Genomic DNA, 131,302 nt, shown 5'->3' on the forward strand with positions numbered 1-131,302 from the left:
CAGGGTCTATAAGGAATCATGAATCAAAAAGAGAATGTGAGACAATCAGGTTACTATTTCAAATTTTACTGTGATTAATAGAGAGCAAATAGTTGAAAATCTGAACATAGAAAGCAGTCAAAAAGAAAGTTACTGTGAGGAAAGATAAGAAACAAAGGAAAGAAGGAGATGAGAGAAGCAGGATAACATCAGTTGATCAGCTGGATTTCAAAAAGTGAATTTCAATATGCTCAAAGATTTGGTACATAAGGTCCTGGGGAAGGGATTCTAAGGCACACAGAAACAAATATTGTTTGTTTCTTTAAAAAAAAAAAACAAACAAAAAAAAAAAAAAAACAAAACAAGGGGGGTGTCTGTTCCAAAACAGGCTATATTTTAAATATGGAAACAGCCCATCCTCATGCAAGGAGAAGAGAACCAACAGAGAAGTTTGACTGCATGGGCTCACCAATTATGTGATGGGGAAAAAAAAAGAAAAAAAAGGGGGGAGTACTGAAAAAGGTAGAAGCAGGAGAAGCAAGAAGGGGTGAATTAGCAAGAAAAATAGAAAAGAATAGCGCAGCAGGTTAGTAATAAAACTGTACATACAAAATGCTATTGCCAGCAATAGAAAAGCAAAACAGTAAGGGTGGATTCTTCAGAAATTTTGTTACATATAGTTCTTTGCTGAGCAGAAGAGGTGGATAACTGTCAGATGGTGGTAAAGCTGTTTGCTGTTTCACAGCCTGCTCTCAACAATGCATGTTGTGATCAAAGTTAATCAGGAACTAGGAGTGAGAATGGGAGTCTGTCGTGCTAATTTTGATTAAAAAATTGATTAAATCTGTTCTATAGTGAATAAGGAGCAAAATTGAAATAATCTTGGTGGTATTGTACTTTCGATCTAGGGAGAATGTGTGAGTTCCTAGAGAACTAAGAAAGAAAATAGTAATCAAAATTTGGAAAAGGAGATAAGAATAAGTGGAGGGGCAAGGTAAAGAGAGTGGCTTGGGGAATTACATTGTCAGCCAGATGAACTTTGATACCAGAAGAGATACTGAAAAATCTACTTGAAATCTCTACAAGCTTAGAGAGTAATTTTAAATGCTATCATGTATTTGTCCAAAAAGTAATTTTTGAAAAACATAATGGTCTCATTTGTCAGCATAACTGTCCCAATATGTGGAAAAAAACACCAGCATACTATATGTTTAAGTCTATAAATCTCTTTACAACAGATCTATGTGACCTGCTTATGTATAGGTTGTTAATCCAGGTGAATGTGCTGTTAGCTGGGGGCACAACTAATCAGTAATTTCAACGACTACTGCTTGTTAAATTGTGAAGATGAGGAGGATGTAATAGGGGCAGGGCTATCCATATTAGAATAGGGCCTTGATCCAGTTGTGTCTGAGATTTTGACTAATGATATGGAAGATGGAATGGAAAACATACCCATGCAGAGTATAAGATTAGAACTCAAAATAGTTGTGATAATGATTTAAATTTAAGCTCTAACTCCTATGTTTTGAGGGAAAACTGTGAAATGAAAAAACAACTGCGGGAACTCAAAAAAAGAAACTCTTGGGACCACAATGTATCACAAACTGAATATGAATCCATCTGTACAGTTTTTTCCAAAATGAAGAAAACAAGGAGAAAAAAGGACCAGAAGATCTGAGATGTGAGAGAGCCATATATGACAGAAGGTAATTATTTTGCTCTATTTGGCACTAGCGGACATTGGCAGTAACAGTTTATAATTTAGGCACTGCATTTAGGAAACATACAGGCAAAACAAAAGAGACTGGAGGATAGCAATTAAAATAGTATTTTTTAAAAACATAGATTAAAAGAGTTAGACCCAGAAAAAAACTATGTTGAGTAGGACTCAGTGTGTGTGAAATTTTGCTGTAAAAAGTTTCACGTAGAAAAGAAGAGAACTAGCTTTCTCTATGCTTCGTGAAGTTCAAGGCAAGAGGTATTAATTTTGAAACAGTGTTGATTGTGTTTCAGTTTTTACATTGGAAAATGTCTTGTTGAGCACAGGAATAGGGGGTACCTGCCTGTAGAATCCCCTTTCTTGTGGATTTGTGAGAACAGCTCAGATCAAGTTGTGATGAGTGTTCACACACATCCTCTTGTTCTTGTCCTTGAGAATGCAGAGGGACTCAGCAGTGATATTCAGCCATTTCAGTGTTCTCTGTGAGGTGGATTGGACCAAAATTCAAATGTTTTCTTGCAATCAGGGAACATATTTCATCGCATCCCAGTCACGAATTTTCAAGGTTCTTATTATTATTTTTGCACTGATATGTAGCAATGAAATAGGTGTGGGCAGAATGTACATCACTTGAACTCGCACAGGAGATGTTACGGAGGAATGCAGAATTTCCATTATATACTTACATTAATGCAGTGGGAAAGTGTCTTAATTCTAAAAGCAAAAGAGAGGCAAAAGCCCTCCATGCACATCTGTATGTTCAGGGAAAGTGGAAAGCAAATTCTGTCCATCTTCTCTCACTGCCAGGAAAGCCACTGCATCGACTAAACTTCAACTTTACTCCTTCCCTCGTGCAGCAGTTTCCTGCATGTGAAGTCTTACTACAACCAGGAGATGGCACAAGAGAGCCTTCCAAAGTTTCACTACGTACGCGCCGCACTGAGAGCAAAGGTATTGTGAAAAGTGATTGACTTTCCAGGTGACTACGTAAAATCTGCCCTTTAGAAGCTGGCAGATGTAAAATAAAAGAAGCTTTTTGCATCCCGATTGTAAAGCTATATGTGTAACTGCTCCCTTTAATCCTATATCTTTAAATCTTAAAGTTTCCTTCCTTTGATTTGTGAAGCCTGTCAAAGGAAGTACACTGCTTTGCACTGAATCACATATTGTTAGTGTAGCTAAGCATCTTACCTAACTGTATTCCTGCCCTTCACCACTGTATGCTCACTTTTTCCTTATTATTAAGCTGAGAGGGAATGTCAGGACGTCTGTTCTCCCCTGCTTTGGTGTGCAGTGGAGGCAGAGGGTCAATTGTCCTCTGTTGCTATAGTTCTGTGTTACTCAGAGTAAGGGTTTTCTTCCTCAGCTAATTGTAACCTTTCCAGAGTATGTGATGTAAGTGATTGGAATAAAGAAACTACGAAGAAACAGTGTAACAGTGAGAAAGATAGAAAAGGGGAAGAAATAATTAGAAATACAAAATGAAGAACTTTGAAACCCATTTTTGAAATAGGTAACATTCTCATTAATATAAAGAAGCTGGCTTCTTTATATGAATAAAGAGTCAGTAAAATGTTTTCACTGCACAGACTTATGCAGCGTTATAGAACGTAGACCAGGACGGGCACAAAGGGGAACAGATGACCCAGGGTAGCCAGATGTGATGTCTTATTCCCCTGTTGACACTGTCATGCTCAAATGCTAGCTCTAAAGTTAAGGGGGAAAATAGATTAATTATGTGATAGCTGAAAGTGAAAGGTTACTTTCTGGAAGTGATAGTACAGCTGTATTTCTTGAGAAGGAATTCGTAAGAAGCAAAAAGTGAAAATAGTGCATGAAATGTTCCATTATCAGTTTTATATTAAGCAAGCTGTTAAATTTAATTACAGAAGTTACCATCATGGGAACATTTATTCTTCAGCTAATGCTGACAGAGAAAAAGCCCTTGATGTAAAACACCTGAAAAAGCCTCTCAGATTTTGACAAGATTTTAAGGTATTTCAGTGTTTTGTTTTTGTGGTCTTGATCAGAGTGTCAGTCCAAGTAACCTGAATAATTGTTAAAACCAGTAGGACTCAGGAATTTATGTATACACATTATTCTGCATAGGTGTATTTTGTATTTCTGTATAATTCATAGTCCTAAAACAACCCAGGTGCCAAAACAGTTAGTGGACCTAACAATTCCCATCTATTCTGGGAGACAAGATCATTTCTAGAGTCCCTTTTCATGCTATTTTATTTTTTTTAGTAGTAGTTCAAAAATTATCCTTGCTAGGCTATGAAGAATTAAACCAAGTCCAAACTTTCGAGCAGTTTTGTCTGAGAATTGTCCACAGAGAAGTCTCTCAGTTACAGTACGACAGCAGTGACCACTGAAGAAGGATTTGCATGCCTGAAACTTCGCTGCTTTTCATCTCTAATGGTGTGGGTTTTTTTGTAGTTAGAAATAATAATAACGATAAATTTGCTGCTGGTAACCCTGCCTCTGTAGCAACAGCAGAGTGTGTTTAAATATAGCTCTAATTTGTAACAATTTTGAATTCTTCTTTAATCTGGCTAAATTGGGTAAGAGCTTACTAAACCAATCCAGGTAAGTGTTTTCTTCCTGCAGAACTTGTATTTTTTGAAAGATTTCACTGGCTGTTCAGATGCTGGTAGCAGCCTTATGGTAAGGGGTCATAAGAGCTCCCAGCATTTTGAGCACTGTATTGATTTATATCAGTTCCAAGCACAAAGAGAAATTTAATTTTTGTCTATGCCTTGTCACATTGTTTATTCCAGCTCTTCTGGTATTTCTGCATGTATGGTCTTTTCATTCCTCATGGAAAAAATAGTTTTTCTTCTGTCAGGGAGGAAAGAATTGATGATAAAAAGGTTGCTTAAAGGCCACTTGTAATGCTTTTACATCCTAAAGAGTGATTTCTCAGAAATAGCAATGGTTGGATGAACATGCCAGGACTAAGACCACATACGTGGCACAGCAGCTGCCAGCAGCCCTTACTTCGCTGGGCATCTCTCAGAAGGAATTATGTGTGCCCATAGATGAACATGCAGATGAATCCAGCATGTCCTTAGTTGCCTTTTTACTGTTTCATTGCACCACCACTACACTACTCCCAACGACCATGTGCTCACTCTACTCCATTCTCACAGCACTCTCTGTTGTAACAAGAAAGAATAACCTACTCTTAGAAAATAGTTCCTTTGGTCTTCTGCAGCAAGGCAAAATGCTGGCAGCCTTCTCCAGTACCTCTTCTGAAGGTGCTTGGAAGTTACTTTCCCTGCAGTTCTTTCAAAGCTTCAGCGGGAAGTAGGTGTCTCAGAGCACAGTCCTTCAGGTTATTCATCTGGCTTAGTGGGGAATTGGCCTTTGTATTGGAAGATATAAAAAAGCAATTAGTGCTCAAAGGCTGGGCTGCTAAACCAAAATATCTGCTATCAGCTGCATAGTAGGCATCCAGGTAGGACTGCCTTTCTCTGCAGAACCTCCTTAGCCTGAGACCAGTGTCATGTAAACACATTTCTAGAGGGCTGCCTGTGTAAGCACTGTTATCTTGGTCCCATCCTGTACCAGCCACACCACTACAAAGCCATAACTTGGCCACTTTGACTTCAGTGCCTGCTTGCAAAAAATACAGTGGTCTGTGTCAAGTGACAAATCTCAACTCACTGTAGTTTCCCCGAATGCTAAAATGCTTCCTCCTACATCAACTCCCACAGGATGGCTCTGCCTGGGCTGGCTTTTGTCATTACTATCCTCAGTCTCCTTTGGAGTCCACAGAGAGAGCAACTGTGTTTTGTACAAACAACTGCAAAACTTACTGTCATTTAGTTTGCCAAGCAGATCTTAAGACTTTTGCTAGTGGCAGTAGTGTCTGTGTCTGAGCTTTCGTCTCTCAGTCTTTGTAGCAGCAAAGTGAAGGGGCAATCTCTTCCTGCTTATCTCTAACTGCAAAAGCCCAGGGACATCAGTGTAAGCAGGTTTTTGACCCGTTGGCAATATCACCCGATTCTAAACACAGTATTTCTGAATCACACTTTTGCATGAGGTTTTCAAACAAATGCCTGATGAATAATGCATAGGAATAGAAAGAGCTTAAGAAATGTAGATAAAATTAAACTAGCAGCTGTTAAATATTGTAGAAATTGTTACATTCAGAAGTCATCTGCCATCTATCAAGGATGCTTATACAATTTATGTATAATGAAAATGACATTTGGTTTAACCTTGTCACAGTATAATCAGTTTGTGTCTCTGAGCGCTTAACAATTTACACCATCTTTTGGCTGTGACATTCGCCTCAGTAAAACACATTTAATGAACCAGCAGTGTGTAAAGATGTAATTTGTAGCTCAGATGGTGAAAATGTTTTCAAATTTGTAAAGAAATGATGTGACAGATGCACCAGTGTATGCTAAAACCTGAGATTTCTATTTTATAGAACACCATGTATCACATATTCTTTTTCCAATCCAACAGCTTGCCAATGCCTTTATTATTGACAGAACATAAAGCTGGTGAAATCCTACAGATAGATTTTTATGTATTTTTATACTTATAAACATAAATATGTATTTATTGTATGTATATATTCAGCATATATAGTATCATACCATGTATGATTTGTACTTATATGCATATATATAATACTACGTAGGGGTAAGGGATGAAAATAACCTGGGCACAAGGGACTTACATATTTCCTTTGGGTGGGATTTAATGATGGCTAGATCTAACAACCATATTCTGAGGGAACAAGAGGTTGAAGTGTAGACTTTAGGAATCATAGATGAAGATGGTTTGAGTAAAGCTTACTGTATTGATACAAGTAAAAAAAAAAGAAGATATGAGTTTATACTACTAAATTTGAAAACATTGAACTATTTAGATGCAAACTGACTAAGTAGGAGGGCTTCAGTCTTTGATCCTGTACCTCACTGACAGCCAAGGAAATAGAGCCTGGGAATAAATTACATTAACTGTGACCAGAGAAGCGAATGCTGAGTCCAAGCAGGACTGGCAGAATAACAGAGCAAGAAATCAAATAGACAGCAAAGCACTGATTTTGTGTACAGGTGGCAGTGGATGGGTTTAAGTCAGAAATCTGCAACACTGATGGGCAGATCAGACCTGCAGTCACAATTTCTGCAGATGAGCTGATATCAGACAAGAGTGGGACAGGCATCCTTAAGGCACCAGAAGTCTTTTGTCAGTGTACTGCTGAGGCATTACTGCAACAGCCAAGTGTTCCTGATGTGCACAAAACCCAACATAGATGGGAACGCTTCTGAATAGCACACATAAGGTGGTAAGGGGAAAGATGTGGAGAGTGAGATAGCAAAGAACTCTGTGGGACCTGTACAGCTGGAAAGATTGGGTAAGGAAAATACGGCATGAATTCTGTATCTGAAATAGAGCAAATTCTAAGGAATAATTATCTTTTTCTGATTCTTTAGTTCAGAAAACTGCTTTATATAAGCAGCCAGGAGCCGGCCTGTACAACCCAGCAGCCTTGGCACTTACTTCTTTCTGGTTCACAACTTCTTCCTTCAGCCCCCCCTCTCTGGTGTCTATGCTGCGATGCTACAGCCCCAGCAGCACGCAATTCCTGCCTCGGGCTGTCTGGGGAGCACAGTGCTCAGGCCAGAGAAAAGGCTCAGAAGATCTGCTTAGGCAGAGGCTTGTCTGCTTGAAATGAAAAAAGCTGTCTCTCGAAGACCCGCCGAGCCCGGGGGAGAGGGTCCTTTCGCACTCCCCCGGGGTGCATTCCCCAGTGCCATTTGAGGCCGCTCAGCACCATAAATGCCATTTGCATCGGGATAGGTTGCAACAGGAGCTGTAAATCACTGACGGGGGAGCGAACACCTCCAGGGGCAGACACGGCGGAGCCGGGCCTCCTCTAGCTGTGGCAATGTGTGAACGGTATCTTTTGTTGAGGGGGGGGACTGATGGCAATTAGATGATACTTATCTGGCTCTTTGATGTGTATTTATACAAACAACGTTTTCCTCCGGGACTTGAGGTATAAAGGAGTCGTGCTTCCTCACACTCTCGGCAGCTCCAAAACGCAGCAGGATGACCAAGGCCCCTTTCTCTGTGGAGTGGCTGTCCCAGAGCAGCCAGGCCCCCAAAAGTCCCACCCAGGGCACCCCGCACCGATCATCGCCCTCGGCCGCCGGCCGCCGTCTCGCCTCGAGCTCCAGACCCGGACTGAGCGAACGGAGCAAGGAGAAAGGCGCCGGGAAAGGCAGGGAGCCTTCGGCAACACCCCCCGCTGCAGGTAATCGCGGCCACCGGCTCATTCTGGGATGGGAGGGCTGCATGAACTGTGTGCCTCTCCCTGGAGCCAGGGAAGGGATTGAGGCGGACGGGTATCCCTCGGGCCTGCCTGACGCTTTTTTCTTCCGTCTCCAGGTGCAGTGGGGCAACCGCAAGAGGAGCGGGGCCGCGAGTGCTCGTGCCCCGAGGAGCCGAGGGGCGGCCGGCGGCTGCGCACGGCGTTCAGCGCCGAGCAGATCAGCACCCTGGAGAGCTCCTTTCAGAGGCACCGCTACCTGGGCGCCGCCGAGCGCCGCAAGCTGGCGGGCAGGATGCGGCTCTCCGAGGTGCAGGTGAGCGCGGTGCGAGGAGCCGGGATGGACGGTGGGGTGGGAGGTGGCTGATGCTTTACGAACGGATCTCAATTCTTGCCCCGCTCCCTTTTCCCGCAGATCAAGACCTGGTTTCAGAACCGCCGAATGAAGCTCAAGAGGCAACTGCAAGAGTTGAGACCGGAGCCTTTCTGTACTCCAGCGCTCCCTTTCAGACCTCAGGTGTCCCTGCCAGTCACTTACATGGCCCGGCCGCCGCCTCTACCCGGGCATGAGGCTGCCCCGGGGGGCTTTGCCTTGGCAGCGTTGCCAGCACCTGCCCTGGACATCAGCAGTGCCTGCAGAGCACAGCCTGTGGGTTTCTGGGCAGCACCCTGCTTTGTAGGATACAGGGATCCCAGGGCTTTCTTGCTGAGTGTCTGACCTGCTGGTATGGACTGTGACTAAGGAGAATTTGCACTAATATCTAATAACTATATCTGGGCTGCCCCTGCCTGCATCTGCCTGCTGGAGTTCTGATGCAGCTCTGAGCAAGATACTGATCGACAATCCAGATCATGGACTTCAGGCCAAGCTGCCCAGCAAGTTCAAACATAGTGGGGTAAATGGTAGCATAAGTGGAATCACCTAACAAACCTTAACATTTTTTCAGCTTTCATCTGAATTGGTCACAAGGACTGCAGAACTATTTATCCTGCCCTGAAAGAGCTCCTCCCCGTTGAATGAAGCACAGTCCTTATTCTCTAGTTCTGTCCTGGCCCTAGTAGAGAAAGAATAATCTTGTATTGTACCTTGCAATTTACTGAGGATACATACAAAAAGCATTAACTTCCCCCATTCCCTTAAATGGCTGTCCAATCTCTCAGCTGCTTCCACTATGGCACTTCAGGAGGGGGCTGTGCTTTTAACAAGACATATAGATATATCAGGAACGACAGCAGAATATGTAATGAAGACATTGAAATAGCATATAGACTATGATTTTTAGGGTACAAAAAATGGTTTTCTATAAATATATGAAAATACCTTACCACAATTTCATGGGATGTCTCAGGGGACTAACAAAGGCCTACTGCATAAAACAGATCTTGGAAAGATCTTGAATCTTGGGATCTGGCCTTGCAATTTGCTAGTGTCTCAGCATCTTGCATGTGCCTAATGGGGTTTGAGGGTAATTGTCAAAAGAAATGCAACATTTCAAAGCTATTTTTCTCTAAATGGCAGTAAAGTTTGTTACCATTGTGCTGTGCACTTTTTGTTTGAGTAATGCTCATGACTGGATAATGTCTGAAGATTTTATTAAAATAAAATTTTAGATTTCAGGCTAAAGAAAGCGTTATGAAAAATGATCCTTGATTGATGTAAGTTGTTGTAAATCTTTCAAAGCTGATTGTGAGCTAACATGAAAAGAGAAATAAACATTTCCATCACTTCAGAGCTGGTCTCTTCAGTTATTAGAAGATTTCCAGTGCACTTGACCATTATCATGAATGGTCTGAAGGTTTGGTGCTAGTCATTCTTGAACACAAATATTCCATTTTTAGACAGAAATCACTCTGTCATACATTCACCTGGTTCAAAGTAACTTGTATGTGCCTCCAAAGGCCACAGCCCTTGATTTTTCTGAGTAGTTCCCATATTTGGAAGTCTACTTAGTATTTTAGTCCATGCTGCATTTGTTTAGTCTTTTGAGGTTACTATTTGCTTACAGATACACTGTTAATGTGGCTCTAATGCAAGGGTTTCAGAAAAGCAATAAGGATTTTAGGTGCTATTGATCTTCCTGAGGCTTTTTTAGGAAGATATTGCAGTTTAAGGAATTTTGTTAAGAGGAGATTAAAAAAAAATAATAAAAATCTAACTGAATGTTTATTTTTCAAATTCAAATATTAAATGACTGTATTAATTTGAAGGAAAAAAAAAAATGGAAGGGAGAGAAATCTGAAATTCTATTGCTCTATCTCAAAAATCACTGGGAAACTGAGATGTCTCCAAAACATTCTTCAATTGAGCAGAGACATTTTTGAGATAGCAATACACTCAAGATCGATAAGTATACAAGTTATCTGGAAAAAACTAAAGAGAGTCAAACTGACTATCCCATTTTTAAAGGGACAAATGTGGAGGGGTTAAGTGGTCTTTTAATCATGTTCAGCACAGGAGGAATCCAGACGGTTTGCTCACTCAGAATGCCATCAGAACAGCTCCTGGTGCTGTCTTAGGGCCAGGCCGGAGGCACACAACCCTCGGGGCAGCAGGCTGGGGCTGCTGCAATGCCGGGGAAGAGCCTGGCCCCAACCAAATGGGACCTGGGGGGGGGAAGGGGGAAGATGGGGGGAAGGGGGAGATGAAAGGTCTTAAGGGAGAGAGAACAGTACGCTCCTACCCACAGAGGGGAGGCAATTCCTGATCGTCAGGATTGGCTGGGGGTAGAGGGTGATGGGGATAGAGGGTGATGGGGGTGGGATGGGGGTAGGATGAGATTTAGTATGAGGCCATGAAAACCTGGCCTAACTGCAACCTTCCACACCCAAGCATGGCTCCTCGGGGTAACTTTCCCCTCTGTGCAAAGGCTTAGAAGAGTCCAGAGGCAAGCAAAATGTGCGGTGCTGCAATTTAATCCTACTGAGTCTATAGAGACAAACAGGGATGTGGAGCAGCCTCCGAGTAGAGGATGCTTAAGGAGTTAAAGGACTTGAGTCCTGCAGGTACCCAGGCAGGTCCTATTAGGCTTTCTGCTAGCAAGGGTAACCTGAATGTATGAGCTGCAGAACCTTTTCTACCCGCAAAAATCTTCTTTCTCTAGAAGTTAACATTCCAGTGATCTTAAAATACTACCATAGGCCTCTATGCTGGCAGCCTCTGGCTGAAGGCAGAAAAAAAAAAAAAAAAAAAAAAAAAAAAAAGGAGCGGGGCAGAGCGCTCCAGCCTGGGCGGTGCACGGGCCGCTCGCCCCGGGGCCGGTGGCACTCGCGGGCACAGCAGGGAACCCACATTGCTCCACCAGAGCGAGCTCCATTTCAACACCCCTTTTGTGTCTTTAATCACATCACAGCCACCTTCCGGGCAGGAATGATGCCGGCGGGACAAAGCGCAGCGTGCGAGCCCCCCGCAAATGGCAGGGCCGGGTGGCTGAGTTGGGGAGGAACATTTTGGAGCTGGCGGCTCTCTAGGAAGGGGCTGTATAACCTGAAAACTGGACTCCCTGGGGAGGAAAAAGGGGTGGGAGGGTAGAAAGCTGACTTCAAAGCCTTTCTTCCCGCAGTGTGTGCGCAACCTGATTGAATTAGCGCCGCGGTAATGGCAGGGAGCCTGCTGCAGCCCGTGCGTTAACGCCCGTCCCAATTTGGCGAGAGCAACCAACAGGGCAACGGCTGGGAATAGGGCCGGCTGCCCCCCCCCGCAGCGCCCAGACACCGTGGAGCCACAGGCGGCACCTGTTAACGAACCAGGTGAAGTGATTCGGAGTTGTGTGCTAATCAGGAGGGATCTCGCACCGCCAGGCCATTATGTCTAATTGCAGCCCATTATCTCTTTCTTTGATACGTAATTAGATGCCAATTAACTTGATAAATCCAACCGAAACGAGGGGGGAGAGAAAGGAGAAATCTTTTAGTCTCAGTTTGTTTTGTTGAAAGGTTTTCTCTCTTACCTTTTATAACTGTTCACTAAGTTTTTAAGCTCCGACCTAATGTTGTTTTGTAAAGGCGTTTGGTGGGGAACTGATCCCGGCAGCGGATTGGAATTCGGGAGGTGAGGTGTTTAAGTTCCCATTTCAGCTCTCAGTTACTCTTCCTGGGCAATCGCGAACAGCTGCGGAGGTGTCACCGATCCCCGGGCAGCGCGGGGTGGCGTGCGTGGGAATTGGGTTCCTGCTCCGATTTGCACTGGCTCCACCGAGGCTATCTCGGCGCTTTGTCCCTCCGTTGAGCAAAGAGCTGAATGGGAATTCCGTGATAAATCGCTTTTAATGCAAAGCGCGCGTTTGGTCCCACAGTGCTGAATGGGAATAGCTGCAGCGTGTGAGCCGGGAGGGCGCAGCACTCCGGGTGAGTCAGAACATTTGTTATTTATGGTGTGTCGGCCCGCATTGTTCCCGTGGGCAAAGGAGAGCCTGGTGATGGCCCTGTTAGTGTTCACGGCTACTTCAAACAGAAAGCATCCATTCCGAAACAATCGATCTCGTTGATGCCTAATTGGCTGTCTAATAGCACTTATCAGGACATCAAACGGCGTGCTGGATAACCTAGTTAGCATTTCCAAAGGGGAGCAGTGAAGGATACAAACAGTGATCAGTGGTCTCACCGCCCCCCCGAGCCCTGAGCCCCGCCGAGCGCTGGTGGCCGCGTCCCTTCCCGTAAGAGGCTGGAAGGGCTCCCTCTGCCTCGGGCTTTCACCTACGGAGTTGGCCAGTTAAACTAGAAATTATTTTGCTTGAGATGGATTATTATTTTTTTTTTCCTGATTTCTGGCCATAGTTTCTTATGTTGTTGCACAAAAGTAGGGGATGGAGTATATATGTTAATAGACTTGGCGCACTAGCGCTATTCTTGGAGAATGCAAGTGCTTCAGCTTCTAGTGGCAGCTCCGGGGAGTACAGAGAGAGGCCTTTCAGTATCTAAAGTCCAACTACATGGAATAAGGGGACAAACTCTAGTGAGATCAGCTGTGATGGGATTAAGGAGAATAGTATAAAAGTAAAAAAGGGGAGATTTATATTGGATATAAGAAATTTTCCACATTAAGAATGATGAGGCATCAGCACAGTTGCTCAGAGAGGTGGTGGGTGTCCCATCCATCAAAACACCCAAGATCAGGCTGGATGGGGGCTCTGAGCACCTGATAGAGCTGTAGGTGTCTCTGCTCATTGCAGGGCAGTTGGACCAGGTGGCTTTTAAGGGTCCCTTCCAACTCAAATGATTCTGTGAATCTAGTGTAGTATGAGCCTGGTACAGGGGAAGCGCCAGTAACATTTTTTTGATAGCAGGTAGAACTCCAGTGATACAAAATCTAACGTGATACATAAGAATGGATCAGGAAAGAAACAAAGTCTCCTTTAAGAGCCTTATTTCTGTTGGAGGTGAGGAGGTGATTTCACTCTGCCGTCCCAGGATCATCAAAGTTCCCAAGATTCTCAAGTCGGCACCTCTTCCTGGTGGGAGCTGCAACAGTCCTGTGACACCTCCTACCCATTTCCCATCTGTTCTGAGGTTTTGTGGTCTACAGATGTGGCTACCACCTCCCCCGGGGTGGGGGCGGGGAATCCTAAGGAGTTAAACATCTAACTTAATAGACAATTCTAATTAAATAATAAAGAAAAGGTCGTGGATTTCACAAACTTTTAGAAAACAGTGGGACAAGTCAACTGCTTCCCTTCCCTACACCCCCAAATGACATAAGGTGACACAAGATCTGTTCATGTATGGCACTGATCCAAGTCTCGTGCATGGCTTAGTTCTGACAGTAGGGATGAAGAGTCTCTCCCCAATAGCTGCACATTGTTTTGTGCCCATGGGGTAATTCTGGGCATGGGGGCTCTTGGGTTTGATACAAGTTTTGTCCTGCTGGAGAAGCACTGGAGATACCCCTTCCCTTGGGGGAGAACACTGCTTAAAGGTGTGTGCTTGACTCAGTATCTGCTGAATACCAGCAGTTTTTGAGTGTCATAGCATTTGGTCTAGGTGAGGCAGTTGGGCTCTGCAGTTACTTTGCAATGAAGCTCTATGCATAACCTGTGGGATGAAACCTGAGCTCTTCAGATGGGATTTGTTCAGGCATGGAGTTATTCATACTCATGGCTGCTCTGAAATAAGACAGAAATGGTGAGAAAAATGGTGCATTTTTTCCTTTAAAAAGAGGGTTCATGCACAGTTGTACAGGAATAGCTATTAAATCTGGAAGTGATTAAAATTGATGTGCAAATTCTGAGCTTTTTTGGACGACTTGGTGCCTTGGACCTGTGAGGTTTAAGGAGCTGCTAGTTTGGTGGCCCTTTTGAGTGTGTTTCCAAGACAGGGAGGTCTCCAGCTCAGTGCACAGCTGCTTGTGCACCTGCATGGACTTAAGCCAAAGCCAAAATGACAGTTTGGATTCAGTGGTAACTGAACTTCCATTAACAGCTGTGCCCAGCACCCCATAAAGGACAATGCAATCTCACTGCCTGTGCAAGAACAGCCTCTCCCAGCCCTGCTGTAAGGAATGGTGTTGGAAGAGAAGCTCCGGGGCTGGATGGGCTGTGCAAGGCGTTTGCATTGCTCCTGATCCTGTATTGTATAGCTCCCCCGGGGTAGGGGTTAGGGTGAGGCAGTGGGTCTGGAGGAATCAGTAACGCTCATCCTAGTGTCCATGGAGTTACGGGAATGCTTGGAAGGATGAAAAAGGGCAGCGTGAATATGGTTTTCTCTGCAACACGGGGTGTTCCGGGGGAAGACATCTGGGCTCTGTGCTTTGCTCTTTTTGTACAAAGTCACAAGCCCCTTCCCCATTCCAGCCCGGGTCCCAGCTTTGCTGGGGTGGGACGCGGGGGGGATACCTTCGCGGTGCCCTCCTCACGTTACAAAGGCATCTCCCTCCTCGGGAAGCGCCGTGTGGGTTGGGGGCCGTTCGGGGTTGATGAGGTGCGAGCGCTGCTCACTTCGTGCTTTGATCGCTCGGGTCCAAAGACCCTTCCAAAGGAGGTCAGGCATGCTTTCTGGCTAGACAGGTGGCGCCAAGTTCAAGCTGAGAGAGCCCGCGGCACCGCCGAGCCCCAGCCCGGGTGAGAGCTCAGCCTAGGGGATAGGGGTTTGAGATCAGCGGCCCCCAACCGCTTTTCCCAGGGTCCGCTCTGCCGGTGATGCGCCAGGCGGCGGAGCTGGCAGCCAGGAATCGCTCACCCCGCAGCCTTAAGGCGGGCAGGGCGCTCTCAGTGTTGGGGTATCGCGGCCAGAGAGGAAGCGGGTAAAAATCCCGCCTGTCGTGGCAATATCGGCATCTTTAAAAGCCCCTCCGCGGGGCTGGGCCTGCCCATGCCCTGCCCTCCGGGGGATAGGGGCAGGTTTGCACTTCAAGAGGGTTTCCCCGGCCCCGCAGACACGCTGGAGCCGGGGCCTTGTAGACATTTGCCAGACGTGTGAACTTTCTTCCTCGCTGGCAGCTGTTATCTCTGCTCGATTCCCACTTTGATGTGGCTTCGCACTTGCAAACTAGCCTGCTCGGGACTGGAGCGCCTGTATAAGAGCTGATCGAAGCCGACAGCCCCAGCCCCTCACCGCCATGAGCCAGGCTGACTTTCCCCTGGCAGAGCACAAATCCGACGGGATGCGGCCCCACATCTGCTGCGTCCCCCCTCCCCGCGCCCCCACCTCGCAGGGCCGCGGCCGCAATTCCCTCCTGGCCAGGGCCGAGCCCCAACGGGGGAGTCCGCGACCGGAACAGCCCTTGGACTGCCAGCCCGGCGCGGAGCGGCGGAGTGGGACCTGTCCCCAGGAGCCCAGCGAGCGCTACCTGTCGGAGCCAGGTAGGTGAGAAAGGTGGGAGGAGAAAAAAGGCGGGTGTGGGTCGGGACCTCAACTCGTGTCGGCGCAACGGAGGCGGACCACGGTTGGGGGAAAAGGCTTCACAGCCGCCCCTTCCATCCCTTCGGCAGCCCCTGACGGCGGATGGCTGAGCGCCGACGAGTCCTCGGGCTACGAGAGCGAGAGCGCCGGCGGTGAGCGCTCGGAAGTGGAGGCGCCGTGCGGGAGCCGCGGGCGTCAGCGGCGGGGGCGGACCGCCTTCAGCTCGGAGCAGGTGTGCCGGCTGGAGAAGACATTCCAGCACCAGAAGTACCTGGGAGCCTCGGAGCGGAGGAAGCTGGCGGCCGCCCTGCAGCTCTCCGAGGTCCAGGTGAGTGCCGGCCATCTCGCATGGCTGCGCTGAGACGTTCTAGCGGCCTTTGGCTGAGTTCCACTGCTTAATACCTAACATCTTAACTAGCCAGGTCTCGATATACATCGAGTTGTGTCTATCTTGCAAGGGTTATAGACGTTCTTAACGCCCTAAAGTGATTCATCCATAACCCTTCCGCACTCTGATCCTCTGTGCTTGGTTAGCTCTGGCATCAGCCCAACACAGGCAATTAAAGCAAAGTGAGCACGGAAAGGTCCGGTGTACTGCCGTTGCTTGCACTTTGCACTTGTAAGCAAAGTACTGAGCTGTTACTTCCTCGCGGACCCTCCCTCCTATTTCTTAGATCAAGACGTGGTTTCAGAACAGGAGGATGAAACTGAAGAGGGAAATCCAGGACCAACAGCACCTCGTATCTCCTGCTCCGCTCTACAGCTTCCCCCCGGGAACCACCCCTCCAGCCCTCCTTTCCGATGAAGGCTTTCCGTTGTCTTTCCACTATCCCTTTGCTCCACAGCATCAGAGACTCCTGCCTCTCCCCCCGGTGTCTGCGATGCAGCTCAGCTTCTCCTTCCCCAAATATGATGCTTTTCAAAGCACCTACTGCTTCATGGCAAGCGAGCTGCCGTACTACCATCAACACTTGCTTCCTCCTCATCCTTCTTTCCATTCAGTAATTCAGAATAAAACGGACAATAAATGCCATCCTCTGTACACCTGATAGTGAAAACAAAACATGGCAGACAAACAGGAAAAATTGATGAGTGTGATGTATTAGTATAGTGAGAGAAATGTATTTTTTCCACTTAGATGGATTTTTTGTCTGATTTGTAATCTTACATGTTTATTTTTCTAAATTAATTGTAAAGAGTAATATTTATTAATATTTGTACTAATTAGCATTAAAACTTATTGGATGTTGTGCTTCTCGGTCTTCTTTATGCCTCACCTTTTTGAAAAGCTTTATTTTTTTCCCCAAAATACTTCTATCTTCTTCCTTTGATTTGTATTGTGCTGAAGATACCTTAAGCACAGCTGAAAGGCAAAATTATGCTATAGCTATGATACACTTACAGTTTTATGCCTACAGCTTTCATTTTGTGCTTGCAGCAGCTGAAAGGGAACTGAAGGAAGAAAAGCCAAAGCAAAAATTTGCATTTGCAAGATTTCCCACGGTGTAGAACAAAATTGTTTAGCTTGGACTGGAAATTGCACACCTTCGGTTTTCACATGTATATAAATTGACAGATGTTACCTGTGCACAGTGTGCAAAGGTTTCACTTGTGAACTGCTCTTTCAATAATGGGGAAAAATTAAAAAATTGTGTGCATATTATCTGGCTTTCCTGCAGTCACAGTGAGAGGGATTCTGTATTTTGTTATGTTTGAGAGCCTGAGCCTTGCCAGCTGTATCATACCATGTTTGAGGCACAGCAAAGGAGGAAGATGAAGGTGTTTTTCTTCTGTATATTAATTGATGTATTGCTGAAAACAGTCTGTTTTCCACCTGAGAGCTCCAACCGTGTTAATCACAGATGCTCGTGCAGCTGATTCATTTTTTAAACAGTGATTAAATAGTTCAAATGCTCAGTTTAGAGTTCTAAAGTTTTACAGTTATCAAAGCCAGTATCTTGAAAAAGATTTAAGAGCATAATTAGAGTTCTGTTAATAGTTGTATTGTCTAAATGAGATTTTAATCCGCAAATTTGGCCTTTGATTCCCCACTGAATGCTCATGGTAATTGCATATTTTGAAATACTCCTTAGGTAAATTGATGCTTTTAGGACAAGCAGCATTTGAAGGGAGCAGCTTTAGTTTTTTTGCTCTAACGATCCTGAAACTTTTCTTTTTCCTTTCCCATTAAGAAAAGGTGGTCGTTCTCAGGAGGGAAGGGATTAATTAGCACTTTTCTTTTAGAACTTAATGAAGCTTATTCAGTTCTTCTAAGTGCATTAAAAACTAGATTGATTGCTGCAATGTAGTCTTAATTTTCCCCTTGTTGCCCTGCACCCCAGGGGCTTCGAGTTTCAGTGTAACAATCTGAGAGGGCACCTCACTTTTGAAATGATATCTAAACCTGATGCTGTCTTAGCACTAAGAGGTGCAAGGCTGGCAGTGAACTTCATGGTCAGCAGGGGAAGCAGTGTCTGGAATTTACAGGGTAACTGGTCCTAAGTTGCCATGCTGAGTTTTCTCTGGGTTGTACAGCCTGTGTGCACGGTGGCAGATTAATACACTTTCTGTCCATTCAGCTCCCGGACCCCATCTCAGAGCAGAGTCCTGGTGGGGCTGGGAGCAAAAAGGTGTGGGTGCGTTGGGAGAGGGATCTCCTCTGAGTGACAAAGATGGGTTGCTCCCCTTCCGCCCTGTAAGGTATGGATGCTTCTTTACAGCATGGTTGGTGATTAGGATTTGGGGTATTACACCAGAGAAAACAATCTGAACAGAAGGTAGGACTGTGGGTGGAAGTTTATCTCCTATTCCTCACTGTCCCTTGTTGTCTGCCAAGAACTGTACATTCAGCTTTGCTCTCCTCAACCCCAAAACACAAGCGGGGTAGTGAAGAACAGCAGCGTTGTACAATGGGGTTGTAGGCCATGTTTATCAACTCCTTTTTTATTCATAACCTCTACCTCAAAAAGAGATATTCTATTGTTATTTTCATTGGACAGTGCAAAGTTATTTAGCTTTCAGCTAGCAATCAGGTTAGGATGGTCAGGGGCAAGAGAGATATAATTACAACTGCTGGTGTAGCTCCACACTGATACAGGGAGTGCTTCTCCCTACTCCCTTCCTGTAGGCTTGAATCTGCTATTCTCTATAAAGCTTGCTTGAGGATTTTAAGGAGCAGTCCCAAGTGTACCTGATGCAAGCCTAATGCTGCACTGCAGCTTGAAGTTATTGAATCTGCCAAGTTCAGCTGAAGCTGTAGATGTAATAACTAATATTTCATGTTTTCAGTGGTGTATTAGAACAAAACTTAGGAACAACTGGAGTGTTTTCAACAGTAGATTTAAATTACAATCACATTTTGCACTAGCATAAAAAATACGATTGACAATTAATCCCCTAGCTTCCTCTTTTAAAATGCAGCTAAGTAAAGAGGAGGTGACTTTAGGGACTGTGCAAAATAGACAGATGAAATACAATATGAGGCAATTTGTGTTTGGCCACAGGGTTGACACCTATTGTATCACTTTTCACAGAATCACCCGGGTTGGAAGGGACCTCAAGGATCATGTAGTTCCAACCCCCCTGCCTAGCAGGGCCACCAAACATCCACATTTAGACCAGGTTGCCCAGGACCCCATCCAACCTGGCCTTGAACACGTCCAAGGATGGGGCATCCACAACCTCCCTGGGCAGCCTGTTCCAGGGCCTAACCACTCTCCTTGTAAAGAACTTCCCCCTAACATCCAACCTAAATCTTTCCTCCTTCAACTTTTATTTTAATTTGTTTGATGTCATTGACAAGCCTTTTCTTAAAAGTCCCTTGTGAACAGCTATCACTGTGTCCTCCATATAGTTCATCATGTAGCTACTGCATACATATAATAAACACTCCCTTTTCTCTGTGAAGAACCGCATGTGATTATAGGCTGTTTTCTGAGAACAAACTCCGGGAAAAGTGTTTCAGTACAAAGAACCGAAGGCTGTACAAGTTTCAGATCTTCCTCTTCCACTCTCAGTATTATACCTCGAGGCCTTTATTTCTTTTTAACATTAGGGGAAAAGATATAAAAAAATAAGTCACACATATATTTAATATAAATAATTACTCTTTAGATATTTGGCAGCTTACAGATAATCTTTGGCATTGTTAACAAGGTAGGTAGGGCTGGAATCTCAGTCCTTTGTGGTCGTTGGTTAAAGTCACAGCTGGGATCACAGCGGAGTATGCAGGCAGTGCTGGGCCGGGGGGAAGCAGCAAAGCTGTGCCTGGCAAAGCTGCCTGTGAGAGCTGTGCTGGAACAGGGGGCGCCAGCAGGGACGGGCTGAGCCCTGCTGGGTGCAGGGGAGCGCTCAGGGTAGAGGAAACACTGATATCCAACCCATGAAGACAGCTGGGTGTCACCGTATCCGGGTACTGGTGATAGGGCAGGAACAGGCCTGAAACAAGGGCTTCTACCCTGGCATCCTGTGTCTCGCGTTTAAATTTCATGCGGCGATTCTGAAACCAGGTTTTTATCTGGGGATAAGAAAGGAAAAATCAAGAACCACCCCACTCCTCTCCGTTCCAAGCAGTGATGCACCCTGCTAGCCGCCCTGCTGTCCGACTTGCAGGGTAGCAGCTACAAGAGGTGGGGCTGATAACGATGCTCTGACGGTGTGGCGATTTGGCCACCTGCGGCTCAGGTGCGACAGGGCTGACTTTGCTCTGAGTGGGATCCCGCAACGCCACCGCGTGTAGGCATCGTTTTAAGAGAGAGACGGCTAGAAATCTGGTATTTATGAGTCAGTACAAACCTATACAACCGTGCCAGCCGAAGCAAGGATGCCGACTCCCCGTAGTTCTGCGTGGCAGAGCCGTCGGCAGACCCGCCCATCCCCTCCCTCCAGCCCCATGCCCGCTCACCTGGCTCTGCGAGAGGTCCAGAGCCGCAGCCAGCCGCCTCTTCTCGCTGGCGCCGATGTAGCGCTGCTCGCGGAAGCTCCGCTCGAGCTCCTGCAGCTGCGCCGCCGAGAATTTGGTGCGGGGCCGCACGCCGCCTCCCGCCTCCACCTCGTGCGCGGGGCTGCAGCGCCGCGGGGCCGGGTGCGTTGTGGGAAGGGAGAGCGGCGTCGGAGGGGCGGCGAGGCGGGCAGTGCCGCACGTGCCGCTGTTGTTCTCCCGACGGCCGGCAGCTGCGGTCCCGCCGCGCGCCCCGCACTCTCCCTGTGCTGTGCTGTTACCCCCGCTGCTGCTGCTCTGCGCCAACCACTCCACGGAGAAGCGGCCCTTCTCCATGATGGTGGGGCTTTCCCCGTTCTCTGAAACCGTCCCGGCGCTGGGGGCAAACATTTAAAGCGTTTTCCGCGGCGTGGCTCTCCGAGCATCAAATGAGGCCGAGAACAAAGGGCTCCGTTGAGAGGCCTTTAATCTCCCTCTCAGGTGATTGTTACATCCGCCTAATCTCTGAGCGCCGCAGTTAGCGGGGCTCAAGGCTGCCTGACCTGGCGCCAAGTTCAGCCCTGAGTCACCCCCTGGCCGTACAGCTCTGATAACCACGTTGCGGCCTGAAATGGCCGTTGTGCCCCCGACTCCAAGCACATCGCGATTTTCAGTTTTTTTTTTCCCTGGGACGAAGGAGGAGGATTCGGGAGGGGCTGGTGACGATGGACAGAGGACTCTTCTGTGAGAGCTCACCCCACATTTGGAGTTTTTCTTGCTCACTTGGAGGAATCCTCTTGCCTTTCTATCAGCAAAGCGATCTGAGGTATGAATAAACATTCCTTGGCCTTAAAAACAAGGGAAAAATATGAAGTTCTGGTATCTCCCCACGATGCCCATAAGCAACGTGCTGCTCTTTGTCAGCTCAGGGGGCATTGGTGCTGTTTGAACTTGGAGCATTTCACTGCTGCCCCTGAGGCTGAGGGCAGAGATAAGGGCTTTCTCTGTGCTCTGAAGTGCACGGTGCAGTTGCTGACCTGTGTTTGTGCAGTACCTGAATCATAAAGAAGTTTTCGAGGCAGGAAGAGTCGCAAGTTGCAGGGGCATTAGCATGGCAGATGGTGAGGTCACCTGTTAGAGATCAAGGTGGGAAGTTCTGAGTCCTCTAATAATGAGTAGAACAAGTTAATTCGTATGAATTAATTCAAGGACTGGGCAGTGAAATTATGCTTCAGGATGTTGGGCAGGACGAGAAAGGCTGAGAAAATAACCAATTGGCTTGAAATACGTCAGTTCATGTCTTAAAACATCTCTCTTCCCCACACACTAAAAAATGTATGCATTTCAAAGTAAACAGTTCTGATGTTTTTATAAAGTAGATCAAAGAAGAGAAGTGTAATCTCTGTTCAGAGGCAGCCTGTTCGAGGATGATTCAGATAAGGGTGAGAAAAGAACTTCTTTTACGGTCTGAAGTGGGCTTGGGATGGCACAGTCCTTATCCTCTGCAAACACGGGCTAACACATTTACAGGTTGTTTCAGTAAACAGCCGCCACTGCTTGAGTTTATACAGCCAGAGATAATGAACTAGCTTTCACACAGAGCCGAACGTGTTTGAGACATCATGTTAATTCGGAGACTTCAAAGAAATCCGTGTCACGGCGAAGTATTTGCAGAGAGCTGGCAAAAGTCAAATAATGCCACCCTTCAGGCCGTTTTCCTTTAAGGCTGTCTATATTTTCTGAGGCAATCGTGGTTTTCTTTTTCCTCTCATAAAATGCAGTAGGAATTACGTGCCCTTTTGCTTAGAGTGCTGAAACCCGACCAGGCGTTTTTAGAAGTTGCCTTGAGCTTGCTTCATACATATGTCCGCAGATCTTTTGTTCCCCTTGTTAATGAGAAGAGTTCTCTTGAATGTTAAGTTGGGAGCTTTTCTACTCTTCCTCTCTTTCTTTCTCTTTCTTTCTCTCTCTCTTTTTTTTTTTTTTTCCTGAAGAGGTCCCCCACCTACAGTAATCTCTAACTTTTGAAAACTACCAAGATGCAAGTTACATTGTACCTGTCCCTTTTAATGAAGAAAAACAATCAAAACTCGGAGGAAGTTTGGAGGTGGAGACTGTTGCTAAGTCTTCTTTGATGACAATGAGTCCTAAGTACATTCAGAATGATTTGTCTGGAACGGACCATTACAGATAGTTTTAGTTAGCTTGGTTCCTAGTCCTATAAACAACTATAGAATTATAAGCATGTAATAAGTCAGTTAATCGTAAAAATCCATGGTTGAATCTATTGATCAGAGTCTACTGTATAGAGAGCAGAACTTCAAGTGCTGGTTAGAAACCTGAGTGTTAGTCCTGGAAACAATGAGCTCTGTTGGGAAAAATTATAAAGAGACAGTCAACTTCTTAAGTGAATCATTACAATGCATTTAGTGTTACAGATAACATCTAATCACAAGGAGCAGTAAAACATCATTCCTTTATGTTATTGTTTCTACTTGTTAATTATTATTGTGCTGATGCTAGTAGATGAGCAACAAAGGGGAGTTCCGCTATGATGGCAGCCCTAAAATTTGCATTTTATTGTTAATGCGGGGCTTAGTGTGCTTTGTTTTATTTCTGTAGTGATTGATGTTACTTATTTATTTATTTTACCTCACCAGATTGGAAGAATTGCCCTTACAGCTTTTGGGACAAAATCTGTAGTTTCAAAAGGCACAGGGAATCAATATATAATTTATATATATATATATATTTATATATATAACTTATTACATTACTTTTCAGATTCATGAAAGGATTAAAGGCTTCTAATGCTTCCTCCTTTTTCTTTTTTTTTTTTTTTTTTTTTTTTTCCTCCTTCTTGAGACCAAATTACTTAAGAAGATCTTATAATTTGTACTTAAGAAGCTAGGAGTAGAAGTTTCCACCTTGTCCAGCATATGCTGAAAACCACATATCTTTTTGGAGAAGAGGGAAAAAAGGTAATCTCAAATTTTCCATCTGCTCTTAGTGAAGCCTTACACAGATTTAGATCAGAATTACTCTGAGAACTGCTGCTGAGGATAATGTATTTGCTTTTAAAATAATACAAGTATTTTTAATTTATAGTTGTAAGTAGCATAACACAGATGTACTGTGCTGCTTCTTAGACAGTACAGCATATTGGAAACACTATTTTTTGCCTTGGTTTAATTGTTAGCAGAAGACCATGTTCTAACATGAGGTGGCTGTCCTAGTTTTAAATACTGGCCCATTTCTTGTAAACAGAAGTGAGGTCATATCATCAAAGCTTTATTGTGATATCATGTGAGTGCCCTCTAAAAATATTTAGTGTTTGTTCAACACTGTCGTTTATCTGTAATATCTTTCTGCCATTTGATACTGCCGTTGATATCATACCTTTTTTGCTCGTTTTTGTTCTCTTCATCTGCAGAACAAAACTCAACAAGGACTTCAGCAAAACTAGAAGAAGGCACATATGTGGCCATGAAAGTTATAAACATGAGAATGACTCATGTTTTAAGAGAGCTGTTCATGCTTTGTATGTTATAACAGTGATTTAACTGAGGTGCAGAGGGTTGTATAAAGCGTCTCTCACACCCTTCAAAGGATTCTGATGGAGTAATTGCAGGGCTGTAAGTGAACACCACGCGAGGGCAATTACAATTTAAAGGGTCATTGCTGCGTGTTCCTACTTAGCAATTATCACTCAGTAGATCCTGTGGTGAAACACCCATCTGGTCTTTCATTGATTGTTAGCCCTTTCTATGATTACCTAGAGGACAGAAAGCACAATGACCTGTTTCTTATAGTCTAAAGAGGTGTACTGGAGGAGTAACTGCTCCATATCTTAGGCTGTGACATACTGATAACCTTTCATGACTGAGTTTTCTGGTTTTCTTTTGGTTATTTCAGTGCACTGTCTTATAGTAATTAATGTGTTTTAGTTATTGCCTCAGTTGTGAAGAAAAGCAGTAGTTGTTCAGCATCGGTTTGGTTATGGAATATATTAACATGTAGAAGCTGGGTTTTTTTGTCAGTATGCTAGCAGTGAAGCTATCTATATAATGAAGTGCACCGAGGGTTAATTCAATCATTTGAAAAAATTCTAAGGACACTCATTTCTACCTTGAACGAAGGATACACTCAGCTAGATGACACGTTTTCAGTAGTACTAGCAGCTCTGCGGTTGAAGAGAGATGTCTCCCTTACCTGTGTGTGTTTTCCTACACGCTCTTCTGATCTGTCAAGGAGTCTGCTTAGGTTTTCAGCTATTAAACAAACAGGAAAGAGAAAATCAGGTGCCTTTTAACAACTGTGAGAGCTAAACCTAAAAGGCTGGATGATCTCCACAGCCTGTACAGAGGAATGTTTGGACTGTGGATGAGATAGAAATGGGGTGATTCCTATTAGTAGTAAATGGTATTGGTGCATTTGATAGAGGAACAGTTTGCACATTCAGGAGGTCAGTATAGCTGCTCTTTTTGCCCAGATGGAGAGACTAAGATAAGAAGTACTATGTTTACAGTTGAAGTGGTGATATTCAGTTATATTCAAGTAAGAAGTTCTAATTGGAATTGATAACTGTTACATAGCTATATTCATGTTTACATGGAAGGATTCTATAAAACTATGTAATTAAAACTGTAGATTAAACTCAATGTCAATGCCATTCATCCTTCAATTAGCTATCAGCATTTAGTTTTTCATGCAAGCTAATTGCATCTAATTGTCAGTGATCAAACATAATCCTTTCCATTTCAATCCAGCTGTCTCCTGTGTATTGAATTGTTCATCTTACACAAAATCTTGCCATCTCAGGAAACAGAGCTGGCAAGAACACATTAACCTAGGAAATACTGCTTTCGCTAACAGGTAATCAACTAACATCTGTAGGATCATCACTTAGAAAGTTCGTTTAAAGAAACGTTTAAAGAAGCTCTCTGAAATATCATCTCCACATTTAAGTATGCTCAAAAGAACAGATAAAATTATTATAGGTTACTTAAAAAGAAAAAAAAAAGAACTAAAGTATATACACTATTTTTGTGTATTGCAGAAAAATATTTTGGATCTATACTTACGTTTGTTGAAGTAGCATTTTAAAGGCAATGTTTGGAATTCTTAGCTACTTCTTCCCCAAGAGAGTGTTGGGCACTGGCACAGGCTGCCCAGGGTGGTGGTGCAGTCACTGTCTCTGGAGATGTTCAAGAAATGTTTAGATGTTGTACTGAGGGACATGGTTTAATGGGAAATATTGGTGACAGATGGGTGGTTGGGCTGGATGATCTGAGAGGCCTTTTCCAAACTTGGTAATTTTATGATTCTATAATACAGTATAGCTTGATATCTTAATTTCTAGAGTAACTCTATTTTGTAGGACTGATGTACATATGCAGATGTAACACAGTGGTAATTGGGTCATGATTTTTTTTGACGATTATTTTCACTTCGTAGTTTTCTCTTTGCCATCTGAACACTGATTATATTAGTTTGACTTTATAATATGTTTTCTATTCTTTATTGCTGTACTTTAGAATGAATGATGCTTGCATTGTGAAGGACCTTTTATGACAGTGCTAAATTGCATCATTCTGAGCACTTCACAGTACTTAAAGCAGAATTTGCTAATGGGCTAAACACAAGCACTTCCATTTGTTATTTACTACATTTAACTGTAATTCAGCAATAGTTAAATTGTAGCTTAGTTTTAACAGTGCATTGTGCTCCCGTAAAGGGATAGTCTGTTACTGCTTTCAAGCTCCCTCTGACACTGGGTGATGTTTTTCTTGTGTAAGGGATATCATGTAATAATGGGAAAAAAAAAAAAAAAAAAAAAAAAAAAAAAAAAAAAAAAAAAGGAAACACACTATTTGGAACTAAAATTGAAACAATGCTCAATCTGAATTTAAACCTGCCCCCTCCCCTGAAATAATATGAGACCAGAAATTAAACAAATGTTCTTGCATTTTTCTTATTAAAAAAAAAAAAAAATGACCTGCTCACACAGGAAGTTTGAGCTTGACAGAAGAAACAAGTTGTCAGAAGTTGTGTGATATGTAATTACTATTTCTTTGTTTTGAGATTTTCCTTTCTGCTTTCCCTTCACTTGCTGAACACCTTTCTAAACCTAGGGCTGACAAAGCTTTGGTCCTGTAGACTGAAGGAGGACACTTAAGGTGGAAAAAAAAATGTATAGGAATACTGAGTTCAGGCTGCATTGTAATACACGTGTCTTATGAGATGGAATTAAGTTTGTATGAACAGTTCTGTTTTTGTTTTGTTTTTGTTTTAAACTTTTTAGCTCTTAATTTGCTTAATCATTTAAAAAATTTATTAAGAACAAGACAAACAAAAACAAATAAAAAAACCCCCAATGTGGATGTGTATCAAGGCTCACAACATTTTGGTAATGGGAACAATTATTGTTATTCCGAGTTCTGGAGGGGGCTATATTACAGAAAGAGCAACTTCATAAACAGAAGAGGGCAGAAACAACACGATGGCCAAGGCTGTTCCCTCCTCTGTCTCCTCCTTCGGCTACAACAACCCCAGGCGACGCTACAGGCTTGGGGCGGTGTGGCTGGAGGACTGCGTAGAGGAAATGGACCTGGAGGTATTGATGATTGGAGGTATTGATCATGTTCAGCTCGGCTGAACATGAGCCGACGGTGTGCCCAGGTGGCCAAGAAGGCCAATGGCATCCTGGCCTGCATCAGAAACAGTGTTGCAAGCAGGAGCAGAGAGGTGATTGTTCCCCTATACTCAGCACTGGTGAGGCTGCACCTCGAGTACTGTGTCCAGTTTTGGGCCCCTCACTGCAAGAAAGATATTGAGGCCCTGGAACGTGTTCAAAGGAGGGCAACAAAGCTGGTGAGGGGTCTGGAACACAGGCCATATGAGGAGAGGCTGAAGGAGCTGGGAATGTTCAGCCTGGAGAAGAGGAGGCTCAGGGGAGACCTCATTGCTCTCTATAACTTCCTGAAGGGAGGCTGTAGTGAGCTGAGGGTCGGCCTCTTCTCTCGTGTCATTAGTGATAGGACCAGAGGGAATGGTTTCAAGCTACGGCAGGGGAGATTCAGGCTGGACATTAGGAAGTATTACTTTTCAGAAAGGGTGGTCGGGCCCTGGAATGGACTGCCCAGGGAGGTGGTGGAGTCACGGAGCCTGGGGGTGTTCAAGGAAAGGCTGGATATTGTGTTGAGGGACATGGTTTAGTGGGAGCTATTGGGGATAGGTGAACGGTTGGACTGGGTGATCTTTTAGGTCTTTTCCAACCTTGATGATTCTATGATTCTATATGCTTCACAAACGCCCAGTCCTTTATTTCCGGCATTTCTGCTTTCGTGGTTTGTCGTGCTCTGTTCCTCACTTCTCATCTCATTATACCTGCTTCTCTCTTGCCGTACCTACCCGGGAGCCGTCAGCAGGGGGAGCGCTGAGAACGCGGAGAGACTCTCCGTTCAATGGGCTGCAGTGGGAAAAGTGCTGCCGGCCCCCGCGCTTCGCAGCTGGAGCCTGCTGTGATGGAGAGAAAAAAACCGAGTTCTCAACGTGTTGTCTATGGAAATCTAGCGTGAAATCTAGTTGTTATGACTTAGATTTTTTGAGGGGAGTACATTTGGGACTTTTGAAAGTGAGATAAATTTTCAAGAGGCAAAGAACAGGTACACACACACTATATTTCTTTATGAATGTCGAATCCACGTATTAAGGATGGGAAGAATTAGAGTTCATCAATTAAATTGTTACATTATTTGTTCGATGCAGTAAAAAATAGATTAGTCCCAACCTGAGATATGATAAATAGGGAGATGTGGTAGGCTTTTTTCCCCATGTACATATGTGTAAAGATTCTCCCTTCACCGCAGTTTTTCAGTGTAAACACAAAGTTAACAGAGAAAAAAAAATTCTAACTAACTTACAGTCAAGGATTTTTGACTGTATGGATTTGCTTAATAGTTCACTGGGAGGTCAGAAAACTGATGCATGGTAGGAAGGAGGAGAAAAAGGAAAGAGGAGGAAGGGGTACAGGACTTTTCAGCAATATAGATCTCATCAGTTCTTCGTATGGATCCTTTCATTCCTGTTTACACATTGCACTGAGGTCGATGGTTTTTATATCTTCAGGGGAAGAAAAGAAAAATGTTTTATGTGGATGCTGGAACGTGAATTTGAGGTCTTAACTTTAGCTTAAAACGAACCTTGATGTTCAAAATAGTATGTTGTGAGTAAAAATGGTTTTTTACTGCAAAATGCAGCTTTCAGAAAAACTTTGCTTTCCCATTTTCACTTATGCCTGTGCAGATAGGTATTCTCACTACCTGTATCATTACCTGTCTCTACACTTACCTCTGTAGAAAAATTACACTTATTCATGTCAGTGTATTTTTGAAAGCAGCTGAGATGAACATATTTCCCTCTAGCGAAGTTTGGCACTTTTTCCTTGGGCAAATCTGTCATGGGCATTTGTGTGTGAGTATAGAGGAAATGCAAATACTCTTTTTTTTTTTTTTTTTTTTCCTTTTTTCCCCTTTAAATTGCAATGTCAAAGATATTCTTTTTCATAAGTTGTGCTCTTTCAAAATAAGCAGCTTCTCTTCCTCCACTATGGTAATGAATCAGTTTATCTGGAAGATACATTGGATCAGGTAATTGACTTGGCTGAAAAAAAAGTACTGCAGAATTCTTCTTTTTGGGCTCGCTAGTACTATGATCTGGGTGAAAGCACAGATACAGTGGGGCAAAGGCAGGAATAGGGAGTCATGGGAACTTCAAAAGTGCTCATGTAATACTCATTATTACCACATATGAGGGTTTGATTTCTGAAATAGACATTATTTCCAGTCTTGTAAAGCTGTTGCAAGAAGTGAAAATGAAAAACTTTCAGTTTAATGTAGGCTGATTTCTGAGTGGGGTTTTGTTAGGTTGTTTCTGATATATTGAAATGCTTCAGGTATAAATAAAGCCCAAAATGTTAATCAGTATCTCCCATTCCTACATATGTAAAATACAGAAGGGGAGAAGGGGTCAATAAATAGAAGGTTAGTTACAATTTGGAAAATACACTAAAGAGCTAAATATTTGCTTTAAAAAAAAATAATAATCAAGTGTTCCTACAGGTATCATGCTACATAGAATAACTTTAACTACAGTATTATGCTTTATTATGATTTAACATTTTGTGTATGTGCTGTATATTTGGTGTCATTAGCTATGTCATATATTTATTGGCAGCTCAAAATTGGATGTCTGAAGTGATTTTCATGTGTAGAAATGATGAATAGCATGTAGTCCTGCAAGGAACACCTTGCCCAAGGAGGTTGTGGATGCCCCATCCCTGGAGGCATTCAAGGCCAGGCTGGATGTGGCTGTGGGCAGCCTGTTCTAGTGATTGGCAACCCTGCACGTAGCAGGGGTGTTGAAACTTGATGATCATTGTGGTCCTTTTCAACCCAGGACATTCTATGATTTTATGATTTGTTTGTCCTTACTGAGTGATTTTTCTTTGTATCAGGGATGTGCCTACATTTGCACTGTTTATTGAAGTGATAATTTTGGTAATTTATTTTTGTAAATTTATAAATAGTTTCCAATTTTAAACTCTTCTCTGCTGTTATTTGTTTGTACATCTTGTTTCAGAATTGGGACTTACAGTATTTTAAATTAGTTTCAAGTTTCATATTTAAGTACAAGCTGATACTATAAATTTATCCATAATATATCTGCAAAACATCTAGTTAAAAATCAATGTAACCTACAATACTGAAACAAATCTTGTTTCAGATGAGATAAATGGAAAAAAAATCTATTACACATTACAGAATAGAGAGGAACATTTGTACAGCATATTAGAGGGAAGCCTGGCATGATTACGTTCCAGTCATTGCAATGGAAAATGTTGATGTTTATTATAATGCAACCAAAGGTTATTTTGGGGATTTTTAAAAAAAATATATATTTAAATAGAGTTGTATTATTCTGATCATGTTTCTGCTGGTAGAAAACTACCCCAGCTCTGTAGAGAAAAGTTGAACATAAAATTACTTCTAAACCATAAATGAGTGAGTTGTATTAGCTTCGTTCTTTTACTGGAGGTAAATTTGAAATGATCTAGAATAATAAATAATCAAAAGACTATTTGCAACTCAGTGCTTCCTCTTCATGGAGCTGATTCAGTGTCAGTGTTCATCATGGTACTGACTATTACCTTGTTTTTTATTTCAGTATCAGAGATTTTATATTCATGTCTGTAGATGGAGCCAGTGTGTCCAAACTTGCCCCCCTTTCCCTCCCCTTCTCCCACAAATTCTGTTCCTGGAAGGTTTATAGGTTAAATTTATATGTGTGAGATGTATTCAAGGTAAAATGTACGCTCTGTAATGCAATTTAATATTTTGTTTTATGGTTAGGTGCTTCCCCCCCATTTATTTACATTTTATCTTGTTTTATGTGCTTTTTTTCATCTTTATATGTAGTAATTGTGCAGGTTTCACTTGATTCTGATCAGCAGATTCAGTATTTCGTTATGTGAAAAAAGCCTTCCATTCTTTACAAATGAGATAAGGAATATTATAACATCTTAAGATATTTATTTCATCTAGAATAATATGGCACGATAGTAAGGAAGTAAAATGGCTGGTAGTGTACATACTATTACTTTCTCCATGCATGGAGTTTTGCAAACCTTGTTAGAATTTGTGGTGTAGGGTAACACAGACTTCTGAACAGTGTGTGAAACTTTAGGTTTTTATTTGACACGTGGTATATTCAGTTACAAGGTTCCATAATATTTTTCACGGAACTGATATGACATCTCTTTGTAGAGTAAACAAAATAAACTGAACAGAAATATAATAAAAAATTAGCAGGAAAATAAAATTCTCCAGTTCCTCTTCAAAGATGCTGTGAATAAAAGGAGAAGAAAAAAATTAGTATGCTTATTACTTGATTTACTATTTACCAAGTTTTACCAAGTCCGTTTTAACAAGCAAGAATTTACAAGCTGGCATAATATGAGGTACATAGAATCTTGTAGGATTGGGTCCTAAGAGTAACTCGTATGTTCTAGACACCCAACCTGGATAACACGCACATGACTGAGCCTACATGACCAAGCCTCCATGCCCTGACTTGCAGTGCAGTCCGTGAAGACTGAGTCCAAGAGAGGTTTGGTGTTGCACTTTTGCAGTCTGTGACTCTGTTCCCTTTACTTCTGAAAGTTTATGGGAATAACAAATTAAGAAATATTAGCAGTGCATTTGCTACAGATGAAACAGTTCACCAAGCAGTATGTTAAACATTTGAGTAGATACTTAAAATACTATTCTCTCACAGAATTAAATCACAGTGAATTAGAAATGAGATTAAGTAATACCACTACCTTGTGTTCATTTTTTTGATGGTGAAGTGAGTGTTACATAAACTAACCTTTCATTTCTTTGTGTATCTATTTCCTCCATGCATTTTGATCGACATTTCGACAGCGCTGTTCAGAATGAATGGCGAAGTACCTCAGTCGCCCCATTTTCCCATGCTCTATGCCTCTTTAGATCAAACTCTCAAAGAAGTATATGCATAGGAAAAAGGAACAACGAGCCAAATCAAGATGTGGTGAGAGTATAAAGAATAAACCTGCAATAAAAAACACAAAGATTAATAAGCATTGAAACTAAATGTATTTTTGAAGTTCATTTCTTTTTTTCTTTTTTTTTTTTTCTTCTGATTCAGTGTTACAGAGTTGTTAGAAGATAGTCTAGGCTAGAAGGGAGGTTAAAGCATGAAACAAATAACTTTAATCCCTGGGGATCAACAGGGACTACACAGCATTTAGTATGTTAAAAATTCAGTGTAATTTCCTATTCTGAAATACATACAAGAAAATGAAGCTCTTGGAAAGAAGAAATGTAGTCATTTTTGTAGCAGGGATCAGAAGCTGAATTATAAGTCAGTAAAAGTACACTATCTTCTTTTAATGAAGCTGGAACTGCTGCGCAATATTTAAGACTTGGACTTAAAGGCTGCAAAAATATGTGTTAGATTTACCCACTGAATATACGAGAGGAGAAAAAAAGAGTTATATCATACAGAATACTGAAAAATTAATTCTGAAACAAAAGAAAGACGTACCTGTTTAGCTGTCTGATGCTGGGACTGCAATAGCTTCGTTTTCATGAGAATTTATGCCTTGCTCAAGACCTTGAAGAAATATGAACAATACGATGTAACTGTTTTCGTAAGTGATAATCCATTTGCCCCTTGCCAAGGTCTTTGCTGCACCTGCAGATTGGGTGCGCAAAAAGCGCTGCTTTGTAGAACTTCTGAAAACTTGAGAAGTATCATTCATATGTTGGGGGAGGTAAAAAAAAAAAAAAAAAAAAAAGGGAGTGCAGCAGACAACAGGACTGATAGGAATAATTGAAGCGATGACTTGAAATGTGTGCTGAGAATGAAAATTTATCATCTGTTTTCTTTCACATACGTCAATGGTTTGGAAAATGTAAATCTGGGAGAGGACTTCTTGTTCTGAAAGGCTGTGCTGTGTTTTCTGCCTACTACCCCCCTTCTTTCAGAGCAAAGTGTTTTTGAGAATCTCTATCAATGTCCTTCACTGAAAATACAACTTTACTAGGGAGATATCAAGGCCTGTGTACAAGGCTTTCCTTATCCAGGCACCACTGAGGCTCCCTGCTGGATGCCAAGGCTGGGAATATCTTTCACTGTATTTAATCCTGTTTTTTTAAACAAATTCCTCAACCATTTGCTTTCAAGATGCTGTCTTTCTTTTAGGATCTTTGTTATGATACACTTGATTGACTACATAAAGGTTTTATGAATTACAAGAAATCTGGAGAGATCAGCTTAAATTATTTGGACTTGATTCAGGTTAGTTCAGAATACTTCAGTTCCACATGTAGTAGCAGTGCTTTGCTAGTGATTATGCATAAATTTGGACAATCCCAAAATTCATTACATCTACTCTTTCAGCATTAGATTTTTTTTTTTCATTAGACTCTTAGTCTTCGTTTTGTAATTTCAGGTTCAGTTTGTTCATTTTTGACAAACAGTCTTTGCAATCTGTCCTGTGTACAGTGCCTTGGAATAAAAAGATATGTATGTATTTTTTTGTGGTGAATTTTTCCCTAAATTTTTATGAAAGATATAATTGATTCTTTCAGTTTTTCTTCAGAGAAGCTCTGTGCTTCTGGACTGAAGCCATGCTACTTGTGTTTCAAAGAAAGTGTTTTGTGCTTTATAACAAAAAATGCTTGCTTCAGCTGTGTTATGCTTTCAGCCTTTAATCAGACAGTTACATCACTGGGAAAGAGAAAACCTATCTTGCACAAACATATGGAGTTTTCACAACAACTTTACAAGATTGAGCACTAAATTGCTGGATCAGCAGCTGGCCCATAGGCAGTGTTTAATCATGAGTCCTAGGCCATGTAATGCAGAGTGAGCACCTTAAGAAACATGAAATATTATGTTTCAAAATAAGCTTGTACACAAAGTTTTGATAAGGGCTGTATCCACAGAAGTCCTTAATGAAATCTGGAGTGAGCCCAGCCAGTTCCATCATTATGAAGAGGAGTGGCAGTACAGATGTGTTCTTGCTGAGAGTAGTAAGATTCTTTACTTGTGTCTGAATGAGCAGTCTCTTGATTTGATGTATTATTTTTCTGGTTTATAATTGATGTTATTGATTGGAAAATAGCTTGTACAGCCAGTAGGTAATTTAATGGTCTCTCAGGAACACAATGAAAGTGTATTTGATTTGGATTGAAGAATTAGACCTTCAGTAAGTGATGCATTTTATTCTGAGAGATAAATAGAGCAGGCACATTTGAAATGGTAGATAAAAAATGACAAGAACATATTTGTCAGTCTTCTGCCTTTGATGGTGAATACAAAGGTGTGATCTGATCCCTTTTAGCCTTGGTACATGATTTCTGAAATGCCCTCCATTAAGGCTTTCCTCTCATAGGAACAATATCTACAGCTACTGTAAAATAGGGTTGCTTGAAATTTTAATATGTCCAAGGGTTTTTGGTGTCAATATCTTACAAATTTGATGCCTAATTTGGCATAATAAATATTTGTATTTAGTACCTTCTCCTACAAAAAGATTCATGCAAACTTCAGTTCATGCATATATGTGAGTAAAACTGTGGATCATGGCTATAAGCTGATCGTTTTTTATTATTTTTATTAAGTGCAGCTGAATTGTGCAGAATGATGTATCTTAGTGAATAGCTTTTGTTTCAATACTCTCTGAGCAGTTTATGAGACTCAAAGTACCAGCTATCTTGTATTTTCAAATTGGCAGATTTTAGTACTTGTAAAGATTTGGAACACTTTTTTTATCAGCTTACACAAGAGTTCTCTCTTAGATTTTGTTTTAAATCATGCAAAAGGAAGGTTTTATTTCATTTATGGGTGGTTGTGTGTCTATATAGGTTTGCTTATGGGCTTCAGGATGTGTTTTTCATTTCTTCCCTCCCTCCCCCCCCCCACTTTGGGCTTGTATTACTTATAGGGCTTTTTGTAGAATCTTAATTCATAAGGTTTCATGCTCTGTGGAAGCAAGGATGAAGTATATTGAAAAAGGTTTCTCTTAAAACATGATGTGAATGTTAAAGAGTAAAAATATCTCAGGGTTGGGGAGGGGAATTTTGCTTACAGAGTTTGATTAGATATTGTCAGATCTACATTTTTCAATCCATAGTTTTGTACAAATTAAGACTGCCTGCAGTGATGTAGAGATATTTGGTTTGAGTTGCTTTGTGTAGCTCCCTGAAAATATGGAATTACTATGCTGTTATAATCAGCATTCATACTTTCTAATGTGAAGATCTAAATGTACAATGCCTTGTTATAGGTGAGGGCTGGCACAAGTTTCTACTTGCAACATAAATTCTCAGTGAAACATGCAAGCAAAAGGTGAAGAAAGTTTGTGCTGAGTTTCCTTCTTGCTGATTTTAAGTAAAATGAAAAGATATACGGTACATTAAGCAGGCAGGTCACGTTGTGCACTTTTACACGGAGTGACTAACAGGATGAAGAGTTCTGTGCACTGGACAGTGGGCTACTAGAATATCTGTCTTGTAAATTCTAGATATATGAATTCTGGCCTGTCAGTACCTGTTTCCTCCACAAAGGCCAAATATTGGATTGTCAAGGATAAACCAAAGTCTCTTCTGTTTGACAGTTCCTTTTCCAAAATGAAATTAACAAATGCATCAGCTTTCCATTTATTATTGAGAGATAATTAATTAATTAATTGTCCTCAAATTAACAGGATCACAAAAATACTAGCATTGTCTTTTGAATAGTCTAACGCTCAAAGTACCTGCAACTCTGGCATTTATACTTTGATATGTAAGCTCTCCCTTTTCATGTTTGTGCAGCAAGTGTACTATTTTACAATGAACCTGGAAGCCATTCCATATGGGGCAATGCTGGCTATTTTTTGATGTCAACCTGTGATGTCTTATTTTTCTTATGTTAAGAAATACTTTCATTTATTTCTATTTTCAATTTTTCAGTGAGGTCCCGAGAGAAAAACATTTCTTCTTTAGTACTGGATACAATTCAAACGTTTGTTAATATGTTGTCCTAAGTGGGGCAAAACATCAAGTATAAGAAAATTATTTTGAAGATTTTTTTTTTTTTGTATTCTTTCCTGTTGTGCAAAAGAGGAGCAGCCTCTTTTACTTTGAAGGACATTCATAGTTGGAAGGATTAGATTGAAGGACTTTCAATCAGCACGTATACCAGTCTCCCTCCATTCACTACTGAAAAGCTTGTGCTTCTGATGAATCAAAGATGAAAATGTTCACTGCTACTTTTTCAAATGAGATTCTACTTTACAACATGTTTTTACTTACATGTTTAAAATTTTTTGATTAGCTTTCTAGAAATCTTCTACTATAACTCACCTTTTGCCATAGTACAGTAACGTACTTGATAGGTTGCTGTGGGGCTGATCACATTGCTCATTGTACTGACTAATTAGTCAGAACTGATTTGTGATGCTGATTGTCTCACTGTTTTCACCCACTCCGTGACTTCTGTTTTTTACTTATAGCTACATGGACAAGAATTCTTTATTCTCTAGCGGGCATAACAGAATATAGTCAGGTTCTGTGATCAGGGCTTTAATAATTAAGGTAGTGATGAATTCCACTCAGTGAAACTGGAGCTCTGCATTTCCCTGCATATTTCATACACAATTAATAAACAAAAATAGATAAGCCCTTAAACAGCCTTGGTGGAATTGCCAGGGTCTGCATAGACAAAACTGCTGAATTTGAATTATGGCCCAGTGAAGTTTATAAATTTGTAATTTATTCTGTCATACAACAGGCTGGACTAATACATGTAATTAATTTGAGATAAATATTACAATGGAAAACACAAACGTGCTGTAGATGTACGTGTTATTTATATCTGATGTTAGGCTTTGGAAATTTTGCATGGTAATGCTCTGCTCATATTGAAATTCTTAGTGAGTGTAAATTACTTCACTATTCAGTGTCTAAAGCTTTAGATGTTTGCAAAGAGCAGGACCTTTGCTGTTAAATTATACTGAAAGCATAAAAGCAGGTAGTAAGTGATTCTTGCAAAAATGTTGCATAAAATCTGATTATATAAACAAGAGAGAATGAGATTTCTGGTTTGAAAATATTAAATTATAATTCTGTCACTAGATAAATTATGATGCAATTTTTTATTAAATTGTTTTAAAATGAAGACCCAAGATCTGTGCTCAGATATTTGGAGTGTAAGTATTAAAAGTGTGCTATTAAAATAAACTGTGATAATCAAACATGTTAGAAAGAAAATTTGCATTCTTTGTGTCTGAAAGAATGAAGTTGGCAAGCATGCTAACTGCTGAAAGAATGCAATACATGGTAGCTGACCTTCAAAATTATTTTCCTGGGCTGAGTAGAATGAGCAAAGTTGATTGTTTGCAAACTGTAGGGAAAAAAAGTAATGAAGCTAAACATTAATAAACTCATATTTGAAGATCTGTTCAGCATTCACTGAAATCAAATTTGATCTGCAAATCAAAGCAGAAACTGAACCTAATTAGATGGATTCATTAGAAGTTCAACACACCTAAAAACATCTGTCTTTTGTAAGTAAGGTTTTGTATCTGAGCATTTTCATGTTCCACTCTATAGTCAATAGTGCAAAGGAAAATTTTTCTACCTCTCATTGTCCCCGCTGTTCTTTTTGAGGACAACAGTACCTCATCCTTTTGAATATTTTGATATCTTCCCTTTCCTCTCTTTCTCAAATGTGGCTTTTACTTTTTAATTTTTTTTTTATTTTATATTTTAAATAAACACTGTGAAATCATACTTAGTTATGTGCTTGTAAGGGTGGTCTATAGTTAGAACTTGAGCAAATGCAATTACAGTGTCAAATAGATGGAGTAGAGCAGCTTTTGAACAGCAGTTCACTCTGTTTTAACAGGTTGCCAGCTCAGCTTTCTTAATGGTAAAATAAAAACATTTGGGTACAATTTCACACAACATGGCTGTCTAAATTTGAACTGTTACTGTGCTTTGAGCAGTAAGTGTTGATGTTGGCCATTCTCTCCTCCACAAGTGGTATCTGAGAACTGAAATGTGGTGCTCTGTTATTCAAGTATTAACTGAATTCATCCATCATATGCTAAAGTTTGCAAGATTGTTTTGAAGGAAGGTATTCTCCTGAGAATTGGTTGAGAAAGCATTCTGAGCAGCTTAATAGCTAGCAATACCTTTGTGTGCTCAGCAGGATAAGCAACTGGTTCCACGGTTCCTTTGAAAAAAAGTATTGAGCATCTTTTAATATTATGATTGGGGAACAAGCTTTCCTAAGTCTTTTAGAAGATGTATGCTGTCGGGTACAGATTGGCAAAGTGGCTTCGGATTCTTAGTTTCTCTTATCTGAAGAGAATCTTCCCGTGTGAGCTGATTGTATTACTGAAACTCATTCGGCAGCTAGGGCTTACCTTTACATAACTCTAAGTCCCTGCAGGCTTGTTGCCCTCAGGGAAAATGGTCATGTTTAAGGCTAAGCATCCTGGAAATATCTGAATCATTAGCGCCCGGTATTTCATTATGAAGGAGCATGTGAGCAGTTTGTAAAATTCTCCTGTTTGTCTTTGCAAATGACTTCATCGTTTTCATTAATTTTACTTTGTTAGTGCATTAATTAAATGCACTTGGACTTGGTACAAAATTGGAAATTATCCTGTTCAATTTTGAATCTCATAGTTTGTGTTAGTGAAAGCATTGAGGAATATGCCTTCAAAAGCAAATCCTTACTTGGGTCAGTTATAAATCTGTCTAAAGATTTAGTTTAGAGAATCTAGCAGTGCAGTATTTCTTTGTTTTCTCTCTGAAACTGTCATGTGTTCCTGCTGATGACCTTCAATGTAACTGTCTGCAAACAAGCTCTACTACAAGCTCTACTACAAGCTCTATAGTAGCCAGTTTCCACTGAAACATTAATTCAGTAAGTGTTAAATGAAGAGTAAATTCCATCCAGATCAGGAAGGTGTAGAGCAAAAGAAAGGGAAATGAGGCCTCCTCATTTCAGTTAAAGCAGGGCTATCTAGCTTGGCTGCAGAATCACACCCTTAAAATATAAAAAGTTAAAATAATAGAATGATTTTTTCTAAGTTCTGTCTCAAGGTGATGCAGTGGTAACATCAGCTGCAGATGTTATCTCTTGTTCATGGGAAACATTAGCAAGTGCAAATCAGCTTCACTGTCATTTGCCTGTTCCAAGCAGTTGTACAGCTCCACAAAGATTATAGGTTGCTATGTTTGAGAAAATCTTTATAAAAGAGTGCATTTCAAATGAGTGTGGAAAAATACATACATGTTAATATAATATGGGATTTCTCTGACCTTTCAGTATGTGGATTTTTTCATAAGATTTCCATTTTTGAAACATTTTGATTGTTTCTTTTCTTAAGTATGCAATATATATATATATTGCATACTTTTTTTTTATTTTTTGAAGAAAAACAGTCATTTCATTTGTGCAGAAGGATTTGCTTTACTAATTTGTATTTTTTTTTTAAATATTACAATATAATTTGGTACTTATTAATTGGAAAGCTCCTGAGTTGAGGAATTATTCAGTAAACTGTTTCCCTAAATATGATTAGGAAATGTTGGTAGCACAGTGAAACAAGCTGTTAGCCCTAAATGTAAAGTAATGCATCTCCAAAAGAGAAAATTCTCACCTGCTGTGGTAAGGACTTGTGAGCTGAAACTGTTGATTCACAACAGCAGAACAGTTTGTGCTATGCAAATATACTACACACTGAACTGAAATTCATTTTTTACTGTTTGTGACCTTGTTCAAACTTGAAAAGTGGGCATTAATAGGAGAGATTTCTGAAATTTAGTCTTTTATGTAAATCTGAACCTGTTCAGCTAAACTACCCTTGTCTAAAAAGCACCATGCCCCTCAAGTTCAAAAGTTTTGCAGGTTTATGCTTAGAAGAACTACTTCAGTAGAATCCCTATGGGAAACCTCTTGGTAGATATGATCTGGAAAAACAAACCAAACAAAAAAACCCACCAACAGCATGAAATAAAACAACAATAATCTTTAAGGATTATACAGTTAATTAATATTTTAATGTTTTGACATTGTGATATATTTCAATCCGTTGTACAGTGAAAGTGGCAAATGTTTTTCATACATTTCAAGCAAATTCTCTCCAAATTTAATTAATCACTGAGAAAATGAAAGGTACAACTGCTTCTTCTACGTTGTTGTTGCTGAGGGCATACAGTGTTCTTGGCAATCTCTCTAACGAGAAGTATCCTAATTGTTTTTTACATCCTTTGAAGTATCAGTGTTACTTTCAAATTTGTCTGTCTGATATATTTCTAGCAGCAGCCTTGGCGGAAAAAACAAAAACTTTGCTTTCTTACTGATATCAAATAAGCTGGGAAATAAACTAGTGAGGAGACAGAATTATCTTTTTCCCTTGCCAGAGGGAGTAACAGCAAAATTAACCTTGAAAACTGTTTGGAGAGCATTCTTGTGAAAGCAGGATGACACAATGTTAAAGTTATGGCTATGAGGAGGTCAAGAGTTCTGGACAAACTGCAGGCAGAAACATTTTACTAAGAGAGGTGTTAAAGCCATGCTGCAGCAGACCTCTTTTTGTTATGATTTCTGAGCTCAAATACAGCACGTCCTCACATTCTGTAGCTTCTCACATTCTGTAGACTGTTTGGAGGGCTTGTTGAAAATACTTGTGTTGTTCACCTTTCTTCTTAAAAGCAAGATTTCATTCATGTTTCTTATTTGAACATGTGAAATAAATACAACTCAGGAATTGTAGTCAGGCTTGAATTCTTGCCTCTGCCTCAGGTTCCATGTTAAATTGAAAGACTAAATAATTGAGTGTGGTAAGAACAATATTCTAACTCATCTGATACATCTGGGGAACTTATTTTCTACTTGTAGCAACCTGCTGGAAAATTATTAGCCATGTATTTTGCACACTATGACTGGGGCTTACGTTTCAGGATGTTAAATTTTGTTAATATTGTTAATATCTTAGGTCGGGAGGACGTACTAACAAACATGTTTGCTGTGGACTCTTGCTTGTCTTGATGATTGCAATATAATAAAGACTTCTAGGCTGATTTTAAGATTTCTTTTGATTTTTATTTATTTTTAATTATTTTATTTTATTTTTTAATTCCAATCCCCTCAAAACCAGCCCATCTTACAGTATAGTTTTGGTGCCTTTGTTACATGTTAAGGCCTTAGTTTAAATAAGGTTATGAGATAACTGAGTTATGCTAAAACCAAAACTAAAATGAACCTTGAAGCATTGCATTTGTGCTCTCAAAATAAAGAATTTAAATGAATACTAGCACTGTATGTAGATGTGGCTACCTAAGGTTCCTTCCCTAACGTTTATTTATTTGAGGTAAATTACTGAAGTAAAGATAAGGTTGAAGTTAATCATCTAACTTACCTTAAAGATGTAAATAATGTCTGTATTAGAGGACAAAGTAGCAGCCAGCTTGTGACAAAAGCACATCAGTTTTCATTATTTTTCCCATTGCGGTAGTAACTACAAATGCAAATACATTGCATTTGGATCTTCTGTCCAAATACAAATGGACAGAAGACAACATATGATACTTTGAGCTGTAAAAATAATAACCCCTGAAGACTTCTAAGTCTAGAAATAAGTGTTTTGAAAGTATATATTTTGTTATAAGCTGTCTTTTACACCAGAAAAATGCAGCACTTGTCCTTAGTAGTAATGATTGTTTTTGGATAGCACTGAAGAACAGTGAAATTCGATGTGAGAACAACACAACCTGGTTTTGAGTGAACATTTAGAACTTTTCAAACACGTCAAACAGCATTCATCAGCTGTGGCTTTTTGGCTGCAAGATCAGTTTGTAGCTACTGAAAACAACAGAATCTGTAAGGATTCTGTACCATATATGAGACCTCAGTCATCCAATTGCTAAGCTGGCAGGTAGCTTTTCACTTCTGTATTTCTCCTGCTGATTTAGTGAAATAAAGATTAAGTTCCTCTCTTACTGCATATGCTTGTGTGCATTTTTGCTCCTTGCCCTGTTCTAGTGCTCACTGATCACACCAGCCAAATCACTAAGTAACCAGAAGTGTGTGGCTGTCTTTTGTGTCAGTGGCTTAAATTGTATCAGTGGAGGATCTGGTACTGCAATAGCTAATAGAAAAGAGGAGTGGGGCCATTTTGACAAAAGGCAGCTATTCCTGTTTAAAGAACAGTTCTGGCAACTCAGCTTGTGTTGTTAGGAGGCTATGTTTTTAGAGAAGGGATAAGATTCTTGAGCATGACAGTAATTGTGTGTATGTACATATATATATATATGTAATATCTTGTGTAGTACTGGAAATCACTTTTCTCTAGCTATTTCTCTGTGCTGTTTTGCAATCAGCAATATCACTCTGAGGCTGAATGTAGAGATCTGCATGCTTGTTTTGTTCTAAAGCTTTTAGTCAGAACTGAAGTCTGAAATTAGGGCTCCAAACAGAAAATTAGAGTATTGACAGGTGAACGTTTCTGATCAGAGAAATTTACTGTTCATAATGAAAACACCTGTCTGTAATACATGCAGTCAAAATTGCACACTGAGGAGGTGTTTGTATTCTCTAAAGTGTGATAGCATTTTTCCTTGCATGGATAGAAAAATATAAAGTTCCATTATCTGAAATATTTTAAAATGAGCTTTTATTAAAATGCCTTGATGTGATATAAATGTTGAACACATTTCAGAGGGACTGCTTTATCTAATCAGAAAACTCTTCTACTCTTCTAGTAATGCTTTTCTTTTTTTTTTTTTTTTTTTTTTTTTTTTTTTTTAATTTAAGTGCTTTTTTTGAGTGCAGTCAAGAACAGGATGAGATGCAAACTATGTTATTTGGGGGATTATCAATAAATAGGAGAGTTAAATCTCAGTACTAATGTTTCAGACTTGCAGGCTGAAGAAAATTCTCCCTCAAACTGGAACACACACACACACAAAAAAACGTATAAAGAAATAAAATAGTTAAATGTTAATTGAACTTGGAGGACAAGGCTAAGCTTCTGTTGACAGCAATAATTTTGGCACTTTGTAACACTGTGTATGTATTTACCTGGGTAATGAAGTCCAGCAAAACTTTTCTGCTGAAGGACAGTTAATGTGAGGTATGAAAGTGATTTCCATAGAGAATTTCATTGCCTATATAATGCTCTGAAGGTTTTTCTGGAATCAAGTTAGTTAATTTCTCTCTGATAGTTAATAAGTATGCATTGCTTATCTGGCACACAGTTCTAGCTTATTCTTTGTAATCACTTAAATTAGTTATCAATTTCATTTGAGCAGTTTTACAAGCCTGTAGAACATACTTATTGAGACAGTTATCTTGAATTATGTGTCATACATGTTTCATGATGACATTTTGTATGCTTTGCCCAATTTAAAAACAAAGTGTAGCTTATATGTGCTTTCTTTTGTATTTCAATTTAATATTCATGGGGATACATTTCCCCAAAAATATGATGTACAGAGCAAAATTCCAGGATCATTGCTAACAGCTTAAGAAAAAGATGAATTTAGCAGCAAGCGAAATAAAAAAATTGGAAATGTTACAGAAAAACACCATCAAATCTTCTGCCTTTACAAATTGAGTGTGTTTATACTCAATTTAGACTCTTTCAGTATGTTACTGACAACAATCTTACAAGAAATGTTGCTAGGAACAGAATTCTTATGAGGCTGCAATCTGGAACCTAATTAAAATTAAGGGTGAACATATTTTGTCCCCCAAACAAATCTGTTAATAAACAACCGAAGCCATGTTGGCAAAAATTTAATAGTAATTTTGAATGTCTCAATTGCAGCTGCTGCTAAGAAATCATGTTTTTGAAAGGATTAATGCAGAATTTTCTTTAATGAGGTCTGACTTTGAGGAGTATGAATTCTGGCACATGAATATATGAGGCACAAACTCTCCTAATAAATTCTGAGAATCTTAACTTAAAAGATCACTTATACAGAAAGGGCTCCTGTTCAGCTCTGCAGGAGCTACTTTGGCCCTGTAACAGATGTTCAGTAGAATGGCTGAGAGCCATGTTTTGTGAGATAAAGTTTGTGCTGTGAATACTGTATTTGCTGTTCATGTAGTTTGTACCGCTTCAGAGCCTTTTAAACTCTGTGTTCAGAATGTTAGTGCATATTGTGTGTGGAAAAGAATCATAGAGTCATAGAATTACTCAGGTTGGAAAAGACCTTAAAAATCATCTAGTCCAACCACGATCTAACTGTACAACCCTAACAATCCTCTGCTAAACCCCTGAGCACCAAATCCAAACAGTTTTTAAACACATCCAGGGATGGTGACTCAATCACCTCCCTGGGGAGCCTATTCCAGTGCTTAACAACCCTGTCTGTAAAAAAATTTTTCCTCATATCCAACCTAAACTTACACTGGTGCAACTTAAGGCTGTTTCCCCTCAATCTGTCACCTGTCACCAGTGAGAAGTGACAAACCCTGCTCTTGCTGTAAGCACCTTTCAGATATTGGAAGAGAGCAATAAGGTCTCCCTTCAGCATCCTTTTCTGAACAGCCTCAGTTCCTTCAGTCTCTAAAGAAGTTCAAACATGTCTTATTCTATTTTGGAACAACACTATTCATAAAATCCAGTCATTTGGTCTAAATTAAAGATATTAAAATACTAAGTGTTTATGAGCTTGCAGAGGCCACGTAGAGAAACTGCTTGCTTGCTTGCTTACTTTCTTTTTATTTAGTTTCCTTGTATTTCTTTAACGGCACAAGGTCTGAAGTTTTCTTGTTTAAGCTTCCAGTATTTAATTTTGGTTTGTTGAAGAAAAAGAAAAATAAAATTCCATTTAAATGATTCCATAGCTTTTTTTAATGTGAGAGTAATATGACAATCTGCCATTTTATTAAGATAGGAAACTGTCTTCACACACACACAACTATTTTGCAAAGAATATGTGAAATATTGTAGTTGTATGCTAAGGACTGACAAATGGACGTTTATCAGGAAAATGTTATGGTTTTGCAGAAGTAAAAAGGAAAATGAAAATATTCTGTTAGCGATTACTAAGCCAGAATTTTGCCACAGGCATCCACGTGGATTTGTTCAGATATATTTTCCTTGCTGTTCATGTTCCTAAACCCATCTCCTAGAATTGCAGTAGTAACAAGGACAGAATTTTTTCTTTTACTGTGAGGGATTCTTGTAATCAATACTTGGGTAATGGTTCATCTTTCCCAAAAGCTTTATATAGAGAGGATTGCATGAGTCTCTTCTATCCTTAGTTGAATTGTAACAGACTTCTTCCACTTCATAGCAGAGTTGTGAGCTCCTAAAGAAGGGAAACAAAACAAGCAAATTATTTCAGTGTGTGAATAAATGTAATCTCTGTCTGGCAGTATCTGCAGCTGAGAATATCTCTAAGAAGCCTTTGTACCATCTGTACCAGCATTTTTTTTTCTTCTGAGAGGCTGATAAACAGCAAGCATTCGCTCTCTAAAAGTTGTTTCAACTCTGAACTATGTCAAGTTCTGAAATATGTTGGGTGATTTGTGTATGTTACAAACACATCAGAATAATGTCCAACGCTACATTCACTAAAGAATGAAGGCAGAGTGAGTGTTAAGAATGATTTCCTGGTTAGAAGATACGTATTTTTTTTTCAGTCAGTTCCACTGTGCAGAGTTTAAAGACCTTTTACTATTCCATAATTCTCTTATTTATTCTCCCCCAACTCTTAATTGAATTTATGTTGAACAATTTCATTCACAGAAAATCAATTTCCTTAATACATTTTACACATTTACTTCTGCTACTCAGCCTAGTAATTCAGTTTTACTATAGAATGTCTTTCAAAAGCTAACCTAATTTTTACTGAAACATCAAGAAATGTGAGTCTTATTGGTTCAATGTTTTTCTTGATCATTTTTTTTTAATCATGATTAATCACATTGTTAAGTCCTGTTTTGTATTTGTTAAAACCCTGTTTTGTATTTCTTTTGTTTCTACTTTAGATATTGGTTCCTCTTAGCCTGTTTCCTTAGCAGTTAGAGAACTCTGAGATGAGAGATTTTCTCTCCCAGAAGATATTTTTTGTTGCTCTGTGTCTGAAGCCCAAACACGTCCTCTGCAGCTGCATTATAACAAAAACAAGCCAAACATTCCAGTGGATCAGCGACTGCTGCAAGGTTAGAAATACAAACCAGTACCACTACTTAGTTCAAAACATCAAAGTACATAATGTTGTTTCTCTTCTCAAATGGTGCTTTACACTGAAAGTACAATAATTTCAGTCTTTAATTATATTACACACTTCCTCCCTTTTTCTATTTCTAGTAATGCAATGTATTTAATTAAAAAAATGAAGTAGTGAATTCTCAGAAGAAAAATAATTCTGAATAATCATTTGTTTTAACTGCTACCCTGGAGCATGAAATGGAAAATTATATAAGGTGATAATCTAATTATTTCCTCTTTTTAAGCAGTTATTTGGATGGGAAATTATATATAGATTGAGCATTCTCTCTGAGTAACTTGGTCTTGATTTTTATGTTGGCCTTAATCTGTTCTCCAGTACTGAGATGGAGTGTTTGTATGTAGTTAAATATAATACAGCTATTTCACTGAACATTCCAAGATCAAATCAGTTTTGATCATTTTTCATTTTTTTTCAAATATATTCTACCAAACGATTTTGCTGAATGAAATAATTGAGACCTATTCTTTTCACTTTTATTTTATTTAAATGTACAGCAATGTGAATTTTAAGAGAATGCTGCTTTCTGGATGTTATTTGAACTAGCAGCTGTCCAGAATCCTCAGCTCACCTCATAGTAAGAAGGAATGTGCCAAGTAAGAAAAAAGAGGAAAAAAATAACTTTTTGATGATCTGACTCTAAGAAACAAAGGCAAAGAAGCAATCAGTATCTAAAGAATATTTGCAAGAAAGTATTTTGTTTTCTTGAGTGCCTCATGGACACTGTAAGATATGGAAAGGCTGCTCTTCTGGATCAGCATCTCAATTGTCCAATTCATTTCAGCTTCCCTTTTGTTAGAAATTACACTCCAGGATCTTTTCTATACCCAAGTTCAGCACAATCCTTTATTGTTTGTACTGTATAATAGTATGTGACCATATAAAGAAAATAGCTTCACGGTCTGTTTTCAGAACAGATTTACTTTACTATTCAAGCAGGGTGCTCAGTGCCAGGGCAGTTTCAGACATTTAGAGGTTTTCAAGGTCTAACTGGATATAGCCATAAGCAATTAGATCTGATCTCAAAACTGAACCTTCTTTGAGCAGAAGGATGGACTACAGACCTCTGATCCAATTCAAAGTTGATCTGTGTGAGAGTGGTGATTAAGTTGATCCATTCTACATGATGGGGACTCTAACACTGAGCTACATGTACAGGAGAAAAGAGGTGCAACTTGAGACTGATTTCCCTGGTCAGATCACACCTAAGTTAGCTTAGTTCAGACTGGTTGATGCACAGATTAACAGACCACTAAAAATTTAACATTTGAAGAAGTGTGAATTGTTTTTTCACCTGCAGAGTAAGGACTTTGCAGAGTTGATATTTTCTGTGGCCTAATTGGATACCTAATTGATAATTTCTTAAATTACTCTGTTGCTGATGAGTCAAACTGCATCTCTAATACCATCAGCTCAAAATTTTTTGTACTGAACAAAAGAGGAAAAAAAAAAGCAAAAGTTACTTACTCTGTCTTTTGTTTCTGGGCACACTTCTTCCCAAACAGGAATAAAAGTGGCAACATACAATCCTTTCTCTTTTAGAAATTGCTGCATACAGCTTTATGTGAACATTCAGGTTCATATTGAAAAGAAATGAATTTTTACATATAGCATTTCTTATTACTTCTTGTAGTACAGGAAGATAAAAAGCCAAGTAAGAGCTAGAATTAGGGAGGTGATTTTTTTTTTTTTTTTTAATAATAATTTTTGTTGAAAGTTGTAAATACTGTGATTAGACTGGGTATGATATTGCAAGGGTCTATAATTTCATGGGTGGCTCCTTTGTAATTTTGGCATATGTTCTTTCCATAAACCTAGTTATAATAAGAGAAAGATTTGCCTTCATTAGAGCAAGTAATGAATTCATTTAATAAGATTATACTATTTTTGAAACTTGACACTATTTTTTTTTCAATAAACCACAATACAATAATCTTTTTTATTTGAATTTCTTCATTAAAATGGAATAATTTGACATGCTGCTGTAGTCTGTTATTGAGAAGTTCAAACTGCAAGCCTCAGATAATTTCCCAACTGCAGTAAAGATTAGGAGCAGGGTGAGCTCATACTCCCCACGTAGATCCTGGTGATCCTTCTAACAAACAGTGCCCCAGTTTTGTCTGTCAGTGGCCTTGTTCCGTTATCATGAACAACTGAACTTAATTCAATAAAACACTGATATCCAAAACACTGAAAGAAAGGAAAGGAAATAAGATCTGAGAAAACAGAATAGTGATATTTTTGCAGCTATTTTTTTTTTTTTTTTTTTTTAGTGGAGAAGACAGGAGGTGGAGGGGGAAGCATATCGTAAATTTCAGAGAGTGCAGTTTAGTGGTAGACTAAACTAGTATGATTTCTGCAGATGATCCTGCCTTCTCCAAGTGCCTATGTTAAACATTCCTGCCCCTTTACTATGCCAGTTCCAGAGTGGATCTTTTGACATGTTTTTTTTAAATTATTATTTATTTATTTCATTTTTTAAATTTTTTAAACCACATTGACTCAGCAAAGTACGTCAGTGCCATTGAGAAAATCAGCGTCCTTAAATCGTGATAGTACTAGCACCAGAATTGAGGCATAGGAGGAGGCAAGGCTCTATAAAGTGGTCTGAAGGTAGTGCTAGATATCAGCAATAAATGTGACTTGGAGCCACAGTATGAGGATAAATTATACCACATAGCTGATATAGTCTAGTAGTTTGCTGCTGTGAGAACAGGTAAATACTTCATCTTCTATTAGCTAGCTGTACAATCCCACCTTTTCCCTCAAATTTACTAGTTCTATCAATTAATTTATTGTGCGATAAATTGATTAAAGTTTTAAACCATAGGGAACCTATTCACTCTTTTATTTGTCAGGTTTGTTTTCTTCCAGTTCAGTAATTTGGGTTGCCTCGATGCAGGGTATTACGTGTGGGAAATCCAGAACAAAGGGAGGGTGAAAGAAATAACTGTGTATATATAATCACAAGCAGGAGGAACAAGATCCCCCCCTTTTGGTAAAGATCAACTAGCAGAACAGATCAGGATAGCCTTGTTTCATTCCGCTCTATTCTTTTTCAGAACAGCACAACAGTTGTTTTCATTACATACTCTTAAACAGTTAATGTTTCTTTTTTCCTTGATCGTTTCTGGGATACCCATTGGTCAGGGAGCACATGCTTGATCCCTTTTGCTACCTCTTGCAGGTTACAGATTTTGATAATAAAAATGAGCTCAACATCATAATCTGTGGATGTAAATGACATCACTAAGTCCTTTCTGACTTTAGAAACAGCTTTTTTGTTTGTTTGTTTCCTTGAATGATTGGATACATGTATTTTGAAAGTCTGACTGTAATATGATAGGAACTGTATCTTTATTAATTGAAGGGATTTCATACAGCGTGGAAGTCCATTGTACAGAATATGACGTCTAACTTGCATTTACTTTTTTCCATTTTGCATAACTAATATTAGAGGTTCATTGCTTAACTGCTTTGTTGATTTTTTTTTTTTTTTGGTGTTGCATTCCAGACAGTTTTTTCTGTGGCAGAGTTAGGGGAGATACCAATAACAGATAAAAAAACAAATATAATAGCATGACTTAGAGGCCTGCATCAGGACTTGGAGATCAGGTGGTGAATTAGAAATGAATGGAGCCCATTGACTGACCCCTCAGAGCCTCCTTTATGGTTCAGGAACCTTTGATATGCTACCGTGAAATTCTGAACTGTCCCATATTTAGTTGTGTGAAGGCATAAGAAGTTTAATTAACTATTGAAACCAAATTTAAATATACTGGTTTTGCTTTATTGGATTTTTGTTTCTAAGTTGTCTAGTGTGTAAATTTGATTTAAACCCAGGAGTGCTACGCAGGGAAGCAGTTGTGATTATTTTTTTTTTTTTTAGAGTGTTTTTCAGAAGGCTGAGAGAAGTATTTCATAACTGAACCTTGATAACATGCTACTTGGAGAGAGCTCTTAGCCATATTGTCTGACATTTAGGTTATGCTTGAGACAACTTATTTATATGCTTTAAATGTATATAAATACAAAAAATTGCTGCAGTATGCTACTTAGGAAATAAATGCATATGACTGTAGTAACCCATCTTCATCTGAATTAAACAGTTCGTTTGAGATCAAGTAAATTCCTGAGAAAAATTCATCTTTGTATATATATGCATTACAGACAAATATATTATCATATGTTTCTAATAGACAGTTATCTTCATGATTAAGATTTTGTGCATTATTCTCACATGAACTTCAGCCTTCAGGAGGCAGTTTTCACTTCATGAGCTTTTCCTCATCTTGGCCTCAAATTAGGTGGAAATTAGATTTAGAAAGTGATTACTTTTTAAACCAAGATTTGACTCTTTACTGAAGAATGAACATAACTAACTTCCTTTACCATAATTATTTTCATCATTCTTATTTATTAGAAATCATTATGAATCATTTAATAATAACTACCACAGCTATACATAACGCAGATCCTGTTCGAGGGAAACTTCTCAGAAGAGAATGTGCTGAGTTCATTACAAACCGCTACTACAGCTTTGCACAATTTTTTTATTTGCTCAGTGGGTCTTCAAGTGCATGCTTATAGGCAAGAGAGAGAAATTACCATTAAAAACTGAACATATACATGATTGCATACTGGCATGAGGCATTACATCAGAAAGTAAATCAGGCCTAGGCCTGATTACACTTGATATGATGTAATTTCTAAATGGAGAGCTTTGAAGATTGCAAATTATGTCAGTAGATGGCAGTAATAGCCAAGTGAAACACATCCAGAGGATCTCAAGGTTTCGTTTTGAACTTAATCTCTTAATATTGAATCTAGAAATAGACAAGTAAGCACAACATTGTGCTATGTTAAAATGCAGATCAGATATAAATTACAATTATACATAGATACTCCAATAAGCTCCTTGCAATTCTTTCTAGAGCTTTGAGAATTTTCATATTGTTCTACCTAATTGGTATTTTGAAAAGATGAAGAGAAAGTAAACAACCAGGTAGTTAGTCAGCATCCTAAGTGATTATCTCTGATGTAGGAAGTCTCACAGCCTAGAAGACAAGAGATGAGCTGCTGAATATAAAATGCTATAACCAGATGGTAGATGATGTTCCAAAATCTTACTAGGTAAAATGAAAATTGAATTGTCTAAAATACCACTTGTTGGATTAAAAAAGCTTAAGATAAGAAAATTATGTAACATTTTTTATCATATGGAGGGAACTAATACAGCAATTATGAAGCTAAGATGATAATTTAAGTCAGCTGATTTAACAGAAATCTAGATAAGATAATCTAGTATACTATGTATTTAAAAAAAAAAAATTGATAGCTGTGCTTAGTCACCACTGTGAAGAGTATCTTCACTTCTAATTTGCCCATGGAGCCAACAGAAAAGGAAGGTGATCCATAACAAATCAGTTGTGTATAGCACTGGAAAAGGAGAAATAATTTCTCCACAATTTCCTAACAGAGTTCCCTTGGGTTATACAAACCACTGGTTGCTTGTAGATGCAGAAGCATAGAAAGTGTTTATCTCTGTCAATTTGGTAGACCATATCTATGATGTTGTGTCCAGTGTTTGACTCCCACTTCATCAAAGACATTGATAAACTGGAGCAATTTCAGGCCATGAAATAGCATGGTCAACAGTCTAGAGCCCATTCCCAGGTTAGAACCAACTTGATAAAGTCCTTAGTGACCTGGTCTGATGATCTCACAGCTCATTTTGTTCAGAACAACATGGTGGACTAATGACTACCTAAGGTCTTTTTGAACATGAATTAACCTGTAACTCTATATTAACTAGCCAGCTATAACTATACGACCGTGGTCCTCTTGTCTCCCCTGTTTTCAGTCATTAGTCCTGGGAATCAGAATGAAACAAAGTGAGAGAAAATACATTGTCCTGCTATAGCAATATGCTGAATAGCAGACAATATCCTAAATTAGGATTATATAAAATATTTCAATAGCTATTGGAAATTAATAATGGTAAGACTCTGCCATACTTTGTTTACTTGTTTTCAGGAGGTTAAATGTTATCCAATATATATTCCATTTTTGGGACTCTTTTGATTTCTTCTGCTCTTTTCATTCTCACTGAAATAGCCCCAGGTACTATACTTATTTTTCTTTCAATGAGAAGACATGGCATCATCTGTATAGAAAAAAATGAGAAAGCTACATATCCTTTTTTTGGGAAAGGAAAAAAGAGTTCTAGAAGATTTTAGCTGTTCTGAGGAGGCTAAGAAGATACCAAGTCTAAATTAACAACTTGATTTGTAACTAACTTTTGATAGCTGACAGTCTGGAGTATTTTTAAAGCAAAACGCTCCATTACAACTTCTCATTTCAGGTATTTAATAGAGTAAATCCTTAATGTGCTCAGCCACAGGCAATGCCTCTCTTCAGTAATTCACAACGAATTAATTCTAACACAGCACCCTTTTCTTCCTGGTCTCAGGTGCTATACATAGCGCCTCTGTGTGGGAAGGATGAAAAAATGTTATCATTACTCTTTTCTTATATACTTTAATTGAGGTACAGTTTAGGTAAGAACAGGCTTCTGCATCCCTTTCTTGTATTCAAGTTGTACCTTCTTCCACAAGCAGCAATTTCAAAGGAGTTAACCAACCTCTCAAAAGGTAGTGAAATCAGTCCTCAAGCTTAAGGTGATGATTTTTTTGTTACTTCTAATGGCTGCACCAAGAGTAGATAAGGAAGCAGCTGTTACAGAAGCCAAGAAGGATGCGATTCAGAGTCAATACCTAGTAAATCCAGAAAAAACAAACTCTGTGCTTTCCTCTGACAGTTTTCTGTGATAAAATAATCCGTGTGCAGAGAGCTGAAAGACTTAATTATGTGAGTGTTTTGGATTTTTGAAAATAGATGCAAATACTGTTTATAATTTCACTCATCAGCTCAGTAGTTCTCATCCTAAGAATTCTGTAATATATCTGTGTTTTCTGTTCACATATAAAAATCACTACAGATATGAAAGTTAAAAAAAAAAAAAAAATACACTTCCTTACAGTAATACTGAAGGTTATTCATATAGACAAATTGAACCATCTGAATAGCTCTCTCCTTCATATATTGCAATATTTGTGATTCAAAGATGGTTCAAATGCATTTTCACCCACATTCACTGAAGTGTCTACAGAAAAATGTAATTAATTAAAAAAAAACAAGCTTCTACTGTCAGATATCTACTTTATGTACATTCCCAGATCCAAACTTAACTTCTTGGAAAAGATAACTCTGCAAATGAACCTGTTTTCACATAAGTATAACGACCTTAACAAAAATGAAAATTCAGCAAGGAAAACTTGTGAGTGGACTTTTAATAATAGGCATTCTGCCAAGTTTAGATAAGAAGCTCTACACAAATGCTGTGAAATATTCCTCCCCTCCTCTGTAACAGTCAGTATGTAATTACCAGCACTGAACCTAGCAGCAGGAAGTAACATTTCACAGGGTTTCAAAATGCAACTTGATTAGCTTTTCAATGCTAAAATTAGAGCTGAGATCAGAAAGATCTGCCAGATCAGCAGACTCCCAGGTTTGCTTTCTAAAAGTTAAAAAAAAAAAAAAAAAAAAGAAAAAAGAAAAAAAGAAAAAAGGGATGGAGAGAGGGGGGAGATTTTCCTATTGGTTTTGCTACAATTAATTAAAACAATGGAAAAAGTAGAAAAAAGTTAGGATAGTTTCGGCCTTGTCCTTACAAGTTGAAACAGCACGAGACTAGTGAGAGCAAAAGTCAGACAAGAAGGAGGGGTTTATCTATGGTTGTTACTAAACACATGAGCAAATTTTTTTCTACATAAGAAGAAGTGTCAGAGCCCCAGAGCCTGCGCTGTAACCCTGATTCGCATTTACACTGCAATTTATTTTGAGAAGGAGATTATGTATATTTACACATTATAATTTGTCCTTATATTTAAATATGATAAATTTGCCATGCATCTAGCAGCACAAAGTCTTTGGTTCTCTTGCTCTTTAACATAATCATTTTAAATTTCAAGGTTCGCCCATAGACATGAGTGATCTCTTTCAAATATCTACCTAATCTGAGTAGAATGTTGTGCTATCTTTTGCTTTCCCCAGGCAGAATTTATGAAGAGTTTCTGCACTCTCTTTTCAACAACTGAATTCTCTGCTGCTTTTCTGGGTCTGATAATGTGAACTGTAATTATGAGATGAATCCAGTGTGTTTACCTTTTACACAGAAATTATAAGTGAAGATGTATATTAATATCACAGAAGTGTAGAAAAGATTATGATGTAGCAATGCAGTGTTTTCAGCATCAAAGCTGCATGAGCAATGATCTACTCTCAGAATGAATTTGTATTTGCTTGAGATGGACAGAGCATATATTTTCAATGCATTCAGTCCAGAAACTGAAGTCTGGGACTTTTTATAAGGGCATGTAGTGACAGAAAAAGAGGTAATGGTTTTAAACTGAAAGAGGATAGGTTTACATTAGATACTAGGAAGAAATTCTTTCATGTGAGTCACTGGAACAGGTGCCCTGTGAGGTTTTAATTGCCTCCTCCCTGGAAGCATTCAAGATCAGGCTGAATGGGGCTGTGAGCAACCTGGTCTATAGGGAGATGTCCCTTCCTATAGCAGGGATGTTGGAACTAGATGATCTTAAAGGTCCTTTCCAACCCAAACTATACTATGACTCTTTGTTTCCGTGACTGGTTGTTTTTTCATTTTGTTTTGTTTTCAATTTCTCACTATCTGGCAATAAATTTAAAGATATGTTTCTATATACTTACCTGTATGTTTAGGAATGTCCTCAGATGAAATTTCATTCTGTGACAACTGTATTATGAACCTTTAATCATGAGATTTAATATTCTGGGTATCCTAATTCTCCACCGGTTTGCACCTTGTGTATTCAGTTGAACATGTGCAAAGTGAGATAGGTGTTAAATGAAACCAGACTAGTTTGGCATAAATGGCTTATCCTTTGAGCAGGTGTAAATTGTTGTGATGAAATATAAAGGGTTAGGGAATTCAGCCCTTTGTGGCAAAATAAAGTGATTTTGCCTGTTTTCCTTCCCATGACGTGGAAAATATATATCCCATTTTTATCTGTCTTTACAACTATTAAAATGTGTGTGTGCCTCATCAGATGATATCAACAAGTAGTCAGCATTTAGGACATTGACGTCTTTCTCCAGATATTTAAAATATTTTCTTTTAAATAATGACAGTTCAGTGGAAGCACAAAAATTTTTGTCAGAATAATTCTATTTCTGAGATAACAACCCTTGATTACTAATCAGCAGTGGTTCCTTAACCTGTGGTTCCTCAAACACACAAATTGTGTTCTTGTCAGTAAATTGCACTAAAAAGACCTGTTTTATATATTGATTTAGTGTAACTTTTAATGTAAGATTTAATACAGGTTTATTTTATTCAGTGACAATAAGGATTTTACTTAGTTTTTTTTAACATCTGCTTTTATTTGGCAATATCATATTCCAGGTAAAATCAGTAATAGATTGAAATATTTGTTATCCTTCCTTTTTATTCCTTGTTATTATTATTATTCCTTATTATTCCTTATTATTATTATTCCTTCTTTCTGAACAATTTTACCTCAAGTTGTAATAGCACTCTATAACATAGAGGAAAATGTCATTTGTTATTGTCACTTTGTCCATTGTATTTATGTTTAGCGTGTTTCCTGTTGATATTAGGCCATAGCTCATGAAACTTCATCTGGTTACAGCTAATGCAATGGAACTGTGTAAATTAATCTCAGGTAAGTGTGACCCTCAAACATTATATCCCCCTCCAAAAAACTTGAGTAGTTAGATGATAACACATTAGCAGATTCTTATTCAGTGAAATAAACAAAGTATTTCTCATATTTACAAAGCAGTTATCATCCAATACAATTTCTACAATAATAATTTCTTTCCCTCATTGTTTCAGCTTCTCTAACTCACATCATGCTCTTGTCAGTCAGTAAACCACCTTCCCCATACTTTGAAAAAGAAAGTATTCATATAAGTATTCCTGTTTGGCTCCGAGACCATATTCTCTTAGTATTTCTTGATCCTAAAGAAGATGAGGAAGCAAAATCTTTTGGAAATTGGAAGGAAAGCATCTCAAGTCTATTCCTTTTAAAGCTCACTCATTTTGCTATGACTTTCAGGGAAAACAGAATCAAAATTTTCTGTTGCCTCTGGTGATTAATAAGTTGCTAGAATCATAAATTTGATTAAATTAATTCTGATGCCTACTGATAATGCCTGCTGCTTATATGGTTACAAAACTATTTTCTGTGTGAACAAGAAATATGAGCAAAATAATTGTAGATGTTTAGAGGACAAATACTTTAAAAAATATGGTACTTAGTAGCTTACAAATGCAGATTAAATGCAGCAGGCTTGCTTTTTTTATTCTGAAAGAAGTATATTATTTCTAGAGTTTGCCATGACTAAGAGTTGTCATTCCTCATCAATCCCATCTCTGAAACTCCAAAGTTCAGATAAGACAAGGTCTTGTTAGAAAAGTCCCTGTGGGCATTTGGGTGATTATCAGACTCTGAAGGGCAGACTATTTCTTCTAGATGAGTAGCTTCCTTAAGGCCTTACCAAGCTTTTCTAGGAATTAGCATGGATCTGCTTACTACCAGCTTCACAGCAGATAAAAAGCATCTTTTCAAGAGTCAATCACAGCTTTTAAATAAAAACATGGCAATGAAACTAGGAGGAACTCTTGGCAGAACATGTCAGCTTGATGTCATTTGGGTATTTGAATGAAGATATTAGTTGACATGTAAGCGGAATAGAAACTGCTGCCAAGACAGGCTTTGGACAAAAATCCTGTAGGTATATTTTACAAAGCACATTCAGAGTGGTTAATCTTCCCAAGCACATTTAGACTTGGGGGAAAAAGAATTAGTAAAAGAAATGTGGAAACCTCCAGTGAATTTGTATAAGACATTGAGATGGTAGGAGGAAGAATGAAGACAAATCATATAATAGAATCATAGAATCATAGAATCATAGAATGGCTTAAGTTGGAGAGAACCATGAAGGTAAGCTAGTTCCAGCTGCCCTGCCAGGGGCAGGACTGCCACCCACTAGATCAGATTCCCCAGGATCCCATCCAACTTGGCTTTTCATCCATCAGGACCTCCAACTCCTTCTCCTCAGGGCTACTCTCAAGTTCTTCTCCCAGACTGTATTCATATCTGGGATTGCCCTAATCAAAGTGCAACACTTTGCACGTGGCCTGGTTAAGTCTCATTAGACTCCCATGGGCCCAGTTTTTGAGTGTGTCCAAGTCCCTCTGGATGATGTCCCTCCATTCTATTGTGTACGTAGTTTGAGAATTAATATCTATATATCTGTATAGGGAAATACAGTTTTGTAGTCAATAGTTATTATTACTATTTTTAAACTCCTTGATGAAACCATGTTTACTTAGTAATACTGTATCTTTTAGTTTCTTTTCAAGCTGGTCGTTGTACCCATAATTAAATCTGACATGATAGTTTCTTTCAAGCAAATCTGAAATATACTTACATTCATAAGAAATCTGTGGATTGACATTTAGAAGCAGAAGGTTTGTTCAAAATAATGTCTTTCTAAAATAAAAGGAGTCAGAATGTACCTAGTCCTCTAGGTTGGATGTCAGGAGGAAATTCTTTACAGACAGAGTGGTGAGGTGCTGGAACAGGCTGTCCAGAGAAGTTGTGGATGCCCCTTCCCTGGAGGTGTTCAAGGCCAGATGGGGTCCTGGGCAGCCTGGTCTAGTATTAAACAGGGAGGTTGGTGGCCCTGCATGTGGCAGGAGGTTGGAGATTCATGATCCTTGAGGTCCCTTCCAACCCTGGCCATTCTGTGATTCTGTGAAATAAGGGCAAGGTTCTTGTGATGAGTTAAGTTTGGAAATGATATCAAAGAAATTCGTAAGAATGTTCCTTTACTTCTGCGATGCATCTTTTTTAGTTATTTGAGAAGACTCTTAATTTCTGTGCAATAACTAGGAAGAAAGCATATAAACTTGCAATACTTCATCCTTAATGTTGGAAAGAGGTTGTCATATAACTATTTATTGACTTGATTGTCCAGAAATTCAGTTTTGGATAGCAATACATATTGTCATATAGTGTGATCTCTTGAATGAGATTTATTAAATGAGAAATAGATTTTGAGAGTTGGCAGGTTTTTTAGGTTTTATTATTTGTGGGGAGAGACTCGAGTTAAGCATGGCAAACTTGACACTAAGATTTTACAAAAGAATTAAAATTAATACAGAGACTGCTATTGCTGATATCATTATTTTTACACATTTGGAACAGCTTAGTAAGGAGTTGTCATAAAGACTGTTTTCAGCAAGCATAGAGTAATTGGCTCAAGAGTCCACTTGATGTCATCCTAGGGCCAAAAAGTTTTTCTGAAAAGGTCCTATCACTTGTCACCTGAAAAGAGACCAGCACTCTCACTGCAATCTTTCAAGTAGCTGTAGAGAACAATGAGGTTTCCACTCAGCCTCATGACTGCCTTCTCTGACAGCTGCATATGAAAGATAATGCTGAGACTTGAAGCAGTCTAGAGAGAGTTTAAAGAAAGTTGCTAAAGGTATAGTAGTACTTATATAGGAAAAAAATTTATAAAGTGAAGTCAACTGTGATAAATCCATTTGAAAAGGAATAATAGTGGGTTTTTTCTTTTTAATGTAAAAACACTAGTAAGAAATTACTACTGTCTTCTTTTTAGCTTTGTCTCAAAGGATGTAGAAAAGAGATAAAGTGAAGTTAAAGGACAAAGGCTCTTTCTCCTAGAGTACCGAGATTCACTGACATTTCCTGTTTCGGGATGTCATTAAGACAAGTCATGCTGATTGTGGCCTTCTTTTAAGTGCTCATTAGTAGCAATTAATAGATTTTTTTTTTCCCCCTTTGAAGACTTTGCAGAATATCCCTGAATAAGTCAGGTATAGCTTCAAAAATAAGGATGTATAACAGCATGATGGCATACAAAATATAGGAGGTATATGCATTAAAGAGTGACCTCTACTTGAGCTCCTGTAGTTACTTATGGCCACAACAGCTTTCTTCATTGCCGAAGTGGGAATGAGTACCGTGTTTTTTGGGAGGGGAGATATAGGTTGGATGTCAGGGGGAAATTCTTTATAGGGAGAGTGGTGAGGTACTGGAACAGGCTGTCCAGAGAGGTTGTGGATGCCCCTTCCCTGGAGGTGTTCAAGAGCAGGTTGGATGGGGCCCTGGGCAGCCTGGTCTAGTATTAAACAGGGAGGTTGGTGGCCCTGCATGTGGCAGGAGGTTGGAGATTCATGATCCTTGAGGTCCCTTCCAACCCTGGCCATTCTGTGATTCTGTGATTCACCTATGTTTACAGGTAAACTGTTGCTCTTTTTAGTTGCAGCTGGTGACAGCAACGTGGGTAGGATTGATCTATTCTAAAGCAAACATTTCCAGTGTAAATATTTCCAAGTGTTAATACTTTTGTTGATTTCAGTAAATGGAACTAGATATTTTCTAAGGCATAACTTATGCTATCTTAAGTAGATATCTAGAACAGATCAGATGAATATTACTTCTTACTGAATAAGTCTAAAAAAGCTTATTAATTAACATGCAGGTAGCTACATTGTGAGCATCTGAAATTTGGTAAGATGAATTTTATCTTCCTCACTCTCTATAGTTGTCTTTTATAGTTTCAGTCTTGAGAAATGTTAAGAGATTTTCTACAAACTCATACTCCTATCTGACATCTCTGTTCCATAAATTGTTTCCAGTAGAAGTGCCACTAAAGAACAAAAAGACTTTTATTATCCTTAGTGACGGGTTTCATTTCTGGAACCAGCTCCCCATTTGTGTTACAAAGTTTTTCAATGGTACTATTTTGGAATGGATCTGCTAAAAATACTGTGCACAGAGATGGGCTCTTTTAAATATCATTTTCATTTTTTAGTTTCAATGATATTATGTTTAACTGACATAGTCTTAGCGACTTTCTAGTTGCTGCTACTTTGTATGATGCTGTCATCTATCTCCTGACAGTCTGCTTACTGTATGCTTACTGTGACTGAATTATGTAGAATGTACTTTTGTTCCTGCAGACAGCAGATTTATTAAGACTGAACTTCATTTACATAGGAGTTCTTCTGTGTCACCTGGTCATTCAGAAAAAGTGTGTGTGCTGCAGTATATTGTGCCTTAATATAAGTGCAGATGAGAACCTGTCTTCTAATGCAGATAGCCAGCCAGCTACCAGTAGTATTTGTAGTGCCACATCAATTATATCTACTTAGCCATGCATTGTTATTTATCAATTTACTTTTGGTTTTTATGTATACCTGACTCTTGAAAAATTCATTTTCACCACCTTTCCTTGAAAAAGGAAGACTGCATTTTCTAAGGGAGGGCAACCTGTAGATGTTGCAGAGTGCATGTATCTTACCTATGCTGGAATGAGGGTGTTTACCAAGGGCACTATTCCATTTTTCGATCAAATCCCAGGGATTCGTGAAGGCTTAAGTGACTTGTCCGAGACTTCACAGAAAACAGAAGTTTTTCCATGTCAACATTGTTAATACTGTTAGAGCTAAAAGGTTCCTAACTTCATAAACTGCTATTGAGCTTTTAGGGTAAGATTTTTCTAGCATTGCTGTCTTATATTTAACCCTTTCTGTACTTCAGTAGTTTAGTATTCAAACATCAAGGAAAAAAGGTTTAAAAAAAAAAAAGAGCATATTTGAAGTTAGCTAATTAAAGTATTCAGATAACTTTAAATATTTAAACTTTACATGTCCTGTATTTATAGAAATTTGAAATGAGTCTTTTTTAGTTCATAGAAAGGAGAATGAAAGCAGAGGAATGAGAAATCAGTGTATGAAAAGCATTATATGAGTTGTGACTGATAAATTATCTTCTGATATGTTAATGAATTCCAGATAAAGAAGTTTGCAATATGATATTTTATTGAGATTTTAATAAACTAAATTAGAAATTGAAAGGTGATCTGAGTGAAAGAATCCTCAGGAATCTTTTGAAAAAATAATGAGGAATTTAAACACTTAAAGAGGCATTTTTCTAAACATAGACCCTAAAAATCACATATGCACATATTTGCATTTTAAATAGATACATCTGAAAAGTCTACAGAGCCTACAGCTAGTACTATTTCCCTTTACACTTAAACAGAAATAACAATTTTAAAAATACTTGTTTAGAAATAAATACTCTTGCATGCATTAATACATCTATATTTAATGTCAGACTCTTTTCAGGCACACAGAAAATCCTGTATGTCTGTTTGACCCTGATGAGTAAAGATAATATACAGACAGATGTGAAAATACTTGAGCAAATCAGGTATCTGTGATTAAAACAGCATTAATCAAAGGGACATATCTAGGACTTCTTCAAAGAACGCTAATGCTGAAGTGCTCATTTTTCTGTTTTGCTTTCCTCTGGCAAGCACAAACAAGTACTTGCAGGGAAAAAAAATCGAGAAACTATTGCTGCAGCAGAAAAAATATAATTGTAGCAGTCAGCTCAGACTGATAGTCATTCTATTTAAATGGGTGAGGCTTAGACAGCTAAGATGTATCTTTAAAATACGAGAACATCCACAATAGCTTCAGTTTGTCTGAAAAATTATTTTATTGTCTCAGCATCCAATTCAACATGCTTGATTGTTTATGTTCATATTGTTATTTCTTATCATGTAAAGCAAGTGTAATTGAGAGATAATCCCTATGTAGCATATTTCTAAACCGAACAGTATTCTATTCACACTGCAGTGAATGTTCAAACAGTACATATTAATTTTGAGAGGGAAAAAAAATCAAATAAATCTAAAAAACAAAGGAGTAATAGATGTGATTCAGTACACTTAATACGTTTACAGAACGTACATGAGAAACAATACCTTGCTCTGTCTAATGTTCTCCTCATGTGACAGGTCAATCTGTTCTTTAATGCTTAATTCATCTTTTCTTATTTAACATTTCTCCATTTTTCCCACTAGCTTCTAAGTAAATTTGCATCTTAGCACAATAGATTTTAACTTCAGCCACATGAAATATAAACACTTTTTTATAGGTACTATATGTCAGGAATACTTTGAATGTTGAGTTTTATTGTGTGGTTTGAAATTTCTCTCAGTCTAGGAGTTTCTTTGAATGCTTGCATTAAGAATGTATAAATTCATGTCTTTGTTTTCTTCTTCCCTTCTCAGACCTTCCCAGTTGTTTGATTTCTCCCAGTTGTTTGATTTCTTTCGTTAGAGAAAGACATGAAATTGCATTTAAGAAACCTGAAAGAGAATTTATCTTGCTACATTTTTCTCTATAAAGGATTATTAGTAGATCAAACCTAAAGGTACTACTACAGAGAACAGACTACCTGTCCCATGGAGATGCTTTTCCTATAGCACAGTAGAGGTTTGTCCTGCCTACATATTTCATTAAGCTGCCTAAGGAATAATAATCTCTTTGTGACTATGCACTGATTGGTTCAGTATAACATATGTAAAGGATTTTATTTTTAATTTTTTAAAGTCTATTGCATGACAAATTTGTTGCAACAGTACTCGCCTTTCTTTTTTGCTGTAATAATGGCAAAATTTTCTTTGGTTAAACATGCATCCAATTTAATTACTGCTGAAGGAAGTCACAGTACATCAACAGCTGACTTGTAAGCCTGGAGCTCTGGAAACTGCTCCTTCCTCTTGACAAAAAGCTTTGAAAATTTAGTTTCTCTGCAGTGACTGAGGTGATTGAGGTAGAGATAAGCTGAAATAGATGTGAATTGGAGGGAGGAGAGATTAATACCCACCAGCATACTTCTAGGTATAACTGATGAAGAAAACACATCCACACTGGCAATCAAGTGAGACTTATATTAAATTCAGTAACTTACGTATGTATCTGTGTAAAGAATAAAAGAAATGTACGTCGTTGATTATCATCGACAAAGGAATATATTCCCTAGATTAAAACAAACAACCAAACAGAAAGAACTGGGTTTATACATAGAATATGATCAAAATCTTACAAGCTCCTACCACAAGCCGAATTCCAATTAGCAGAGGAATTTGGTTTTATATTATGATATTTAGTATAAATTGAAGGAAGTGTAAATTGATGAATAGTGGTAGGCATCTTCTCAGTGTGGCATCATGGCCTGCTGCTACTCATGAAGAACAAGTTTTCAAACTAATTAGATAGAAAGAGGAAGTGTGTGATGAATTTCCAAGTTGGCCAGCTCCCATGTTTGAAGTGCAAGTCCCAAGGTAATTGTTCTTTTTTCTTACAAAAATTTCAGCTACTGGAAATTTAGGGATATATAAGTAAGGTGTCTCGCCTTATTACTTAATTATATGCATAAAAGAATATATGTATGTTTTCTGGTTGTAAGGAGAAGCATGGATATGTGGCAGTAGAACACTATAAAGTCTTAAAAATTGAAGCTAAAATCAACTGAATTGTTTAAAGGAATGCATGATTCTGCTTTCAATCTACCAGTTCTTTGGGAAAGGCTAATCTATTTAAAGCACTTGGGACAGCAAATGCTGCCACCAAACTGTTAACATAGTTATCTTCTTGAGTGCTTTTACCTGGTGTTTTGTCTCACAAGAGTCTGGAATGTATGCTTACATGTAAAGCACAATTGGGCTTTTCAAGGGTTGAGAGGAAGATGGCCTGGGTTGTCTTTAATGTTCTATAACCAGTTGCAACTAAAGAAGACATGCAAGTGTTTTTCCATTTGTAATGACCAAAGTACAGAATAAAAATACATGAGATTAACGAAGACAGAATTCCTACAGAATTAACTTACCACATTAAGGTTCAGGCAGGAAGAGGTTTGAAGAAAGTGCTATTTCCCCAGGCCTTTTGACTTGTGCAGAGACACTGTTCCCGAAGGCCTGTGTGGTCTACGTGCAATTATTGACCTGTGGCAGCAATTGAATGACTTGAAACTGCTATTGCTTTCTTGCAATGAATATGAGATCAAACTCTACTTGAATTCCCTCATAATAATCACAATGCATACCTTTTTTAAATGATAGACAAATGAAAGAAATACGTCATGCATATGAACAACATGAGTACATGATTCGTTGCCTGCAGCTAGTTGACTATGTAGTTTTGCTATTGTTGCAAGAGGGAGATTAGCAGAAGGGAGTGTGACTCTGCTATGTTTTGCTATTCGTCTCAGCTGCCTGTTAGCCCAAGGGTGAAGATTTTTCAAGTTAATATTTAAAGGCCCAAGAGTATTGCATCCCAAGTGCATTTTTGAGCTTCTGATGCCCTGTGTTCCATTTCACTCTTGACGGTTAGGAGAGAGAAATTTGGGGCCTGAGGGCATTCTGAAACAGAACAAGCTGAGAGTGTGCAGTATCTCCTCCTCTGGAGTACTGGGAATGTGGAATGTTTTCTTTCCAAAGCTATGTATATTTCCAGAGTACGTTCAAAGTATACTTTCCATCTCTAACCAGAAAGCTTTCTGTAGCAACATTCTAATTATAACTATTTCAGTTAGTAGTTGCAATTTAAAATAACAGGCTAAGGAATAAAGATCATTGTAATGTGATAATTCTCATTACAGGGTCATTAAACTCTGATTTTGACATTTCTTATGAAAAAATAAATATTAATTTGTCTTTTCAGCTTACAGCATTTTTGAGAATATTTGAGAGGCAATCATGCTTGCTTATTGTTTATTTTAAATCATAAACAAGTAATACTTGAGATAAGAAGTAAGATTTTAATGCTCTTCAGCTGGGGAATGTTCAGAGGACAAGCTGCTAAACATTCTGAGATTCTTTTCCTAAAGGTATCCATATTACTATATTCCCATTTCATCTGCCAATCATGACTACAGGATGAGTAAGTTTGAATTCACCTTCGCATCCAGTGAAATTCGGATAGGTTTACTTGTGTTGCATGAAACAAATTTGTATCTGAGATTCCACTGAAGACAAAGGTCGTGCCAGGATCAAGCATATTCAAGCCAATGATCCAGATCTGCAACCCTAGCTCAAGCATAATGTCTGCTACGAAGTTACATCTGATCAAAGGCTACAGAATACCATTTTGAATTAGAAGCAATAAAAAAATCTTTTGGTATTTCAGACAAAATGCTTACTAATGTAAACCAAAACTAATTATTTCTTTGTGCTACTGCTAATGCTGAAAATACTATATATTTATTTTATGAACTAGTAGCTTAATCAGCACTGAATCCATGTTGGAAAGTGTTAGAATATATTTTGTCATCTGGCTCAGCTTTAGGCAGTTATATATGTAAACATAATTACTATGGTATTCCTTTTTAAACATGTTGCTCTCAAGTTTGTGATGAATGAGCCTGTGATGTGTTTGCCTGACATCTTTTTGAATTGAATTAATCCAGTATTAATTTATTTTAGATGTGCCAGAAGCATCATCCTATTGCTAATAAGTTGAAATAGACAGCAGGAAATGCAGGTCCCTCCCTAGCATTGCCAGAATGCATCTCTGTGTGTATCCAGCAATCTGGGTGATAAGTTGACAGAATGAGGCCAGTGATGCAAATAAAGGAATTTTTTCCCCTCTCTCCTTGCAGTGAATACACTCATTTATATATGAAGTTAGAAAATGCAGTTTATTTCTTGCCACTGGCTAACTTAATGACCAGTATTTCTGCACAAAATATCAATCTGAGAAGTAGCTGCTGTATCAGTATTACTATTACATGTTCGTGTGATAAGAGTATTTATGTTTCAGAAAGTTAGGCTATTTTGTTCGGCTTATCAGTTACCCGAGACTGAAGAAGCATTCTCTGCATGCATTTGGGGCTAAATCCTCACTACAAATTAAGAGTAGTTTTCCAGTACTCACTGCAGCTGACTCAAATTGGTGCCACTTTGCTGTAGTGGAGTGCATGAATTAATACTTCTTTAAAAAGCAAATAAACATGTTTTTTAAAATGGAAGATAAACTTTTTCCTGTCCTAAAAAAAAAAAAAAAAAAAAAAAAAAAGTTATTATGCTTGTATAGAAAGAGAAGAAAATCAAAGATATTGAATGAATGACAGTGATATGCTTCTGTAAAATAAACATCCTATGCTTATTAAAGTAACATAATCCTGTTAACTTTTATCTTAATACCTGGGTAGTGATGATAGGAAGTCAAAAAAAGAACTCATAACTGTACCCCATTCTAATCTGATAAAAAGGAATAATGCACAAAGGTGTCCAGGAAGGTGATGTACTTCTGTATTTTTTGGCTAATTACATCCAGATGCTACAGAAAATGTTATTAGTATATTTCATTTGCACTTTTATGGGCAGCTGTATTTGTGAATAGAGAAATTATCATCTGTGACAAGTGCACTTTTAGACAAAAATAACAGAGGGCCAAGCACCTAGAAAATGAAATGAAATGGGGCTTCTGCAGTTAGTTTGCTGTTACCAATGCAATATATATTGCAATTTGACAAAGATCCATCTTGCAGGTAATTCAGGGGGAAAAAAGGTCATCTAAGTGTTTATTTCCACAAGAACTGACTCTCAGATTGAACCTTGTATGTCTGTTTGATGGATGGGAGAATCACTTTTTCCAAACCCACAAAAGATGTTGGAAGTAGTTATTCAAGTGTCTGAAGCAGCTCTGATCTTCTTTTGTATAACACATGGTGCATGATACTCAGTATGATCCACTATTGTATGCCACTGTCGTTTCATTTTGTATGACATTTTTTCACTGAAATGAAATGTCAGATGGCTATCAGCCTGTCTGATTTTGTGTTTTTAATGTGAGCAATTAATATTGTGAACTCTGTCCATATAACACTAATTGCAGCTGGCAGAAAGGGCTTTCACTATATTTTTTTTTTTAAAATAACTGAAACAAACAGTGCAATTTATAAAATATTACTAGAAATGCAGTCACATTAAAACCAATGCATTCTTAACGTAGATGAATTTCAGTTTTTAAATGCCAAGCTGGTTTTTAAACAAGGTAAGGAGGTTGTTTTTGTTTTACTTTTTTAAATCTAAATTAAAAATCTATAAACTTCCTTAGAAACTTTATTTCTGAAAAGTATGAAAGGCAGCTTATTTTGAACCCTGTTCTGCTCTGCCTACTTCCAACATGAACGGGCACTATGTATATAATCCATCAGCTACTATTTTCTGGAGAATCTGTTCATCTTTTTTATTCTTTCCGCCATATTCCACTTGACAAAAATCTGCAATCATGTAAACAGAGGCTGTCTGGAAAACATAATGGATGCAGCTGCACTTGAATCTGAGAAAACAATACCTATTATCTGCAAGTTGAAAATATTTACAATAGTATATATCGACAGCTCACAGAGGACAGATGCCTAGAGCATAGCCTAAACAGACTTCCGTTCATTACATGAAATAATGTTACAAACAGCTCATACTGCAACAGCTGCCTGCAGTTCAGTATGCCTTCAACAGGATCACTTTAGTGCATGGTTATAGATTCAGCTTGTTTTTGTTTTAGACCAAGTGTATTTTGCAAGCTATGTATGATGCGTGCATATGCCTAAGTATAGCATATGTTGTTTATGAGCTTTTAATCTTTCTTCACTCAAGGCAGTGATGCACCCCCTGCAGTTTAAAGTGTTCCATCTGTGTCACTTGTCTACAGTGGTAGATTTGTATCTTAGCAGAGTTAGAAGAGATATCTTCAATCTTCTTGTGACAGTTGCACAGCATTTCAGGCTGACAGCCCTTGTCAAATCAACAACAAAACCTACGCATCTCGCACTGCTAATTTTCCAGAAAGGATTTAAAAACTCCTAACAGTGCAGAGAACTGTTACTTCCCCGCACTGCAGCATTTGGCCAAAGGACAGATATAATATGCTGAACCTGTCCTACAATACTGTGGAGGTCCCAAATAAGACAAAATAGAGTGTTTTGAAAAATGCATACTAACAGTTACCCTGAATAGCGTAATGACCAGAAAAATTAATTCAGGAATGCACAATACCTAGAGAAATCCCTGGAGTTGCCTGTTATTGTCTTACCAGCCCAGCTACAATTTTCATTTAGAATTGTGCCATATTAACTGAACAATTGTTTAGCAGAAGAAGACCATAATCTTAGGTCTTATTACTTTGTTTTTGTCTGCCCTATTTTTTTTCTACTGTAAGTTTATAGTTTATCACACACATACCCACGCATATAATATATATATATATATACATGCATGTACTCATCTGTACATTCACACACAGATACACAAGTAGAATTTAAAAAGTGTATGATAGTTCAAAATGTTCACATCAAAATAGAAACATTTCAGCAGGTCCAAATGGCAAAGTGTTTTTTAACTACCTGCACTTCTGCCATTTCAATTTCAACACATAAATCAGTTATACTATCCACTGAAGAAGGAGAAAAATACAAAGAGATTATTTGTTAAACAACTATTTTAAGTTCCTATAAAATATTGTTCTTCACTGGGAAAAGTATTAAATATAATATTTTTAATTCTGGTTTAATAATAATTATCTGCTTTTGTTTCAAATGTCACTCAAAACATTTTTTTTTTTTTTTTTTAACTCAGAGGAAACAATTTAAAACCAAAAGACCCTTGAAAGAGTCCAATATCCCTTGAGAGGAAAACCCTGCACCACTGGTAGAGAGTTTACATTAGGGCACTTTTCAGTAAATAGTTACTGAGGACATTCTGTAATGGAGATCAAAGAACATACAGTGTAAAAGCATAAGACAATTTATCATCAAAAAATAGACTTCATAACATTGGTTACATGCATTACTACAAGAAATGTATTACATATGTACATAGTGCTAACATCTATTTTACCATGAAAGTGCGATTCATATCAGCCTTTTAAAAAGTCTTCTGTATTTTCAACTAGCAGTTTCAACTTTAAGGTACTATTTTATACTTTCATTTCATGAGTACCATTATTTCCAATATTTTTTTCAGGAATTCTAATAAGCTCATATCTGTTAAGTAAATTAAAAAAAAAAAAAAAAAAAAAAAGACAATTCCTCTATGATCACAGAATGATACTAAAAAGTCTCATTCGTTGGTATAGTAAAATTTCAAATTGTCTTTTAAAATATATTAAAAAAAATGGTAAGTCAAATTAAAGCTTGGAATAACCAAAGTAGAAACTATTTGTCCAGTAACTAAATACCAGTTGTTAACTGCTGCTAGTGATTAATGATGTGCTTGGCAAATTATTATTGAATTTAATTCCAATACATCTATGAATTTAATTCCAATACATCTATTCATTTCTATAATAAAATTCAGACATTTAAAAGGAAATGAAAGATCAAACCCACAAGCACAGAAAATAATAATCTACAGGAGCAAAATCTTTACTTGAACAAATTAAATATTCTTTTCTCTTCAAGGAAAAGTTATTGTGATGGTTATCATACAACTCTGACTGTAAATTAAGATCTTTATTCTTTTAACTATGCTTTTAAATTACTTTTTAAAAAAGTAATAATCCAACAGTTCTGTTTCTGACCACATTGATTAAACAAGAAATGACAGGAATTATGATAATCACAGAATCACGGGGCTTTGAAGGGACCTTAAGAGATCATGGCAATCAACTCCCTCTCTAAAGCAGGTACCTTGCAACAGGTTGCACAGGTAAGCATCCAGATGGGTCTTGCATATCTCCATAGAATGAGACTCCCCTCTGGGCAGCCTTTTCCAGTGCTCTATTGGCCTTACAGTATAGTTCTTCCACATATTAATATGGAACTTGCTATGTACACATTTTAGTTCATTACTCCTCATCCTATTGTTACACACCATGGTGAGAATCAGTCCCAAGAGAAGCAGACATTTTAACCAAGGCTGGAATATTTCTACAAAGTTGTTTATACCAATAAATTGAACAATTGCATTTAATACTTCATAATTAACCCTATTTTTGAGAACAGTGACAATTTCTGATCAATGTGAACTAGGAAAAACTTATAATTTTCAATTTTTGTTTAACAGTTGAAAACATCTAAATTGACAAAGGCAGCAAGTAGTTGAGTTGCTTATTTTTATTTTTATTTTTATTTTTATTTTTATTTTTATTTTTATTTTTATTTTTATTTTTATTTTTATTTTTCGGAGTTCCTTGAAATGTGCATAAAACTGTGCAGATGTACTTCCCTGCAGCAGACACTCTAATCTTTGTTCAGTGTATTTTATAGGATTATGACTACACCTAAAGGATACTGAAGGAGTTACTTTTGTGTAGCAGCATACAATGATGGGTACACAGTCTATGCCTTCCATAAAGTTCTCCAAAATATTGCCATGAATATTAAAAAAAAAGTTAGACAAGAAGGTCTTAAAGAAGGACTGTAAATTTTCTGTTAAGGCTATGCAGTGAAAGATGACTTTCAGCACAGGGGCCTTGAGCAGCTAGATGGACAGGACACAACAAAAAGACTTAGCAGTCTTCCTGGTAAAATGATTCTGGGAGAAGCTCTTTATTTCCTTTATATCACTTAAGTACTACTAGGATAATTTTTTTTTGTGAAAAAAAGAAAGTCTTAACTTTCTCAGTTTCCTGTTGATAGAGAACTTGTAATATATATAGCCTACATTTAAAAAATTACTAAGATTAGACTCATATAGTTAACAAGTTCGGGAGTGCTTCTTATTGTGGCAGTCTCAACTGATCCAGTTATGGTTGCAGTTGCTTGAAATTGCCTGTTCTCAGTCATAGTAAATAAAAGCAACACTAATTATTGTATATAAAAAAGAACATTTAACATGAAAGCTTGATATCTCTGCAATGTAAAACAATCTCAAAGACCACTCAAATCATCCTAAATTCTGCAATGTTGTTACATGTGACTACATTGTATTTCAGATGCTCTCAACAACCTTTGAGACAGCCACATGCTCTATTTAAGCAATCTCCCTATAGGAAAGGTACTTCTCTTGAAGCCTCCTAAGTATCAGACAATAAGACAAAAGAATCCCTTGACCACCTCGATGAAGAACAGTTTACAGAAATTATTGGAATTCTTAAAATATACTTGTCATTTATTAAATTGAGAACTATTTTGTTAATAATTTCATCAGTTATGGTTCTGCAGAAAATTCAACCTGCTTTGATTTCCACACACCCAAAATTGCATACTTTTTGAGGAGAAAAAATAATTTTGGCTTTTCATCATCAAGTATGCCTCAACCAAGAAGGCTAGAATTGCACGTGATGTATCTTTCAGATCGTAAGATGGAAAACCATGATTGAAGCAATTCGCAATTCTAAATTACGTTGTGCTGTATTCACTTAATTCTTTTGTGCAGGTTAATTTGCATCTTTGTAGACCACTTACCTAGAAACTTCAGATGAGAATCTTTTTTTTTTTTAATGTAAAACCAGAACAAAAGAGCCATTTCTTCTGGCATTAGTAAACTTGAAAATATCGAGTTTACTCCAACACCTCTATCCTTCCAAAAATGTTTATTAGGAATGAAGAGTGCTAACAAATCAAGAAAACATACATATTACTAATCTATACTGAACAGCACTCCTTGAAATGTGAAGTCTAGAAAGAGACCTGAATTTCCAAAGATGTATACAGCTTTTTCCAAGTGGTACTTCTGCATTTAACTCACTTAAAGTAAACTTCAAAGAAGTCGTTGTCTTGATGCCTGCTAACATAAATATAGAAAGACATTAACCTGTGAAATTGAAAGTGATGCATAGACATATGAATTCTCATTATTGACAGCTTCCTAAAGCCTTTGTTAAACTCTACAATGTTTTGAGATTAAATTCATTGCAAAAAAAAAAAAAAAAAGAAAAAGAAAAAAAATAGGAAAAAAGAAAACAACACTATTAAAAATTATCATGGAAAAGAAGCAAATGAAAACAAGAACACTATTAAAAAGAGTAATTGTGGAAAAGCAGCAAATGAAAAATATGACAAGTTTTGGAATGTATAAGAAATGGAAAACAATACTGAAAAAAAAAAACCAAAAAACAAAAAACCCCACACCCCAAAAACCTATAATCTTGGATATTGGTGAATTTGAAAGAAATGCATTTATATTTCCACACCTGATGCACATCAACTTTGTATTTCTGAGTAGTGGCCAGACCATAACAATATTAATGATTAAGAAGCCACAACCTCAGAAAAGATGGAAGAAAAAAAATAATAGTTTTGAGCAAAGTAATCATATTTTAGAAAGAAAATTTTAGAGGTTAATTATAGGCTAATGAAAAACTAGCATAATTTTCCCATCTTAGATATACGTTCACAGGTAGTAGAAAAACAAGACTTATTATCCTATTTTTAATATTTTACAATTCTTGAAGGAGTATGATGACAGCTCTTTCCAACTAATCTATAGTGGGTCTGATTCTGATCAGGTTCAGTGGAAGAAGAATGCTATCTCCCTAACATCTAAGTAGCACTGTAGTAAAGCGATTTAAAAACCCAAAATTAGTGTTGCAATACATACCTTCAAACTCATGAAAAAGATGACTGAATTCCACATTGAGAACACATCCTGTAGCCTGAACAGTTGCTTGAACAGAAAAATACAGATATTCAGTACGTTCAACAGGATTAAGTGGAGCCTGATGCTTAGAGTGTGCCCACGCAATTACAGCTCACCAGGATTTTTGGATTGCAAGGTACAGTTTCAAACAAGCACATGTGCTTGCATTTGTATAGTTCTATTTAGCACTTAACATTTAACATTTCAAGTTGACTTTCTTCTTTGGAACTGATATATGCAAAAGAAGAGCAGACAATATTGTCAGGCAAAAGATATCAAAAAGAAAAGTTCCTTATGCAGGATGTCACTTTTATACATAATCTGAGTATGTCATCCATAGTATATTTGAGATATACAAATATAAAAAGATGTTACTTTTAAGTCTGAATACCTCCCATGACCTGCATTAGAAATTACAAAGAATACTCCATGCTTTGAAGGGCAGGCAAAGAAACGTGTTTTTCTTATTCAAAAGAATCACTATTGCAATGGAGACACTTAAAGGAAAGTTGGGAGAGAAATAGAATAACTTAGTCACAGAATACAAATATAATTAATATTGTAGTACTGATAAGGAGTTATCTTTTTCATTCAAATTCAAAGTCAAATAATTTATATTATCAAACATTTGTACAGGTGCTGATATTAACAATTTTTTTGCATTTTACTATACAGAATAATGGTGTAAACTGAGGTTGCCTGGGATGTTTTAACTTCTTTACATTCAGATCTCTCATTTCCTAAACTTCTTCAGACAGTTCATATTCTTACTTTATTATTTGGAGATTATTTTTTTCAGACCCAAGATACTAAGACTGTGATTTAATACTAATGATATACAGACAAAGATCTTCTAGTTCACCTATTCAAAATCAAAGGTGAAATAGATTCTTATTATTATTAATTGTATGAAAGTTGTAACATATTAGCATAGGATGAATTATTTACTGGAGCCACTACTTACGCCCCTGTTTAACATATAATTTAACCTATTGTAGGAAAAATTCTAGAAATCAATGTCACTATCCTCATACTTGATATAAAAAAATACCAAGAACAAAAAAAAAATACAGAACAGTTAGAACAATACAGTTTCAAATATGTACATTTTTACATTGTTAAAAGCAGTCATTTTTCCAAAACATCATATGTGAATTAAGTCCATTGAGATTCTGATGGGAATGATTTGCATGATGGGAAAAAGAAGAGTAGAATATGATCCAGAGTAACCATACAAATATGTGAAACATTTTTCCCAACATTTTAATGAGTTGACAGATGTCTTGTTCCAGTGAAGCAAACACATCACTGCTTCTATATAGCCAGTATGTTAAGTTCTCATAATATGAATCTCTACATGTTACAAAGATATGCTTGAAAGAATTCATTTTCAGGCCCTTTTAAAGAAGCATTGATTGCAAATGCATTAATGCCAGTCAAAAGAATGATTAACCATTCTGTAAAATTTTGCATTGTGCTCTCTGAAGTAAGAATAAAGTTGTTCTAAAACAGTGTTGTTAACAAGAGGATGGGGTCGCCCTTTGGATTCATGTAAACATCTTTCTCTTCCATCACTTCGAATGCAATAGAATCCCTTAGTTTGGTTAAAATAAAAATTAGAAGACATAATTCGGGAAGGAAGATTCAGAAATCTCTCAACTTTTTGTAATTCAGGAAGAGGGTCCTTGATTAAAGTATTGCCATCCACTATATGAATCTGATCCAAACTGAAATGTTTAAGCCACTTTTCCATATGAACATCATATAAACTTCTCTGAATAGCTTTGTATTTGGTATTAAGTGCTCCATTCTTAATAACAATATCTTCAAAAAGCTGAACAGGCTTGTGACTTTCTACTCTGTTGTAATATACTTGGGTATAGTCAGATATAACTCTCTCAGTGGGATCTCTCAGAATGAGCAGCAGCTTAATGGAGCTATTCATGTCATGAATTCTTTCTGGAGCCTGTGGTGATGTAAAATAGCCTGGTGTTTTCTCAATAGTAATTTGATTTCCATACGAAAATGGCATCAAACTCCTATACCAGTCTATTCCTTTCACATAATTTTCATCCCAGTCAAAAAAGTGGACTTCTGTAGCTGCTACAACAATATTAGGATGAATATCCAACATTTCCAGCAAAGCCCTTGTCCCTCCTTTACGAACTCCAATGATAATTGTCTGAGGTATTCGTCGGCTTGTGCCAGGAGGTCTCACCTGTGCTGAATAGTGTTCACTTTTATTGCTGAATAATCCTACCTGTGACTTCAGTGTTTCTAACAGTGCCCCATTCTCTACAGGAGCACCCTGAGTATGAGTCAGCAGAAAATAAGCTGACACCAGAAGAAAGGCCATGTGGAGAAGAATAATTAGTTCAAGATAATACTGCGTTTGATTAATGAAAGAATAGATCGGTCCCTTCTTGAGTTGGTTGGCAGAACCAGCGGTAAACAAACAGCAGTTTTCTGAAGCATCTGCAAAATAAAATAAGTCAAATAAATATTTCTAAATCCATCACAAATTGGAAATTCAATTTTCCATTCAATTAACAAATCCAATCATAATAGAAAATTTATCTATCTGTTACAGTTACCTGTTTTAGCTGGCTTTTTTTTTCCTCAGAAGATGATGAGAAAGATGAAAAAGAAGAAAGAAAATGAGGATGGTGATGATGAGGAAAAGCAGATGAATAATGGCGTTGCAAAGCAGGAGTGCTGTGCCTTTGTTGAATCAGTGTGGGGAAAAAAAAAGTAAAATTGATGTGACAGGGTGATTTCTTTGCAGCTAGTGCTAGCAAAGTGCTATGGAGTGTAGCCATTCAGGTGTTAGGAAAACCTTGGTAAAAACAGGTCTTTCAGTATAATTCTGCAGTCCTTCTGAATCTCTGCTGTAAAAGAAATGCCTAGATTCTTTCCAAATTAAAAATGTTGTAGGGAAGTAAGTGTGGTTGAAGTTGGATGCCCTCTTTTTTCTTCATCCAGTTATTCTTCTGTCATTTTAAAGTGGGTACACATGCACACGTAAGTGAAATGTCACTGTAACTGTGTTGCTAGTCTTTGGAATCTCTTGGGAAGGTTTTGTGTGTATTCACAGAATCAATCACAAAATGGCTTAGGTTAGAGGGGACCTTAAAGATCATTTTCAGTTCCAAAACCCCTGATGTCAGCAAGGTTGTCACCCACTAGAACAGGCTGCCCAGGATTCCATCTAAATGGGGCATCCACAGCTTCCCTGGGCAGCCTGCTCCAATGCTTTTGAATGAACAATTTGCTTCTAACATCTAATCTAAAACTTCTCGTTACTTTAAAACTGTTCACCCTTTTCAAACCGCTATCAGACCATGTAAAAATTCAGTCCTCCTGATTATTGAGTTTCTTTTAAGAACTGGAAAGCTGCAATGAGATCCCTACAGAGCTCTCTCTTCTCCAGGCTAAACAAGCCCAACTTCCACAACCTTTAGGAGAAGCGCTCCAGCTCTCGGATCATCTCTGTGACCCTCCTCTGGATCTACTCCGACACCTCCATGACTTTCTTGTGCTCAGAACCCCAGGCCTGGACACAGGACTCCAGATTGGACTTCATGAGGGCAGAGGGGATGATGATCCCCTTCATCCTGCTGCTGTCCCTATTTTGGTGCAGTCCAGGATACTGTTGACCTTCTTGGCTGCAAGCACATCACACCCAGCTTTTCATCCACAAGAACCCCAAAGTTCTCTTCTGCAAGGCTACTTCTCAAAAAGTTCTTCCACTCTGTACTCATATCTGGATTGTCCTAACCCAAGTGCACTAGCCTGCAGTTAACCTTATTGAATCTCATCAGGTTTTTCTGGGCCCAATTTTTAAATTTATATATTATAATATTTTGATATTGTAATGCTGTTTGAAATGTATTGCTAGCCATCACAACAATGCTGATAAAAGAAAAAAAGTTCAAATCAGTGCAATACTTGTACTAGAGACACTATTCTTGGAATGCCTGTTCCCATGCCTGAAAAAAAATCTTACAAAGGAAACTTATTTGAGAGGATTCTTGGAATTTTCCCATTTCTCAGCAAATATACAGTTTATAAAAAGACAGTTGTGAGGTTTGCATGATACATCTATTTCCTTAATTTGTTTTGGTTTTAGTGCGGAAACAAACTTTAATTCAGTGAAGCAGTAGTTATTTTAAACCAACTGATTTTGGATGCTATTTGTATGATGGCTCATATTTTAAAGCCATCTCAGAAATACTAAAGCCTTAGCTCCTTCTTTGTTCCCACTGTCAGTCTCTTTCTTTTTCTGAATACACTGTTCACAATACTTTGCCTCTTAGAAAAAACCTTAGAGAACACAGCCAATTCCCATTTGTCATGGCTCCGAGGAGCACTTAGTGTTGCTATTCAAAAGTTTTTTCCTTTGAGGCTTATTTTACAGTAAAAAGTAACAAAAACATTTTTGATAATAACAATCTAAGCAAGATTCCCTGAATCTATTTTCTAAATCTTCCCATTAAAACATACTCCAGCATCCTTGATAACTATGGAATGACCTTTTGGAGTCTTGATTGACTTCTAAACTCACAGATAGCAAGTATTAACACTTAATTTTAAAATTGACTATTTAAAAGTGAACTGTGACCTTTAGTGAATAAATCTTTGCAAAGCATTCCCTACTATGTCCAAGGAAGACCTAAGCATGGCTATTTGAAAAAAAATATTACTTCAACTAGGTAAAGTGGATGAGCATACACTTACTAAATACTGGAAAAGTCCAGATCTAAATTGAGTTTTTAAACCAGAAACAGGAAAAAAAAAAAAAAGATTTTTTTACCAACATGAAAGAAGAATTGATTTCAAAGGTAATAGGCTTTTAACTAAGAACTCCAGGTAGAAGTTCTGTTTAAAGAACAGGGAATGCAAATATTTCTGTGGAAATTACCAGATGGAAGAACAGGTACATTTATGCCAAATCCATTTTGTTTTAAGAATTACTGCTTTTTTTGGGTAGGAAGTTTGGGAAATAGTAAACATGCTGAAGAATCAAAATGCATTCTGCTATAAATGACAGTTAGTGTCTGTTGATTTTGAGAAGCTCTTAAAGAGTGTACAACACTGCACATGTTGTTTAAGGCATTACACCCTAGGTGACTCAAAAAATATTGGCCTTCAAATTCCAAGCATGTTTGCAAGCAGTGACTTTGCTTCGTTAATGCCAAGCTTTTTGGCAAATTCAGAATTTATTGTTTGACAACCTTCTTAGACTTCGTATTTACAGTAAGGACAAAGCTACACATCAGTTGCTTTTAGAAGCATTTCCTCTCTTAGCTGGAAAGAATATACAGCAATATTGCTGCAATTCTGTAATTTCAGTAAGAAGTAAGGAGGGGAGCTGGGAAACGGATAATATTTTAACCTTTTCCAAAACTTTAGCATTAATTTACATTCTAATCTTTATTCTAAAATTAAAATTATTTGAAGAAGATTGAGGAATTATGGTTGTAAATCCGTTTTTTTCAATTTACCTTTTTTGTTCTAATATTTACCTCATATTATTTGATAAAGGCAAGATCAATCTGAATATTGGGCAAGAAAGCACTGCCTTGCAACTACCATGAAGTAGTAAACTAATTTAAATAATTTAATTTAATTTCCAGAACTATCCCATTCAGTTTTAAAAACTGATTCTTAACAGACATGTTAGGCATCTCTGACTAATCAGATTAAAATGTTTTTAGAATTATAGATAAGATATATTCTTGAGACTGACTAGGATAATAGAAAAGGATCTGAGTTTTGGATCTCTGCAGTAGAATGGACAGGGGTGAGTTCATCTTATGTTGATGATTCACAGTGATTGATGAAAAACATTCAAACTTACTGATATTTTTTTTAGTAAAATAAAAATTCAGTGAAATAAATGCCACAAACTTTGCTTATATGGCTTCACTCAGCTAAGAATCACACATAAATACTGTGATTCAGAGAAGTCTGAAAGCTGAATAAAAAATTTATACTTGGAATTAGGGAAAAATTTGTCTTTCAAATATTTTTGGGTTTACATATAATAACAGTGAATGACTGTTTAAATGACCATCTAAAAATCAGCACTTCTCTATAATAACACATTTGGAAACCAAGTAACAGGAGACACCATGTTTCCTATACACCAAGTATTAGTAGCATTTTTGAAAACAATCATTAGTTTAACAAGTTTTCAATTCATTAGTTTTAGTATAGTGGAAATTTCCTAGACTTATTGCTATGAAAAAAAAAAACCAAAAAACTTTACCTAGGAAATACTACCAGAAGAAAATATTAATTCAGAATGCGCTGCAAAGCTGATGCCTAAATAGATCAAAATTGCCTTTGGGAGCAATTCCATCAGAACAACATTCCAGCTTCAGCCTAAGAGATTTGATTGATTTGATGAAGCTCTAAGATGTTAGATCCTGTGGTTAGGTTATAATTGCTACATAAATGTAAAAAGGATTTAAACATGATTTATCAAATATAATTGGAAGGTTATTTGAATAATTTTTGTGCTGCTTTTCTGTCTTCATGCAATTAAATGCACATTTTTAGAAGATATGAACTGCTTTTTATAATGAAACCAATATATTTTACATTGCAGTACTGTGTACTTGGAATTTCAAAATATTCCTATTAGCCATATGGAACATAACCAAAAAATTAACTCCACGATGCATTATTGGAGTTATGGTACCATACTACATGTTTATTTGGCAGTTTTTGTGTTGCTTAGTAACACAGGGAACATCAACAGATATGATACTTAAGCAGATGTGAAGTTCAGAAAGAAATTTGCACCGTGGAGATAACTGTTTAAGTGAATAGCAACTTGTGATTTTGTTTGGTTTACTTTTTTAAAAACTAAAGCAGCAAATGCACTGGCTGAAAAATCATTTTAATATAGCAGAAATATTCTAAAAACCTTTAATTCCTGCAATCTATGGTTAAAAAAAAATCTAAATTGCTAATTATTTACCTTGCTTCAGGGTGAAGTACAATATCATAGGGTAAACATGCCTATATTATTATTACTTATTGCTAACATTATAAATGAGTATAATACACTCTCCACAGCCTGTAATACTTTCAACTGGGGAATTTCACAGCACATTATATTGATGAACTCTCTTCTGCCCCCTATTAAGGCAGTATTCTCACCTTACAGGAAATTGTGAATAATGAACATAAAGTCAGTTCAGGAGTGCAAATGCTTCAGAAAGTCAGGATTAATGTGATCTCCATAAGGTCATATAACAGGTTTACAATCCAATTGAGAAAAAAGAACAAAATAGGGCTTTCAGTTCCCCACCCACTTCCAACTTTGTACCCTTTGATGGCAATCACTCATGTTATAGTAATTTACACTTGGATTACATGCAGATCTTAAAGGAAAGTATGAAAAGAAAAGAGAAGAACTCCCCAGTGTTTTAACATAAGATTGGAGTATTCTGTAGAATGCTGCAGTTTCCTCCCTCTTGTTCCCTCCAAAGTGAAACAAAGTATGAGCTCTGATACTGCAAAAATACTCCTCACTACTGAAAGCTACAACAAGCAGAGATGTTCAGAACAAATACAACAGAATAACAGTTTTTATGTTGAATTTTAAATAATGTTTTTGCTATAAAATGCATATTTCTGTTATTTTTTTTCCTGCTAGGTACCATCTCATCCCAGCACCATTAAGAGTTTTCAACCTTCTTAAGACTTGTTGTAACAGATCCATTATATAATTATATGTAATTAAGAACATCTCTAACACTGACAATGTGAAAAAATTACAACAGCCGAACCACAAGGTGAATGGCTTCAGGAACTACTTTCATAAATCCTACTATCATGACAGTTAAGCCAGTGTAAAGTATCCTACACAGACTGGCTCTACATAATAAATAATTCTAAATAACGACTACTATCACTACAACTAGAGTTTAGTTTTTAAAACTCTATCCTCTTTAATATGAAGGAAAAGTCACTTCTGTCCAGACAGGTCAGACATGCCTAGATGGAATTCAGAAAACAATGATAACATAAATATTACAGGCATAAAGAATATTTAACATTTTGAAAAAGTTCCAAACATAAGTTTAAGTTTATTCTGGAAAGAGAGCAATGAGAAATAGCTACAATTGAATATCTGTAGAGCTGCACTATAATTTTCAGTGAGATCTGATTCAGAAGAATCCCAAATAAAGAAACATATCTGACTCAAAATAGAGCCATGCATGTGGTTTGATGTTAGAATTTCGCATTTTTGCAGAAATATGACAGCTTTCAGAGACATCATTTTCAGAGTTGTTTAAAATAGAATCCAAGTTTGTTACCTTTTGAAAGAACAAAATCTGATTTTTAATTTTGCAATCAAATCCCGATCAAAATGAACATTAGAAAGGCTTAAGTTCCTGTGGTGGAATTTGGTCTCAATAAAAAATACAAACGTAATATGGTTAAACTCTGATGATTAGCCAGAGTACTGAGTAACAATTCCCCTTGCATACAGTTTCAAGCCTAAACTCATGCTTAGAGTGTATGATTGAATAAAGTACATACACACTGTTTTATTTATATTTGCATAAAGTATGACCTTTAAAATACTGAAAATCTAAAACAATGTAAATAACAAGGACTACTGTTTTAATGATATGTGATTGCTTTGGCTGGGGACACTATTATGCTCTTATCATGCTTATCACTGACAAATTGGTGGTTGGATTTACTTTTTTCACCTCTGCTGCTAGTAAGACTCATTGAAATGCTCCACTGCCTCCTTTCCTATCAGAAAAAAATAATCTGGTTGGCTAGTATCTCAAGATCTACTTCTAACGTTCATGTTACTCATACCTCTTCTCAGTTTAATTTGGTACAAATGAGCTGGATTGTTTCAAACAGTTTAAATAATATCGCTAATCTAACTTCTTTCACTGCAAGTAGCCAGAAATAATAGGAACATAAATAGGAATAAAAATGGAAATAGCTGTTTGGTGACTAATGTTAGAAGATGCAAAACAACTGCAGTTGGCTGCAGGCTTCTCTTCTATCAGCTACACAGACTATAACAGATTTAAAGAAAAGCTAAGAAAGGTTAGTATAAACTAAAAATACATTTAATCATTGGCAGGTGATATTAGCAGATAAGAGTTTTGAAAAAAGTTTGCTTCCTTAAGGCTAGTATACTATTTTCTTATTTCTGATAACTCAAGATAGAAAACTGATGATAATGACTGCAAATACATAGCAGAACTTTATATACAGTAATATATACAGTATAAATACTCCGATGTATTTCTGTGCAAAATAAAACTTCTGTAGATGTAGCCATCACATTTTTTAGTACCTTTGAAAACATATTAATCAAAAAACCTACATAAAAGTTACTGAACTATAATTTCATGAACACCCTTAACATGTTTGTTCCACAAAGTTGGGCATATTCTAACCAAGTTTCTAAATAAACACAAAATAAATTCCTACTGTGATGTAAGATATACATGGTGGGTAGATTAATGTGTGTGACAAGGCCAATTCTACACACCCAATCCTTCTCCACATCACATTGGCATATTTCAAATGTAATCACATTATTATTTTATTGAATTAACCTTACACCTGTAATTGCTAATTGTGCATCGGGACCAATATAAATGGAAGTAACAAAGCTGAAATAACAAAGCTGAAACGCTAAGCCTTCAGCCAAATAAGCAGTAACTGCATAATTATAAAGATAGAGCAATATACAGATGATAACTGGTTTTTATATTTATTTCTACAGACCTTAGTGAGGCAATATTTCAACCTCTATACCTTTGGTATAATTAATTGAATATTATTCATTTACCCACAGTCGTTGTCAGAAAGAACACCTTGATACCTAGTGATGTTTAGAAATTAAAATTAAGAATCTGCTGCTTGCTTTAATCTACAAAACAGCAAATTCCTACAGGATTTAATTTAGCTATTAAATCCTCATTTAATATATGGCACTAGAACCTTTGTTACACGCTCCTGCAAGAATACAGCTTCCTGGCTTTAAAAAAATTGCACCGTAAAGACCTGTCAATCTGAATTGGTAGGGATTCTGAAGCATCATAAGTTCAAGGACTCTGACATACGAAAACCTTGGCTCACTGAAGAGTTTTTCCTGGGGAGAAGTTATAAATATTATTCCTTAAATTCTCAGCACTGCTCCAGTGCATGGCAAGAGCACTTTGGACAGAGCTCAGCAGACACTGGCAGCTAAATGGGGAATTAGCCAGGAGTGAAGTGTGAGGAGTTGGCCAGCCATGAAGCAGGTCCTCTTTTCCCCCACTCTGAGTGCTCTCTCAAGGTTAAATGCTTCAGCCTTTGTAGCTCTGTATCTTATCTAATCTTTTTGGTAACTTCTCAGGGAAGTTTTTCAAGGCTCTGGTATTACCCTCCGGGAACCAATTAAGTTATGTGATGCTGACTAAGAATTGCTGTACTGGGTTTTGTTTAATTGCTGCTTAGCTTCTATTATATAGAGAATAAAATATACTGATCCTTGCCTTGTAATAAAAGTCTTATAACAATTTGCAAATTTGAGGCCTCCTGATGTCAAATATGATGTCAAATATGTCAGACAATAAGACAAGATAAACCAATTTCTTTGCTCAAGAATATGCTGAAAAGTGCAAGAGCAAAAGTGAGCTGAGAGTTCAAATATAACAGAATGAAGCAGCTGAGAAACCCATCAGAATTGAAACTTTCTGATCTTGTAAATGGTGGCGAACAAAGTACATTTTAAGTGTGTGAAACCAAAGGACATGCTTATTTTTCTGACTAATTCTTAAGTATGAGGGCTGCTCCAAAAGTAACGCTTCCTGTTTTATTATGTTGGCCCATGTCATCAGAGATAGATTTTGATGGTATAGCAGTAGAGGTTGAATTTTCCACTAATGTTACATTACATTCTGTTGCTGTGTGACAGATAGCAGCAAAGAGACAATCTAACAAAATGGCATCTGATATGGGAGTGTACATGAAGCAAAGTTGCGCCATTGAATTCTTTCATGCAGAAAACATTGCACCCATGACCAAACGTTACTCATAAAATTTTAGTATCAGAAAATCCAAGATTACACAAATAAAGCAGCACTGCCTAATTTTTCTCCAAGTAAACAGACACATAGAGGTCAAAGTCAGAAACCACACAAAGCAACTGCTTAGCATTTCTTAAGGCTGATTGCTACAGAAGTTAATAGAGGTAAAACTCTGTCATACAGTGGTAAGCAAATCACTGCTAATAAAGGAGAAATGTAATTGTACAATATAGGAAAGACACAGAAAAAAAAAAACCACACATAATATAGAATGTATAACAAAACTCTTCTTGAATAAAAACTCGATTAATGCCTTCAACACATATCCATTACCAAGTTACATGCACTTCTAACCCAGCAGGCATCTGCTGAGACACAATAATGAAAGCAATTGAGGAAACATTTGAAAATGCCTAACAACCAGAGCACAACACAGAAAATAAACCAGCTGTGCCAAACTCAAGCCTCCTTGGCATTGCTCCTAGTGCTAAAACTCAGTCTTATAAACTTTAACAAGGCTGAACTTGTAGGAACGTCAGCTGTAGTCAAAGTATTAAAGATACACAAAAACAAGTCAAAAACTCTTAAACTTCAGTGGAAAACAAAGCAAGCCCTTCTCTTTGCCCCTAGTCCATCCAGCTATTATGACAACTTCCCTATGCAAAAAGAATCTCTGCATCTAGAAGCTAAGGTTTTCTTTGGTTGTGCTCTAAACCTGAAAAGCCAGAGGAGATACAGCTGCATCAAACAGCATGGTTAATTCAAGCAGAACATGTTCCTTACCATACAGCACCACTTCTTCCCCATAGCTCAGCGCTACTTTGCACTCAGCTCAGCCTTTCACACTCTCCATTTAATGCTGCTTCACTTCAGATCAGTTAAAAATTCTCAGAAAGTCTCTTTGATGGCTGACAGTGCCTACAGCAATTCTTCAGAGCCTTTAAGCTCTGTCTGTCAATTTCCACCTAGGTTTTCAAGGTAAAAATCATATTTAGGAGCCATCACATACATTTAGTATCTGGACTTTAAGACTTCAAATTTGTGAAACCTGTGACAAATATGTTTGTCATATTAGAAAATGTGATTAGGAGGAGCTACAATGGATGTGGACAGAGATAGAAGAAGAACATTTTAAAATTCCTTCCCAGATTCAATGATAGTGTTTGCTGACTGTGGCAGTAAGACTAATAATTAATAGTTTTCTATCTGAAATTGTAGAATCAGTTTGGAAAACTCGTCTGTATCTAGACATATAATGATGTCATCTTTACAACTTCTCCTTAAGTTTGAATGATATTATCAGCATTTTAGTACCTCTTGGTGTTGGAAACTTCTGTAACAGAAAAGAAAAAGCAGCATAAGTCTCTGATGCACTTCCATAATTAAATGCATATTAATCAGAAAAATAAAGGGCCAGAGTGTTCAATCATTCTGCTACCCGTGGGTAGGTTATACAGACATGTACTTTAATTTCTTGTAAACCTTTCATTTCAGCTACTCAAAGAGATACTGCACACTGGTTTCATAATGCCACAACAATGGGACAGTTTCTCAAAGAACAACACACTAATATGATATAAAGACAAAAGGAACCTCCATTATCTCTCATTCTTCATCTCCCTCTCAGCCTCCATCCATCCTATATGAAGTCAGGGACACAGTTCCATAAAAAAATCAAGTTTTTAAAATTTCAGTTCCAGAGTGACAGAAAATCTTTTCTTTCTGGAGGAAAAAAAGTAGCAAGTGAAGCACCAAAGCAATACTTTCAAATATGACTGTCTAAATGCACATAAAGTCAGGAAGAAGTTCTGTTCTGTTGCCATTACTCATAATGAATAGTTCTTTATTCCATTAATAAAACAGTATCAGATAGTTCTGAATGTAAGATGGGAGAATCTTTAATCCCTGCATAAAGTGTGATTTAAACTTTAAAGATACTGAGCATTTGAGGCTTTTGTAATTCAAGGATAGCTGAGAACTCAACTGAAGACTGGCTATTTTTAAACACTAAAGCAGCTACTTTCAAACTCAGCAAGAAGTAAGAAACATACTAGAATATGTGTAATGACTCTCTGGTGAACATTTGCAAATCACCTATTTGCATCTGCTATTATATATCTAAGCCTTGCACTGTTTCAGAAGAACTGCATTCAAAAAAATAATCATAGAATCATAGAATTATTAAGGTTTAAAAAGCTCACTAAGATCATCTAGTCCAACTGTCAATCCATCACCACCATGCCAACCAAACCATGTCACTCAGTGCCATGTCTATACAGTTTTTGAACACCTTCAGGAATGGTGAATTCACCACCTCCCTGGGCAGCCTGTTCCAATGCAATATCACTCTTTCTCAGGATAAATTTTTCCCAGCATACAATCTGAACCTCCTCAGGCAGCTTAAGGTCATTACCCCTCATCTCATCACAAGTCACCTGGGAGAAGAGGCCAACACCTCACCTTACTACAATCTTCTCTCAGGTAGCTAGAGAGGATGGTAAGGTCTTTCCTGAGCATCTTTGTTTCCAATCTAGATAATTCCAGTTTCCTCAGCCACTTCTCATAAGACCTGTGCTCTGGAGCCTTCACCAATTTTGCTGCTCAAATATACAGCATTCTGTGAAGATTAATGTGAAATTTACTTCAGGTCTCTGCTAAAATGTCAGCATTATTCATTACCTGTCCACCCTTCTCCTGCTCTCAGCACTCAGCATCTCACCAGTTGGTCAGTTATATATAAAGCTTTTTGCACAGCATATTCACAACACTATTTCCTCCCAGATTCATTGGTGTGAAATACCTACTTCTATTTAAAGCAGCATAATGTTCAATTTTGTGGCAGCAAAGGATTTTTTTCTGCACTCTGATTATGAATGTTCAGTCCTCTTACTCTTATCTTAAAAATGCATCCACAGGGGAAAATAAATCTGGATTTAAAAATTAATTTGGAACTGCAAAATACAGAATAGTTGTTTCTGTTTATAGTATGCTGAAAAAGGTAACACAAGTAAGTAGCGCAAGCTACCACTTAATGATGCTAGCTTGGTTTTAAAGCAATAGTTTTGTCTCTCATGACAATATTTTCTCTACAAACTGTGAATTGTATATATTATTTTAAAACTTTAATACTGAATTAAAATCTTAGACATCTAGTTCAACATTTCATAGCTGAAATATTTTCACACTCACATCCCACTTACTCCTTATAGCATCTACCAATGTAAATGCCTTTTAAGCTTAATATCAATGTTGTTTAAAGGCAGGTTAAATTTCTTCGAGAACCTTTCTGTCCAGGGGGAAAGTCTGATATGGATGCACTTGAAAAGCTGTCACACCTACTGATGCCTTGAAGGGAAATCTAGCCAAAAGATGACAGTTACTCTCAGTTTATAGATAAAAATCACAGTTCAAAGAAATTTTTTGAGATTAGAATCCAGGTGTTAGAATAAAAGCAACATAGTAGCATGCATGTGTGAGAAATAAGGGGTTCAATTATTAAATGTGAAAAAGTCTTAATTCCTATGTTGTAGAGCTTACAAAAAATATACATGAAATTAGAGAGTAGCACATCAAAAACATACATAAAAAGCAACTATACTTCCCCTGATATTAAAAAGCCAAATAATGTAATTGCTGGTCACAGTTGGAGAATGTTTCAGAAATCAAATTTTTGTGAAATTGAGAAGTGTCAGGAGAAATAAGTCATGAAGTCCAACCCATTTCATGAAGATGTTTTATGGATCTCCTGCATTCTTAAGTAGGCAACATAAATTGAATGTGATGTATTTAAAATTATAACGTAACAAAGCAGTGCAAAGCTGCTAGAGAAAGAGGAAAGGAGTGGGGAAGACAAAGGAAACTACAAAAAGCAAAAACCACTAAGCATCTTTAGATAAAACTACACTATTTGTCATTTTAATGACAAATAACTAATAGACTTAGATTCTACTTCTATATTTGTGCAAATACATACACTGTGCTGTACATACATACATTGTGGCTATATCATATTTAAATCCTCACAAAAAAAACCAAAACCACAAGAACAAACAAACAAAAAAATGAAATCACCAAACCACACACACACACTCAACAATACACATAATAAAGAAGTACTGTTATACAAGACCTTCTTCAAATGTAATGCCTCCTATTTTATTATCTTGCTCTATGATGTCAGAGGAAGATGGTGGTGGTATGGTAGTAGAAGTTGAACCTTTCCACTAATATTCCATTACAGGATATTCCATTAAGGATATGTCACTGAATTCTTCCATGTAGAAAAAAAAAGGCACATACAGACACTCATTGATGTTTGCTGAATGTTTATGGAGACAAATCAGCAGATGTGATCACAGTGAGGTGGTGGGTGGTATGTTTCAGCAGCAGTGACAGAGACATGAAGGACATGAAGCCATGTTCTGGATAGCTACACACAGCTGTCATACCACAAAATAAAGAACATCTCAAACAGCTTATCCACATGAAGCAGCTAGTGGTGGTGGCTATGTTGGAAAAAAAAAAAGTGTATTGTAGATGAAAACGTGCTTTATGGAATAGTGTTACTGTTACTGTACTCTTTATATCTGTTGAAGTTTCCATGGAAATAAATAGGAGGCTTTACTTTCAGAGCATTCTATGTGAATGCTGTTATCCACAACAGAAAAACTGGAATAGAGGACTAATGGTCAGAGGTTCTCAGATGTCATTAAACAAAACATTCTGTAACAATCTGTGCAGAATAATATATCCTTGCATACTGGTTATTAGAAATCTGTAGAAAAAATTACTGTCCAGAAGAGTTCTGTTTACAGAAGAATTAAGAAAAGGAAGAAATCAGCTTCAGCAAATTTGTAAATATATAGCACAAAAATGCAACTGAAGGATGGTACACACCTACATTTAATTTTGTGCCTCTATTTCAAGATTGAGAAGTACATATACCCCTCCCAACAATGGTGAGAATACTTGAAGAAAAAACTGGATGTATCTGCCATATTGCAGATATTGTAGCCCAAGCAATAAAATTCATACTGTATGAATTTAGGAAATAAACATACACGATTATTTCTTGAAAGTATTGTATAATAGAAGCTGTTTCCAGATTAGTCTAGCTGGAAACTACTTTAAATATATGATACTTTTAAACAAAAATTTTTCAGCTGCCTCTTTAGTATCTCATGCCCAGTGAATCTTCACATTTTCTCACAGTCTCTATTTACCCACTGCAGAGATGATAACATAAAAGATAGCCAGAAGATGAAATAATTTTCAGGTAAATTATGGATTATGTAAGTCAATCAAGCACTAAATCTTTCCTTCACAGAAAGAGGTTGAACAAGGAATTTAGCTGAGGACTAAAAGATAAAGGAGGGAAAGACTGCAAGTCTTGTACATGACAGAAACCAAAATAAAGGAGTGTTCTAGTTTTACATGCTATTAGCTGTAACTTACTCCCAGTAGATTAAGTAAAGAGGTATTTTTGAGACTGAGCAAGAGAATCTAATTCATGTGTTACCAAGGTCAAAATTTTTCTTATCAGCATGTACCATCCAAATTCTTTTTATGTTTTATGTGCAATTAAAAATTACTCTGCCCGGTTGTAGAGTCACTGCATGATGGATTTACCAAACCTTCACCAGAAACTGACTATTACCATAAAAATGTAGAAGCTAAATTCTGAATCTTTATATACAGTTTTCATGAATAAAAAATAAATTCTACACGAACAATTTAGAAATGTAACTTCCTTTGGGCTTCCAAGGTATGCTGCAATTTTTGCTCTGTGAACTACATCAGTGTATAACAAATTTGTCCTAATTTCCAGCTAGGTTTACCTAGCTCTGAAGAGGAAAATAGGTAAAATATTCTGTCACAAAACATCTCCTGAAAAACTGTACATAAAAAATCCCCACAGAGATATTTTTATTTCTTCTTTTGCAGTTCTGGAGAAAAAAGATATTTACTCCAGTTTTGAATATATTTAAACCTGCTTAAATTCTACCTTGAAATGGCAATTTCTAGGCATTTATTCCTTTTCCTATCCTAACAAAAGCAGCCCCAACATTTTTTTTATAAACTGCTTCATCTTCATGTTGCAAATATCACACCTGCACTGGAATCTGTCCCACCCAGACTCCTGAAGCTTGTTTGCCACAAAAAAGGACTTTACTATTTCTTTAATAATGCCCTTATTTTCCCCAAAGCGATAAGTTAAAAAAAAAATATATATATATATATTTAAATGGTTGTGTTTCTGATTTGATTCACTGGCAAACACAGAGTGGATGTTAAATATTTTTCAATGCAACAAAATATTATGTCTCATTTTATATGAGATTTTTTCATTGCATTCTTACCATCACCAGTACTTTTACTATTTAAATACTACTACTCACAATAAAAAAAGCTCATCTTGTATGTAGGTATCTGAGACAGCAAGCAGCCTACGTTTCTTGCATGTTACCAGTTTCCAGTCTTACTGATAGTAAATGGTATACAGTATGACAAATAAATGCTTTAGTCCCATGCTGCAGGAACTTTCAGTGACCTCTTAACTATTCCTGTACTAAATTGCTATTTCATTTTTAATGAATGCTCTATAAATGGAGTAGTTTGTATTCTGAATCTGCAAGTGTTGCAAAAAATTCCTAAAAATGGGTCAGCTGCAAAAACCTAAATACTTGCAGTCCATTATTATTCATTAGCATTTAAGGAGTCCTTGACAACTAATGCTTAATAGCATACATGTTTCAATGACAGTAACATTAAGCAATAATATTAAACAGAATAAACTTCAAAAAAATCATAACTAAGTAATATTTTGGGGGACTCCATTACCCAAAATATTAGACGACTTAAGTTGATTAAAATATAGCAAAAACTTGCATGCATATGCACAGATACACATTATTAGCAGGCTTCAGATATGGTCAGACTTATGAGTAAGGCACACTGCAAGAGTCAGACATGAAAAATCTCTTTTGCTTGAGATACTGTTTCAAATTAGATTTAATTTTGGTTAAATTCTACTAGGCTTAGACTCTTCTGGATGAAAGAAGCAACATACAAAATTAAGTTATATTAATTGAAACTGCAACCTGTACTAAAGATCACTACTGCTAAGCTATATAAATGCCAAGGTTTACAAACTGACTTTCCTTCTATAAAATCCAATTGAAAATACTTGAATGTTTTTAAACAAAAAACTTTGTTAAGACACGTTTGATGAGCTTCAGTTAGGATGCTTATACAGGCTTTGGGAGAACAGTCAAGTACTTGGACTGAGTGAGAGACTTGAGTGCGTGACTGAGAATTGATTTTCCACATTTGGACCATTCTCTCTTCAGGAATAGTACTTGAATTTTCTCCTCTTATGTCCCAGCTACTCCATCCTTTCCCAAAAAGAGAAGTATCTTACAGAACAATATACTTTTTAACTTCAGTTTAGTAAATACCTCCCTTGAGTTTTCAGTTTTTGAGTTCAAGAAGATTTTGACCTGAGTTGATTATAAATTGCAGGCATAGCTGCAGAGGCATGTGCTGTTGCTTGCCATTTGCCACCATCTATACCTTTGAAGAATCCTAAAGGTAATGGTGCAGTTTCATTCCATCAACAGGCACAGAGTAGAAGCTGCAAACAATTTTTATGAACTTCACACAACTATCTGAACAAGCATGCCATTAATATAAACGATTAGTAAAAGCTAAAAACTCCAACAAATGTATCATTTTTTTCTAGATGAAATGAAGGCAATATTCTAACACTATCATATTTTCAAGTCTTTCTTTGTCTCCAGTTAAAAGTGCACAGATGGAAAATCTCTGACAAGACAATCGAGTTTGTAACTCAGTAGTCAACATTACAGCTCTTGAGAATGTGCTGAATTTACGGAAGCTGTGAATTCTCAGTACATATCATGGTTGGAACTTCATACTCTACAATGTCAGGGTTGCCTGGTCTAACACTCAAGTCTCCAAAAGTCTGCCAGGTAGTGCAAGTCTTTCTTCCTCATACACATATCATAGCAATACTTTCCTTTGTCTTTATGGAAGAATTCCTTTTAGAATATATGTCAAAAAGATTGATTTAGCAGACTCTCAAATTCTAATCTATCCTACTTTGCTTTTATCTCTTTCATTTACTCTGTTATTTATCAGTCTCAAGGTAGATCTTAAAATACAGCTTCCAATTAAGTGGCATTTCAGGCTTCCAAATTAATTAGGAACTACTCTCCTTTCCTGAGCTTAATAAAAATGAATAGCATAAAATATCAAAAATAAACTTTTATACCAGTGCAACTTTTATATACCTATCTATATGTGGCATCACAATGCCACAGGCTCACAGAAAACAGGCCAAAAGGAACCTCAGGTGGTCACTTAGTTTGTCTCTCTGCCCCAAGGCAGGATCAACTATATTGAAATCATTCCTGACAAATGTTTGTATAACCTGACCTTAGAAAAATCTTCCAGTGATGGATATTACATAGCTTTCTTATACAACCTACAAAAACATTGTTACAAGTTGCACTTATTCAAAATTCAATATACCAAAAAAAAATCTAACATTGGCTGGTATGATGAATTGGCAGCTTTAGTGCAAAATATAGCGTTCTTGAATTCATGCAGTTAACAATGCACATGGATATCTCTTTGACTAGGCGTAAAAAAAGTGTATTGGTTTTCAATTTTATAAAGAGAAATTCTGCATAGGTGTTCACAAGTACTCTTAAATTAGTAATTTACAGAGGACTTCATAATTAATCAAGGTACAAATACACATTCTCCAAAGCAATGTGATGTGTGCAGAACACCTTTATGAATCTTACTTCCATAACATTTCTATAAAGATTGAGATGCTTTCATGTACACATACATTCCAGAATTTAATAATGATTAAACAATTCTTCTGTTTGTGCATGTGTGTACATGTATATACATACACATATGAGCGTGCGTATGTGTGTGCTGCTTATCATAATTATTTTACTATAACAATTAAGAATTCCATAGCAGCAGAAAGACCTGTCATGGAGAAAGGACAGCTTTAAGTTTTTTGTCCTGATACCTGGGAAAAAAAAGATACAAAATAAATGGATTAAAGTCTCCCGAACAGTGGAAAAGAAAAAAAAAGAACACATCCTTTTTGTTTCTCTATTCCTCTGGAAAAAAAAAAAAAAAAAAAAAAAAAAAAAATTGGACCCACGGAGTTAAATATTGACAAAACTCTACCAATAAAAATGGGGAGTCTTTCAAACAGCTGAAGCATTACCTATAGATTTTTGCAGGTTCACAAGCTCAATGCTCCCATTTCCAGTAAAAGCTGCTGTGTAATATATAAAGCTAAATGCCTGAGGGACATTGAAGTGAATATATTTTTCTGCTGTTTAAAGCATGCTGGCAGTCATTTATAGAGTTTACATAGCTTTCTTGTCAATACCTGCTGGTTGCAGTTGGTGAAGAAGCAGTTTCACTTATGATCTGGTTGCTAATTAAGCATGGCAGTAGCCATTCACAGTGAAAATTTCAACAACCTGACACAAAAGGACAGAAAGAATCAGATGTATTTTCAGAAAGCTCTGATCTTTAAATATAACATTTGGATTCTGCAGTTGCTGCAGTTTAAAGATAGCAGAAAGTACTGTGCCAGATTAACACACAATTTTTTAATAAACTCTGAAACAGTGCTCTGTGCTTCATAACTTTATCCTTGCCTGCTGCCATTTTTAATTTATCATCACTCAATTGTACATTTTTCTGTTGCCTATTTCTTTATACGCAGGAAGACTGAAGTTTGCTCCTGTGCCCTTTGGTACCCAAAAGCTCACAGAAAATATCTGCAAAGTTAACTCATTACCCCATTACTCCATTTTAAATTCTTTGTTATATAGCCTCCAAGAATCAGTTAATTCTCAGCTAAAGCAGTATCTACTATTTTATTTGTTTCTTCATGTTAATCCCATCTCCTTGTTTTGTGTTTTTTTTTTTTGTTTGTTTGTTTAAATCTACTTATTGACTTTTTATGTTTAGTTTACAACTCTTGTAGGCAAAAATCTTTGACATTTGTGCACCCTGACCCAGTACTCCCAGATTTGAATTTAAAAAACACATTGTAAAATAGTAAAAAACACAAACAAAAGAACATCATTTTTTTTTCCAACAGTTGAAATCTCACTTTTTGTTAAGCACCCTGTATGAGGGAGAACAAACCTTGACTGGGCTGGGAAACAAATCTTACTACTAAATAAGAACCGGTTCTTTCATCTGAGTAGGAAAGAATCTGGAATACATACTGAAAGTGAATCCTTTCTGAGAAAAATCTTCAGATAACAAAGGCATTATTAGAACTACCAGAGGTGACTGAAAGGCCACTTTCCACTCAGAGCAAAAAGTCACTTCACAAGGAACAATATCACAGCCGAGCACGCTTTTGATCATTTCTAAGCCATGCTCAAATTCTTTAAGTAAAACAAACATCATCCATATCTAGTTTCTGGTTGCAATCATTTGTTCTTATCCACCTATGCCTTTTATTCATCTCTTCCTTTAAAAATGGTCATTTGACACCACTGTAAAAAAAAATCCTACCTTTTGCAATTTTGTGAAAGAAATATAGTAGTGTTCTTAAAGTATTAAAAAAATTACACGATAGAAGATGCTGCTTGCAAATGCAAGAGGCACCTAAAAGGCTCAGCCTAGTGCTGCATTAAGAAGTCTGAAAAGTGAAAGAACTTTCAACACTTTTCATAATAAAGACCAGACTGGAAACAGTAAGCCTTGACTAATTATTGAATTGTCTCATCCACTTAAGTAAAGGGATCCATAGATGCCACTAGCAACAAAGAGGCACATTCAAAAAGGAAATGAATGTACTGGAGACCTTTCAATCGCCACAGTAGCCTTTTTAAGAAACAGTGGTGTGCACCTTCTAATGAACAATCTTGATTTTAATTTGGATCCTGCAGGAGGTGAGGTAGTTCTCCTGCTCAGACTCTAATATTAATACTACCTTTTCTGTGCAAGGTAAGTTATAAAGTGTATCTCTGTCTGGAAAAAGATCTGCCAGTATTTGCGCAAAACTGCTTTTGAAGTAAAACAATACTTTTAAAAACTATGTTGATTGTATTTTAAAACCTAAATAGAATTTTTCCATCAGCAATAAACTGAAGATCTATTATCTGGACAAACAATAAAACAAAAAGCCTTCATGAAGAAATACATAAGAGTTCATCTGAAAGACTAGTATTCTTTTCTTATTCTTCAACTTTTTTTTTTTTTTTTTTAAATCTTTTTTCAAGTGTCCTAATAGAATGCAAGAGTCAGCTACTAAACTGGCTGGAGTGAATACATGGCAGAGTTACATAAATAATTAACATATAGACACAGTCAAATACATACATGTAAATATAAATATGTGAAAACTTTTGAATTGAAGACTTCCAAAGATTTGGAAAAGTTTCAAATTACAATTTGATTAAGTTGGATTGAAAGGGAGCAACAAACTCCCTGTCCGATTCTGTTATTTCACTTTTCCACTGTGAACTTTGTTTTGTTTAAATACCCTGTCACTTCATTTTTAAGTTTCTTTCAAATTCACCTATTGGCTGAGGCTTTGAATGCATCTATAATGAAATATTTTCTGCTGTGGAATATTTGCTGCCTATAATCACTCATGCTGAGAATCAGTCCTCAGGTCTTTGCTAGCTGAATAAGCAAAATGAGAAAACATCCACAGACAAATTATCTTGCTGTTTCTTTTCCCCAGACATCTGCCATCTCAAAGGAAAACTCAAGAGGAGAAGTAAGTGTTGAAATGGGTAAAGGAAGGGATCCAGAGACTGTCTTTAAGATTACAGAAATCAAATTCAGAGATACATAGAGGGTAAATGGGCCTTTAAGAGGAGGACCTACTTTTTGGAATCCCTCTGATATAGATTAGTTAGACTTAGATGCCTGGTATTCATCTCTATGAAATTCTTTCCTCTCTATCCAAATCAGACTGTTACTGAAAATATTGAGTAAGAGAAAAAGCAATAGGTTAATGAATTCTCTGGGACTTTCTTTAATCTGTAAGTCAGCTTTCAGAAATCGAGAGAAATTTATCTGACCATATGAGAACAGAAGAGGTCACGGTCCCCTTTAAAAAGTGTATCATTAATTCCTATTTGTTCCTACCATTGAGCACTTCTTTCGAAGTCATGAAATTTCACAGTGTTTCTCAAGAGATGAAGCTGAGGAAAACCTGTTGCTTCCATGCATTTAATGGATAGCCAGCAAGTTTTTCTGCCAGGATGAGAGAGAGAAGGAATATCTTCCACGACAAAAGCAATGGATATGTTTTGATCCCCTTGAGTTTAAAGCATTGTCTGATCAACTTGTAGTCCTTATATTTGATTTTTTTTAATGAGCATTTGAGATAAATGTTAAAGTTCATCTTGCAGTTGCATTACAGGAGTTCCTAGTCTAATCTGATTTCTATTTGGATATAAAGCTAGTACTTATAGAACATCATGTCACACACAGTCACCTAATTAGCTTCTTCATTAAAGCATGATTAATCAAAAATAAATGTCATGAAAAATGATAACTATGCCTTTTGCTCTCTGAGCAGGTTTTAGCTAATATTATGCCACAGTTTTGGCTTCCAGCGATTGTTTCTTAAATTAGCAAATTCTGTTAAAAGTAACTGCTGTCCTCTGTGGAATGTATGTTAAAACACATGAGCAAAATAAAACATGGAAGAAGCTAAATTGCATAAGTGAAATTATTCTGGCTGCATTATGCTGAAATGTCTGAAGAGCCACCTAAACTATGCCCCAGAAAAAGGAAAGCAGGAAGAGCTCCCGTGAGCAGTGCTGTCAAACAGCCTCTCAATTGAAATCCAGTATCAGAGAACAAAGAGCTTGTGAGGTTCTTACAAAATCAACTGCTACTTATTTAGTATCAGTATACTGGTAATCACTTTTTTTTTTTTTAATTTTCAATAAAAAGAGGTCACAAGAAAGCCATTAATGAAATTTTACTTTTCTTTAGGTTTTGAGCATTAAAGCTTTTGGCACAAAGGAATCTTGTCTCTGTGCAAAAGCCAACACCTTATTATGAGGATGTAAGCAGCACACAGTTTTGCACAGTTTCACCCTGAGTAAGAACACTGTGGCAAAAACAAAACTAAACTAAACTAAATTAAAGAGAACAGATGGTTGCAAGAACATACTAAAACCAGAAAATGGAACAAAACAAACAACAAACATATCAAAGCATCACATTCTCCTTCCTACCTAAAATTTCCTTAAAAAATAAAAGAAAAAAAAAAAAAAAACAGGAAGCTCTAAGCTGTTTATACCATCTAACTCCCAGAAGACTCAATGAAAAACTAATAGACTAAATATGTTGTTTATAAAGAAGCACCAGATGCTCAATGTGAACTAACTAGGATAATGCTAAATGGGCACTAAGACATCCTCTCAAATACTCAGGAACTAAATGTAATTACACTGAAGAAATCTTCCCTGAAAGTTATTGTTTAACCTACAATTCATTTTCAAACACTGTATGATTGTTACCTTCTTCCGTACCTGCCCTGAGGACTTGACATTGCTGGTATTTATTCACCTGCAGAACATTTTCAGAGCATTTCCAAAAGTTAAAAAAAACAACCACAAAGCCCTACTGGAAAAAAGAAATGAAATTAAAACCAGTAATCATAAAACGCACATTAGAGAAGATATTTTTAAAATATCTTGCAGTTATTCAAACACTGGTTTTGTGTAGCCCTCAGACAAGGTTATGTTTGAGAGAGAATGTGTTTACACTCCCAGTCTATATCTGAGCTTATCCATAACTGCTCTCTTCTACTAGCACTAGCAAAAGGCATAGTTTATACACAGAACAGCCCATATGTAGCTAACATAAGAGCTACAATCTTAGCACATTAGCAGGCACACATAGAATGGCTATATGTGCTCACACCAAGCTGCAAATACACCAGCACTAGCTTCAATGAGTCCTGGATGAGAGATACAATATGTGCAAGCTCATTAGTGCACACACACAGGAAGTCTTCTCCTCCCTATAGGAAGCAAACCCTATTTGCATATTTATAATCTACATGAAAGTTTAATGTCTTACGTGGCCTGTATTTTGACAAGGGATTTATTTAATGTGACCTCAGTCCAGGATGAGATGAATTTGACTATCAGCTGATGATGGATACTGTGAATATTTCCCATTAACATTGACATGTTGGCGAATATAGCAGGGAAAACCCATCAAATGTCAAGAAACTTAAGCTGGGAAACAAATTTATTTCAGGAAAGAAGCAGTGAATTAAAGTCTAAAGTTAAATAGTTAAATCTGACTTGAAGCTTTTGATTGTATTTGAACACATGCAGATTTTTTTTTTTTTTTTTTTTTGGCAGTTTAAGAGTGGGTTGTTTTTATTTTTTGTATGCATAGTTCAGTCATGAAGGTTTTGTTCAGTATTCTGCAATAAAACAATATCAATAAAATTATAATGGTATCTATTTCATTCCAGTCTTTGATACTCATAGAAAATATTGTACAGCAGCAAAATTTCAGAAAATTAGTATTATTTATCGTTAGAGATCAAAAGTTGTGTGTGAAACCATTGGAAGTTTCCTCAGAACAGCTGAAAAGCTTCTATAGGAATAATTCAAAGTACAGTAAACTGTAATTCTAGCAGTGTACAATGTTGATAACTCTCATTAGTAATTACTATAATGTACAGTTTATGGGCTTCAAAAATACTAGCAAGAGTTACAGGTGTGAGCTAGGACTCTATTAAAAATACTGATTCACGTTGCATTGTGGAATCCAAAATAATTTCCTGGAGAACTCTGTTGACAGCAGTATCTGAAGATATCAACATAGGAGGAAGAGAATTTTTAAAATACCCAAAACTTTAATAAGTGCTTGGGATTGAAAAAAATAATCAATTGAAGCTTCCTTGGCCTCCTCTCATGTCTGAAATAGGTTCAACACAGAGCCATTGCAAAATAATCTAATGTGTAGTAAAAGTGGTATATTCACCAAGATTCATTAGCTGTATTTTAATTTGGAAGTTGAGAAGTGAAGCTAAACTGACAAGTATGTGAAGCAGCCCAGAACACTGTAACTTGCTTGCAATACCTTCAATTTATCTCATTTTTCTGAGGAATAGATGAAGGAAGAAAAATGAAAATTTCAAAACCATCACAAACTGTCTTTACATTAATATTATGTCTAGGCTACTAGAAGGTGCATGACAGGAAGTATATATTTACTTTATTTGTAGAACTGGTAGGAATTACTGCCTGTGATGATTACATCTAGAGCTCTTCATTGCTGCTTAGACTTTACCAGTGTCTCTGTTAGCACTCAGCACAGACTGTGGGACTTGTTATCACACTGATGATTCTCAATGTGCCATTGCAGTTTTTAAGTATCACCAGCTGCTCAAGCAAAAAAAAATAAAAAATCAGCAACAGCTGTTTTATAATACTGTATGCTACACTGCATACCTGCATTGGCCTTTCATGACTTTAAATAAATATGTTTTCTATTGCTACCAGTTAGTACATGTTAAAAACTTCCTATCTGAATGAGTAATCCAGAATCCAAAAAGGATAATCTAACAGACAGACTTGTTTCACGTATGACAATAATTAAGTGGGACGGTAAGAGAGTTTTCTCAGAAATGCATCAAAACCAAAAAGCATGAATAAAACCACTTCTACATTTAATTGTAAACCCAATTCTGCTCACTCGAAAAAAAAAAAAAAAAAGTATTTTCAAAGACAGACAGAAAAATCGGTATTTAGTGGCTTCTTTTTTTTAATTAATTAATTTATTTTTTTAAAGAATTTTAACACCTTCGTGAACTCTTCTCAGGAATGGAAGTGCAACTGCTTTTTAATACAGTTCCAGCTTTAAGTGAACACATTCAGGAGGAAATCAGCTTCTTTAGCTGCTTTGATAGTTTTTAGCCTTTTCTAGCTCCCATTATGCATGAAATATACATACGGAAACATTAGGCAATGGACCTGGTCACAGTAACATGGTATCTACTCATTAACTATTCAAGTAAATGTTACTGTAACAAAAGCAAAAATATCCTCTGATGCCTATGATATCAAAGCCTTAAAACTTACTGAATGAAAATATGAACAAATGATCTCCTGGTAAAGCTTCTCCATTTGGACAGCACCTTACCCAATGGAGAGTCACCATGGCTATAATTAAGAGAACAAAGAAAATTTACTCTGAACTAGAAATGCCTTCTAACTCAGAGCTGAAAGAGGACCAGATAGTACCAGGAATAATTCTGAACCAAATCTGTTCCTCTCTTTGGAAAGTTGAAAAAAAATTATTTTCAAAAGCAGCTTCATCAAATCACTACACCATGGATACAGACTCTGATGCCTCTCTAAGTGGCTAAATCTCAAAGAAGAGACCCAACTAACCGAGAGTTTCATACCTGAAATACGACTTAGATCTTTCCAGTAAAACTAAGAGTATTAATACAGAAAGAATACATAAATAATTTCCCTAAGCAATTGCAATTGCAAAAATATTTTGGAAGATATTTCTTGTTATCAGTGATGACAATGTGAAGCCCATATAGACATCTTTGTGTGCTAAACACACATAAAGACATCTTAAAAAAAAATAACGTAAGGAATACTACAGCTACTATTTTAAAATTTATATAAAAGATTTGGCAAAACATTGTACTCCCTTGGGAGTTATCTTAAGCATTTAGCAGAGGAGGTAACCATGACAAGCATACCAAATTCTTTGAATTTTGTTACCAAAGGGAAAAAAAGCAAAAAACAGAGTAGAGACGTAACAGGGGTATAATTCTTAATAACTGCTAGTTTCCTAGCCAAGTGATCAAGGATTAGAAATTTTGCTTCTGAAAAAAAGATTTTGTTTCTAGCTTTCATAATTTTAAAATAAAATCTCAGAGTAAGTTTTCCTCTTTTCCTACATTGGTTTGCTTAGTTCTCTATGACTGTTTCACAGGTCAAGGAGTGATCTCCAGGACAAGATAAAGGCTAGTCCTAGGAAGTATTTATTACACATATCTTTGTCTTAGGACAAGTCACTTCTGACATGCAACATTTTATTTTTAAACATGAATTGTCCAGACAGTAATATTTCACTCTGGAATGGCTGAGACTTAAAAACAAAAACATGTGTTCGCATCTTTTCTCTATTTTCATTCATAGAATCATAGAATTGCTTGGGTTGAAAAGGACCGTAACAATAAGCCAGCTTCAACCACCTTGCTATGCGCAGAGTCAACAACACTAGACCAGGCTGCCCAGAATCACATCCAGCCTGGCGGTGAATGTCTCCAGGGATAGGACATCTACAACTTCCTAGGGCTTCCTGTTCCCACTTCTGAGTGAAATGCTTCCTCCTCATAAATCTAAATCTCTAACCCTAAATCTCCCTGTCTCAGTTTGAAACCACTCCCCCTTGTCCTATCTCTATCCACCCTTGCAAACAGTTGTTCTCCCTCCTGTTTATATGCTCCCTTCAAGTACTGGAGGGCTAAAATGAGGTCTCCCTAGAGCCTTCTCCAAGCTAAACAAGCCCAGTTCCCAAAATCTTTCTTCATAGGAACCCTCTGAGCATCTCAGTGGCTCTCCTCTGGACCAGCTCCAAGAGCTGCACATCCTTCTTGTTCTGTGTCCAAGCCTGGGGTCCCAGCACTTCAGATGGGGTCTCACATGAGCTGAGTAGAGGGAGAAAAATCACATCCCTCTCCCTGCTGGCCACTCCTGTTTTAGTGCAGCCCAGATCAGTCATTCTGATCACCAGCAACATCTTAGACATGTTTGATGATAGATAGCTAAAATCACCCCTTTGCATGATATAGGTTTCTATTGAAATCTTCTCAAAGTCACACACCAAACTTCTACCTATTATGGTAAAAGGCAAAAGCACTTGACCTGTCTACTAGTAAACAGTCTTCAGTTCATCTCTGAGAGACTGATGGATTTAAGACACTGGTATTATTTCATTAAAGTAAAGAGATAATTTGTTTTCTGAATTCTGCCTTGGATACAGAAATCTCAGCATGCTGAAGTTGTCAAGACTGACTATTTTCAAAAAAAATCTTTATACTGTTGAATAATTAGTTCCTTCTTACAGAGAAGGCAAGATAGGTTGCCTCCAATATTGTTCCGGCATCAAAATCACTAAAAAAGGAAGACAATCTTTAAAGTGAGGCTGAGTACTTAAACATTTTTAATGTAACAGACTTCTGTAATCCTATTAACAATGAAGGAGCTTTTCTACAGGAGGACATAACAATAGATACAGGTTCCTTGCAATGTTGGTTGGTGAGAGGGCACTAGAAAACAGATGTAAACTAAAATAGGAAAGCTTTTGACACAGTCAAGTACTGAAATAGATTGGTCATAGTGGTGATATGGTCTCCATCCTTGGATATATTCAAGATCATACTGGAAAAACCCCGAGTAGCCCGGTTTTTCTTCAATGCTGACCCTGTTTTGAGCACAGTTTTGGACCAAGATGACCTCTGGAGGTCTCTTCCAAGCTGAATTTCTGTGTGAGCCTATAATTTGAAAGAAGCGTTTACAAATCATTTTAAGGAACTGACTAAGATCCAAGGTAGTTTTAACACTATTAAACAAAAAAAATTACTCCAAACTACCCAATATCTATGCTCTGAGAATACATACAACATGATCCCAAAGAACAAACTCTCTTAAGAATTGTGCAGGAATAGAAAAAGGGATCTTTGTGTTAAGACATGAAATGCTAGTTCCATAACTAGTTTTAATTATGCCTGTGTACAATAAGTCAAAATAGCACAGGAAATGACACCTTCAGTAGATCTACATTATTATCTATGCTGTAGGTTACAGACTCTCATATTTTTAGGCCAGTCTAGATAAAATTACTTATTACCATAGCTTCAAAGTTCATAAAACAACATAGTAAGAAATCTAATTAATCTCTTCCCAGTTACAACATGACAAAGGTTTTATGGATGATTACAGTTCTTGCTATTGAACAGTTGCCTAACAAGTCATATGCAAGAAATGCTCAGCCCTTTCCTCACTCAGTACCTCAGCTAGGTTCTATCACATTTCAATACAAGTTGATATAAGTCTTTCAAAAGTATGCTAGACTGCACTGAGGAGATTTAAATAACTGCTTCCCCAACAGACAAATGTGCTCCTCATGCTCTAAAAAAATATAAATAATACGTGAGAAAATTGAAAGTCTAGATTCTAAAGATCTCATAGGAACAATTACTCAGATCAGAGGGGAAATTCTTCACAGTGTGATGAAGTAGTTTCTTCCATTCTTATCTTTATCATTTTAGCAGGAAGAGAGTCAGTACTTGCTAAAGGTGAGATTGACTTAACTACAACTGACCTAAACAGCTAAATAAAATTACAGTGCTCTTGAGATCTCTTCAGAATAAGGAAACAAACAGATGATGGAACTCAGTATCTGATGCAATCTTCCTTATTTACGGAGTCTAAATTTCAGTTTTCCTTGCACAGTGAAACATAAACAGATAATTGTTTTCCGTTCTGAGTTTACTGCCATTTCCTAGCATTCCTTTTAAAGACTTCAAAAGCAGTGTTTGAATACACACTAAGTAGTTGTTCATGCAAGATTATGAATATTTGGCCAATTCTCACCTTTGTGACATTTTCCTCTATTCTCCTAGTAATTATTCAGCAAAACTCTTTAACTGCATGTAAAGTCACTTTACAGTGACATACCTCTGTTTTGTTACTTCTTAAATCAAAGGTGGTAGCTCGCCAGCTTCAGTTAGCACTGTTACGAATACAGCTGACTTTATTCTAACTGCAAAAGATTGTGACATCATGATTTTTGGGGAAGAATTCCAACATCATACACTTTTAAATACTAAAATGCTTTTACTATTTTCATGTCTGTCCACTTACTCTTCATCACTGTGAGTGTAGTTACCCAAGAAACACACTAAATCAACTGATCAGTTTATTTTTTACTGTAAAGGTGCAAGCAATTAAAAATATAACTATTCGTTAGTGACGATTCAGGTCTATGAAAAATTTTTCCTTCAGTGATATCCTATTCTGACTGTTAACAAATTCAAACAACACATACAATAAATGAGTAGAGGTTGTTAGTAGAGAGACAAGATCTAGCTAGTAAAATCTTGTGGTGTGCCATGCTAATAGTCTCCTCTTACAGTAATCCTTCTGACAAATAGAGGGGAAAGACAACATATACACCGAGACTATACATTAAAACCTAAAAATAAAGGTTTCAATTTAAAAATGTTAATGGCAAGGTGATGCTTAGGGCATGCATGCTGTCTTTCACAAAATATTCACTGCGCTCAGAAAAAAAATTCAGATAAAAGAATTAATTTAAAAGCAAACAGCAAGAATTTCGGGCATTAGCAGATATTACATCCTTACACTAGTCTCAGAAACAACTAAACCAAGAAATTATTTAAAATGGCTGCAAATTAATAGAAGGGGAAAAGATAAATAAAAAATAGATTAAAAAACCCAGAAAGACAACAAAAATTGTAGATATACATCAAGAGAGCCACAGATAGATTTAAAAGAAAAAAAGTCTGAAAACAGACTATGTAAAAGGAAGCTTGCAACTATGTATTGAATACACTGAACAACAAACAAGTCAAATGAGCAAGAAATTAGAAATTAAAAGAAATGTAAAAACTAACTTAAAAATAAAACAGTTATACTGAATTTTGTTCTTTCATCAACACATAATAAGATGTCTTCTAAAAATGTAATAGAAGCATTGTAACTTTTGGCATTATATATTAAGGAAAAAAAGCCTTATCTGTAAACAAAGAGGTGGATAGGGCCTTTGTCTGCGATACCTATTTGAGTAACACTAAGTGAACTCTAGAAAGAATTGTCCAGTTGTTTCAGAAGAAAACAACTGGCAAGTGTTCCCATCTCATGGAGCCTCACTAATTTATCTCCTTGACATTAAATAAAAAGAAAGGCAAAGAATTTCCTTATGGCTTTGCACATTGGATTTTAATATTCAAAATTTATTTTTCAGAGCTATTCCATATGATACACACATTAAACAGAAATGTATGAAAATTTTTACTCAATATCAAAATTAGTATGTTAGGTATTAAGAACTACAGATGGAGTTATTTGATACTTGGATACTGAGCCAAACAGAATGTAAATTTCTCACTCCGTGGAATTCTGTAGATTCAGTAGTACAAGAAATGTTTCACTTAGAAACGTAGATAATTCTTAGATAATTTGGAGGAGGAGAAAGACATTTTCCCCAAGCTACTTGTTAAAACAAAAAAGGAGGAGCATGACAAATTTGTGACAGCCCTGCCTTACAATAGGCATCCCTGGGAACTCCCTTGAATTTGGTTAGGAGTATGAATGAGCATTTCTGTCAGAAAGAGCTTTTTTCATGAAAGGAAATGAATCTCCATAAAAGGGTGGTCAAGCACTGGAATTGGCTGTTCAGGAACGTGAAGGAGTCCCCATAAATACTTCCATGGGAGCTATTAAGAAACACATAGATGTGGCACTACGGAACAGAGTTTAGTGATGGGACTTGGCAGGTCACACTGACACTTGATGAAGGTTTTTTCCAACCTGAATGATAATTCTCTGATACTATGAAATAGCAAGATGAAGTAGTGTTTCAACATGAACAGTTACGTGTCTTATTCTGTAATCCTAGCGTTCTTTTTTCTTGTTGAGGAATCTTTTATAGATAAATGAAAAATTATCTTCACCAAAACATCTAAGTGCAATTTAAGAACATGACAGTTATTCTCTTCCTCACAAATGAAAGCATAGCAAAATTGTTATCAATTTCAGAAATTAGAATACATTTTCGTCACAAAATTTCTATTAGCAACAAAAGAGCAGCCCTTATTTCTTTATCTAAATGTAAAGTAGCATGACCAGCTTGTACAGAAATAACATGTTAAAAGGTACACTTTTTATTCTAGATCGGCTGAGCAGTATCCTGAATTGGTCCTAATCAATATATAAAACATTAACTGCTTAATGGAAATGTTATACACTGAATGTTAGAGTTTTTACAGAAGAAAAAAAAAAAAATAGTGCACTCTAACAGCATTTCCTTCTAGTGCAAGCTAGGACAAGTTCAAATATCTCCCAGCGAGAAATATATACTTAGATGCTTGTGCATTCCTACTGACTTCTGTTTGATTAAAGAAGCTGCTTCATTAGAGAAGTAAACTAGAATAATTCCTTGAAGTATTGCAGCACACCATTCTGTGCATATGATTATGTGGGAATTCAAAACAGAAGAGTTACAGTACTCTTTCCTTAATATCTGATCATCTGACTTTAGAAGAACAACTCTTTAGTGACTATTTACAGTATCTCGGTTATCTAAAAAGTCACATGTGATTATGATAACAGACCCCTTTTCAAGATAAACTTAAATTCGTAGTTTCCACATTCTATTACTAGTAGTACTTAAGTTCCCAGGATATGGGAAATAAAGGATAAACACAAAAAGCCAGGCAGCCAATAAATCTATTCAACTTCCATAATTTTTGTTGAGGGAAAAGTAAAGGACGGGTAAAAACAACAAAGCATTCAACTAACTTACTACATAGGCCAAATCTCTCAAGAATTATTTTTATTTTTATTTTCTTTTATTTTGGAGTGTTCAGGTATGGATCTTTAGGATCCAGAGTTTTGGAGATTATGTTAGAATTCAGTAGAGTATGAAAATAACAAGGCTTTCCTTTTTCTTCATTCTCCAGTGCACACGTCAGACTTTGATCTTAGAAATCTCAAGTACAATAAAATGTATACATTCTAGAGATATTTTATTAATCTATGATACAAAGGGATGAAAAACATCACAGCCAGAATGTCAGTGATGCAAAAATGGCCATAGCTATTGCCATGAAAGACTCAACATTTAAAGAAAAAAAAAAAAGTGAATGAAATCAAAACTGTAAAATTGAACTCTGTAAATTAAGTAAACAGATTAAAAAAAGACACCTAACTAAATTTAGCTATTCATTTACAGAATAAACTAAATGTAGTCGGTGGTACAAAGGAAGTACAATGAAATCACTCAAACTAATAGAACCTAACATTTGGGGATTAGATCTAAAAGATGTCTAACTTGCAACTTCAGGAAAAAAAATAATTGCTTATTTTCATAATGTATCTTAGGAATTTATCACTAGAAAGTGTCAAAGCTGACAACTCCAAATGATTTTCCTTCTTAAACCTGACAGCGACTTCCTTTATTAATGATACAATGAGAAGCATGGCGATGTTGGAATTAATGTGAGGGTACTCTAACATAAGATCTCTTTATAGTGAAAATTGTCTATTTTCTCCAGGTGTGATAAGATCACAAGACAAAACATTTTATTACAATATTAGTGTATGGCTTAAAGAATCAGACTATCAAGAAGCTATCAATATCTAATTCTCAAGTTTCAGCAAAAATTTATTTTATGTTACAAACTACTGTTTACCAGGGTTTGCTGTCTTTCATTTAATAATATCTGTCTACTCTATATAGTATTCAGACATATTCATTCTATTCTGAATGAATCTTTAAAAATTCTTCTTTGTATCAGTCAACAGATAAATTCAGGGAAAACTACATCTGACTGCATTATCAAAGAGACACGATGTTAGTCAAGTTTTCAGAATGAAACTCTGTGTCTTTGTTCCTTAAAAATTAGAGCACATATTGTAAGAATTGAACTCAGATTCTGAGGGATGCAGCATTTTCTGTGCCCTGTGAACACTTCAAACAAGTTTATATCAAAATTCAAACTTCTATCTGATTTCCTGATCTAAAATATATTGTCCCAATACTGTTCACTTGCAGAAGTAACATCAACCTGCTTCAGAAGATATATTGAAGATCATTACGTCTATAATGAGTTTTTTATGCAGTAAGAACAACACAAATGCAAAATTATAACAAGAGAACCAGTCCAGTTTGTCTGCATCTAGAAACAATTAAATTTATGCTCAATATTTAGATTACTTTATCCACTCTCCTATCAAAAACAATCTATTAAGTGATATTTATCATCTATCAAGACAATACACCTCTCCTTTATCTTGCTTTGGGGCTTTCAGATATCCACTAAGATCCCATCATAAATAAATATATTCTTATAATACATTTTCTATAATTGATCTTCGCAAAAAACACGTCTTTCTTTTGCAGTTTATACAATGTCTAGGTGGGCATTCTTTTCACCATCTTTAAAGGCATGTAAAGAAAAAGAGATTTTTTACTTCAAGAGGCTTAAATGTAATACACAAAATGGTTGTTTAGTACTCAAAAGTACAGAAGTGGGGAAAAAGCATGAAACTATTTTCTGCACTGTTCTGCAGGTAACGTGCAACATTTTACCTAATAGCTGGAACTTCCCCCTTCATTGAATTAGTGAAAAGGACTTACTCTTGCCTTTCCAAGTTAAGTAAATGTACAGAGTTAACATGGAACACCGACAAGAAAAAAAAAAACAAAAAAAAACAGTTGTTTTGAAATTCAAATGACACATAAGCATCTATATTATTTTGGAAACTGAGTTAAAGGCTAGAGTTGCAAGTCTGTAAAGGTGCCCCTCTTTCATTCCTAATTATCCATTTCAACTTAGAAGCCAAAAGCCATGTCTCCAGCTCTAGAGGCATTCTTCTAATGTGAGTTCCCACAAAAATGTGAATTAAGAATGAAACTGAAAAGCCAAGATTATTTCTTGAAATCAATATCAAGGTATTTAGGCTGAAGGATTGCTAGCTCAGAGTTTCCCTAGAACACTGTTTTCATTTCGGGGGGGGGATGGGGGGGGGGGGGGGGGGAAGGAGCTTCAATATTTTAAGCATAATTGTTTGCAATGTTCTGTAAACAGAAAACCTTCAGTTGATGAAGAGGTTCCTTTTCCTCACTCTTTTGTGCATACACACACCAAGAAAATGCAGCTTTTTAGCCAGAAGTGGATGTACTAGTGACTTCATAAGCCAACAGAAAACTCTCTATTCAAGCAACATTGAATCAGTTTTCCTGAGGCACAACAGCTTGACTATAGACCAAGACTAAATGATGTGCTGAATATAACCCTAGAAATGTTAAGCTTCACTTACAATGAGGGTATTCCACTGTCTCATCTGCTGGCAGAGGAGATGAGCGTGGCATAACAAGAGGAAACAGGGAATACACATGCAATTTTCCTCACCACTTGCATCAAGTGTATGCTTAAAAACCCTTGAATTCTTCAAACTTGAAGTATACTATTCATTAAACTGAATGAAAAGTCACTTAATCTTTGTGAACTTCAGCCACTGCCTGATTAATTCAACCCAATTTCACAATAAATTTCAAATCTTCACATGTCAAGATTTCCACATCAAGCCCATAGGGTTTTTTGAGCCATTTAGATTAGATGCAAGGTAGGAATTTACAAAGAACCTTTGTAACACCAGCAGAAATCTGTAGGGTTCTGCACTTTTAAAGCGGTGAGTAGATCTAGAATGGTGAACTAGATCAGAGCAGAGATTAGACTGGCAAGTACACGATGTTCTGCTTAAGTGTGATGAGAGAAAGAAACCTAGGCAATTGTTATCTTGTATGGATGGAATGTATCCTTCAAAACATGGAAATTTTTTATTTAAAAGGTAATCAACAATAAAGAGAACCATTAAGAAAAAAAACAACAACACAAACCGCAGGATAATTTCAACATAGTTGTAAAAAGATATACCAGTCTGAAATGAATGAGTTAACTTTCAAAAGAAAATATTAAATCAAAGGAAACCTGAAGTTCAATCTCTCCAAATTTCAGCAAAAAATTTGATACAGCAGCACACAGCAAGTATTAATTGAGTTAAAAATGATAAAGGTGTAACAAAAGAGTAGATATAAAAGTAGATACAAAACTGATTATAGGTGACATAACGAATAAAAGTTTAAAACTGTTGTTCAGACTGATTTTATATCACGTGCTCCTTTGTGAACTTGGCTAAAAGTAGAGTCATTAGTATAAAAACAAGAGGCTCTCACCATCCAACAGTAGACGTTGGAGAACCTTTGGGATCAGTGCATTGGAAATGGGAAAACATATAGAAAGTCTTCAAAGTCACATAAGCACAAAGAACAGAATTTCTATGATTACACATTATATAATCATTTCAGAACAACAGGAAAAGAGAAGTTGCATCTCTACTGTAAGACTTGGTACATGCCTGTAGAACAAACTGTGTCTTCACCAATACCTGTTTCAGTATTTTCAGTTCACCAAGGTTAGCATTAGCAATATCATTTAAGACTTTTAGGAAACACTTCAGAAGGTTAATTATTAAATGCAGGTAAGATAAGTTCTAAATTCAGGAGAACCAAGTTACCAGGCTCTGAGTATTCCTTTCCACTTTTACTCAACAAACTAACAGGAGCTTGTTCAGACTTCTTTGATCTTAGCACATAAAAGCTGTGAAAGGCACATGATCAATGTTTATAATTTATTGAAGGCTACACACCAAGGAGTTGTCCTTAAATAACAATATAGAGATGGTGCAAATTAGGAATCAAAGAATGTATTTAGGCTGGAAGTTAAAAGAAACTTCTAAACATTGAGAAAGAGGTTTTTGAAACTTTTTTTCCAGAAAGAGCAACAGGGCAAAGTACTTAACTAGTTCTAAGGGAGACTGTAGTCAGTTTATGATTGGGATTGGATAAGGTTGTTTCCAAACAGAAAAGCCTCTTCTGCAGCCTTGAATTGCTACAATGAAGAACTGCTCCCTATTTTGCTACCCCACTTCCCAGTATTGTTCCTTCCCACACTTCCCAGTAAAGTTCAACTGGGGCTATGACATGGCTAGAATTAACTTTTGATATTTAAGAGAAAACAGTCTTAAGACTTAACATCCTTCCCCACTACCTTGCATATTTTTATAGAATATTTTATCAAAGTGGATAACTAAAGCTGTCCTTGAGATCAAAAGATTTAATCAGCAACTGAACAGAGCAGTGCATTGTAAACATACTGAAATGATACTGCCCCTTTCAGCCTTCATTAAATATTTGTCATCCATGCTTGCTTTCTGCTTACTATATGAATACCCAAAAATAGAATTTGATTGTACTCCACACATTTAAGCCTACAGTTCTGGCAGCATCCTTTTTGTACTGAACTTCCTGGATACTACCTGGACACTTCACATAAATTTCTGTTAAGACATACAGCTAACTGTCCCCCTGCACAATATACACAATTCATTGGTAATCACTGAATGACTCACTCAGAAATTTTCTTATGACAAGAGCAGTGTGTCATCCAAAAATAGCTACAGAACGTATTCACATGACTGTAGGTATGGACCAGTTGCCAAAAAGTTATTTGGATACCATTAAGAGAATATCAAGCAGGGCTACAGTCAGCAACCTCTGCTCTGCTTACATCTATAAATAAGTGTGCAGCATTTCCATGACAGAAAAACATGCTCAACCTGTTGCAGATGTAGAAAAGGCAAGCAAGTCTGCTCACTGAACTGCCCATACCCACAACGCATTGTATCAAACACAGTCATGACACTGTGTACACTGTAACTTGAACCACACTTGCGTAGCTCAACATTAATTTTGCCTCAAATCTATACAAGACTGGAACTTAAGCAATGACAGAAGTTGTTCAAACCCCTAGTTTTTTTTAGAACTTTGGCATTATCCACGTGTAAACTAAGAGCCAAAGCAGCGTGGCCAATTAAACAGAGCAAAGATATTTTTATTTCAGTTATATCTCAGACCAGTAAATGAGCAGCACTTTCTATGCTTTAAGGAGATCACAACATCATCTCCAGTTAGAAAAATTAGAAAAGAAAACAGATTGCACTCTTGTTTCAAGTTCAAGAATAAAGCCAGTGAACTCCACTTCTACTGTCTGTCATTTGATTTCTAGCATCATCATCAACAGAATCTTTTTTGCTTTCTTTGTTATGGACTGGACAGAGAATTCCACCTTAAATGATATAAAGTGATATATATGTGACTTAGTTCAATAACAGCATGCAGTACTGGAGTAAATGGAATTGACAGCAAGAGTCCATATTCCTCTCTCACTACTCTCCTAAACTTGTACTTATTTTTTGTTCTCTTATTCTATAGCTCTAAAGCATAGCAGGACAACTGCAAACAGCCTAGTTTTCAAAATATGCAGTTAGCTTAGCTCATATGTTCTGTCTTATCTCTTAGATTTCTGGGTTAGTAATAGGTTATCTTCTTAGTTAAGCTCTTTCTCCCACATGCCTTCAAACTCTTCTACAATAAGACTACAACTGATGAAACTGGCAAATCACATGTGCCACCTCCTACCCTCGCTCTGACGACATGACTTAATGCAATCTACAGTCTCCACTGACAACATGTAGTATTTTTTTAATTAGAAAGCAGTACTTTTACAGAACAATAGAACACAATACTGTAAACAGCAAATGTTTTTATCAAAAATATGCTAAGATATCAAAGTAATTAACCCCAATTTAAATTAGCTCAGAAATTACAAAGCCTCAGTCTAGTTTTCCCAGCAACAAAACTATCCGAACACTGCAAAATTCACTTGTGCCATGAAACTAAATTATTAATAAATCTTGCAATATGAAATCATGATCTCATCACTCTGAAAACCCCATTTTCTGATTTACAAAAGAAACACTTGCCTCAACAATAAGTATGCTTAACACCAAGATTCCTACTGAACAGTAGTTCTCCTCAATTCAGCTCCTCTAACAGACAAGTGCCAAGAGCTGTTCTGGTACTGGCTCAGAGGCAGTAAGCAGAACTCTTGGAAGCAGCTTATCATGTTTTAACCATTTTCTCAAAGGATGGAAATAATCAAAGCAGACATCACACAGATTCTGGCTGCTGTAGTTGAGAAAGTCAGCACTCTCAATGTAAGTTGTTGTCTCCCCAGTCCAAGTTTTCTCTCTTCTGCATGCCAGAATTTTGTACAAACCATAAGCTAAAAGTAAAACATAGCAGCCTAGCTATTCTAAGTCTACCCATGTAAAGCAAAAATAATCTAAAACATCATCCTCACACTGCCAGCCACTTCCAAAGTCTGCCAGAGATCTCAGGCTGTAATGTGTAAATCATTACATGTTCTGACAGTACTTTCCAAAGGAAAATCCACCTTAGAATTACAATAAACAAGTACAGTTTGGCTTTAAATGAAATGATGTAGCTTTTATCTGACCTGAGCGTCAGTCTTTTCCTAGTGGGAAATATAAATTCAGCATTTGGATACATAATCCTACAGCTCTCAGAAGCCGACTCCACCGCCAACACTTTACATGATTTATAGCTCTCCTCCAGATTCAGATGGCAAGTCTCGACGGAGCAGGTGCAAGGGGGTATTTCTCCTTCCTCGGAGATAATTTCCTCGCATGTAAATTAATTAGCGAGTCTTCATCACTCTCGCGCAAGCGGGGAGCACGAAGCTAATGGATTACCAGCAGTTAACGTCTCGCTCGGAGCGGTGACCCGGCGGGCTGCCGGAGGGAGGGAGCTCCGCGTCGTTACCGCTGAAGCCACAGCGTTTTTGACAGCATCAGCAGTGACAAAAGTGAGCCCGGCTCTCGCAGTTGCGCCGACAGAGCGCTACATAGCGGGGGAAACGTTCTCCGCGGTACCGCACGCTTTCTGCTCCCTCCCGGCCAGCACCGCGCCCCCACCCGCAGCCCTGCCCCTTCCCCGAACGCCGGGGAAAGAGGGGGCGAGTCCCGACTCCCATTACCTCCTCCGAAGCCATGGAGAGCTCTGCGGCTGCGGCCGCTGCCTCGACTCCGCACGGCTGGCAGAGCTCTCCTCACTCCCTCACCCCGCTACGCCGCGATCCGGCGGCACAGCCCGCTCCGCATAAATGCATTAACAGCAGCCACATCATGATTAATTCATCAGTCCGGTGACCAGAGGAGGAGGCACGCCGAAAGGAGCGGAGCTGGGAGGGGGTGGGAGCGCGCGGCTCTTTTCGCCCGGAGTTCAGCCCCCGCTGCCCGGGGGGAAGCTGCCGGTGGCCCGCCGCATTCAGGAGCCGCCCGCTCGTAGCACCGTCTGCTCTTAGCGGCCGCGGCTCGCGTGCCTCAGCCCGCGCGCAGCGGAGACTCAACGCTGTGTCGGGTTACAGGCAGCGCGCCGCAGGTTCCCGGGGAGATCCCTCACCTCTCGGGGGTACAGCAGCGGTGACGGGCTCACTGTGCCCGCAGCCAGGCAGACGCCCAGGCGCGGAGGGCGGCCGCGACATCCCCGAGCTGCCCCCTGCCAAGGAGAGACGGGCGACGCAAGAACACTGAGGGCAAAAAGGCCACTTAACCTCTGTGCGGCCGCCATCACTTCATCAGGAGCGGGCTACAAGTAGCCCAAACCCCCCGGCGCAGGGCAGACAAGCGACCGACCAGTTGCAAGAAGCAGCCCTCTGTACGCAATCCCCTGCTGCTCCAGCTCTGCAGCACCGCTGACTCCTCTCCTGGTTACCCAGCACCAGTTGGCTGAGCAAGGGGCTTTCTGAGTTCTTTCACATAGATTTGTTTAAACTTGGGGCACACTGGACCTAGAGTTAGTCCACAGCAGGAATAAATAAGCAATAGCTTTGATTTTAAGGTTTTTGGGATAGATGTTAAGCAAAGATCTACAAGAAACATATTGACATTCCTGTTTTTCCACTCTATAAACACATTAAAGTCTTACATGGCCAGCTGCTCCTGTAATACTACTAGTTATACATAACGTACAACACCAAGCAAGAAACACTTCTTCCAGCCTCATGTCTTCCTAGACAGCTCCATAATCAGGCAATTAAGTTCGTGTAGAACAGGTGGTTCATCACCTATTTATTACTTCCTTACCTCGTCCACAAACCAAGTTTGCCTACCTGTTAGCATCTGCATGCTTCAAATGATTCCATTTGAGTAGATCACCAATTCTTTCTTGATCATGTGCCAGGAGCAAAAATTTCTCCCATCACCTCTTGTGGAAGCAAGTATTTTCAACCTGACACAGCTATATATAGAGATTCCTCAGCATCAAACAGAATTTAGAAGCTGCATTTAGAGAGGTCCCCCAAATTGTCACAAATCCTTCATTAGATAATCATTCAAGCTGTGTGAGGAAAGGAAAATGAGATGTTTTTTGTTGTTTTTCTTTTCCATTATCCTGTAGATTTTGTATACAAGTAACAAGAGTAATTACTTGCAACTCCACAGCTGAGGTTGCATTGTGATTTGTACTGATAGCAGGGCTAAAATCTCTGGGTTTCATACTTGAATGATTACAGTTACACTACACATTTGGTACAATAACACTTGAGAATTACAGCTGATTTTTCTTTTTCTTTATGATATTTGTTGCATCCTGTAGAGAAAAAAATTAATTGCCTTCTTTTTCAAATGTTTCTTATTTTCCTCACAATTCTGAACTCTCACAGCATTAATTCACAGGCTTCCCACATATTATAAGCCATATATACTGTAAGTTATGAACCTATGTTCATAGGTAAAACTGATATTGAATTTTAACTTTTAAAATCAAACAAAGTTACCCTGTTACTTGACACAGCACTTTCTTAGTAAGAGAAATCATGCAAATTTTGATACCAGTCTTAATCTCTTCCATTTAAATATTTACCAGTATAAAGATGCCTGCTTCCAGCCATCTAGTATTAAACCGGAAAAAGCACAGGTATTTAATGAGGTATTTAATTTGATAGGACAAGAAGAAATAGAAACGGCCTAAAACTTGAACATAGGAAATTCCAGATGAACACGAAGAACAACTTTACAGTAAGGATGATGGAGCATTAGAAGAGGCCACCCATAGAGGCTGTGGAGTCTCTTCCTGTAAGTATATGCAAGACCCATTTTGGACACCTACGAATGTGACCTATTGCAGGGAAACTTTTTTAAGCAGGGAGTTTGTCTCAACGATCTCTTGACGCCCCTTCCAACCCCCACAGTTCTGTGAGGTAGCAGATGGGTTATCAATATGTTTGTATGAGAGGGATAAAAGTGCAGCATAACTAAAAAGTAGAGTTGAAGAACCTGTATGACTATCTGTAACACTATATGTAACACTGTAATGTGATGGAAAGTACAGCAATGACAGCAGGATGGTGAAATCCTAGGCTCCAGGAAGAGACCATGCATCCAAATGCAGCAGCCATTCACAGAGAAACAAAGGAAAGAAGGTGCTTACCTTCAGAAGGCCTCAGATACATGGAGATCTCCAGCAGGTTGCTTTCACTTCCACTGCCAACCCTTAAATGAGGTCTGGGAAGGAGTGGCTCCTGACTCCACTCCTTCTGGTCACTCAGGTACATTGCACGCACCTGAGCTTCCATGCATTGGTCCTGCCTTCCCACCAGGTTCTCAACCACTGCTTCAAACCATAACTCAGCATTCCCATGTTCCAAGAATTCCAAGTGAAAATCCAAGTGTATCTTCTGTGTAAGATCTCTTGTTTACAAATGGCTTAAGGCCATGATTCAGAATAAAATCAACGTGGCTAATTTGGGAAGAGAGAGGACCTATTTTCAGTGCTTTTCACCTACTCCAAGCATTTTTGGAAATTCTCCAGATTCCTAATCACAGAATTCAATTGCATGGACAATTGCAGTAATGAGTCAGTGCAGTGATATTCTGTGGAGCTATGTACCTATAAAACTATTCAAAATTTCAAAGCCTGGAAACATTCTATTGTTTTTATTTATTCAAATATAACTCTGTGATTCTAAGAGATGCTTAACATCCTTCCTGATGCTTGCTGGTATTATAAGAGGGACAGATTTATCACATACGGATGCATAGTTCCTGCAGTACATGAATTTGTTTGGACAAAGAAGCATTGGAAATATTTCAAGTTATTTTGGTGTTAACATTGTGGATCACTTTGAGTTTCAGTGCTGTCATATCTAGACATTTGTTCTTGGCACACTTCTGCAAAAGACTTTAGATTAAATCTTGATCACATAAAAATCAAAGAAATTTTGCTATTTCCTTCAACATGGTAGGATTTCATTCACTGAGGATTTCATTTCTCTAGGGATTCAGTGTATTTCACATAAAGTTCCTAATAATAGTGGTTTATTAAATAATAAAATCCAAAGTTTTCTAGATTTCTTCTGGAAAAGAATTACTTGAAGGAAGATTATGTCATGATAGGATTAATACTGATTTGATGAAATTAAAGCAGATGATGGTAGTACAGTTATGTGACGTATTCGTGGCCTGAAAGCCATATAACATTTGCTTGATTTCTGACTGAACATTCAAAGTCTGGTCACCATTATTCATCCACTAAGGTTCAAGACATTGCTCTGATTTATGACTGATTCTGACCGCTACGCAGAAACTGTGGTTTCAGTTGAACCATGATTATTTGTTTCAGTCTGAAGCACTGACTAATACTCAAGTCATAAAGGGTGTCTTTTGTCTTGATTTTCAATTAATTTTAAAGTGAATTAAACATCTGAAAAATAACGGTGCAAATCTGTCTTTCTGTACTCCACTCACTAGAGTTCATTAAGAGTGAATTTGACTCAGTGCTTCCATGTTCTCAAAAGACATTTTTGTAGCAGCTTTATAACAAAGTGAAATTACCTAGACAAACGTGGATTTCAATTTGCATAAAACTTGCATGGAATTTATCTTATGAAGGCCTCAGGGCCTAGAATATGCAATACCAATCTTAGAAAGAGTTGATGTTTATTTTTTAATTAAGAATTGTAATTCCTGACCTCTTAATTACCATGAAATGACTTTTTCCTCACAGACTGTTAGAAATCCATATTAATAGCAAAGTGATAAGGCGTAAGTAAGTTACTGAGACTACTTCAATAGTTTTCTGAGATGACCAAAGGTTTTTTAAAGAAAATAAGGTAATTCTATTGCAGAAGGATTACTGAGGGCATTCCAGATGAACATAGTTAATTTTTGAAGCAGAAATACTTTGCTATATACTCTGTTTTTGTTTTTTAAAATTGCCCTTGGTATTAAACATTCTCACTCATGGCCATTGTGCAGCTCTAGTTTGTATCACCAGATGCAATGAGCAAATGAAAGAAAACACAGATAATAGGAAAGGTTAATGAATAGTCACAGCAAAGTTTAAGATCATAGAATGGCATAGGTTGATAGGGACCTCAAAGCCCATCCAATTCCAACTCCCCTGCCATGGACTGATTGCAATCCACTGAATTAGGGTCCAGGGCCCCACCTGACCTTGAGTGCCTCCAGGGGAGGGGCATCCATAACTTCTCTGGGCAGTCTGTTCCAGTGCCAAGATGATCCAATAGACATCATTCCAAATTCCTAGTCCAGCTGAGCTGGGCATTCTACTGACTCAGCAGATTGTAACTAAAATTGCATTTGTACTTTTCTCACCCACATTCCAAAACTATCTGTACGCAACCTGAGTATGTAGCTTAATCAGTGTGCATACAAGTCTGGTGCATATAGTATACAAACTCTGAACATCCTCCTGAAGCTGCTCAATTAGCCAAAGAGTAAAGAGCAAAAGCCTTTCAAAAATCTCAATGCATTTCCTACCTCTAGAGCAACAGAAATGACATCACCAGGAGGAAAACCCACTATATCGCAGTGCTGAACCAAGATCTTTATTGTTTTGCTAGCCCTGAAGTTTCAGCTGAAGTGTGGTTTATAATGCTGTAAAATTATGGGTCAGATAAACCTCACTGCAGCTCTGGGGTATAGCTGTCTCTCTTCATTTAAGATAGATGTAAGAAGTCATTATGCTCCTTTGCAGAAACAAGTGGCTGGAATGACTGTAGTCTCTAAACCCCAAACACAATTACATGTCTCTGTGCAAAACAAAAGCTTGAAAAATCCAGTTCAGAAGTGGGTGGAGTGTTTTTGCTGTTTTAAGCAGGAAATAAATACAAGTGAAAAAAATTAAGGCTATATATGTAGGACATAAACATGCAGACACAGCTAATATATAAAAAAAGCTAACATCAAATTAAAGCCAAAGAACAAGTACCTAAGAGAGAAACCTAGATATGTTTTGTACTGCTGGTACAGAATGACATGGTTTGGATCTCTGAAAGACAAAGCTTTCTCAATATGTATAATTACTGCTTTACTCAAAGAAACTGGACTTTTTATGCTGCTGAAGAAAGATTAATCTCTGTTAATAGGTCGTCCTTCTAGCAGGACTATTCTACAACCCCTCAAAATCTTAACCAGCCTTTGGCTGCAATAAAGCTGTGTGACACAGTGATAGATCTCAGATGTGAATATACATGCTGTTATTAAAGTGATAAATCTCCTGCTTACATATCCATACAGTTATTAATTGATCTATGGAATTCCCATGTCCTGCTTACAAAGGAACAACTCCTTTAAGGTGTTCATAAGAATTACTTATGTTTTGGAAGCTGAAACTGATATATCTAGCTATTGCTCAAATACCCCCAAAGACTTGCCATAGCAAAAGGACATTGCCATACAGTGGAATAAATTTTTAATTCCCATCTATTTTTATGAAGATTTAGGTGCCTGTAACCTCTGTAATATACCTACGGCCTCCCCCCACCTCTTGCCCCAGGAAGTCTAGGGAAAAAAAAAAAAGAGAGAGAGAATATGGACAGGAATTTTTTTGAATTTCCCCCTGGAATCCTGAAAAAAGCTTAGAGAAGAAGTCTGTGGAGTAGTGGGCTGACTGTGGCTTGGAGCAGGCAGTTTAGGAATATTCAGTCAATTTGGTCTGGGAAAGAGGATTTGATATTTTCTTTAAAACAAATAGAATGAACTCAAAGAAATAGCCTTGCAAAGGTTCAAGCCCACTTTGTCCCACTGTTCAACTCACTAAAGTATGAGTACACTCCTAATATATGCCAACCAGGAAATTGTTTTCTTAGATTATCCTTTCCAAAGCAAACCTGGAAGATGAATTGGAGAATACAAATTATTTTCTCAGTGAACACAGGACTGGTGACTTCATTATTAATCAGTGTTTCTTTTTCCTACACCTGGAAGTAAATTAAATGACTTACATGGAAGATACAATACATTCATGGATGAAACATAAGCGGTGTAAAAGAATGAAACATAAATATTTAAAAATGGACACCTCTGAGCTTTTTAAATTTCTTGGTATCAGTAAGAACTCCAGAGTTCTTTAAGGATAACACGCAGGTGTAGAATGAATTTTAATTTTGCTACATAACTGTGTATCATATTGTATAAAGGCAACATCAGGATATCTCATGATAACTGTAAATATGCTAAGTATACATGTCTAGAATAAACATACATATATGTTGGGTATTATCGTTGGATAAGGAACTGGCTGGAGGGCCGTGCTCAACGGGGTGGTGGTCAATGGAGTGAAGTTTAGCTGGAGACCTGTTTCAAGTGGTGTCCCCCAGGGGTCGGTACTGGGGCCCATCCTGTTTAATATCTTCATTGATGACTTAGATGAAGGGATTGAGTGTACCCTGAGTAAGTTTGCAGATGACACCAAGTTGGGAGGTGGTGTCGACCTGCCTGAGGGCAGGGAGGCCCTGCAGAGGGATCTAGATAAGCTGGATCACTGGGCTGAGGTGAATGGAATGAGGTTTAACAGGGCCAAGTATCGGGTCCTGCACTTTGGCCACAACAACCCCATGCAGTGTTACAGGCTTGGGGATGAGTGGTTGGATGACTCTGAAGAGGAAAGTGACCTGGGGGTGTTGGTTGATGCTCGGCTGAACATGAGCCGACAGTGTGCCCAGGTGGCCAAGAGGGCCAACAGCATCCTGGCCTGCATTAGAAATAGTGTGGCCAGCAGGAGCAGGGAGGTGATCATCCCCCTCTACTCAGCACTGGTGAGGCCGCACCTCGAGTACTGTGTTCAGTTTTGGGCCCCTCAGTACAAGAAAGACATTGAGGCCCTGGAGTGTGTCCAGAGAAGGGCAACGAAACTGGTGAAGGGTCTGGAGCACAAGTCTTATGAGGAGCGGCTGAGGGAGCTGGGATTGTTCAGCCTGGAGAAGAGGAGGCTCAGGGAAGACCTCATTGCACTGTATAACTTCCTGAAGGGAGGTTGTGGTGCAAAAGGGTCTGGCCTCTTCTCCCAGGCAAATAGTAGGACCCGAGGAAACGGCCAGAAGTTATACCAGAGGAGGTTTAGGTTGGACATTAGGGAAAACTTTTTATCTCAGAGAGTGGTCAGGTACTGGAATGGCTGCCCAGGGAAGTGGTGGAGTCGCCGTCCCTGGCAGTGTTCAAGAGGTGCCTGGATGAGGAGCTATGAGAGATGGTTTAGTAGCTTGTGGTACTAATAGGAATGGGAGGGTGGTTGGACTGGATGATCTTGCAGGTCGTTTCCAATCTTGTGATTCTGTGATTCTGTATTTTACTGAAGAGCAGAAAGAACCATCATGGAGACAACAAAAATAATTTCTTAAGTGCTCAATGTACAAAACAGTTCAGGCTATTAAGAAAACACATGAATACCATACAGGATCTGATCAAAGGTCCAGTACTCTATCTCCAACGTATAGTATCTATCTAATTTCCTGTCCCAGCCACTAACAGATGGCTAAAGACTATAAAAGGAGAGTTTGTACAATGTGGTCCTTTGTCCAAGAACATCCTCCTACCTTCTGGCAATAAGCAGTATAAAGATTTTCAGTAACAAGCTACATACAGACTTGTCATGTTTAATAGCCAGCCACTTACGGACTGAATGAAGAAGGAACAACATAAGCAGTGGTTTACCACTTACTGAAAATAGCAGCAGCTACAGAATCTCCAATGCCACTCATACAGCACCTGGCTTTATTTCAGAGGTTTTCTACCTAATTACTCACTAAGTTTGACCCGCTTAGCCTGTGAGATCTGACAGGATCTCAGCCTGAGGTGGAGCAGTTGGGATTTAACTTTTATTTAGACAACTTAGTTAGGATATATATATATATATATTTTTCTATCTTACAAAACACATACATATGCGCATACAAATACATACAGAGTAAAAGCAAACAGTCGGTGGAGTTACTTACTACAGAAATAGCAGTGCTGGCATTAGCACTTCAAAGGGAAGAAGCTATTTTAAAATTTAACTGCCTGGCAGATGCAGCAGATACAGAACAGGAACCAAAGAGAGGTGAGGAGGGAGGGAGAGTAGGAAGAGAGGAAAATGAGTGGGTAGGGATAGGAAAGCAGATGAACTGTACATTATCCATGGCAAAAATAACCAAAGTGTGTACACTGACACTGAAACGTTGGCAATGTGGAACTCAGTAGCAAAATTCCAACTGACTTCAGGGAAATCTGTCTTTCACACTGCATCAATACATACTACAGTGTGTTAACACAGCTCCTCTATACGTTTATTTCCTTTTAGTTTGTAATTGAGAGTCATTTATTCTACAGTAATTCTACAAAGATTGTCAAATCAAGAAGGAATCTGACCCTCGCTACTGTTCTCAGTACTAGATTGGAAATTCTGAATGGAGAGCTGTTTGCTTCTATGGAAGAAATTGCTACTCACACCAATGGTATACAAATCATGAATATCCATTCACAAGATAATAAATGCCTGTATTTTGAAAGAACTGGTATGGAGTTTTGGTTATCTGAATCTTGGATTGATAATCATCTGCTATACTGCTGAACTCCAGATGTGACACTTATTTCAGAGGGTGGGGTTTAAATCAGTACATTTTGTCTGTCATGACAGATACGTGGAATGGTTAGTCTACATTGTTGCATAAGTGATTATTCTTCAGGCTAAAAAAAAACATAAATGGAAAAGTATCTTATACACAGTCCATCTGATTGATGTAGCACTAAATAACCATAAACAGCTCATTAAATATAGCCATGGTAGATTTTTTCTTAATCTATCCTTTGCTAATAGTAGCAATTATCATGTAGATAATTCATTAGATGATTACAACTTTGTCATTTAGTCATAGATTTTACTGAATAGAATTTGCATAGCATAGTTAGAAAGCTACTGTCCTTTCCACCATTGTTCCAGCAGATTGTTCAGATAAAATTAATCACATTAAATGTGAAAATGCTAAAATACCTATGACAAAATATTTTATAGGACAGCCTTTGCCTTGATATCACCAATCCATTTTGGAAGCCCTGCAGGACACAATTTCACATGGAGTTACAGTGGAAAGTAGATAACTTCTTCTCACTGCTCCTAAAAGAACTGTTGCAGATATATGTACTTGTGTGATAGGGAACCAAACATAGTGAATCAGGTCAAGTTTTCTTGTGCATATGAGTAGCTGTAACTACCTTGAGAAGCTAGGAATGCAAGCAATGACAGAGCATGACCCATGAGCTTACTGGACTACAGTTGAAGCACTGTGCTTGACCCACTACAAGGACTGTCAAGGACTGTAAAAAGAAGGATTTATGCAGCTTTACTGAACAGGGCATAATTCCAGTTTAGGCTTTTTTGGCAAATGATTTTCTCTTTTTTTCAAAAGCATGAAAGTAAAAATAAAGTAGTCTGTTATGAAATAACAGAAAAAAATCACCAAATTTTTTTTTTTTTTTGTTTTCCTAAGAGTTGCATTTAAGCTGAGAATTATATGAACGCTCAGAAAATGTTAGGTAGTGATTTTATTTATTTAGACATTACAGAGCAGTCATAATTCTCTTATCACAGTTTTAAAAATCCCTGGTTTCAGAGATGAGAGTGACAGATACAGATAATACAAATGCAAAGAACAGGGTAAATCCTCTGTTTTAAAGGAAAATATTATTATCCTAGTGAAACAGACTGATATTATGTTAACAATAATAGTATCTGATATCTTTATCTTATTCACTCCATCACGGGAAGATTTACCTAAGTAGAATCTACTTTTGGAACTTACTCATTAATGATTTTAGTCTTTGAAAGATCAAGTTGGCATTATAAGATCTTATCACACATATCAGAAGAAGAAATACTCAAAGTAAGAAAGTTATGGTATCTGTATTCTTCTGATGCTATCTCTTTTCTTGTGGATTTTAGACTCAAAAAATAAACTTATCTTCTGTTAAGCAACCTTGTCTTTATTTGAGCCTCCATAACTCTTGTCTACGTCAATTTATTTTTTTTCTTTTTTAACAGCTGTGCAAGCAACAGTGGAGAACTGCTTAATTAGACCTCCCTCCCACAAAAAACTACAAAACCTAATCATATTCCTGTGGTTTTAGGTGTCCTATACTGCTCTAAAAAAAAAAACAAAAGGCACTTCTGCTATTAAGACATAATGCTTCATAGGCAAAGGCTACAATGCAGGTAAACACAGAAAATAGTAGATTTGCCTCAGAAATTTTTGTAGAGAGATTAATTGCATATTTAACTCCGTAAAAAAAGAAATTATGAAGATTTGATTATGTCTTCAAGTTTGAGATGTTCAATGTATGCAAAGCTGGCACCTAATATTTCAGCTACCTAGCAGATGTTGATGTGGTAACTATGAGTACTTATCCACTAAAAAATATTCTTATACTCAATATGCAGTATATTTGAGTAATAAAAATCAGAACCACATTTTAAAAATCTTGTTTGGTAAAGCAAACCTCATGTGTGCAGTTAATATAATCTATTTGTTTTAGAACCAATATATAAAGAAGATACAAAAACCACAACTAAAAAATGTTTTTTTTTTTTTTTTTTTTTTTTTGAGTTTGCTTCCAAGAAATAATTCCCACTCCCTTACTCAGATCAATCATTCATAGAAAGTATTCTAGAGATTTAATTTGTCACTGGGGATCCAAGATGTACCTCATTTTTCTGTGTGCTGTGGAAGCAACTAACAGTATAAATATACTCACATGGCTTTTCGATCAGGTTCTAATTTAGACCATTTTGCAAAGTTTATAAAGAGATATTAACTTCAGGATGTATGCAAAACCACAATCTAAAGCAGTACTTAGAATCTTAAAATAGAATTCATTTCTTTTAAAGTAGATTTAAAATATATATATATATATATGTAATCAGGTTAGGAAATGAGAAACTGAATTTTTGCTTTGATATGATATATAATTTATGATGCAAAGAACATAACTCCATCTGTTGACTGTTAACAACGAACAGAAATGTGACATTTTCAGGAACATAAAAGCGATCAGAATATTACAAACATACTATGAATATAATGGGCAATTATAGTAATTATGTGGATAATCACAGAAAATATTCTGAAGATACACTGTTTATTTGATTTATGTTTTTAAAATTGGCATAATTTGCAAGATCTCTTTTGTCTATTTTGATAATCTGAAGGAACACTTTGTCACTGTAATTCTCAATACATATTTTATAACAGTGTTTCAATTGTGCTTGAGCATATATGGAAAATAGACATATTTCCAAATATCAGCAGACCAGGTCTTGCCTGTAAGTTGTTGTCTCTACGTCTTCATTCCTTCCTCATAAATGGAATATCTTTTCAATACAGATTATAATCTCCAGTTTTACAATTTGTATATATATAATAAAAAAGGAACTAAGATATATAATACTGGAGAGAAGCATCTAAATTACATACATATGGCCACTGAAATCATGGCAAAAATTGCTTTATGTTACTGAGATCATTGCAGCTACATATGAAGTGGCCTGTCAAAAACAGATTAATGATCTTGAGTTTCCACATCCTACTAGCAGCTGTATTAGATGGCATTTTTGAATTCTGATGAAGAAAAGATCTGATTATGATTAGACTTACTGTGTGGGCGTAAAAATGACTGTATCTAAGATAATAGGATAGGTACATCACCAGCAAGGATGCATCTCAAACTCTTAACAATAAAGTTCCATACTGCAGAATTTTTCTTTTCAAAGAAAAGCACGTTAATAACATTTGTGGTAAAATGAATGGCTGAAATCCTGTTTTCATTTCAGAAAATAACAAAACTCTCATCAAATGCTTCAGGAAATGTTGAGCTCAAGTATAAAAATGGTATGCTCTGCTAAAGAATACTGAGATCTAATAATCGTTGTTAAGGCTTTTAGTGATTTTCATCAAGTAAAAGAAACAAATGACTTTAAGTATGCAGAGGTATGCATTTAAAAGAAATCATAATTTTAAATGTAGGTCTTAACAATTTTGTACATAGAATCTATGTATTTTTCATAGTATTATTGCTCTTTAAATTTGTAATAATCTTACAGTAGGTTCCTTCCTATGCATATTTGATGTAAAAAAAATACCCATAGTAGAATAGCTAAAATGAATTATGATCAATCTTTTTAAAATGTTTTTCTATTCTGCAGTGACTTGATGTTGCCAACTACAGATCAGATTCATTTAGATGAGTTCAAAAATAAACAGTTTGAAATTTTAGAGCAAAGGAGAGAGAACTTTTTATTTATTTCCATTTCTCTCTTTGTGGTTCAGTTAACTAGAGGGTTCAAGCTCCAAGGATGAACCTCAGTTTAGAATTTATTGTGTAGTCTTGGGATGTCGAGGAAGGATCTCTACAAAGAAACTTTGCTGATTCTTCAAGGACAACCTCAAGAAGTCAGAGTTCTCAAATGTTGGTTTACATAGTTTTGTGGACAGTAAACACAGGGAAAAGATCTACTTATGAGCCAAGTTCCTCTCTTTGATTGCCTACCCCTTAACAAAATCTCACTGCAAGCTTCCTTCTCCAAATGATATGGTGTCAGGAAACACATTCCCTGTTTTCTCTTATTTCTTGGCTTGAGTATCTTGCCCAACTCTAATTTTCACAGCTAAGCTGGCAAGTCAGCACTTTGGGCCTAATGATAAAGGAAGTGAGATGTAAGTACATGAAAAACCCAAGAAAATCCCAAAGAACTTTTGTGATGTATCACGTCAAAGCTCTGTTTATGTGAAATTTTGGGTATCTGTCACAAAGAGCTTAGTCTCAGTAGAGTTTGATGTATCTTGAGGCACTGTCCTTGCAACTGAACTTCCTTGCAGCAATTATTTTTTGCTTTGTAGAAGCAACATCTCAAAATGACTCCCCTGAGTGAGCTGATATCGTGTGGCCTTTTTCTCGTTAAAGACAGAGTCTTAACATTTTAAAGTTTTTAATAAGCATTTCAGTATATTTTGCTAGTATGGAAGCTGCTCATTATGAGCTAATTGTTTCAAAGAGTTGCTGAAAGTGCTTAAATGTTAAATACATGCTTCTGTAAGCAAATATTCACCAGTCTTCCAAAACAGATGTTTGAGAAATGGTGAGCTGTCCATTCATGGTAGTAGTATATAAATGACACAAAGTGGATTTCACAACAAATATGCTCTAAACTCACAATGTTTCTTTTTTTTTTTTTTCTTCTAAATTTCAATTAAAAGTATTAGGCAGCAAGAACTCTAAAAGATTTTTTAAGATCAAGTTCCCTGCAGACATGAGTAATTCCTGGTTTTCCTCTGTCCTGGCAGTTTTCCTACCCAGTCTCTTACGCCTGGGCAGGGCTTCTGAGTCCCAACATCTACTCTGAGCCCTCATATTCTGTCAGCAAAGAATGTGCAATGCAGCCGTGGCAGACCATTCCACCATTGCATGCCACTCACATTCCCTTTCCACTCATAGAAAGGCCCTCCACTTTCTATGCTAAGTAATATTCCCCAAAGGCATTTTGACCCACTTCATGGAAAAATCTGTGTTTCCCACCATTCTTCAATATCCTTGCTATTCTGTTGACATTACAAATACAAAAAAAATGTTTTTAGTCTTTGTGCACACACCTTTCCCCCCCCCCCCCCCCCCCCCCCTTCTCTCTGTTATTTTTTGCTTAAGAGATAATCAATTTAATGTTCAGATATCTTAAACTCTTTAAGGGGAGTTAGCAAGTTTGGATTGGAAGGCATTAAGAGTGCATCCATTATAAATATCTGCATGAATATCAAAGTTGAGATTCCGCAAACATGGGGCAAAGGCTCCATTGTCTTTGCATTCAGCTTTTTTTGTGTGTGTGTGCGTCTCCTGATACATTTCTAAATCAACAGAATTCATTGATTGATTCCTGGAAGATCCCCTGCTGTTGACTAGTTAGGACACTCAGTAGGTAGTGCCTTACAAATGGATATAGACAGATACTTTGTTCATCTGTTACATTGTTCATCTGGCTTTACAAACTCGAACTGCTGTATTTGACTTTGCTATTTCTCCTTCTTTTGGTTTTCAGCATTTGTGTGTTTTATTTCTTTTGTATTATGTACTATGTTTTTTTACAGCCAATTGCTCTCTTGCAGTGTGAATAGCATATGGTTTTATAATGGTTGTGTTTGATAGAATTTAAATACACGTCATTTCTTACTACTTTGTAGTCATTAGGACTTCTGAGGGAGAGATCTTTGCACTACTGACCTCAAAAACTGGGTAACAGGCAGAACTTTAAATCTTTACAAATTACCATAACAACAAAAGCAATCAATGGGTAAATGAATGTCACATTGTTCTTAAAGAACTGAACACAAAATCGAAATAAAACTCATTGCTGCAGTTCAAACCTAACCTTAATTTATATCATGAAGTTCCAAGACTGTAAATACATTGCTATAAGATTATACTTAACCCAAGCTGATTTTTTTTTTTCTTTCTGGTCATGGAGGGCATTTCTTTTTTTAAAAAAAGCATGATTACTTATCCCTCTCTATTCCCTCAGAAATTTTCTCCACTTTTTATTATACTGAATCATAGCTAAAAAGTTCCTCCTGTACTTCTAAATTTTAATCATTATCACTAATTTGTAGCAACATCCTATGGCTTTTGAAATACACAGAGTTTCTTAGCTTGTCTCCACATATTTCCCTTGACTATCTATTCCTGCTCATAGTAGTTTCCCTCCCTTCTTTCTTATTATACCTTTTCCTTCCTTTGTGAACCACCCACAAACTATGTCATAATCTCAAAATAAGAAACTGAGTTTTCTGAATCGGCATGCAGCTTGAAAAATATCAAAAAATATTTTGCTGTTAGGGCAAAGAAGGAAAATATTCCTTGCTCAAATGTCCAAATTACTCTCCTTAGCCTCCTTGTAACATGAGTACATTCATGCAATCATTTTATCTGTACAACAAGATCTATTGAAGTACACCTTGATTAAATACCTTTTCAATTAACTCTCTCCGGTATCTCTAGAAGATTGGACTGAACTGTGACAGCTTATTCCTGTACCTTTATGTACTTTGTGTACTGTACATAGGGTATGCCAGGAGAGCTTTACTCATCATCGTGGCACAAGGACTTTCCTTTTTTTTTTTTTTTTTTTTTTTTTTTTCTTTCTTTCTTTGAAAATACCTGTGCAATTTGAATGTCCAAGCTGGATCGGAAAGGCCAGTCATTTTGTCCCTGTGGGTCTATCTGCATTAGGAAACTATGAGACCAGTCTAGGATTTCAGTGACTGCAGAACAGAAGAATATTATAGCATTCTGTTGAAGAAAGCATCCTCTAATCACATGCTTACTTCCACAATCCGTTCTGCTACGAGAGGGAAGAAGTTTATGTTCCTCAGCTTTGTGAACTGCCATAAAAGAGCACCACAGGTTATAAATGGGGAAATGTATATTGGTTTAAAGATCAGAGTGAAAAATAATTCCATTTGTTTTCTGTTTTTGACTGGCTTTAAGCTAAGAAGCCAATTGCAACAACAAAGCTTTGTCATCATGTATACAGCTGCCATTTTTTTTTTTTTTTTTTTAAATAAGATATTAATTACTCTGCAGTTACGCAAAATAGAGAGATTAACATGTATATATTGCTATTTAGGTAAAGCATGTTCTAGGTTTCTGTACAACAATCCAATTGCTGCATCCTTTCTCTAATGTCTTCTAAAAATACTGGTAGACACAATTGTTGGGCAGAGGCACAGCACAAATGCCTGTACATTCACAAGCCTGCAAAACTGGTGGTGGTAATTGCAGTTAGCAAGAACAGCATAAAAGAGGTAGTTTAAAAATTCTGTTAAGATAACTGAGTTCACACACTGATCTGTCAAAAATGAATACATGAGAGTGGGAGGAAAAAAAAAAAAAAAGAAACAAACAAAAAACAACTCCCCAAGCAGACTTTTCTGTACTTTAAAGAATTTGGGGAAAAAAAACCCAAACGACACACACACACACACAAATCTTCTCGCTTTAGATTTTAGATTATTGATGCCAACATGTGACCAGGCATTACCTATTGCTGCTTGCATGGCAAGACACTGTTCTCAGAGGTTACTTGGTTTTACTCAAGTTTAATTTGAGTAAATTTGTCTGGCAGAGGGGAAAAAATAACAACAATAATTTAAAAAAGTAGTAGGAATCTTGTGGCTTAATTGAAAATAACAAATAAATACATATATATTTAATTGGAATGTCAAAATCTTACACTAGAATAGCACTAAAGAACAAAGATAAATGCTATAGCTGGTTCTGTCCAAAGAGTTCCAACTGTGTGAAAAATATAAAGTGAAATAAACCTATCTCTGGTGAAGAACACCAGAAAAAAGGCAATTCTGCAGAGTATCACAGTAGGTAAGGATGTAAACAGAAGTTAACCTGTCTGATGGGAAGTGCTGGAGGTGCTCTGCTAGAATGGAATTTGATGCTCTAACAGCTAATTCTGTTCTCAGTGACTTGTAACTAATTTTCTGAGTCATTGTGTATCACTGACTTGAGAAGATTTTTTTTTTAAAGCTTTATCAATCTAGTTTTTGCCATGAAGAAAAAAAAATAAAAAAAAAATCAGCCCATAAAATTGTTTTAAGGACATTCTATTTGTTACAAGTGCTATCTAGCAAAAAACAGTGAAAGAAAGCAGATGCATTGTTGACTGATGGTTTTGTGGTAAGCTGCACTCCTGGACTGTAAAATCTAGAAAAACAAATTAAAAAAAAAAAAAAAAGAAAAGCCTCAAATGCTATTCTGGCATTTTATTTTCCTTCTTAGCTGCTTTAAACCAATATAATTATATTTTCTTAACCTCTTCCAGGGAAAATTCAATCTTTTATTTATCAGAATGCAGAAAGCTTTATAGAAGTTTCCATAAGGAAATAGTCTGGTGTATATACCACTATGCTTTAAGATGCCTAATAGCAAGGAGAGGAGCTAGGAAATT

The 131,302-nt window shown here is 37.2% G+C and overlaps 4 protein-coding genes and 1 long non-coding RNA gene across 9 annotated transcripts; 2 read left to right on the top strand and 3 right to left on the bottom strand.

Annotated features, from left to right (window-relative positions):
* Positions 1-5,481: 5,481 nt before the first annotated feature.
* Positions 5,482-9,221, top strand: LOC128077901 (homeobox protein ceh-1-like). Its single transcript, XM_052677541.1, has 3 exons — positions 5,482-7,985; positions 8,120-8,316; positions 8,416-9,221. The coding sequence occupies exons 1-3, from the start codon at positions 7,781-7,783 to the stop codon at positions 8,716-8,718; spliced, it is 705 nt and encodes a 234-aa protein (XP_052533501.1). The 5' UTR covers positions 5,482-7,780; the 3' UTR covers positions 8,719-9,221.
* Positions 9,222-11,879: 2,658 nt separating this feature from the next.
* On the top strand, positions 11,880-17,158 carry LOC128078024 (homeobox protein vent1-like). Of its 2 annotated transcripts, XM_052677811.1 has the most exons (5): positions 11,880-12,048; positions 12,293-12,344; positions 15,431-15,793; positions 15,923-16,161; positions 16,508-17,158. In XM_052677811.1, the coding sequence occupies exons 3-5, from the start codon at positions 15,550-15,552 to the stop codon at positions 16,880-16,882; spliced, it is 858 nt and encodes a 285-aa protein (XP_052533771.1). In that variant the 5' UTR covers positions 11,880-12,048; positions 12,293-12,344; positions 15,431-15,549; the 3' UTR covers positions 16,883-17,158. The 2 variants fall into 2 exon arrangements, with proteins under 2 accessions (XP_052533771.1, XP_052533772.1); XM_052677812.1 differs by lacking the exon at positions 12,293-12,344.
* A 2,448-nt stretch (positions 17,159-19,606) lies between these two features.
* Positions 19,607-21,506, bottom strand: LOC128077689 (homeobox protein vex1-like). Its single transcript, XM_052677186.1, has 2 exons — positions 20,737-21,506; positions 19,607-20,349 (listed from the first exon to the last, which is right to left on the bottom strand). Exons 1-2 carry the CDS (start codon positions 21,160-21,162, stop codon positions 19,981-19,983), a joined length of 795 nt encoding a protein of 264 aa, XP_052533146.1. The 5' UTR covers positions 21,163-21,506; the 3' UTR covers positions 19,607-19,980.
* Positions 21,507-31,486: 9,980 nt separating this feature from the next.
* Positions 31,487-33,255, bottom strand: LOC128077679 (uncharacterized). The gene is made up of 2 exons (XR_008205127.1): positions 32,881-33,255; positions 31,487-32,385 (listed from the first exon to the last, which is right to left on the bottom strand). It is a non-coding gene; the product is annotated as an uncharacterized LOC128077679 (long non-coding RNA).
* Positions 33,256-72,650: 39,395 nt separating this feature from the next.
* LOC128077745 (heparan sulfate glucosamine 3-O-sulfotransferase 1-like) lies at positions 72,651-120,581 on the bottom strand. 4 transcript variants are annotated; one of them, XR_008205166.1, is made up of 3 exons: positions 116,453-116,521; positions 115,134-115,360; positions 102,174-102,785 (listed from the first exon to the last, which is right to left on the bottom strand). XR_008205166.1 is itself a non-coding variant. In XM_052677252.1 (2 exons), exons 1-2 carry the CDS (start codon positions 116,595-116,597, stop codon positions 74,557-74,559), a joined length of 1,194 nt encoding a protein of 397 aa, XP_052533212.1. In that variant the 5' UTR covers positions 116,598-120,581; the 3' UTR covers positions 72,651-74,556. The 4 variants fall into 4 exon arrangements, 3 of the variants coding, with proteins under 3 accessions (XP_052533212.1, XP_052533213.1, XP_052533214.1); XM_052677252.1 differs by lacking the exons at positions 102,174-102,785; positions 115,134-115,360 and adding an exon at positions 72,651-75,605 and having other exon boundaries at positions 116,453-120,581; XM_052677253.1 differs by lacking the exons at positions 102,174-102,785; positions 115,134-115,360; positions 116,453-116,521 and adding exons at positions 72,651-75,605; positions 114,000-114,347.
* Between the last annotated feature and the right edge of the window lie 10,721 nt (positions 120,582-131,302).

This window comes from Tympanuchus pallidicinctus, unplaced genomic scaffold (assembly GCF_026119805.1).
Source record: "Tympanuchus pallidicinctus isolate F22 unplaced genomic scaffold, pur_lepc_1.0 scaffold16, whole genome shotgun sequence".
Taxonomy (NCBI): domain Eukaryota; kingdom Metazoa; phylum Chordata; class Aves; order Galliformes; family Phasianidae; genus Tympanuchus; species Tympanuchus pallidicinctus.

Bases quoted from the DNA above. Each gene is read 5' to 3' on its own strand.
- LOC128078024 (XM_052677811.1), top strand. From the start codon at position 15,550: ATGAGCCAGGCTGACTTTCCCCTGGCAGAGCACAAATCCGACGGGATG. The intron at 15,794-15,922 runs GTAGGTGAGAAA...TCCCTTCGGCAG, and splicing joins GCGCTACCTGTCGGAGCCAG to CCCCTGACGGCGGATGGCTG. The intron at 16,162-16,507 runs GTGAGTGCCGGC...CCTATTTCTTAG, and splicing joins TGCAGCTCTCCGAGGTCCAG to ATCAAGACGTGGTTTCAGAA.
- LOC128077689 (XM_052677186.1), bottom strand. From the start codon at position 21,162: ATGTTTGCCCCCAGCGCCGGGACGGTTTCAGAGAACGGGGAAAGCCCC. The intron at 20,350-20,736 runs GTGAGCGGGCAT...TCTTATCCCCAG, and splicing joins TGGACCTCTCGCAGAGCCAG to ATAAAAACCTGGTTTCAGAA.
- LOC128077745 (XM_052677252.1), bottom strand. From the start codon at position 116,597: ATGGAAGCTCAGGTGCGTGCAATGTACCTGAGTGACCAGAAGGAGTGG. The intron at 75,606-116,452 runs GTAAGCACCTTC...TTTATTTTGCAG, and splicing joins GTATCTGAGGCCTTCTGAAG to ATGCTTCAGAAAACTGCTGT.
- LOC128077901 (XM_052677541.1), top strand. From the start codon at position 7,781: ATGACCAAGGCCCCTTTCTCTGTGGAGTGGCTGTCCCAGAGCAGCCAG. The intron at 7,986-8,119 runs GTAATCGCGGCC...TTCCGTCTCCAG, and splicing joins GGCAACACCCCCCGCTGCAG to GTGCAGTGGGGCAACCGCAA. The intron at 8,317-8,415 runs GTGAGCGCGGTG...CTTTTCCCGCAG, and splicing joins TGCGGCTCTCCGAGGTGCAG to ATCAAGACCTGGTTTCAGAA.